We start from the raw sequence: 144,179 nt of genomic DNA on the forward strand, positions 1-144,179 counted from the left end.
TCAGGTCCAAGAGCTAGCTAAAAGCGTTGCTGCGCTAACCCGAACTGTGCAGTCTTTACAGGTTTCCACTCCAGGGAAGATCCAGCTGGCATCCGGACCGGAGGACATCCCGTGGCGTCGACCAAGGAGGACCCCACCGGCCAGAGGAAGACCCAGCGACCGATACAACGAGGACGGACGACCCATCTGCCGCCGCTGTAATCAACCCGGACATATGGCAAGGTACTGTCCTTTAAACTGGCACAACCTAGGGTAGAGGGCCAACCCCTAGGAAAAAGATCATCAGGCCCATCGAACTGGCATGACAAATATGTGGGAGGACGTCCAGTCTTGCCTGTGGTACTGGATGGCATTCCTATGAGTGCCCTACTGGACACCGGGTCACAGGTCACCACCATCCCGTACGTGCTCTTCAAGCAGTACTGGAATGACTCGGATATTACCCGCTACCCTGACGACGACTTGAGTATCATCGCCAGCAATGGTCAGCCCGTGCCACAGATCGGATTTAAAGAGGTGACCATTAAAATTGGTAGAGTTGAACTGGCAGCACAGGGACTGATCATTGTAGACATTGACAAACACGAGAGTCACCCAAAGATAACTCTAGGAACTAATGTAATTGAAAATTGTCTTGCAGAGGTGATTTTCCTTTTACAGCAGGTTGCCAAGAACGCCAGCTCCGGCGAGCAGCGAGTGCTCCAAAAAGAGATCCGGGCACTGATGCGACGGCAACAGGTGGAACTCTCCGGCGGTGAGATTGGTAGCGTGAGAATGTGTGATCCTTTCCCTATTGCCATGCCCCCAAAAAGTGAAATGATGATTTGGTGCCGGGCAGCTATTGGTCTGAGAGGTAGAGATTACCAGGCAATGGTAGAACCAGTTTACTCAGACAGTAGGCCCACCATCTTGACAGCACGGGGGGTGGTTAATGTACGCCATGGGAGGGTGCCCGTTCGCATAATCAATATCGGGAAGAGGGAAGTGTACCTGCCCCGGTATGCCACGCTAGCCAAATTATATACCATTAACCAAAATGCTATACAATCTGTGGAACCCTTGCCTCAATCTCACCCGGAGGAAGGTAACGGCTCTAAGAAAACAATGGAGGACTGGTGTCAGCAACTACATTTGGGTACTGACTCCACTCCCTCACACCAGAAACAGGGAGTCTATCGGGTGGTTCAAGAGTACGAGAGAGTGTTTAGTAAACACCCGTTAGACTTCGGGCGAGTCAAGGGGGTAGAACACCACATCCCCACGGGAGACCATCCTCCCATAAAAGAGAGGTATCGACCCGTACCCCCTGCACACTACCAACACGCCAAGGGGATGCTTAGAGACATGAAGGAGGCTGGAGTGATCAGGGATAGCTGTAGCCCCTGGGCAGCTCCACTAGTCTTAGTCAAAAAGAAAGACAACACCATGAGGATGTGTGTAGATTACCGGAAAATCAACCGTATCACACACAAGGATGCGTACCCCTTACCAAGGATAGAGGAGTCTTTGGCTGCTTTAAGATCTGCTAACTTCTTCTCTACCTTGGATCTCACTAGCGGGTACTGGCAGGTTCCTGTAGCAGAGGCGGACCGGGAGAAGACCGCATAAACCACTCCGATGGGACTTAGCGAGTTTACCTGCATGCCGTTCGGACTCTACAACGCACCAGGAACCTTCCAACGACTAATGGAGTGTTGTCTGGGCCACAGAAACTTCGAGACGGTCCTGTTGTACCTGGACGATGTCATTGTATATTCCAAGACGTATGAGGACCACCTGAAACACCTGGCGGAAGTGTTCGAAGCTCTGGCAAGCTACGGCCTAAAGGTGAAACCCTCCAAGTGTCACCTCCTGAAACCAAAGGTGCAGTACCTGGGACACGTGGTGAGCGCTGACGGAGTGGCTCCCGACCCTAATAAGATCACCGCAATTAAGGAATGGCCAAGTCCCTCCAGTGTAAAGGAAGTGCGGCAGTTCCTCGGGTTGGTAGGCTATTACCGCAGATTCATCCCCGGTTTCACCAAAAAGGCAGCTCCTATGCAGGACCTCCTGATAGGCCAGTCCCGGAAGGCCAAGAACCAGAAGCCGCCCTTCAGATGGGAGAAGTTAGAAGAGGAGTCCTTCCGCCAGCTGAAAATGGCCCTCACGGGGGATGAAATCCTTGCGTACCCTGATTACAGCCAGCCCTTTATCCTCTACACCGACGCAAGTAACATCGGGCTAGGAGCCGTGCTGTCCCAGATCCAGCAGGGGAAAGAACGAGTAATCGCTTACGCCAGCCGAAAACTGCGACCCACTGAAAGAAACCCTGAGAATTACAGCTCATTTAAGCTAGAGTTCCTGGCAGTGGTGTGGGCAGTCACCGAACGCTTTAAGCACTACCTCGCTTCTTCCCGGTTCACCGTGTACACGGATAACAACCCGTTGACACACCTGGACACAGCAAGACTCGGTGCCCTAGAGCAGAGATGGATGGCCCGTCTGTCCAACTACGAGTTCACAATCAAATACCGGGCAGGACGCTCCAATACCAACGCGGACGCCCTGTCCAGGATGCCAAACCTACCGGACGTAGGAGAAGATCCAGAGGGACTGGAAGAAGTTGAACTCCCCGCGTTCCACCGTCATGGGACTATCCAGTATTCCCATCGGGTAAGGAGTAAGCAAGCCGCTACGTTTAACCCCTTGCCTCACTACAACTGGGAGGAAACGCAAGACAGTGACCCTGCCGTCCGACTGGTGAAGGAGATGCTGACTCGGCCAGAGGCTCGCCTTGACCCAGACGCTCCGGAGGAAGCCAAGCAACTGTGGGCTGAGAAGAGTCGACTGTTCCTTTACAAGGGGAAGTTGTGCCGCAGAATGGTTAACTCCTGGACGCATGAACTAATCTGGCAAGTAGTGGTGCCACGAAGAGACGCAGCCATGGTGATGGAGGCATACCACGACGGTGCTGGACACTTCGGATGGAAGAAGCTGGAGTTCCTGCTGCGCGAGCGGTTCCACTGGGTAGGCATGAGGGGAACCATCGAGAAGTGGTGCAGAGACTGTGGCCCGTGCAACCTAAGAAGGAAGGACCGTGCCAGCCAGAAGACTCCCCTGCAGTCCATCGTCACCCGGCAGCCGTTGGAACTGGTAGCCTTGGATCATGTAAAACTGACCCCAAGCAGAAGTGGCTACGTCTACGCACTAACCATCGTGGATCACTACTCCCGGTTCTTGGTTGTCGTCCCCGTCAAGGACTTAACAGCTCGAACAGCAGCTAGAGCCTTCCAGCAGCATTTCTGCCGTCCACACGGGTACCCGGACCAAGTGTTGACAGACCAGGGACCTGCCTTTGAAGCGGAGGTCTTCCAAGAATTCTGCACTCTGTATGGCTGCCGGAAGATAAGGACGACACCCTATCATCCGCAAACTAATGGACTTTGTGAGAAAATGAACCAGGTGGTAATGGATCTTCTGAAAACGTTGCCCCTGGAAGAACGCAGTCTGTGGCCTGAGAAGCTGCCCGATCTGGTGGACCTATACAACCACATCCCGGTAGGTTCCACCAACTGTACCCCGGCTTACCTAATGAGGGCGAGACCTGGTAAGTTACCTGTTGACCTGGAAATGGGAGTCCTGACACCCGAGGACACTTCACCAGAAGCAGACTGGGACACAGAGAGGCAGCAGCAGTACCGGAGAGTACAGGAGAGCGTGGAGCGAAGTCTCTGTCAGGCTAGGGAAAGACAAGAGAAAACTTACAACCAGTATGCTCCCGCTGTTCCCCTGGTACCCGGAGAGCAGGTCTTGAAGAGAAAAAGACGGCTCCACAAGTTGGACGACCAGTGGGAGAAGGACCCGTACACCGTACTGCCCTCAAGCCACGACAACCCAAAGGTCTGTACCATCAGTAAAGACGGAGGGGAAACCACAACCATTGTATCCCGGGATCACCTGAAGAAGTGTCCCGAACAGCTACGGAACTCTGAAGAGGAAGAAGAAGACCCTCGACCCGTAGAGGAAAGGGAAGACATGGTTAGTACTGTGCTCGGAGACTTCCCTCGGTCTTGGACTCAAGTCAATGGCGCAGTTGTGGTACCCGTACTCACCTTCCTCCAACCAGCATCCCAAGCACCTACGGAGCAACAGGTAGAGCTGGAAGAACAGCCGGTCCAGGAGGCAGAAGACTCCACACAAGCAGAACAGGAGGATCAACCCTCTGCTTATAGTGAGCCTGCCGTACCCCTAGTGAGCCAAAGAGCCGGTAGACAGCTGCCCAGTTTACCCTTGACAGCTCCTACACCCTGTAGTTCAGGGCTAGACAGTCAGCTCCGTAGGTCCACTAGGGCCACTAGAGGCCAGTTACCCGCACGTTGGAGGATTTGAAATGTATAAATTGTTTTATTTGTGGTTACCTGTTTTTCTTGTTGCTTGTGTATAATTATGTGTTTCTAGTTATTTATAGGAGTCCTTGGTGGATTTTCCGGGAATCCTTTGTACATAGTTGGAGCGTAACCCAGGACGGACTAAAAGACTGTTAAGGACTCGGGGCAGGACAGACCCCTACCTGGTTACGTCTCCCTGTTTTGGTGAAATGGACACCTTGCTTTTCTTCAAAAACTGCACCCGGTTACGGACATGCCGTGACCACCTTTATGTGTTTCTTTATTGTTATTGTTATATCTTGTTATGTTTTTCTAAAATATGTTTAGTCCCGGAGTACTAAATTTCACTAGGGGGGAATGTGGCACCCCAGGGGTCTGGTTTCCACAGTAACAGCAATGTTATGTCTGAGAGCAGGTGGGAGGTCTCTTGGTCAGGAATCCTATGCATGCCACACCTCCTGCCCAGTCTTGGGAGGGGAAGAACTTCCCCTATATAAACCTAGGGCTGAGGCAGGGTTAGTGAGTAGAGAAGAAGTAGAGAAAGAGAAGCAGCATAGGAAGAAACAACAGGAGCTCTGTGGGAACAGTGTTACAAGGAGTCAGGGGCTGGCAGCTGCAGAGCTCGCCCTGACTGAGAAGATTTATTACCGGACCCGGAGTCCGAGGCTGTGGGGACTAACTCCTACCCAGCAGCAGAATCCGTCAGGCAGGGGATTTCAGGTCCTCTGGCCAAGAAACCTGAAGGCACGGTCACACGCGTGGGACCAGCACCGCCGTCGTGGAGCGGAAGCTACTAGAAGGCCCCGAGTCACCGGCCATACGGGTGAGCACCACACGGTACACTCAGGGACGTGGGCTACTTATACCCGCCTCTAGCAAGGTAGCCAGAAGAGTATCGTTAGTTTGGGAGGCCTACAACTCCGCCTGGCCAGGGGAGATCCCATCTGCTCAAGGACTGACCAGGCCCCAATCGCTAGCCAGTACTCCGGGAGGGTCTATCTTTGTCACCAGTAAAGACCCTGAACTACACAGTACCGTCTCCGAGTGGTTCCTGCTACCCCATCATCCACGTCGGCTGCCCTGAGGCCATACCCCTCCCGTTGGGGGTTATAATATCACGCTGCACAATCCTACCACCGGCCTCAGCGGTCTGCCCTGCAGCAGCAGCTCCCTAGCTGCACTCAACGGGTGGCGTAGTCGTCCAACATCTACCGCTAATACAGCGCCACTTAGTCTGACTCCCTGGGCACGGACCGGGTCACCGCCACGAGACTACTACCCTCAACAGATCCGGCTCCGGGTAAGCTCCCGCGTGCGCAACGCTGCGCGACACAGGCCCAGGGGTGCGTCACCCTAAGCACAGTGCCCAGGAAGCTGCGCGCGCCGGCAGAAGCAGGAGCGCCGGAGGACGCCGGGCGGGGAGCGCGGCGGTAAGAGGGACGGCGTCTCAGCCTATCAGGGGGCAGAGACGCCGATACTACAGTACCCCCCCCCCCTTTATGCCCCCTCTTTTTTAGGCCTGAAAGAATTTTTTTAAGGAGAAGTGGGGCGTGGATGTTCTCCCTGGGTTCCCAAGTTCTCTCCTCTGGGCCAAACCCCTTCCAATCCACCAGAAAAAAGGTTTTTCCTCTTACCATCTTTGTGGCCAGAATGTTCTCTACCTCATAGATATCCTCAGCGGAGACCGGAGCTGGGGAGGTACCTGGATTGTCAGAAAAAGATTTAAGTACAACTGGTTTGAGGATGGAGATACGTGGAAGGAGTTGGGAATCCGGAAGGTGGCCGGGAGTTTTAACTTGTAGGCTACTGGGTTGATTTGCTTGAGGACTTCAAATGGACGGATGAATCGTGGACCCAACTTATAGGAGGGTATTTTGAGATGAACATGTTTGGAGGAGTTAGTGAGAGACAGAAACACAGATGCAAACAACACAGTGAAGATAAATCTAATCCCAATGGACCCATGTTATTGCATATAGGACTAATAAAGAGAACGGGTCATCATCTTGTAACAGTAAAGGGAAGGGGGGATTGTTCCTCTGTGAAGCAGAGAAACAAAAAGATGGCCGCACAAGTTCAAAATTGTAAAGAAGTAAGAAAATTCCTTTATTAACACATGTAGTAAACACAAATTACAAAGATAAATGCGGATGACAGAGTGGACACAGAGTGCTGGATCCACATGAATAAAACAATGTTAAAAACTGTGACACAGCGCCCGAAAGGTCAGCCTATATAGCAAGCGGAAATATAAGGGGGACAGCAACAGGGTCACATGTATTAATAAATATATACCACCCATCAAGAATACCTTTTCCAAATTGTACCCCCAAAACAATAATATCCCATCACAATCAAAATACCCAGAAACAAAAGGGTTAAAACCCTTATACAGATAGAAGTAATATAAACAATTGGTCATAAATAAGCTGAAATAGCTATGTACCTGGGTAAGGCCACCAGACAGGCTCTGCTACCGTCACCCCGACGCACGTTTCGGTAGGAAAACATTTTTCAAGGGGTAATACTGCACACCAACCATCCACCTTTTATACCCCCACATCCATATCTGCAGCGTGCACATGTTGCACAGTAAAGCGGAAGTGCCGTGTAACTGACTTCCTGCCTCACTCACAACGTCTCCATGGAGAGGCGTCAACAGCCCTGTCATGTGGCTCCAGGTTCCACCCCCTCGCTTCACATGATCAAGCCCGAGTAACTGACTTCCTGTCTCACTCACTGCTTGTAACTGACTTCCTACCACATTCACTACGTCTCCATGGAGAGGCATAAACAGCCCTGTCATGTGGCTCCAAGTTCCACCCCCTCACTTCACATGATCAAGCCCGAGTAACTGGCTTCCTGTCTCACTCACTTCATGTGACTGACTTCCTGCCACATTCACTGCATCTCCATGGAGAGGCATCAACAGCCCTGTCGTGTGGCTCCAAGTTCCGTCCCCTCGCCTCATATGATCAAGCCCAAGGTGCCACCCCCATGATCATGGGATGTAAACACCACCGCTGCCCGGCCAAGAATGACGCGGAACCCCCGCCGCACCACAGGCGCACAGCGGCGTCGGCATCACAAGGACGTCGAGAGCCACTGGGCGCATGCGCGAAGAGGAGGGACCGCGTACCGGCCGGACAGCTATGGCGTGCACTGGAGCCACCACCAAGGCACCTGACAGCTGGCAGAAGACAAAGAAAGGGAACGAAAGAAGAAAGGATTAAAAGGAGAAGGAGGAGAGGACAAAATTGACTCAGGTGGAAAATAGGAGGCAGACAAGAAAGGGAGGAGAAAAGAAATCATAGTAGCACATAGGAAATGTGTATACAAATAAGTACTGCAATCAAAAGTATTACCATATATAGGTGGAAGACATATATACATCCAAAACTGTTAACCTATATCCATATCAGTACATACAATATAGAGTACATAAATATCAATCCCATTAGAGCATTATACAATACAATCTTCTGCAGATTCATCTCATTAGAAAAAAAAAAAAAAAAATAGATGTAACAGCAAAAAACACACATATCTCTCAATATATGCTATATCAGTGGATTATGCAGTCATCTACTCATGGTATCTGCAAGACTACATCATCACCGTCCTCCATGGAATCCAGGTAGATAGCTGCATGATGTCAAACAATGGAGAACCGGCAGGTAAGGGCAACTCACTCATCACTGGTAACAGGGCAGACAATATGTCACGGGCAACAATATAGTGGAGAGTCAATGTGCAGCATTAAAATAAGAACAATAATAAAATATGAAATGCAAAAAAGAATATAAAAACAACTGAGGACATCACATGCAGACCGGAAATTAAAGAAATGGGACGAAGCTAATACTCTCGTTCAACCCCTTCGGTTGCAGGGTTTTAAGTGCCCATATCCATTTAGACTCCAGCTGGGCCAACCTCTGGGTCACTCGACCACCACGGATACCTACAACTATATTGTCTATACCTCTCACTCTCAGCCCAGTGGAGTCACATCCATGGTATAATTTGAAGTGGCGTGGGATGGTCTTGAGGGTGGATGCATCAGTGTGGCCAAGTGCCGCCTCTATGCCCAGTACGTGTTCCCTTACCCGTGTTTTAAAATGACGAGTAGTCATGCCCACATAGATGAGACCACACGGGCAGGTTGCATGGTATATCAGGTACCGTGTTGGGCAGGTGATGTAACTAGTGATCGGAAATCTATTACCGTCAGAGTCCCAAAATTCATTACTTCGATCAATGTTGGGACAGGCGACACACCGGCCACACGGACTACATCCACACCGTACACCACCCACACCACTCAAAAAAGTCTGTCAGGGTACCCCCTCATAATGACTCCACACGAGATGATCCCTTAGATTTTTAGCGCGTCTGAAAGTTTTGCATGGTTTTTCAGACACATATCTCGTTAGAATCGGGTCATTCATGAGCACCGGCCATGCTTTCTCCAGTGCTCTCCTCATAGCCGGTGCTTGAGTGTGGTACTTAGTGATGAACCTAATGATCTCAGTGTTGGTATCATCTCTTGACCCATATAAGAGATCATCTCGTGCAGAGTATTTAGCCTATTAAAGGCCTTTTTCACAGATCTACGGCTATAGCCACGGGCATAAAACCTCTCCATTAACTCCCTGGACTGAGTGAGAAAATCACTGTCCGTTGAGCAGAGCCTGACGGGGTGACGGTAGCAGAGCCTGTCTGGTGGCCTTACCCAGGTACATCGCTATTTCAGCTTATTTATGACCAATTGTTTATATTACTTCTATCTGTATATGGGTTTTAACCCTTTTGTTTCTGGGTATTTTGATTGTGATGGGATATTATTGTTTTGGGGGTACAATTTGGAAAAGGTATTCTTGATGGGTGGTATATATTTATTAATACATGTGACCCTGTTGCTGTCCCCCTTATATTTCCATTTGCTATATAGGCTGACCTTTCGGGCGCTGTGTCACAGTTTTTAACATTGTTTTATTCATGTGGATCCAGCACTCTGTGTCCACTCTGTCATCCGCATTTATCTTTGTAATTTGTGTTTACTACATGTGTTAATAAAGGAATTTTCTTACTTCTTTACAATTTTGAACTTGTGTGGCCATCTTTTTGTTTCTCTGCTTCACAGAGGAACAATCCCCCCTTCCCTTTAATGTTTGGAGGAGAGCCAAACCTTGTCTCCCGGACGGAACTGAGGCAGATCCAGACGTCTCTTATCCGCGTGTTTCTTCATCCGCTCGGAGGATTGAAGAAGTGCGGATCTAGTGTCCTCCCAAATAGTGGAAAATTTGCTGACCAGAGACTCCGCGGCAGGGTTGTCCACTGAAGCAGAAACGGGAAACGGAATCCAGGGATGTTGACCGTAGACCACAAAGAACAGAGACTTGGAAGAAGATTCGCTCTCATGGTTGTTATATGAGAACTCAGCCCATGGTAGGAGCTGCACCCAATTGGTATGGTGAGCGTTGACCAGGTGCCGGAGGAAGCTGGTAAGGATCTGGTTGATACGTTCCACTTGGCCATTGGACTGCAGATGGTAAGCAGAGGAAAAATCCAGGGTGACATCCAGCAGCTGACACGTAGCTCTCCAGAAGCGCAAAGTGAACTGGACCCCCCGATTAGACACAATGTGGAGGGGTAGGCCGTGGAGATGAAAGATGTGATGGATGAAGTCCTTAGCCAGCACAGATGCAGACAGGAGACCAGGCAGAGGGATGAAGTGGGCCATTTTAGAAAAGCGCTCAGCGACCACCCAAATGACCATACAACCGGCAGAAAAGATTAGTATTAAAGTCCATAGCAATGTGTTGCCACGGGGCAGCTGGTACGGGAAGAGGCAGTAGATGGGCAGCTGGAAGATGTCTGGGAACCTTGTTGTGGGCACAGGACGAACAGGCCGTGATGAAATCTACCACATCCTGGCGCAGGGTAGGCCACCAGTAATGCCGGGTAATGAGCAGTAAGGTCTTCTTCTGGCCAGCATGGCTGGCTAGTTTGGATGAATGACCCCAGTGAAGAACCTTCTTACGATCCGGAACCGCTACAAACGTCTTACTGGGTGGGAGACGAGACAGGTCCAAGGGGGCCACGTTCATCACTTTGGAGGGATCGATGATATGCATAGGCTCCTCCTCTTGATCGGAAGACAGGAAGGATCGGGACAAGGCATCGTCTTTAACGTTCTTGTCCGCCGGGCGGTAATGTAGGGTAAAGTTCAAGCGGGCGAAGAACAAAGACCACTGGGCCTCACGCGGATTGAGTCTTTGGGCATTCTGTAGATATGCCAGGTTTTTGTGGTCAGTATAGATGACCACCGGGTGCAGAGTCCGCTCGAGCCGGTAACGCCACTCGTCCAGCACCAATTTGATGGCTAGCAGTTCTCAGTCTCCTATGGAGTAGTTGCGCTCAGATGAGGAGAAGAGCTTGGAGAAGAAGCCGCAGGTTACCATTCTCCCAGATGAAGATTTCTGGGTGAGCACCGCTCCGGCTCCGGAAGAGGAAGAATCAACCTCCAGAAAGAACTGTTTGTTGCTATCTGGACAGTGCAGCACAGGGGCAGAAGAGAAGGCTTGTTTTAAGGAGAGGAAGGCCTCCTCCTCTTCAGATGGCTATTCCTTAGGATTTGCTCCCTTTCGGGTGAGCGCAGAGATGGGAGCAGTCCAGGAAGAGAAATGTGGGATGAAGAAAAGGTAATAGTTGGCGAAGCCCAGGAATCGCTGAATCACCTTCAACCCCTCCGGACGGGGCCACTTTAAGATGGCAGAGACCTTCTCGGGGTCCATCCGTAGACCTGTCTTAGAGATAATATAGCCCAGGAATCGAAGAGAGGTCTGCTTAAAGAGGCATTTCTCAAATTTTGCATATAGGTGATTCTGTCTGAGCCTAACCAGGACCTGATGAACATCCCTCCGGTGTGTAGGAATATCCGGAGAGAAGACCAAGATGTTGTCCAGGTACACTACTATGCAAGAATATAAGAGGTCATGGAAGATATCGTTAACTAGTTCTTGGAAGATGGCTGGAGCATTACAGAGTCTGAAGGGCATCACACGGTATTCATAGTGACCGTCCTGGGTATTGAATGCCGTCTTCCACTCGTCTCCTTGGCGGATCCGGACCAAGTTATACGCCCCACGAAGTTCGAGCTTGGTGAAGATCTTCGCGTCTTTAAGGTGGTCGAACAGCTCTGAGATGAGTGGCAGGGGGTATTTATTTTTGATAGTAATCTGGTTAAGTACTCTAAAATTGATACAGGGGCATAGTGAACTGTCTTTCTTTTTTACGAAGAAGAATCCGTCTCTAGCCGGGAAGGAAGATTTCCGGATGAATCCCCTAGCCAGATTTTCTTCGATGTACTCCGACATGGCCCGGGTTTTGGCCAACGACAACGGGTAAATACGCACACGGGGTGGAGTGGCACCGGGTACCAGGTCGATAGGGCAATCATATGGCCTATGAGGTGGCAGTGTCTCTGCCTCCTTCTTGTCGAAGACATCAGCCTAGGACCAGTAAGGTGTCGGTAGACCAGGTAAATTAGCCGGAGTAGATGGAGGTCGAGCCGGGCAAACCGGAATCAGGCAGGTTCCCCCTGCCCCCTGCCCCCAACGGAGCACCTCACCGGATTGCCAATTCAGAACGGGTTCATGTCTCTGTAGCCAGGGTAGACCTAGCAAAAGGGGGACAGAGAGTCCAGAAAGCACATGGAAGGAGATCCTCTCTGAGTGCAGCATTCCCACCGGCAGGGTTACGGGCTCTGTGATGAGCAAGATGGTCACCGGAAGGAGTCTTCCATCCACGGAAGTGACTGCCAATGGTTCAGCCAGAGGTTTGGTAGGAATCTGGTACTTCTCTATAAGGGACTGGGAAATGAGATTCCCAGCGGCTCCAGAATCCAGATGTGCGGTTTCAAAGAAGCGGTTCTCTCCACAGGACATAGAGATGGACAAAGTCAAGAACGGAGAGGCTTTACTCTTGCCTAGGACGACCTCTCTGAGCGGTCCTAGACACTGAAGTTTCCCGGCTTCACCGGACAGGAGCGGATCAGGTGCTCCTTACTACCAAAGTAGAAACAGCTCCCCTCGGCTCGGCGTGTTTCTTGGAGAGACTTGATCATCTTGGTCTGGTCGATCTGCATGGGTTCGGGCGAGCGTGCCCCGGGGAGTTGCTCTTTGGGAAGCCAGCTTCTGGAAAACAGGAGCAAGATGGGGAAATCTTCTCTCCTGGGTAGTCTCCTTAGCACATTCTAGCAAACGGATGTCAATCCGGGTAGCTAGTGACACCAGGTCATCCAGGGTGGTGGGAATGTCCCGGCCGGCTAACTTGTCCTTAATCCGACCGGAAAGACCCTCCCAGAAGGTGGACACCAGGGCCTCGTTGTGCCAGGCAAGCTCAGAAGCGAGAGTATGGAACCGTATGGCATACTGGCCCACGGTGAGACTCCCTTGGCGGAGACAGAGCAATGAGGAGGCAGTAGAAATCCTTCTTCCGGGTTCATCGAAGACCTTCCGCATTGACTAAAGCCGGAAGATCGGACACCAGGGAATCCTCTCTCTCCCATAGAGGGTTTAGCCATGCCAATGCTTCCCCGGTGAGGTGAGACATGATGAATACCACCTTGGCCCAGTCGGAGGGAAACTGATGTGGCAGAAGTTCAAAATGCAGCGTGCACTGGTTCAGAAAGCCCCAACATAGGACGGGGTCACCTCCAAAACAAGGAGGCGCAGAAAGCCAGGGGTCCTAGGCTGGATGCCTTGGTATTGGTAAGCAGCGGCGCTGCCGGAGCGGGTGTCGCTCGACTTGAGGCGGGCACAGGTGGAACAGACAGCGTGCCCAGGCGAGAGTTGACAGACCGCAGGTAGGTCAGGATGGTTTCCTGTTGGGATCTCTGACAAGAAACCTCCTGGTACAGGTCAGCAAGCGAAGGGGCCTGGGGGCCACCGGGTTCCATGGCCTGTGCAAACTGTTATGGATCCGGGTGGTGGAACCTCTGTGCTGCTGTGCAAGGAGGGACCAGAGGGGCGTAACTAGGTATCAACTCGGACTGACCAAGGTCGTACGGCGGCTCAATCGACTCTGTGACCAGGGAAGGACCGAGCAGAGGGACCAAGTACTACTCTGGGCCAGACCTTGTATGAGAGCAGGTGACTCCCACGGGTCAGAAGGCAGGGACTGACCAGTACAGCAGATGAGCACGGCAGGCAGGCTGACGGGTGATCCGGGTAGACGGACTGGCAGACACGGCAGGTAACAAGCAGGAGCCTCCAGGTAGGCTGACTGGTAGGCACGGCAGATAACAAGCAGGAGCCTCCGAGTAGGCTGACAGGTAGGCACGGCAGGTAACAAGCTGGAGCCTCCAGGTAGGCTGGCTGATAGGCACGGCAGGTAACAGGCAGGTGCTTCCAGGTAAGCAGATGGGCAGGGCCCATAGACAGACTGGCGGACTGGACTGTAGACAGACTGTTGGGCTGGAGAGTAGACAAGCTGGCGGACAGGACTGGTAGTCAGGCTGGCAGACAGGACTGGTAGTCAGGCTGGCAGACAGGACTGGTAGTCAGGCTGGCGGACAGGACTGGTAGTCAGGCTGGCGGACTGGACTGGTAGTCAGGCTGGCGGACAGGACTAGTAGTCAGGCTGGTGGACTGGACTGGTAGTCAGGCTATCAGCGGGACTTGAGGGCTGAAGCAGAGTTTTACACACAAAGCTACAAGCTTGCACGGGCACCCCCATTTTAGAGGAGGTGCCTTTTATATGAGAGGTCCTCCGGCCATTGGCCGGGGACTCCTTAGGACGGTGCACGCGGCCCCTTTAAGAGGGAGGGAGCACGCGCCCTAAGAACAGTGCCCAGGAAGCTGCATGCGCCGGCAGCGGCAGAAGCAGGAGCGCCGGAGGATGCCGGGTGGGGAGCGCGGCGGTAAGAGGGACGGCGTCTCTGCCTGTCAGGGGGCAGAAACGCCGATACTACAAACTTCAGCCTAAACGGTGGTATAATCTTAATCAGTGCGGTCTGCGAGCAGTATAAAGCTATAAATGTCAAGATCGTAGAGAAAGGAGCCTTCGCCTATATAAAGTTACACAATAGAAGCAGTGAAAGTTTTCAGTGCACAGGAATCCCATCTATATCATCAGTCACTCACCTTTTCAAATAATCAAATGGAGAACAAGAATGGAAGTAAATAAAAATAAACATAGAAAAAAGAGAAAAAAGAAAATTTTAAACACTAAACATCTTATTATTATTAGAGGGCAGACTCAGTAGAGTTATCTCATTATCATTAGAGGAAGGGGTCAACAGAGTCATCTCTCTATCATTGGAGGGCAGGGTCAGCAGAGTCATCTCAATATCATTAGAGGAAGAGGTCAGCAGAGTCATCTCTCTATCATTGGAGGGCAAGGTCAGTAGGGTAATTTCATTACCATTAGAGGGCAGGATTAGCAGGGTCATCTCATTATCATTGGAGGGCAGGGTCAGTAGGGTCTACTTATTATCATTAGAGGGCAGGGTCAGCAGGGTTTTCTCATTATCAATAGAGTGTGGGGTCAATCGTCATCTCTTTATCATTAGAGGGCAGGGTCAGCAGAGTCATCTCTTTATCATTGGATCATGTTCAGCAGAGTCATCACATTATTATGGAATGCAGGGTCAGTAGAATCTTCTCATTATCATTAGAGGGCAGGGACAACAGGGTCAAATGATTATCATTGGAGTGTTGATCAGTAGTGTCTTCTCATTATCATTGAAGGGCAGGGTCAGCTGATTAATCACATTATCATTGGAGGGCATAGTCAAAGAATCTTCTCATTATCATTAGGGGGCAGAGTCAGCAGGGTCATCCAATTGTCATTGAAGTGCATAGTAGAGTCTTCTCATTATCGTTAGAGGTCAGGGTCAGAAGATTCATCTAATTATCATTGGAGGGCAGGGTCAAAAGGGTCATCTCAGTATCATTAGAGGGCAAAGTCAGCAGCGTCATCTCTTTATCAATAGAGGGCATCGTCATTAGGTTCACCTCATTATCATTGGAGGGCATGGTCAGCAGAGTCATCTCATTGTCATTGGAGAGCACGGTCAGCAGAGCCATCTCATCACATTATCATTAGAAGTTGGAGTCCTCTTAGTCATCTCATTACTATTCGTGAGCAGTGACAGCAGAACTATCTCAGTAATAAAGTATGGTCAGCAGAGTCACAAGGATGGGCTCAGGGGAGTCCTCTCATTACCATGAGATGTTGGGGTAGTAACTTTTTTTTTCAATTTCCGATTTTTTTTGGTACACTTAAACTTTGAAAAATTCTTAAAAATGGAATGACAATACATGAGCTCAGACATGTCAGAGAAAAATCGAGAATGAACTTGTCTCTGCAGCCTCAGATTAGTCAATCAGCCTCATTACTGACAACTGACTCACAATTAATTATTGTGCTCCTCGGAGTAGACGAGCAGTTTGCCCTATTTTTCTCGTGATTGCCTGGGATCCCCACACTTGCTCTGCAGGCTCCTTGGAGATACTGGTGTATGGCAGCGTACGGCACAAGAAGGGTCTCCGTCAGACGGTGCATGTAGATCCCACCTGTATAACAAGAGTAAGTACCAGAGTGATCATTTTCTTGGCTTCTTACGTCCTTTAGGAAATTATGTCTTTAGGGTGTTGGTGGGAAAAACTGAAACAGTTTAGTAAATTATTTTAATCCATGGTTAAATATTCTGGATTATGGGACAGTCATAGAAAGGAATGCGAAAGTTACTCATAAGGGTGGAGAACCACTTGGAAGGCAACCCAAAATGCGCTGGTAGCCTTAATCCTCCGACCATCAGTCTTCCAATCTTTTCCTTTTGCGTCTGAACTCATAAAATGATGGATTAATCATTTTGGTTGAGTATTTGTAATATAAGTCATGTGTTGGTGGAAGATGAGTATAACTATAGATTGTATCCTGGTCCTGGTGCCCGAGGAGTGAAAAGGCTCCTGAAAGCAAAGATTGGAGAAGATTTTGGCACCTAACCTGGATAAGTCCCCAACAGCGCTTGTACCTAGTTCCGCCATGGTGATACTTGTATTTTAGTTTTTTATTTCTTATTTTTTTCTTCTATTTTTCAGTGAAAAGATGAACAGAATCATCATCGTCCTGGATGAGTTTCATGAACAGTAGGCAGATTAACAGTCCACCCATTTATTAGGATCCTGTCCACTTTTTGAGGAGTAGTTTGGAAATTTCTGGGTCTGAAGTTCCAAAAACAACTGAGCAGAACTGAAGAAGTTTCTCTTACAAACAATTCCTGAATATGGAGTGAAATAGGGTGAAGGAGTAGGGATAAGCAGACTTGTGGAAGTTCAGGTAAAGTTCTGGTAACCAAACCAAACTTTGGACTAAAGTTTGGGTCGGGTACCAGAACTTTACCAAAACTTGATCCCGAACCCTATTGAAATGTATGTGGACCTGAACTTTGGAGCTGGAAAAAAAAAACTCATTTCTATCCAGGAGCAGATCCAGTTGCCCAAATTAAGGGAACTCAGTGCTCTGTAATAGGCTCACGCGATACAGCGAATACCTGAAGTTTTCGTTTCCAAACCCCAAGCACCATTCCTACTATTGAGCAGAGAAGAAAAGTTTCGCCAAGAAGTAAATTGTCTCAGCTCAACATTTGTCTTGGAGGGAGCAGGAGTTGTCCCCTTAGTATTGGCATTAGTTTTCCTAATAACAAAGTCTTTTTGCTATGCTTTCAGAGCAGAAACTCTACAATCGATATGTGTTAGTTTTTGTAGAGTTTCTGCTCAGAAAATTCAGTGTGAGTGCAACCCAATTGTCTTACTATTTGCCTTGACTTTGAAAAATTAAAACAATGTGTACATATAGATTTATGTGAGTGAATCAAAAATGACAAGTTTTTCATGTGGAAACAGCTTCTGGAAATCCTCCTTCAGACTTTGTGCAAACTGAGTATTTTTTAGAAGTTTTTGGAGCAGAAACTGGGCAGAAAACTCCTGAAACACTTGAAGGTTCTGCTCAGTTTCTGCTACAAAAACTCACCTTAGGGGGTTTTTGAAGGACTTTTTTTTCATCACTTAACCAGTACGTGGACGTGATGTCTTTTAAACACTGGCAAACCAGCGGAGTTTTCCAAAAGGAAGATGCTTCCTGAAACTTTTTTTTTCTTAAAGACACTTTTTTTTGCCCAGATTCCTGATATTTGGCCATTGGCGGCATTGTGAAGCGTCCCATTGCCTTGTACTGTAAAGTATAGAGTGTCTTTAGAGCGGAAAATCTTTGGAATCTTTGGAAATGTGAAGTGCTTAAAAGACACTTAAGGTGACGTTTCCACAATGAACTTTTTGGTGAGTTTTTGATGTTGCAGAGTTTCTGCACTCATTAAGTAATATAGATTACTTGCATTTTGGGGTCTCCCGTGGGCATAATGCTACTCAGACAACACAGGGTGAGGGTAAAACAGCGTCACAATACTTTATTGAACCACCAAACAGACAATAAACATGTAGAACAGCCCCAGCTAATACTCGAGATGGTACAAATGACAGAGTCTCACCCTTCTGCTGGCCCACCGGGAATAGAGCAGCTGTGATTTTGGGGCTTCCTGGGCTGACTACTCCCACCAATGGCACCCCACTTTTCGCTGGCACCCAAAGAGAGGAGGTAATGACAAGCTTAGGAAGCTCACAGTCCATTCAGATACATGGCCAGGAGACCCAAGGGTCCCAACCTGGCTTCTCCTTACATATCCCTGGGTTCCAGGTGACTGGAGGGTCCCAACCTGTCTAACCCAAACATCTCCATGAGACCAGGTGACCCGAGGGCCCCAACCTGGCTTCTCCTAACATATCCCTGGGTTCCAGGTGACCGGAGGGTCCCAACCTGGCTACCACAAACATATCCATGTGACCGGGAGACGCGAGGGACGCAACCTGGCTTCTCCTAACATATCCCTGGGTTCCAGGTGACCGTAGGTTCTCAACCTGGTTACCACAAACATATCCATGGAACCAGGTGACTAGAGGGTCCAACATTGTTTCCCCAAATGCATCCATGGGTTCTATGATAGTAAATGGAGCAGATCTGTATTCCTCCAGCCAGGGCCATAGTCCCTTAATCTGGCATCCTGTAGAATCCAAATCTGTGTCTCTCTTGATGGAGCCATGTTGTTCTAGCTGTTGCTCCGGCAATTCACTCTGATTCCTCTTGCAGAACGATAGAAATCCCTTTTTATTTTAACATCTGTGGCTCTAGTCATCATCCACAGAGCAGGGTGGAAATCTCATGTCTTATTGTTTGAGCATTTTATCAATTTGCATAGTTTGTCCTCCATTGCTCTGCAGGTCAACAAACTAACTGGTCTGATACAATATGTAATCGTTGTCCTCCAGAGATAACAGACAATACGTTGCAGTAAATATCAACTCAAGTGTCAACATCCAGGCTTGTACAAACAATATTCTGTGCTTCTTGACCAACCAAAGAGAAACACATAACTTCAAAGGTCAATATAAAGATAATAGTGTATGTCTCCTGGCCTACTGAATTTACGTCTGGATAATTAAGATTAAATGCTGTGTCGTCACACTCCCCAAAAACTCATTGTGGAACTGCAACCTAAAAGACTGAACATATGAACATCGATTTGTTTTTACATAGAAATGCATGTTCAATCTTTAGAGATTTAGAGATTAGTAGGTCAACCTACCAATACGCCGTCAGTGTTTTCCCTAAAGCGTCTCAACAGATGTTTTTCAAAACCTGAAGCAGAAGAAAAAAAATGATGAAAACAGCAAACATAGGAAAGGCCAAATAGTTACAATAGAAACAAAAATTAAGAGCCTTTGAAGCAATTTTTGGAGTTGACCTTCTTCAAAAAGCTCCTTAGAAAACATCATGTACACATCCTAAGGATCTGTTCACACCACATTTGGGCATATGTGCAGCATTTCAAGCTCTGCGTTATCGATTTCTGTTTGTTATAACTTTTCTCATTTATTTTCTCTTTCTTTATTTTCGATTTCCAAGCGATAATGCCTGTGTGTGTCCAGAGCCAAGGAAGACATGACAAAAACAGCCCAGGATGCAGGATACTATAAGGCTATGTGCACACAGAGATGTAGTTTAGAAGGTTTAGGAGAAGAAAACTTGGAGGTTTTGCTCAGTTTCTGCTCTGAAAACTCTGCAAAAATAAGAAATCCTCCATAAACTTCCCGAATAAGCAGCATTTCTTGATGCAGTTTCCACCTGAAATATTCACTATGTTCTGGTTTATTTGAGCCTCTGGAAGTCAACATGAATGACCCCATTTCATGGCAGCAAGCAGAGATCTTGATAATAGTCAGTAAGGCTGTGTGCCCACGATGCGGATTTAATGCGTTTACACGGCGGCATTTCCGCCGCGGAAGCGCATTAAAATCGCTTGTTAAGTTGTCTGCCATGTTTCCCAATGATAATCCGCATGTGCTGTGCACATGCTGCAGAAATTTCCGCTACGGATTATCATGGCGGAAAAATCTGCAGCACAACCAATTTCCGCAGCTTATACTCTACCCACATAATACCTTTATACAGTACACATATAATACCTCCATACAGTGCCCACATAATACCTCCATACAGTACCTACATAATATCTCCATACAGTGCCAACATAATACCCTTATACTCTGCCCACATAATACCCTTATACTCTGCCCACATAATACCCTTATACTCTGCCCACATAATACCTCCATACAGTGCACAAATAATACCTCCATACAGTACCCACATAATACCCTTATGCTCTGCCCACATAATAACTCCATACAGTGCCCACATAATACCCTTATACTCTGCCCACATAATAGCTTTATACAGTACCCACATAACACCTCCATACAGTGCCCACATAAAACCCTTCTACTCTGCCCACATAATACCTACATACAGTGTCCAAATAAAACCCTTATACTCTGCCCACATAATACCTCCATAGTGCCCACAAAATACCTCCATACAGTACCCACATAATACCCTTATACTCTGCCCACATAATAACTTTATACAGTACCCACATAATATCTCCATACAGTGCTCACATAATACCTCCATACAGTGCTCACATAATACCTCCATACAGTGCACATATAATACCTCCATACAGTGCACACATAATATCTCCATACAGTGCACACATAATATCTCCATACAGTGCACACATAATATCTCCATACAGTGCACACATAATACCTCCATACAGTGAACACATAATACCTCCATACAGTACCCACATAATATCTCCATACAGTGCTCACATAATACCTCCATACAGTGCTCACATAATACCTCCATACAGTGCCCACATAATATCTCCATACAGTGCCCACATATTATCTCCATACAGTGCACACAAAATACCTCCATACAGTACCCACATAATACCCTTATACTCTGCCCACATAATAACTTTATACAGTACCCACATAATATCTCCATACAGTACTCACATAATACCTCCATACAGTGCACACATAATATCTCCATACAGTGCACACATAATACCTCCATACAGTGCACACATAATACCTCCATACAGTGCACACATAATACCTCCATACAGTGCACACATAATATCTCCATACAGTGCACACATAATACCTCCATACAGTGCACACATAATACCTCCATACAGTGCACACATAATACCCCCATGTAGTGCACACGTTATACCTCCATACAGTGCCCACATAATACCTTCATATAGTGCACAAATAATACCTCCATACAGTGCACACATATTATCTCCATACAGTGCACACATAATTAGAGATGAGCGGTGTTCGACTAGAACTGTTCGCCAATCTCAAATTCGAGCTGTTTTGGGCGGTGTTCGAGTTGTTCGACGAACCCGAACGATTTGCAAAAAATTCGGCTGTTCGAGGTTATGTTCGATAACTGTTCGTGCACCAAAAGCGTGTCCTGTATGTCTGGCGCTATTTAGAGCACCAATCATGCAGGGATTGTCTGCCACTCACTGTAATGCCACAGCCATGGTGGTTGTGGCATTACAGTGATTGCCCAAATCGATGGGAACAGTGCCCACAGTGAAACATGAAAAGCCGGCAATTCAGCAGCGGCATACACCGGTACCCGACAATTTAGAACCGAAAGAATAGAGCTTCACACATAGATTAGATAGATAGAAACATGTCAGCCACATATATACGAAGTACAGTGAAAGTGCTGCTTACTGTACTTGTCATTTAGCGTAAAGGATTTATCAAAAAAAATAATAGTGTTTTCATGCACCGTCTCTTTAAAAAAGCCGGCCGGCAATTCAGCATCTGTACCCGACAATTTATAACAGACAGAATAGAGCTTCACACATAGATTAGATAGATAGAAACATGTCAGCCACATATATACGAAGTACAGTGACAGTGTTAGTTACTGTACTTGTCATTTAGTGTAAAGGATTTATCAAAAAAAATAATAGTGTTTTCATGCACCGTCTCTTTAAAAAAGCCGGCCGGCAATTCAGCAGCGGTACCCGACAATTTATAACAGACAGAATAGAGCTTCACACATAGATTAGATAGATAGAAACATGTCAGTCACATATATATGAAGTACAGTGATAGTGTTGGTTACTGTACTTGTCATTTAGTATTAAAATAAAGGATTTATTATTAAAAAAATTGGCGTGGGGTTCCCCTTAATTTTAGGCTCTAGCGGAGGTTAAGCAAACGGCTGGGGCAGATGTTTGAAGCCTGGGAAGGGGGTAATACCCACGGAGCTTCCCAGGCTACTAATATCAGCCCCCAGCTGAATACATAGCCTTTACTAGCTATTAAAATGTGGGACCCCCCAAAAAAAATGACGTGGGGTCCCCCCTAATTTAATAGCTAGCAAAGGCTAGGCAGACAGCTGGGGGCTGATATTAATAGCCCAGGAAGGAAGCCATGAATATTGGCCCCCTCCCAGGCTAGAAACACCAGCCGTCAGCCGCCCCAGAAATGGCGCATTCATAGGATGCGCCAATTCTGGCACTTAGCCTCGCTCTTCCACGCTGCCCTGGTGCGGTGGCAGGGGGTAATAGGGTTGGGGTTGATGTCAGCTTATAATGCCAGCTGACATCAAGCCCAGGTTAGTAATGGAGAGGCGTCTATAAGACACCCCCATTACTAACCCCATAGTCAAAGTTAAAAAAAACACAAACACCCAGAATAAAGTCCTTTAATTGAAATAAAGACACAATCCTTTATTGTTCTAAATTAAACCATACTTACCGTCACGCCCATTCCAGCTGAAGCCAACGATCTCCTGCAATAAAAGAAAAATAATAAAGCAACCTCATCCTTACCTTTCCATGGTTCCCACGACAGCTTCAGCTCTGCTACATCGAGATGACAGGCTGGACCGCAGCAGAACGCTGCCATCCAGCCTGTCATCCCGCAGACACTGAGAAGCGCAGGCTTGCTTGCGCTGCTCAGCGTCTCTCTGTGACGACATCCAGATGAGCCGAGTTCATGTCCAATGAACTCGGCTCACCTCATGCACGTCACTGACAGCGTGGGAAAATTCTCACGCTGAAGCGGTGAGTGCAGGAGAATTCTCCCACGCTGTCAGTGACGTGCATAAGGTGAGCTCATGTCCAATGAACTCAGCTCACCTCCTGCACGTCACTGACAGCGTGGGAGAATTCTCCTGCACTCAGCGCTTCAGCGTGAGAATTCTCCCACGCTGAAGCGCTGAGTGCAGGAGAATTTTCCCACGCTGTCAGTGACGTGCATAAGGTGAGCTCATGTCCAATGAACTCAGCTCACCTCCTGCACGTCACTGACAGCGTGGGAGAATTCTCCTGCACTCAGCGCTTCAGTGTGAGAATTCTCCCACGCTGAAGCGCTGAGTGCAGGAGAATTTTCCCACGCTGTCAGTGACGTGCATGAGGTGAGCCGAGTTCATTGGACATTAACTCGGCTCATCTGGATGCCCTCACAGAGAGACACTGTGGAGCGCAAGCAAGCCTGCGCTTCTCAGTGTCTGCGGGATGACAGGCTGGATGGCAGCGTTCTGCTGCGGTCCAGCCTGTCATCTCGATGTAGCAGAGCTGAAGCTGTCATGGGAACCATGGAAAGGTAAGGATGATGTTGCTTTATTATTTTTCTTTTATTTCAGGAGATCGTTGGCTTCAGCTGGAATGGGCGTGATGGTAAGTATGGTTTAATTTAGAACAATAAAGAATTGTGTGTTTATTTCAATTAAAGGACTTTTTTCTGGGTGTTGTGTTTTTTTTAAATACTTTACTAGAAATACATGGTGGTCATGTCTAATATTGGCGTGACCCCATGAATTTCGGGCTTAGGGCCAGCTGATAATGCCAAGCTGGCCCTAACCCCTTTATTACCCAGTGAGCCACCGCATCAGGGCCCTGGATGAGTTGGGTACAGCGCCAGAAGATGGCGCTTCTATGAACGCGCCATTTTCCGGGGTGGCTGCGGACTGCAATTTGCAGCGGGGGTGGCCCAGAAAGCTTGGGCCTCCCTGCGCTGCGGATTCCAGCCCCCAGCTGCCTAGTTGTACCTGGCTGGACACAAAAACAGGGCGAAGCCCCACGTCAATTTTCTTTAAATTATTTCATGAAATAATTAAGAAAAAAAGGGCTTCCCTATATTGTTGTGTCCGGCCAGGTACAAGTAGGCAGCTGGTGGTTGGGGGCAGCCCGTTCCTGCCTGCTGTACCTGGCTGGACACAAATATAGTGCGAAGCCCCACGTCAATTTTTTTTAAATTATTTCATGAATTTCATGAAATAATTAAAAAAAAAGTACGTGGGGCTTCGCCCTATTTTTGTGTCCAGCCAGGTACAACTAGGCAGCTGGGGGCTGGAATCTGCAGCGCAGGGAGGCCCAAGCTTTCTGGGCCCCCCCCCCCGCTACAAATTGCAGTCCGCAGCCACCCCGGAAAATGGCGCGTTCATAGAAGCGCCATCTTCTGGCGCTGTACCCAACTCATCCAGGGCCCTGGTGCGGTGGCTCACTGGGTAATAAAGGGGTTAGGGCCAGCTTGGTATTATCAGCTGGCCCCAAGCCCAAAATTCATGGGGTCACGCCAGTATTAGACATGACCACCATGAATTTCTAGTAAAGTATTTAAAAAAAACACAACACCCAGAATAAAGTCCTTTAATTGAAATAAAGACACGATTCTTTATTGTTCTAAATTAAACCATACTTACCATCACACCCATTCCAGCTGAAGCCAACGATCTCCTGCAATAAAAGAAAAATAATAAACCAACCTCATCCTTACCTTTCCATGGTTCCCACGACAGCTTCAGCTCTGCTACATCGAGATGACTGGCTGGACCGCAGCAGAACGCTGCCATCCAGCCTGTCATCCCGCAGACACTGAGAAGCGCAGGCATGCTTGCGCTCCTCACTGTCTCGCTGTGACGGCATCCAGATGAGCCGAGGTCATGTCCAATGAACTCGGCTCACCTCATGCACGTCACTGACAGCGTGGGAAAATTCTCACGCTGAAGTGCTGAGTGCAGGAGAATTCTCCCACGCTGTCAGTGATGTGCATGAGGTGAGCTCATGTCCAATGAACTCAGCTCACCTCCTGCACGTCACTGACAGCGTGGGAAAATTCTCCTGCAATCAGCGCTTCAGCGTGAGAATTTTCCCACGCTGTCAGTGACGTGCATGAGGTGAGCCGAGTTCATTGGACATGAACTCGGCTCATCTGGATGTCGTCACAGAGAGACGCTGAGCAGCGCAAGCAAGCCTGCGCTTCTCAGTGTCTGCGGGATGACAGGCTGGATGGCAGCGTTCTGCTGCGGTCCAGCCTGTCATCTCGATGTAGCAGAGCTGAAGCTGTCGTGGGAACCATGAAAAGGTAAGGATGAGGTTGCTTTATTATTTTTCTTTTATTGCAGGAGATCGTTGGCTTCAGCTGGAATGGGCGTGATGGTAAGTATGGTTTAATTTAGAACAATAAAGGATTGTGTCTTTATTTCAATTAAAGGACTTTATTCTGGGTGTTTGTGTTTTTTTTAACTTTGACTATGGGGTTAGTAATGGGGGTGTCTTATAGACGCCTCTCCATTACTAACCTGGGCTTGATGTCAGCTGGCATTATAAGCTGACATCAACCCCAACCCTATTACCCCCTGCCACCGCACCAGGGCAGCGTGGAAGAGCGAGGCTAAGTGCCAGAATTGGCGCATCCTATGAATGCGCCATTTCTGGGGCGGCTGACGGCTGGTGTTTCTAGCCTGGGAGGGGGCCAATATTCATGGCTCCCTTCCTGGGCTATTAATATCAGCCCCCAGCTGTCTGCCTAGCCTTTCCTAGCTATTAAATTAGGGGGGACCCCACGTCATTTTTTTTGGGGGGTCCCCCATTTTAATAGCTAGTAAAGGCTATGTATTCAGCTGGGGGCTGATATTAGTAGCCTGGGAAGCTCCGTGGGTATTACCCCCTTCCCAGGCTTCAAACATCTGCCCCAGCCGTCTGCTTAACCTCCGCTAGAGCCTAAAATTAAGGGGAACCCCACGCCAATTTTTTTAATAATAAATCCTTTATTTTAATACTAAATGACAAGTACAGTAACCAACACTATCACTGTACTTCATATATATGTGACTGACATGTTTCTATCTATCTAATCTATGTGTGATGCTCTATCTTTCTGTTCTAAATTGTCGGGTACCGCTGCTGAATTGCCGGCCGGCTTTTTTAAAAAGACAGTGCATGAAAACACTATTATTTTTTTAAATAAATCCTTTACACTAAATGACAAGTACAGTAAGCAACACTATCACTGTACTTATTATATATGTGACTGACATGTTTCTATCTATCTAATCTATGTGTGAAGCTCTATTCTTTCTGTTCTAAATTGTCGGGTACAGATGCTGAATTGCCGGCCGGCTTTTTTAAAGAGACGGTGCATGAAAACACTAATATTTTTTTTAATAAATCCTTTACACTAAATGACAAGTGCAGTAACCAACACTGTCACTGTGCTTCTTATATGTGTGACTGACATGTTTCTATCTATCTAATCTATGTGTGATGCTCTATTCCTTCTTGTCTAAATTGTCGGGTACCGGTGTATGCCGCTGCTGAATTTGCCGGCCGGCTTTTTTAAAGAGAGTGTCTTCTGAGCAGTTTGTCAGCTTTTGGACACCTTTGCAGGTGTTTTCTATGTGTTTCTATGTGTTTTTGTTTGCCTGCCATTGGTTTTAACGGTGTTCGACGGTGTTCTAAGGTGTTCGACGAACAGTTCGACGAACAGTTCCTCGAACATCCCGGTGTTCGACGAACCGAACCGAACCCGAACACTACGGTGGTGGCTCAACACTACACATAATACCTTCATACAGTACCCACATATTACCCTTATACTCTGCCCACATAATACCTCCATACAGTACCCACATAATATCTCCATACAGTGCACACATAATACCTCCATATAGTACACACATAATATCTCCATACAGTGCACACATAATACCTCCATACAGTGCCCATATAAAACCCTTCTACTGTGCCCACATAATATCTACATACAGTGCTCACATAATACCTCCATACAGTGCCCACATAATACCTCCATACAGTGCACACATAATACCTCCATACAGTGCCCACATAATATCTCCATACAGTGCCCACATAATACCTCCATACAGTGCCCACATAATACCTCCATACAGTGCACGCATAATACCTCCATATAGTGCACACATAATATCAAAATACAGTGCACACATAATACCTCCATACAGTGCACACATAATACCTCCATACAGTGCCCATATAAAACCCTTCTACTCTGCTCACATAATACCTCCATACAGTGCAAACATAATACCCTTATACTCTGCCCACATAATACCCTTATACTCTGCCCACATAATACCCTTATACTCTGCCCACATAATACCCTTATACTCTGCCCACATAATGCCTCCATACAGTGCACACATAATACCCTTATACTCTGCCCACATAATACCTCCATACAGTGCCCACATAATACCCTTATACTCTGCCCACATAATAACTTTATACATTACCCACATAACACCTCCATACAGTACCCACATAAAACCCTTCTACTCTGCCCACATAATACCTACATACAGTGTCCACATAAAACCCTTAAACTCTGCCCACATAATACCTCCATACAGTGCTCACATAATACCTCCATACAGTGCCCACATAATACCTCCATACAGTGCCCACATAATACCCTTATACTCTGCCCACATAATACCCTTAAACTCTGCCCACATAATACCCTTAAACTCTGCCCACATAAAACCTTCATACAGTGCCCACATATTATCTCCATACAGTGCACACATAATACCTCCATACACTGCACACATAATACCTCCATACAGTGCCCACATAATATCTCCATACAGTGCCCGCATAATACCTCCATACAGTGCCCACATAATATCTGCATACAGTGCCCACATAATATCTCCATACAGTGCCCACATCAAACCCTTCTACTCTGCCCACATAATACCTCCATACAGTGCCCACATAATACCCTTATACTCTGCCCACATAATGCCTCCATACAGTGCCCACATAATACCTCCATACAGTGCACACATAATACCTCCATACAGTACCCACAAAATACCCTTATACTCTGCCCACATAATACCTCCATATAGTACCCACATAATACCTCCATACAGTGCCCACATAATACCCTCATACTTTGCCCACATAATAACTTTATACAGTACCCACATAATATCTACATACAGTGCCCACATAATACCCTCTTACTTTGCCCACATAATAACTTTATACAGTACACACATAATACCTCCATACAGTGCCCATATAAAACCCTTCTACTGTGCCCACATAATATCTACATACAGTGCTCACATAATACCTCCATACAGTGCCCACATAATACCTCCATACAGTGCCCACATAATATCTCCATACAGTGCCCACATAATACCTCCATACAGTGCCCACATAATACCTCCATACAGTGCACGCATAATACCTCCATATAGTGCACACATAATATCTAAATACAGTGCACACATAATACCTCCATACAGCGCACACATAATACCTCCATACAGTGCCCATATAAAACCCTTCTACTCTGCTCACATAATACCTCCATACAGTGCAAACATAATACCCTTATACTCTGCCCACATAATACCCTTATACTCTGCCCACATAATACCCTTATACTCTGCCCACATAATACCCTTATACTCTGCCCACATAATGCCTCCATACAGTGCACACATAATACCCTTATACTCTGCCCACATAATACCTCCATACAGTGCCCACATAATACCCTTATACTCTGCCCACATAATAACTTTATACAGTACCCACATAACACCTCCATACAGTACCCACATAAAACCCTTCTACTCTGCCCACATAATACCTACATACAGTGTCCACATAAAACCCTTAAACTCTGCCCACATAATACCTCCATACAGTGCTCACATAATACCTCCATACAGTGCCCACATAATACCTCCATACAGTGCCCACATAATACCCTTATACTCTGCCCACATAATACCCTTAAACTCTGCCCACATAATACCCTTAAACTCTGCCCACATAAAACCTTCATACAGTGCCCACATATTATCTCCATACAGTGCACACATAATACCTCCATACACTGCACACATAATACCTCCATACAGTGCCCACATAATATCTCCATACAGTGCCCGCATAATACCTCCATACAGTGCCCACATAATATCTGCATACAGTGCCCACATAATATCTCCATACAGTGCCCACATAAAACCCTTCTACTCTGCCCACATAATACCTCCATACAGTGCCCACATAATACCCTTATACTCTGCCCACATAATGCCTCCATACAGTGCCCACATAATACCTCCATACAGTGCACACATAATACCTCCATACAGTACCCACAAAATACCCTTATACTCTGCCCACATAATACCTCCATATAGTACCCACATAATACCTCCATTCAGTGCCCACATAATACCCTCATACTTTGCCCACATAATAACTTTATACAGTACCCACATAATATCTACATACAGTGCCCACATAATACCCTCATACTTTGCCCACATAATAACTTTATACAGTACCCACATAATATCTACATACAGCGCCAACATAATACCTCCATACAGTGCACAAAAAAAACATTCTACTCTGCCCACATAATATCTCTATACAGTCCCCACATAATACCTCCATACAGTGCCCATAAAAAACCTCCATGTAGTGAACACATAATACCTCCACACAGTGCACACATAATACTGCCATACAGTGCACACATTATACCTCCATACAGTGCCCACATAATACCCCCATACAGTGCCCACAAAATACCTCCATACAGTGCCCACAAAATACCTCCATACAGTTCCTACATAATACCCCCATATAGTGCACACGTTATACCTCCATACAGTGCCCACATAATACTTCCATACGGTGCACTCATTATTCCTCCATGTAGTGCACACATAATACCTCCATATAGTGCACAAATAATACCTCCATGCAGTGCACACAAAATATCTCCATACAGTGCCAACATAATACCCTTATACTCTGCCAACATAATAACTCCATATAGTGCCCACATAATACCCTTGTACTCTGCTCACATAATACCCTTGTACTCTGCCCACATAATACCCTTATACTCTGCCCACTAGAGATGAGCGTTGTTCTACTCGAACTGTTCGCCAATCTCAAATTCGAGCTGTTTTGGGCGGTGTTCGAGCCGGTCGGCGAACACGAACGATTTGAGAAAAATTCGGCTGTTCGAGGTTATGTTCGATAACTGTTCGTGCACCAAAATCATAACTGGATTTTTTCTCAGTAATGATGAAAATTAATGTTAATACGCAGTTTGAGTGTACAGCGGGGTGGGGGGAGGGGCAGGGGATGGATCTCTGCAGGAACAATGAAGATCTCCATTTTTTTTTCTCTTTCCCGCATTTGCAGTGGGGAGGTGCAATCTGTCAGCCTATCAGCAGCGCACACACGGAGCGAAGTGCTTTTTTTCACACAAGCAAGGGCATGTGTGATTGGCAGTGTATGTCACATGTCCTTGCCCTATAAGACCAAGCCATTTTCCCCGTCGCCACCATTTTCTCACTGCTGCAGCTGCGTGTTAGACGGCACCGCTGTTGCTGTGTGCGCTATACCTTGTTAATTTCAAGCCAATTTTCGCACAAATCTACAGATAGCTTGGGAGTAGGGAATAGTTGTGATTGCAGTCCTTTTAAGGACTAGGTTACAGCATTTCCTACGACTTTTATCAGGGAGGTCTGTGCTCTTAAATAGATAGATTGTGGGAGTAAAAACTAATTGTAATTGGAGTCCTTTTCAGGACTAGGTTACATCAGTTCCTATCAGTTTTTGCCAGGCAGGTCTGTGCCAGTGCTGTGCAAGTTTTTTTCACAGCATTTGGCTGAATCTAGCAAAGCTAATCCTTTTTGGCCTATTGCAGAGTGTGTTAGTCAGTGGAGTAGCCTATCTGTGTTGCAAGATATACCACCTGTGTATAGAATACCAATTTTTTTACTGCACCTAGTGAAGTAAAATCTTTTGGGCATAGCATCATTCTATTAGTCCATCTATACTGACCTCCATCAGGTTGCAAACTGAATATAATTTTTTTCTGCATCTAGCTCTGAAAAAATATTGGGCTTCTAGCAGTGTGTGGGACTTGGTCTATTAGTCCATCTATACTGACCTCCATCAGGTTGCAAATTAAAAATAATTTTTTTCTGCATCTAGCTCTGAAAAAATATTTGGGCTTCTAGCAGTGTGTGGGACTTGGTCTATTAGTCCATCTATACTGACCTCCATCAGGTTGCAAATTAAAAATAATTTTTTTCTTCATTTATCTCTGAAAAAATATTTGGGCTTCTGGCAGCGTGTGGGACTTGTTCTATTAGTCCATCTATACTGACCTCCATCAGGTTGCAAATTAAAAATAATTTTTTTCTGCATCTAGCTCTGAAAAAATATTTGGGCTTCTAGCAGTGTGTGGGACTTGGTCTATTAGTCCATCTATACTGACCTCCATCAGGTTGCAAATTAAAAATAATTTTTTTCTGCATCCAGCTCTGAAAAAATATTTGGGCTTCTAGCGGTGTGTGGGACTTGGTCTATTAGTCCATCTATACTGACCTCCATCAGGTTGCAAATTGAATAAAAAAATTTTCTGCATCTAGCTCTGAAAAAATATTTGGGCTTCTAGCGGTGTGTGGGACTTGGTCTATTAGTCCATCTATACTGACCTCCATCAGGTTGCAAATTAAAAATAATTTTTTTCTGCATCTAGCTCAGAAAAAATATTTGGGCTTCTAGCAGTGTGTGGGACTTGGTCTAATAGTCCATCTATACTGACCTCCATCAGGTTGCAAATTAAAAATAATTTTTTTCTTCATTTAGCTCTGAAAAAATATTTGGGCTTCTAGCAGTGTGTGGGACTTGTTCTATTAGTCCTTCTATACTGACGTCCAGCAGGTTGCAAATTGAATATAATTTTTTTCTGCATCTAGCTCTGAAAAAATATTTGGGCTTCTAGCGGTGTGTGGGACTTGGTCTATTAGTCCATCTATACTGACCTCCATCAGGTTGCAAATTAAAAATAATTTTTTTCTGCATCTAGCTCTGAAAAAATATTTGGGCTTCTAGCAGTGTGTGGGACTTGGTCTATTAGTCCATCTATACTGACCTCCATCAGGTTGCAAATTAAAAATAATTTTTTTCTGCATCTAGCTCTGAAAAAATATTTGGGCTTCTAGCAGTGTGTGGGACTTGGTCTATTAGTCCATCTATACTGACCTCCATCAGGTTGCAAATTAAAAATAATTTTTTTCTTCATTTAGCTCTGAAAAAATATTTGGGCTTCTAGCAGTGTGTGGGACTTGTTCTATTAGTCCTTCTATACTGACCTCCAGCAGGTTGCAAATTGAATATAATTTTTTTCTGCATCTAGCTCTGAAAAAATATTTGGGCTTCTAGTGGTGTGTGGGACTTGGTCTATTAGTCCATCTATACTGACCTCCATCAGGTTGCAAATTAAAAATAATTTTTTTCTGCATCTAGCTCTGAAAAAATATTTGGGCTTCTAGCGGTGTGTGGGACTTGGTCTATTAGTCCATCTATACTGACCTCCATCAGGTTGCAAATTAAAAATAATTTTTTTCTGCATCTAGCTCTGAAAAAATATTTGGGCTTCTAGCAGTGTGTGGGACTTGGTCTATTAGTCCATCTATACTGACCTCCATCAGGTTGCAAATTGAATAAAAAAAATTTCTGCATCTAGCTCTGAAAAAATATTTGGGCTTCTAGCGGTGTGTGGGACTTGGTCTATTAGTCCATCTATACTGACCTCCATCAGGTTGCAAATTAAAAATAATTTTTTTCTGCATCTAGCTCTGAAAAAATATTTGGGCTTCTAGCGGTGTGTGGGACTTGGTCTATTAGTCCATCTATACTGACCTCCATCAGGTTGCAAATTAAAAATAATTTTTTTCTGCATCTAGCTCTGAAAAAATATTTGGGCTTCTAGCAGTGTGTGGGACTTGGTCTATTAGTCCATCTATACTGACCTCCATCAGGTTGCAAATTGAATAAAAAAATTTTCTGCATCTAGCTCTGAAAAAATATTTGGGCTTCTATCGGTGTGTGGGACTTGGTCTATTAGTCCATCTATACTGACCTCCATCAGGTTGCAAATTAAAAATATTTTTTTTCTGCATCTAACCCAGCCAATAGTTTTGGCCTAATACCACAGTTTGGCCACTCAGCTCTGCTCGGTTACCATCCATTGTTTTTTTGTGCAAACAACTCCAGAGTTGTGAATTAGTTAACCACCAAAATGAGTGGAAAAAGGCCTGCTGCTGGTGGAAAGGGGAATAGGCGTGTTGGGAAGGGGAAAAAAGGTTGTGTCCGTGGGGTAGGTGCAGAAGAAAGACCATCTTCCAGCCAAACTAAAATGTCTACTTCTTTTAGCGGACAATGTGATAAGATCCCTTTCTTACGGCCACGCCAATTGCTACAAATTCCAGATGAGGCACAAAAACAGCAGGTGCTTCAACGGATATCAAGTGCTCCTTTAAGTGGGCTCTCCTCCACATCAACTTCAACATCACAAATACTCCAGTCCTCAAAGGTGTCACCCAAATCGCACTTGCTTCCTCACAGCTCCCAAATCTCCAGCTGCCCGTCTGAGTATGAGGTAGAACAGATGGTTGAGTCTGCAGAGCTGTTTACTCATACTATAGCCTGGGAATCAGAGGTCGACTCCAGCGCTTCTGTGAATCCAGACGAGGAAATGATCTGCACTGATGCCCAGAATCTTTATGAGTCGGATCCAGGACCAGACGCAGAAGGTTCTGACCATAATGTAGACCCTCATTCCCAAACTGTAACTCCTGTTGGTGGAGACAATGAGGAAGACGATGATAAGACTCAAATACCTGATTGGAGCGACAACTTTAGTTTTTTGTCAGGGCAGGAACAGGTTGGCTCTGAGGACTACGGGTGTGATAACGCACAGGGTGATGATGATGAGGTCGGAGATCCCACTTACTGTCAACTTACTGTCAACCCACAGTCAGCAGAGGAGGTGGAGGAAGATGCTAGTGACGACGAGGTCAGGTTGCGCCTTCCTGGACAGAGACGTAGTACTGGAAGCACGTCAACAACTGCATCCTCAAACACAACTCTGCCTCTCACCACAAGTCGTGGTGGCTCTTCAGGTCGCATGGGTGCTAAGCCTTGCATAGCCTGGGCATTTTTTCAGATCGATAAAGATGACCCAACTCGTGTTATCTGTAACATTTGTCAGCAAAAGCTAAGTAGAGGCCAAAAAATACATAGTTTGAGTACTTCATGCATGAACCGGCACATGGACATGAAGCATAAGTTGCAGTGGGAAGCTCAGTGTGCTACAATGCGGTCTAGCCGGCCGGGCCAACCACCGTCTGCCATATCTTGTGCATCCGCGGCCTCTTCATCCTCTGTGACTGGGGGGACAGCAGTCACACCTGTTTTGGGGCGCAGACCTGCCACCTCTTTACCCGCAACAGCCAGCGTGATTGGCAGGTCATCATTTTCTTTGGAGGTGGTAACACCAGCTGGTCTTGAGCGCTGTCCGACATCGATAGCACCACCTTTGGATCAAGGCAACCTAACATGTCCGCCTGCATCTTCCTCACAGACCGGCAGTTTGCCGGGGACACCCTTATCAACCCCGTCTAAGCACAATAGCCAGCCCTCGGTCCCTCAGATGTGGACAAGTAAAAGACCATTTCCTCCTAGCCATGAGAAAGCTAAGAGGTTGAATTTCACCATCTGCAAGCTCTTGGCTACAGAAATGCTGCCTTTCCGCCTGGTGGACACAGAGGATTTTCGAGACCTTATGTCCGTCGCAGTGCCCCAGTACCAGATGCCCAGTCGGCACTACTTCTCAAAGAAAGGTGTGCCTGCGCTCCACCAGCATGTCGCACACAACATCACCGCTTTTTTGAGAAACTCTGTGTGTGACAGGGTGCATTTCACCACAGACACTTGGACGAGTAGGCATGGACAGGGGCGTTACATGTCGCTGACTGGGCACTGGGTAACTATGGTGACAGCAGGACAAGGGGCTGCTGTCCAAGTCTTGCCGTCCCCACGAGTTGTGCGTCAATCCTCTTTATGTCATTTTTCCTCCACTGCTTCTGCCTCCTCAACCTCCTCTCGGTCTTCCACCTGCACCCAAAGCCTGTCTGGTCATGCCACAAGCTTTCTAACTGCGCAGAAGGGATCCTGCACACCTCCTTACTATGCTGGCAGTAGGGCTCAACGTCATCAGGCGGTTTTTACATTGAAATGTCTGGGAAATGTGAGTCACACAGCTGAGGAGTTGTGGTCAGCTCTGGAGAACCAATTTCATGAATGGTTGTCTCCACTGGACCTGAAACCAGGGAAGGCCGTGTGCGACAATGCTGCAAACCTGGGTGCGGCCCTTCGCCGGGGCAATGTCACACACGTGCCTTGTATGGCTCACGTGTTGAACCTGGTTGTCCAGCAATTTTTAGCCCACTATCCCAGACTAGATGGCCTTCTGCAGAGGGCATGGTCGCTGTGTGCTCACTTCCGCCGTTCGCATCCCGCAGCTCAGCGACTTACATCTCTACAGAAGTCGTTGGGCCTGCCACTTCACCGGCTAAAATGCGATGTGCCTACCCGGTGGAATTCAACTCTGCACATGTTGCAGCGACTGTGGCAGCACCGACAAACCCTGGTGCAATACGTTCTGACGTATAGCCTGGGCCAACGAGATTCAGAGGTGGGGCAAATCACGCTGGAGGAGTGGTCTCAGATCAGGGACTTATGCACCCTTCTGCACAGTTTTGAAATGGCGACGAAGATGTTTAGTGCTGACGATGCCATTATCAGCATGACTATTCCGGTGATTTACATGCTGGAGCACATGTTAAACAGAATTCGGAGTCAGGTGGTGGCACAAGAGGAGGTGGAGGAAGTAGAGGAGGAGGAGTTGTATGCGGAAGGGCTAACATCTGCAAGGTCCAGACGGTCGGCAGCACCAGGGCGGCAGGCATGTGAGGGTGGGGGAGATGATTTTACCAGGGCGCATGGTAGCAGCCAAACAAGTGAGGAAGGTGCAGGAGCCCAGGAAGAAGTGGAGGACGAACTGATGGAAGACTCATCAGATGAGGGAGACCTTGATCACATTTCTGTTGTGCGAGGTTGGGGGGAGAGGACAGAGGAAGGAAGCATGATTGTTACCTCGCCACCAACACAACAGGGACTTGGTGCTCCTGGATGCGCAACACACATGAGTGCCTTCTTGCTGCACTACCTGCAACATGACCCTCGAATTGTGAGAATTAGAAATAATCCTGACTACTGGGTTGCCACACTGTTAGATCCCCGGTACAAAAGTAAATTTGCAGAAATTATTCCTGCCATAGAAAGGGATGCACGCATGCAGGAGTATCAGCAGAGACTGTTGCAGAATCTTACATGTGCTTTTCCACAAAATACCAGTGGTGCACGTAGTGAATCTCACAGTTCCAACTTGCCAACCGTGGGACCGTCAAGTGTTCAGCACTCAAACCGTAACAGAACCACAGTATCTGCTGGTAACATCAATTTTGCGGAATCATTTCACCACTTTTTTAGCCCATCCTTTGCAAGGCCACAGGAGACAAGAAGTCTGACACATAGTCAACGCCTAGAGACGATGGTACAGGAGTATCTCCAAGTAAACATTGAAGCCGCGACTGTGTCACTGGACCCTTGCTCTTTTTGGGCTTCCAATCTGGATAAATGGCCGGAGCTAGCCACTTACGCCTTGGAGATCTTGTCATGCCCCGCAGCCAGCGTTCTGTCTGAACGTGTGTTCAGCGCTGCTGGTGGTGTGCTGACAGATAAGCGCACGCGGCTCTCCACTGATAATGTAGACAGACTCACGTTCATAAAGATGAACAAATCATGGATCCGAAACGACTTTTCTACCCCTGTGTCATCCTGGGGAGAGTAAAAGCTTGATGATTGGTTAAAATCACCCTACCAACCGTTTTAAGCTTTCAAATTACTAATCATGTTTATCTGTATCTTGACTGGAAAATAATTTGGGCTTTGTAGCAGTGTGCAGCACTGATCCTATTAGGCCATCTATAATAAGCTCCACCAGATTTAAAATTACTAATCATGTTTATCTGTATCTTGACTGGAAAATAATTTGGGCTTTGTAGCAGTGTGCAGCACTGATCCTATTAGGCCATCTATAATAAGCTTCACCAGATTTAAAATTAAAAATAATTTTTAGCTGCATCTAGCCCGGAAAATAATTTTGGGGCTCCGAGATGCGCAAGACACATAAGTGCCTTCTTGCTGCACTACCTGCAGCATGACCCTCATATTGTCAGAATTCGAAGTAATCATGACTACTGGGTTGCCACACTCTTAGATCCCCCAAACTTTTCGATCAACCTTTTCATTTTAATAAAGACCAAAAAAATGGTCATTTTTGAAATTATAAGCATTAGCAGGTTGTTAGAAACTGAAATCAAACAGTTTTCAACTCAAAACTTTATTCTAGGTGATGTTACATTTTCACATAGGACCCCTTGTTCGAAAGGAGCTTCTGAACTCTCTCGTCCATTGAATTTGTCAGGTTTTGGATGGTTTCTGCTTCAATTGTTTTGCATGAGGACAGAATACCCTCCCAGAGCTGTTGCTTAGATGTGAACTGCCTCCCGCCATCATAGACACTCCTTTTAATGATGCTCCAAAGGTTCTGAATGGGGTAGAGGTCAGGGGAGCATGGGGGTCACACCATAAGTTTGTCCCCTTTTATGCCCATATCAGCCAGAGATGCAGATGTTTTATGTGCAGCATGAGATGGTGCATTATCATGCAGAAAAATGATCTTGCTGTGAAATACACGGTTCTTCTTCTTGAACCATGGCAGGAAGTGCTGTTTGAGAAAATCCACATACATTATGGAGTTCATCTTTAGCGCCTTCAGGGATCCTAAAGGGGCCGACAATCTCTCTCCCCATGATTCCAGCCCAAAACATTACTCCACCTCCTCCTTGTTGGCGCTGTAGCCGTATTTGCGTGGGGTGTCCATCAACCAGCCATCCTCCACTCCATCCATCTGGACCATCGAGCGCTGCACGGCACTCATCCGTGAACAAAACAGTTTTGAAATCAGTCTTCATGTAATGTTTGGCCCACTGGAGCCGTTTCTGCTTGTGTGAAGTGGATAGAGGAGGTCGACAGGATGGCGTATGCACAGCTGCAAACCTCTGAAGGACCCTGCATCTTGTTGTTCGGGGGACGTTGGAGGCACAAGCAGCTTCAAAAACTTGTCTGCTGCTATGACAAGGCTTTTTTGCCGCTGCTCTTTCAACCTGACGTAATTGCCTGTAGGAAAGAGTCCTCAATTTGCCCTTATCAGCACGCACACGTGTGTACTGTGAATCAGCTACATACTTCTTGATTGCCAAGACACTTCATCCTGATCATCGCACAATGTTGATTGTAGTCATGCCTTGACCTAAACACTCCACAATTTGTTGCTTCTCAGCAGCCGACACATCCTTTTTCTTTCCCATTTTGGCAGAAAATGTAGGCTGCTTAATAATGTGAGAGAGCCTTCTTAAGTAGTCTTGCCTTTCATTGGACACACCTGCCAAACTAATTAGCACAGGTGTCTGCAATTGCTTACAGTGATATAAAGAGCCCTGACACACATCACCATCAATGAGTTTAACTGACAAACAAACAAATTCTTCCCTTATCACTCCTAAACACTTTTTGCATAATAATTTGGAACGCGGTGTACATGTGCTTTTCCACAAAACACCAGTGGTTCACGTAGTGAATCTTACAGTTCTAACTTGCCAACCGTGGTCTGTATGGAATTGTTCAATAAAGGGCCCAAAATTAAGATAACATAGATGGGAGAGGTCTCTATGAATAGGAATTCCTAAGTATTTGATACCCTGTGAGGGCCAGGCAAAGGGAAAGTTGGACTGGATGGAATCCTATATGGATTTAGGGAGGGAGACATCGAGGGCCTCAGACTTCGCTGCATTGATTTTAAAATTTTACCATGTAACAAAGTGATCTATTTCAGCCATAACAGCAGGGATGGATATATGTGATTGAGTGATATATACTAGGACATCATCAGCAAATAGAGAGCACTTGTACTCGGTGCCTCCCACCTCAATCCACCTAATATTGGGGTTATGGCGAATTGATGAGAGCAGGTGCTCCGTCACTAGGATGTATAAGAGAGGGGACAGAGGACATCCCTGCCTTGTCCCATTGGTGATTGTGAAAGGTGATGAAAATGTTCTGACGCACCCCCTGGGCCTTGGGACACCCGGAGCCGGACCCTTTTTGGTGGATGCTGGTGGTTGTAGTCTTCGTGGCGGCGATCCGGTTCCGTGGCTCAGGGCGGTCAAACCAGTGGCGGAACTATTTATGTGGTTTTGATGTTTAAATGTCCGACTACGCCACCCGTGGATTGCGGTCAGAGTGAACCGCCGCTACAGGGCAGACCGCTAAGGCTGGTGTTGTGGGTGCAGCAGAGCGTAGCATAACTCCCCACGGGAGGAGTATAGCCTCAGGGCAGTGTATGCGGAGGATGGGGGTGATGGTGCAGGGCAGCAGCAGTAACGACACGGAGTCAGTGATGCAGCTCAGGGCCTTTACTCACAGTTCTTATTATCCAGACCACGTCTGCAGGTAACGGCTGCCCACGTCGTACTGTGCTCACCAGGTGAGGGGCTCAGACAACTCCCAGATAACTTTGGAGCGCTTCACAGGACCCCCTTTGTGTGTCCTTTGTCTGGCCTTTCTTACCAACACTTCTGTCCGGCTGCCTCGGGCCTCCTCTTGGTAAACTTGGCGCCAGTTTCCCTGACCCTATGTGGTGCCTTCCTAGCGGGTGGAGCAAGGGGCTGCGCCACATAAAATGTCAGAGCCTCCGGTTTCTAGCTGAGGGTCGTTTCCTGCCTCCACTAGTTCGGGGACCGGTCTCCCCCTTTGGCCTGACCCCTCCACGCAGGTGGATTCGGGCGTGCGGTGGCGACTCGCCCGTCCGCACCCCTGGGATCCCTTCATTCCTCGTTCCTGGAGCCTTCTCCGCTCCTCTTCCTTCCTTCTCCCTCTTGCAGGCCTGGGCCTCTGTTACTAGGCCCGCCTCCGGAGCAGAGCTCATGCAGAGCCCCTGCTCCCTGCCACTTCTGCTCAGACTTCTCTGCACTGAACTAAGATGGTGCCCACCTTTTATACTCCCTTCTCAATGCACCCAGGAACTGCTTCCTCCCTGCTCCTGCACTGCAGGGTTCCCCTTCCTCAGTGTTCCCTCCCCCCACTCCAGCCAGGGACAGGGACTGTCGTGCCCATCTCAGGGGCATATTGGTCGCCCTGCCCCACGGCAATGTGGTGTAATGCATGCAGGTGTCGGGTCCTGATCCACACTCCATCCTTATCTGAGAGTGAGATATCACACCTCTGGGTGAGGTGCAATACGTCTGTAGCAACCGAGCCCTCGGTGCTACAGTTCCATTTATCTTCAGCCTAGGTGACGTATTGTGATACAGGGCCGTGATTTTGGCTATAAAAGGGTCCCCTAGACCCCTACCCCAAGCTTTTTAAGAGAATCATATATGGCGTGCCAGGAGACTCTATGGAATGCTTTCTCAGCATCCAACGAGAGTATCTACTTACAAATTTTTAACTGCATCTAGCCCAGGAAATACTTTGTGCCTAGTAGCAGTGTCTGCTAGTCAGCGGATTATCCCGGCTGTTAAGCAAGCTACACCACCTGTAGTTTGGACACTTAATTTTTTCAAAGGAAATGCTTCGGGACCACGGGATACTTAGTGAAGAGCATCAGGAGGCACCCCAAGGCATAGGGGCTGGGACTGGCAGTAGGATGCCTTGCGGTGGACTGCCGAGCTCGATCCTTATAAAAGCTTTTTAACTGCAGCAGCTTTAGTGGACGCTACTGGAGCTGGAATTACGCGGCTGCTGGCATGAGACTTGCCCTCCAATAGATCCTTGTAAATGGATTTAAAGTGTATTCATTCAAATTAGAGGGACAATTTAAATTAAAAAGCTTAGAGCTGCCTCCACCACAGGGGGGCTCTCTCGACCCACCAGCGGACAGGCACCAGTATTGGGAGAGGGGGGCTGGCCGTCAGGGTTCACCGCGGCTCTGGCACAAACCCGGCGACACGGAGGTGGCACGGGCAGGAGCGGACTGGCCGTCTCGGCTTCTCACTTTTTGGATTTTAGAAGGGCATGACATGCCTATATCTGTGTCTCCCCCTCCTTTTACTCCTCCACCTCTTTTCTTTTCGCATGACTATATGTACTTGTCACTTTTCCATGTGTTAGTTGTGTCTTCTGAGCAGTTTGTCAGCTTTTGGACACCTTTGAAGGTGTTTTCTATGTGTTTCTATGTGTTTTTGTTTGCCTGCCATTGGTTTTAACGGTGTTCGAAGGTGTTCGACGAACAGTTCGACGAACAGTTCGGCGAACACACGGGTGTTCGACGAACCGAACCGAACTCGAACACTACGGGGGTGGCTCAACACTACTGCCCACATAATACCCTTATACTCTGCCCATATAATACCTCCATACAGTGCACACATAATACCTCCATACAGCACCCACATAATACCCTTGTACTCTGCCCACATAATACCCTTATACTCTGCCCATATAATACCTCCATACAGTGCACACATAATACCTCCATACAGCACCCACATAATACCCTTATACTCTGCCCACATAATACCTCCATACAGTGCACACATAATACCTCCATACAGTGCACACATAATACATCCATACAGTGCACACATAATACCTCCATACAGTGCACACATAATACCCTTATACTCTGCCCACATAATACCCTTATACTTTGCCCACATAAAAACTTCATGCAGTGCCCACATATTATCTCCATACAGTGCACACATAATACCCTTATACTCTGCCCACATAATACCCTTATACTTTGCCCACATAAAAACTTCATGCAGTGCCCACATATTATCTCCATACAGTGCACACATAATACCTCCATATAGTGCACACATAATATCTCCATACAGTGCCCACATAATACCTCCATACAGTGCCCACATAATATCTCAATACAGTGCCCACATAAAACCCTTCTACTCTGCCCACATAATACCTCCATACAGTGCCCACATAATACCCTTATACTCTGCCCACATAATACCTCCATACAGTGCACACATAATACCTCCATACAGTGCACACATAATACCTCCATGCAGAACCCACATAATACCCTTATACTCCGCCCACATAATACCTCCATATAGTACCCACATAATATCAACATACAGCGCCAACATAATACCTCCATACAGTGCACACATAAAACACTTCTACTCTGCCCACATAATATCTCTTTACAGTGCCCACATAATACCTCCATACAGTGCCCATATAAAACCTCCATGTAGTGCACACATAACACCTCCACACAGTGCACACATAATACTGCCATACAGTGCACACTTTATACCTCCATGTAGTGCACACATTATACCTCCATACAGTGCACACATTATACCTCCATACAGTGCCCACATAATACCCCCATACAGTGCCCACATAAAACCCCCATACAGTGCCCACATAATACCTCCAAACAGTGCCCACATTATATCCCCATGTAGTGGACACGTTATACCTCCATACAGTGCCCACATAATACTTCCATACGGTGCACTCATTATTCCTCCTTGTAGTGCACACATAATACCTTCATATAGTGTACAAATAATACCTCCATACAGTGCACACATATTATCTCCATACAGTGCACACATAATACCTCCATACAGTGCCCTCATAATACCTCCATACAGTGCACACATACTACCTCCATATATTGTACACATAATACCTCCGTATAGTGCACACATTATACCCCCATATAGTGCACACATAATATCTCCATACAGTGCACACATAATATTTCCATATAGTGCACAAATAATACCTCCATATAGTGCACACATAATACATGCATAAAGTGCAAACATTATATCTCCATACAGTGCACACATAATACCTCCATATAGTACCCACATAATACCTCCATATAGTGCACACACAATACCTCCATATAGTGCAAACATATTGTCTCCATATAGTGCCCACATAATACCTCCATACAGTGCCCACATAATATTTCCATATAGTGCCCACATATCTCCATACAGTGCCCACATATCTCCATACAGTGCACACATACTATCTCCATACAGTGCACACATAATACCTCCATACTGTGCACTCATAATACGTTCATACAGTGCCCACATATTATCTCCATACAGTGCACACATAATACCGCCATACAGTGCACACATATTATCTCCATACAGTGCCCACATAATACCTTCATACAGTGCACACATAATACCTCCATACTGTGCACACATAATTCGTTCATACAGTGCACATATAATACCTCCATACAGTGCACACATAATACCTCCATACAGTGCACACATAATACCTCCATACAGTGCCCACATAATACCTCCATACTGTGCACACATAATACGTTCCTACAGTGCCCACATATTATCTCCATACAGTGCACACATAATACCTCCATAAAGTGCCCACATATTATCTCCATACAGTGCACACATAATACCTCCATACAGTGCACACATAATACCTCCATATAGTGCACACATAATACCTCCATACAGTGCACACAAAATACGTTCCTACAGTGCACACATAATACCTCCATACAGTGCACACATAATACCGCCATACAGTGCCCACATATTATCTCCATACAGTGCACACATAATACATCCATACAGTGCACACATAGTACCTCCATACAGTGCCCACATATCTCCATATAGTGCACACATAATACCTCCAGTGTATGCATAATACCTCCATATAGTGCACACATTATACCTCCATACAGTGAACACATATTATCTCCATACAGTGCACACATAATACCTCCAGTGTATGCATAATACGTCCATACAGTGCACACATAATACTTCCATACAGTGCACACATATCATCTCCATACAGTGCTCACATAATACCTCCATACAGTGCCCACATAATATTTCCATATAGTGCCCACATATCTCCATACAGTGCCCACATATCTCCATACAGTGCACACATACTATCTCCATACAGTGCACACATAATACCTCCATACTGTGCACTCATAATACGTTCATACAGTGCCCACATATTATCTCCATACAGTGCACACATAATACCGCCATACAGTGCACACATATTATCTCCATACAGTGCCCACATAATACCTTCATACAGTGCACACATAATACCTCCATACTGTGCACACATAATTCGTTCATACAGTGCACATATAATACCTCCATACAGTGCACACATAATACCTCCATACAGTGCACACATAATACCTCCATACAGTGCCCACATAATACCTCCATACTGTGCACACATAATACGTTCCTACAGTGCCCACATATTATCTCCATACAGTGCACACATAATACCTCCATACAGTGCCCACATATTATCTCCATACAGTGCACACATAATACCTCCATACAGTGCACACATAATACCTCCATATAGTGCACACATAATACCTCCATACAGTGCACACATAATACGTTCCTACAGTGCACACATAATACCTCCATACAGTGCACACATAATACCTCCATACAGTGCACACATAATACCTCCATACAGTGCACACATAATACCTCCATACAGTGCCCACATATTATCTCCATACAGTGCACACATAATACATCCATACAGTGCACACATAGTACCTCCATACAGTGCCCACATATCTCCATATAGTGCACACATAATACCTCCAGTGTATGCATAATACCTCCATATAGTGCACACATTATACCTCCATACAGTGAACACATATTATCTCCATACAGTGCACACAAAATACCTCCAGTGTATGCATAATACGTCCATACAGTGCACACATAATACCTCCATACAGTGCACACATATTATCTCCATACAGTGCTCACATAATACCTCCATACAGTGCACACATATTATCTCCATACAGTGCACACATAATACCTCCATACAGTGCACACATAATACCTCTATACAGTGAACACATTATCTCCATACAGTGCACACATTATACCCCCATGTAGTGCACACGTTATACCTCCATACAGTGCCCACATAATACTTCCATACGGTGCAATCATTATTCCTCCATGTAGTGCACAAATAATACCTCCATAAAGTGCACACATAATGCCTCCATATATTGTACACATAATACCTCCATACAGTGCACACATTATACCCCCATGTAATGCACACATAATACCTCCATATAGTGCACACATAATACCTCCATACAGTGCACACATAATACATGCATATAGTACAAACATAATATCTCCATACAGTGCCCACATATCTCCATAGAGTTCACACAAAAGATCTCCATACAGTGCCCACATAACACCCCCATACAGTGCACACATAATATTCCCATACAGTGCACAGATAATACCTCCATACAGTGCACACATAATACTTCCATACAGTGCCCACATATTATCTCCATACAGTGCACACATAGTACCTCCATACAGTGCACACATAATACCTCCATACAGTGCACACATAATACCTCCATACAGTGCCCACATAATACCTCCATACAGTGCCCACATAATACCTCCATACAGTGCCCACATATTATCTCTATACAGTGCACACATAATACCTCCATACAGTGTACACATAATACATCCATAGAGTACCCACATAATATCTCCATACAGTGCACACATAATACCTCCATACAGTGCACACATAATATCTCCATACAGTGCACACATAATACCTCCAAACTGTGCACACATAATACATCCATACAGTACCAACATAATACCTCCATACAGTGCCCACATATTATCTCCATACAGTGCGCACATAATACCTCCATACAGTGCCCACATATTATCTCCATACAGTGCACACATAATACCTCCATACTGTGCATACATAATACATCCATACAGTACCCACATAATACCTCCATACAGTGCCCACATATTATCTCCATACAGTGCGCACATAATACCTCCATACAGTGCCCACATATTACCTCCATACAGTGCCCACATAATACCTCCATACAGTGCACACATAATACCTCCATATAGTGCACACATAATACCTCCATACAGTGCACACATAATACCTAAATACAGTGCACACATAATACCTAAATACAGTGCACACATAATTAGTTCATACAGTGCCCACATATTTTCTCCATACAGTGTACACAATACCTCCATACAGTGCACACATAATACCTCCATACAGTGCACACATAATACCTCCATACAGTGCATACATAATACCTCCATACAGTGCATACATAATACCTCCATACAGTGCCCACATATTATCTCCATATAGTGCACACCTAATACCTCCATATAGTGCACACATTATACCTCCATACAGTGAACACATATTATCCCCATACAGTGCACACATAATACCTCCATACAGTGCCCACATACTATCTCCATACAGTGCACACATAATACCTCCAAACATTGTACACATAATACCTCCATACAGTGAACACATATTATCTCCATACAGTGCACACATTATACCTCCATATAGTTCACACATTATACCTCCATATATTGCACACATAATACCTCCATACAGTGCACACATAATACCTCCATACAGTGCCCAGATATTATCTCTATACAGTGCCCACATAATACCTCCATACAGTGCCCACATAATACTTCCATACAGTGCACACATAATACCTCCATACAGTGCACACATAATATCTCCATATATTGTACACATAATACCTCCGTATAGTGCACACATTATACCCCCATGTAGTGCACACATATTGTCTCCATACAGTGCACACATAATATTTCCATATAGTGCACACATAATACATGCATAAAGTGAAACCATAATATCTCCATACAGTGCACACATAATACCTCCATATAGTGCCCACATAATACCTCCATATAGTGCACACACAATACCTCCATATAGTGCAAACATATTGTCTCCATATAGTGCACACATTATACCTTCATATATTGCACACATAATGCCTCCATACAGTGCACACATTATACCTTCATATATTGCACACATAATGCCTCCATACAGTGCACACATTATACCCCCATGTAGTGCACACGTTATACCTCCATACAGTGCCCACATAATACCTCCATACGGTGCAATCAATATTCCTCCATGTAGAGCACAAATAATGCCTACATACAGTGCACACATATTATCTCCATACAGTGCACACATAATAACTCCATGCAGTGCACACATAATACATCCATATATTGTACACATAATACCTCCATACAGTGCACACATTATAACCCCATGTAGTGCACACATAATACCTCCATATAGTGCACACATAATAACTCCATATAGTGCACACATAATACATGCATATAGTACAAACATAATATCTTCATATAGTGCACACATGATACCTCCATACAGTGCACACATAATCCCTCCATACAGTGCACACATAATCCCTCCATACAGTGCAAACATAATCCCTCCATACAGTGCCCACATATTATCTCCATACAGTACACACATAATACCTAGATACAGTGCACACATAATCCCTCCATACAGTGCCCACATATTATCTCCATATAGTGCACACATAATACCTAGATACAGTGCACACATAATATCTCCATACAGTGCACACATAATATCTCCATACAGTGCCCACATAATACCTCCATACAGTGCCCACATAATACCTCCATACTGTGCACACATAATACGTCCATACAGTACCCACATAATACCTCCATACAGTGCCCACATATTATCTCCATACAGTGGCCACATAATACCTCCATACTGTGCATACATAATACGTCCTTACAGTACCCACATAATACCTCCATACAGTGCCCACATATTATCTCCATACAGTGCACACATAATGCGTCCATACAGTGCCCACATATTATCTCCATACAGTGCACACACAATACCTCCATACAGTGCCCACATACTATCTCCATACAGTGCACACATATTATCTCCATACAGTGCCCACATAATACCTCCATACAGTGCACACATAATACCTCCATACTGTGCACACATAATACGTTCATACAGTGCCCACATATTATCTCCATACAGTGCACACATAATACCTCCATACAGTGCACACATAATACCTCCATACAGTGCACACATAATACCTCCATACAGTGCACACATAACACCTCTATACAGTGCACACATAACACCTCCATACAGTGCACACATAATACCTCCATACACTGCACATATAATACCTCCATACTGTGCACACATAATACGTTCATACAGTGCCCACATATTTTCTCCATACAGTGTACACATAATACCTCCATACAGTGCACACAATACGTTCATACAGTGCCCACATATCTCCATACAGTGCACACATAATACCTCCATACAGTGCACACATAATACCTCCATACAGTGCACACATAATACCTCCATACAGTGCACACATAACACCTCCATACAGTGCCCACATATTATCTCCATTCAGTGCACACATAATACCTCCATACAGTGCACATATAATACCTCCATACTGTGCACACATAATACCTCCATATAGTGCACACATAATACCTCCAGTGTATGCATAATACCTCCATATAGTGCACAGATTATACCTCCATACAGTGAACACATATTATCTCCATACAGTGCACACATAATACCTCCATACAGTGCACACATAATACCTCCATACTGTGCACACATAATACCTCCATACAGTGCACACATATTATCTCCATACAGTGCACACATAATACCTCCATACAGTGCACACATAATACCTCCATGCAGTGCACACATATCTCCAATAGTGCACAAATAATACTTCCATACAGTGCCATCATAATACCTCCATATAGGGCACACATAATATCTCCATACAGTGCACACATAATATTTCCATATAGTGCACAAATAATACCTCCATATAGTGCACAAATAATACCTCCATATAGTGCACACATAATACATGCATAAAGTGCAAACATAATATCTCCATACAGTGCACACATAATACCTCCATATAGTGCCCACATAATACCTCCATGCAGTGCACACATATCTCCAAATAGTGCACAAATAATACTTCCATACAGTGCCATCATAATACCTCCATATAGGGCACACATAATATCTCCATACAGTGCACACATAATATTTCCATATAGTGCACAAATAATACCTCCATGTAGTGCACAAATAATACCTCCATATAGTGCACACATAATACATGCATAAAGTGCAAACATAATATCTCTATACAGTGCACACATAATACCTCCATATAGTGCCCACATAATACCTCCATACAGTGCACACATTATACCCCCATGTAGTGCACACGTTATACCTCCATACAGTGCCCACATAATACTTCCATACGGTGCAATCAATATTCCTCCATGTAGAGCTCAAATAATGCCTCCATACAGTGCACACATATTATCTCAATACAGTGCACACAAAATAACTCCATGCAGTGCACACATAATACCTCCATGCAATGCACACATAATACCTCCATACAGTGCACATATAATGCCTCCATATATTGTACACATAATACCTCCATACAGTGCACACATAATACCTCCATATAGTGCACACATAATACCTCCATACAGTGCACACATAATACCTCCATATAGTGCACACATAATACATGCATATAGTACAAACATAATATCTCCATATAGTGCACTCATGATACCTCCATATAGTGCCCACATAATACCTCCATATAGGGCACACATAATACCTCCATACAGTACCCACATAATACCTCCATACAGTGCCCACATATTATCTCCATACAGTGCCCACATATTATCTCCATACAGTGCACACATAATACGTCCATACAGTGCACACATAATACCTCCATACAGTGAACACATTATCTCCATACAGTGAACACATTATCTCCATACAGTGAACACATAATACCTCCATACTGTGCACACATAATACCCACATGTAGTGCACACGTTATACCTCCATACAGTGCCCACATAATACTTCCATACGGTGCAATCAATATTCCTCCATGTAGAGCTCAAATAATGCCTCCATACAGTGCACACATATTATCTCCATACAGTGCACACATAATAACTCCATGCAGTGCACACATAATACCTCCATGCAGTGCACACATAATACCTCCATACAGTGCACACATTATACCCACATGTAGTGCACACGTTATACCTCCATACAGTGCCCACATAATACTTCCATACGGTGCAATCAATATTCCTCCATGTAGAGCTCAAATAATGCCTCCATACAGTGCACACATATTATCTCCATACAGTGCACACATAATAACTCCATGCAGTGCACACATAATACCTCCATGCAGTGCACACATAATACCTCCATACAGTGCACATATAATGCCTCCATATATTGTACACATAATACCTCCATACAGTGCACACATTATACCCCCATGTAGTGCACACATAATACCTCCATATAGTGCACACATAATACCTCCATACAGTGCACACATAATACCTCCATACAGTGCACAAATAATACCTCCATATAGTGCACACATAATACATGCATATAGTACAAACATAATATCTCCATATAGTGCACACATGATACCTCCATATAGTGGCCACATAATACCTCCATATAGGGCACACATAATACCTCCATACAGTACCCACATAATACCTCGATACAGTGCCCACATATTATCTCCATACAGTGCCCACATATTATCTCCATACAGTGCACACATAATACGTCCATACAGTGCACACATAATACGTCCATACAGTGCACACATAATACCTCCATACAGTGAACACATTATCTCCATACAGTGAACACATAATACCTCCATACTGTGCACACATATCTCCATACAGTGCACACATTATACCCCCATGTAGTGCACACATTATACCTCCATACAGTGCCCACATAATACTTCCATATGGTGCAATCATTATTCCTCCATGTAGTGCACAAAAAATACCTCCATACAGTGCACACATATTATCTCCATACAAAGCACACATAATACCTCCATACAGTGCACACATAATACCTCCATACAGTGCACACATATTATCTCCATATAGTGCCCACATAATACCTCCATACAGTGCACACATAATACCTCCATGCAGTGCACACATATCTCCAAATAGTGCACAAATAATACCTTCATACAGTGCACACATATTACCTCCATACTGTGCACACATAATACGTTCATACAGTGCCCACATATTATCTACATACAGTGCACACATAATACCTCCATACAGTGCACACATAATACCTCCATACAGTGCACACATATTATCTCCATATAGTGCACACAATACCTCCAGTGTATGCATAATACCTGCATATAGTGCACACATTATACCTCCATACAGTGAACACATAATACCTCCATACAGTGCACACATAATACCTCCATACTGAGCACACATAATACGTCCATACTGAGCACACAAAATACCTCCATACAGTGCCCACATATTATCTCCATACAGTGCCCACATATTATCTCCATACAGTGCCCACATATTATCTCCATACAGTGCACACATAATATGTACTAGAGTGCACACATAATACATTCATAGAGTACCCACATAATACCTCCATACAGTGCCCACATATTATCTCCATATAGTGCACACATAATACCTCCAGTGTATGCATAATACCTCCATATAGTGCACAAATACCTCCATACAGTGCACAAATAATACCTCCATACTGTGCACACATAATACATCCATACAGTACCCACATAATACCTCCATACAGTGCCCACATATTATCTCCATACAGTGCCCACATAATACCTCCATGCAGTGCACACATAATACCTCCATACTGTGCACACATAATACCTCCATACTGTGCACACATTATACCTTCATATATTGCACACATAATGCCTCCATACAGTGCACACATAATACATGCATAAAGTGAAAACATAATATCTCCATACAGTGCACACATAATACCTCCATATAGTGCCCACATAATACCTCCATATAGTGCACACACAATACCTCCATATAGTGCAAACATATTGTCTCCATATAGTGCACACATTATACCTTCATATATTGCACACATAATGCCTCCATACAGTGCACACATTATACCTTCATATATTGCACACATAATGCCTCCATACAGTGCACACATTATACCCCCATGTAGTGCACAAGTTATACCTCCATACAGTGCCCACATAATACCTCCATACGGTGCAATCAATATTCCTCCATGTAGAGCACAAATAATGCCTACATACAGTGCACACATATTATCTCCATACTGTGCACACATAATAACTCCATGCAGTGCACACATAATACATCCATATATTGTACACATAATACCTCCATACAGTGCACACATTATAACCCCATGTAGTGCACACATAATACCTCCATATAGTGCACACATAATAACTCCATATAGTGCACACATAATACATGCATATAGTACAAACATAATATCTTCATATAGTGCACACATGATACCTCCATACAGTGCACACATAATCCCTCCATACAGTGCACACATAATCCCTCCATACAGTGCACACATAATCCCTCCATACAGTGCCCACATATTATCTCCATACAGTACACACATAATACCTAGATACAGTGCACACATAATCCCTCCATACAGTGCCCACATATTATCTCCATATAGTGCACACATAATACCTAGATACAGTGCACACATAATATCTCCATACAGTGCCCACATAATACCTCCATACAGTGCCCACATAATACCTCCATACTGTGCACACATAATACGTCCATACAGTACCCACATAATACCTCCATACAGTGCCCACATATTATCTCCATACAGTGGCCACATAATACCTCCATACTGTGCATACATAATACGTCCTTACAGTACCCACATAATACCTCCATACAGTGCCCACATATTATCTCCATACAGTGCACACATAATACGTCCATACAGTGCCCACATATTATCTCCATACAGTGCACACACAATACCTCCATACAGTGCCCACATACTATCTCCATACAGTGCACACATATTATCTCCATACAGTGCCCACATAATACCTCCATACAGTGCACACATAATACCTCCATACTGTGCACACATAATACGTTCATACAGTGCCCACATATTATCTCCATACAGTGCACACATAATACCTCCATACAGTGCACACATAATACCTCCATACAGTGCACACATAATACCTCCATACAGTGCACACATAACACCTCTATACAGTGCACACATAACACCTCCATACAGTGCACACATAATACCTCCATACACTGCACATATAATTCCTCCATACTGTGCACACATAATACGTTCATACAGTGCCCACATATTTTCTCCATACAGTGTACACATAATACCTCCATACAGTGCACACAATACGTTCATACAGTGCCCACATATCTCCATACAGTGCACACATAATACCTCCATACAGTGCACACATAATACCTCCATACAGTGCACACATAATACCTCCATACAGTGCACACATAACACCTCCATACAGTGCCCACATATTATCTCCATTCAGTGCACACATAATACCTCCATACAGTGCACATATAATACCTCCATACTGTGCACACATAATACCTCCATATAGTGCACACATAATACCTCCAGTGTATGCATAATACCTCCATATAGTGCACACATTATACCTCCATACAGTGAACACATATTATCTCCATACAGTGCACACATAATACCTCCATACTGTGCACACATAATACCTCCATACAGTGCACACATATTATCTCCATACAGTGCACACATAATACCTCCATACAGTGCACACATAATACCTCCATGCAGTGCACACATATCTCCAATAGTGCACAAATAATACTTCCATACAGTGCCATCATAATACCTCCATATAGGGCACACATAATATCTCCATACAGTGCACACATAATATTTCCATATAGTGCACAAATAATACCTCCATATAGTGCACAAATAATACCTCCATATAGTGCACACATAATACATGCATAAAGTGCAAACATAATATCTCCATACAGTGCACACATAATACCTCCATATAGTGCCCACATAATACCTCCATGCAGTGCACACATATCTCCAAATAGTGCACAAATAATACTTCCATACAGTGCCATCATAATACCTCCATATAGGGCACACATAATATCTCCATACAGTGCACACATAATATTTCCATATAGTGCACAAATAATACCTCCATGTAGTGCACAAATAATACCTCCATATAGTGCACACATAATACATGCATAAAGTGCAAACATAATATCTCTATACAGTGCACACATAATACCTCCATATAGTGCCCACATAATACCTCCATACAGTGCACACATTATACCCCCATGTAGTGCACACGTTATACCTCCATACAGTGCCCACATAATACTTCCATACGGTGCAATCAATATTCCTCCATGTAGAGCTCAAATAATGCCTCCATACAGTGCACACATATTATCTCAATACAGTGCACACAAAATAACTCCATGCAGTGCACACATAATACCTCCATGCAATGCACACATAATACCTCCATACAGTGCACATATAATGCCTCCATATATTGTACACATAATACCTCCATACAGTGCACACATAATACCTCCATATAGTGCACACATAATACCTCCATACAGTGCACACATAATACCTCCATATAGTGCACACATAATACATGCATATAGTACAAACATAATATCTCCATATAGTGCACTCATGATACCTCCATATAGTGCCCACATAATACCTCCATATAGGGCACACATAATACCTCCATACAGTACCCACATAATACCTCCATACAGTGCCCACATATTATCTCCATACAGTGCCCACATATTATCTCCATACAGTGCACACATAATACGTCCATACAGTGCACACATAATACCTCCATACAGTGAACACATTATCTCCATACAGTGAACACATAATACCTCCATACTGTGCACATATATCTCCATACAGTGCACACATTATACCCACATGTAGTGCACACGTTATACCTCCATACAGTGCCCACATAATACTTCCATACGGTGCAATCAATATTCCTCCATGTAGAGCTCAAATAATGCCTCCATACAGTGCACACATATTATCTCCATACAGTGCACACATAATAACTCCATGCAGTGCACACATAATACCTCCATGCAGTGCACACATAATACCTCCATACAGTGCACATATAATGCCTCCATATATTGTACACATAATACCTCCATACAGTGCACACATTATACCCCCATGTAGTGCACACATAATACCTCCATATAGTGCACACATAATACCTCCATACAGTGCACACATAATACCTCCATACAGTGCACAAATAATACCTCCATATAGTGCACACATAATACATGCATATAGTACAAACATAATATCTCCATATAGTGCACACATGATACCTCCATATAGTGCCCACATAATACCTCCATATAGGACACACATAATACCTCCATACAGTACCCACATAATACCTCGATACAGTGCCCACATATTATCTCCATACAGTGCCCACATATTATCTCCATACAGTGCACACATAATACGTCCATACAGTGCACACATAATACGTCCATACAGTGCACACATAATACCTCCATACAGTGAACACATTATCTCCATACAGTGAACACATAATACCTCCATACTGTGCACACATATCTCCATACAGTGCACACATTATACCCCCATGTAGTGCACACATTATACCTCCATACAGTGCCCACATAATACTTCCATATGGTGCAATCATTATTCCTCCATGTAGTGCACAAAAAATACCTCCATACAGTGCACACATATTATCTCCATACAAAGCACACATAATACCTCCATACAGTGCACACATAATACCTCCATACAGTGCACACATATTATCTCCATATAGTGCCCACATAATACCTCCATACAGTGCACACATAATACCTCCATGCAGTGCACACATATCTCCAAATAGTGCACAAATAATACCTTCATACAGTGCACACATATTACCTCCATACTGTGCACACATAATACGTTCATACAGTGCCCACATATTATCTACATACAGTGCACACATAATACCTCCATACAGTGCACACATAATACCTCCATACAGTGCACACATATTATCTCCATATAGTGCACACAATACCTCCAGTGTATGCATAATACCTGCATATAGTGCACACATTATACCTCCATACAGTGAACACATAATACCTCCATACAGTGCACACATAATACCTCCATACTGAGCACACATAATACGTCCATACTGAGCACACAAAATACCTCCATACAGTGCCCACATATTATCTCCATACAGTGCCCACATATTATCTCCATACAGTGCCCACATATTATCTCCATACAGTGCACACATAATATGTCCTAGAGTGCACACATAATACATTCATAGAGTACCCACATAATACCTCCATACAGTGCCCACATATTATCTCCATATAGTGCACACATAATACCTCCAGTGTATGCATAATACCTCCATATAGTGCACAAATACCTCCATACAGTGCACAAATAATACCTCCATACTGTGCACACATAATACATCCATACAGTACCCACATAATACCTCCATACAGTGCCCACATATTATCTCCATTCAGTGCCCACATAATACCTCCATGCAGTGCACACATAATACCTCCATACTGTGCACACATAATACCTCCATACTGTGCACACATAATACGTTCCTACAGTGCCCACATATTATCTCCATACAGTGCACACAATACCTCCATACAGTGCCCACATATTATCTCCATACAGTGCCCACATATTATCTCCATACAGTGCACACATAATACCTCCATACAGTGCACACATAATACCTCCATACAGTGCACACATAATACCTCCATACAGTGCACACATAATAACTCCATACAGTGCACACATAATACCTCCATGCAGTGCACACATAATACCTCCCTACAGTGCACACATAATGCCTCCATATATTTTACGCATAATACCTCCATACAGTGCACACATAATATTTCCATATAGTGCACAAATAATACCTCCATATAGTGCACACATAATACATGCATATAGTACAAACATAATATCTCCATATAGTGCACACATGATACCTCCATATAGTGCCCACATAATACCTCCATATAGTGAACACATATTATCTACATATAGTGCCCACATATAATCTCCATATAGTGCCCACATAATACCTCCATACAGTGCCCACATAATATTTCCATATAGTGCCCACATATCTCCATAGAGTGCACACAAAATATCTCCATACAGTGCACACATAATACTTCCATACAGTGCCCACATAATATCTCCATACAGTGCACACATAATACCTCCATACAGTGCACACATAATACGTCCATACAGTACCCACATAATACCTCCATACAGTGCCCACATTTTTTCTCTATTCAGTGCACACATAATACCTCCATACAGTGCCCACATATCTCCATACTGTGCACACATAATACCTCCATACAGTGCACACATAATACGTCCATACAGTGCACACATAATACCTCCATACAGTGCACACATAATACCTCCATACAGTGCACACATAATACCTCCAGTGTATGCATAATACCTCCATATAGTGCACACATTATACCTCCATACAGTACCCACATAATACCTCCATACAGTGTACACATAATACCTCCATACAGTGCACACATATTATCTCCATACAGTGCACACATAATACCTCCATACAGTGCCCACATATTATCTCCATACAGTGCCCACATAATACCTTCATACAGTGCACACATAATACCTCCATACTGTGCACACATAATGCCTCCATACAGTGCACACATAATACCTCCATACAGTGCACACATAATACCTCCATACAGTGCACACATAATACCTCCATACAGTGCACACATAATACCTCCATACTGTGCACACATAATACGTTCATACAGTGCACACATAATACCTCCATACAGTGCACACATAATGCCTCCATGCAGTGCACACATAATACCTCCATACAGTGCACACATAATACCTCCATACTCTGCCCACATAATACCTCCATACAGTGCACACATAATACCTCCATACAGTGCACACATAATGCCTTCATACAGTGCACACATAATGCCTCCAGAGTATGCATAATACCTCCATATAGTGCACACATTATCTCCATACAGTGCACACATAATACCTCCATACAGTGCACACATAATACCTCCATACCATGCCCACATATTACCTCCATACAGTGCCCACATATTACCTCCATACAGTGCCCACATATTATCTCCATACAGTACCCACATATTATCTCCATATAGTGCACACATAATACCTCCAGTGTATGCATAATACCTCCATATAGTGCACACATTATACCTCCATACTGTGCACACATAATACCTCCATACAGTGCACACATAATACGTCCATACAGTGCCCACATATTATCTCCATACAGTGCACACATAATACCTCCATACAGTGTACACATAATACCTCCATACAGTGCACACATAATACCTCCATACAGTGCACACATAATACCTCCATATAGTGCACACATAATATCTCCACACAGTGCACAAATAATACCTCCATAGAGTCCACACATAATACCTCCATACAGTGCACACCTTAGTTTTAATACTATGTCTGATCAGTGTATATAAATGTTACAGAGGCTACATCTGTGAATTATCGTGTTTTCTGCAGGAGGGAAGTTCTTCTGTTTATGTGTTAGTGTGAGGTTTTGGAGGATAGAATGGGACATTACAGCCCCCAGAGCCTGGGACATCGGAAGAAGTGTCACGGCAGAGCGGTGATCAGGTCGCGGTCACCTCCGGGCTGTGCTCACATCATTAATCATTTCTTGTTTATTTATCTTCTACATAAACCACCAGCAAATGATTTTTTTTTGTTTGTTTTAAAGGGGTACTCCCATCAACCTGTCATACTACAGAGGGGCCAAGACACCCGTATATTCCTGATAGATGGGGGAGGTGGGGCTCCAGAAGTGAATATGCAAAAACGAGAATAGTCCTTAATTTTCTTACAAATACAATATTACAATCATTCAAATGTAACAATGTAACAGAAAGATCCATGTATCCAATAAAAATAAAGAACACAAAAGACTGTTTGCAAAGTTGCTTCTTCTATTTTTTTTGGGATGCACTGAATCAATAAAAGATTGATTGCAAAAGTATACACGCCCACGGAGAAATCACTCACAGATAAGACAATCAATCTAATTGTCTGTTATGCCACTCAATTTATTAATAGTGGCCAGCAAAAAAGGGTTGTAATGTGGGTGATGTACGGGACCCACACTTTTTCTTTGCAGCCTATGAACTTGTAAGTGTACTTGTACTCTGAAGCTTGAAACTATTCCTCTATCCTGATTCCTGATTGTCCTGTGGTGTCATTTCCAACTGAATGGAACTAGAAGTGAACAAGTGAAAGATCAAACCCTTGAGAAGTAGGGAACATTGATACAAAAGCCCCTAAAAATAGTAAAAGAAGCAGAGACCTTTAGGGCATGGTCTGGATAAATGTAGCATAACCCTAAAGATCAGGGTCTGCGAGCAAAAAGATTCTAAAAATAGTTCCCAAAAGTTTACGTTCTATTGCAACGTTCAAGAACTTTCCCTCATCCGAGTGTTGAAACCACTAAGTGACCTGTACATTTTAAAGTGACACAAAATGAGTTGCGCAACACTGTATCTGCAGTTGTTTTCATCAAAGTCTGTTCAGTAATTGTCTTTATTTCAAGGGAAAACATTCAAAAATATTCCACTAGTGTCACAGGTATATCAAGTGTGACAGACAGTTGCTATGGATCCGGCAGTAGAAGGTCACTGTTCTTGGCATTGCAGACACCTTCCTGATCCTCTCATCTCTGTAGTGTAGTAATATCATTCTCCCTTTAGGACCAAGCAGCGACCTCCACCTTCTGCTGCTAATTGAAACACCCTTGCTTGGTAGTTAAAAGTTCTCAGTGTCTCCAGAGAGTCTCTGGTGATAGTTCTATGTTCCTCTGTCCAGGCCTGGAGTGCTAGTAGTCGGCTAGCTTCTTCTTGGAGTACAGTTAGTGTTAACTCTCTGGTGTCTTCTCAAGCTAAGTGTACCCCCTTTGTTTGTTTACCTTGTTGTCTTTAGTTACAGTGGGGCTAACTAGTGCTCACCCCTTCCCCATCTAGGGCCTAGCTCTAGGGACATTCAGGGATTAGGTTTCCTGTTCGGTGATAGGTGCTGAAATTTTATAGGGACAATAGGGTAGTCAAGGTGATATTAGATCTTCCTAGGGGTCTTCACTCCCCTTTCCCTAGTTGTTGGACTCCCTTCCCCACTTCCCGTCGTTGCACACTTGTTCCTTCCCTCACCCAGATTGACATTGTGATGATGAGAAAAGATCCCCAGTGCCCAGGGGCAAGTTATGGTACAAGATGGGCCAAGATGGGGTTAGTGCTTACAAGATAAACTGCAAATAAAAAAAGAGACTAAAACTAAACTGCAAAAAAATACTATAAATATTATATATAAGTTTAAATACAAAGTATCTTTTGCTCTCAGCTGCATCATTTTTGTACCTTTTTATGCTTTGAAGTCTCTCTTTGCATTTCCCGTGATTTGGCTCAGTTTCCACCCACATATGTTCTCCAAAAATTACCAAACAAGTGACCCAGGGAACAAATATCCTCATCCGAACAGAACCAATACGATCGGTGCTCATCTCCACCCCTAAAATCCAGTCCTATAAAATGTGATGTTCTAACTTCTGGTATTTTCTGGCTGGAGATTCTCCTCGTCTGTACATGTGAGTAAGAAACAACGTCCATGGTGCACAAAGGCTGACAATGGTGAACGTGTGCTCAGGGGAACTTTATGTAATGTAACAGATTTTAACCTAGAATTCCTAAAGTTTCCTAACTTTGTAAACTTTTTATGTCCTTTTGATAATCCAGCAGATCTGATAATCTTTTAGGTCCATTATTGTGGCATTTATGGGATGTGATAATAAAATACATCGCTGGAATATTTTATGGTCATAGGAAAGTTTCAATTTTAGGAAAAAACGTTAAAGGGATTGTCCACTTCCCCCACAAAAAAATTTACCCTTACATGTGTTCATAGTATGATTAAAGAAAAAAATGAAAAATTAACAATCAGCCCAATTATAACAAAGTATTGATAACATGGCGAGCCAGGATATGCTTAAAAATGGAAGTGCCGCAGTCATAAAAGCTGAAGATCAAGCAACATTGCAAATAAAGTTTATTAGTATTACATAATCCTATTCTGAATAATTTTAAAAGTAATTTTATAAATTGGTAGAGATACCAGGTGTAGGACGCTCCCACGGTACTAAATGTAGCGAATGAAAAAATATACTAAAAATAAAAATTTAAAAATTGTTATTTCTATTAAAAACTCAACGCGTTTCGGCTGCATCCAGGCTTCCTCAGGTGACAGCAGTTTCCCTTGTCTTTTACACTTTACTTCACTCAGAAAAAAACTTTTTCCTATCTCCTTTTCTCCCACACTGGAAAATGGCCAGTGGAAAATCCACTGGTACATAAAAGTAATTTTATGGATCTGGACAACCCCTTTAAGGAAGGTATTTTTTTTTTCTTTGCGTATAACATTTTCTTGCAGTTCTGTACTGGAACGTAATGCTGAACAGTAACAATATACAATATATCACGGTTACCTTTCAGTACATTGAACTATTTAATATATATCATTAGGATTTTTAATATATTTTTTGTACTTTTTCCTTGTACATTAACCTGTAGGTGGCGCTGATTGTGTCATGTTATATTTTCTGATTAATTATTGTTTCTTTATATATTTATTTGCAGACAACCAGAAGCATAAATATGTTGAAGGTCAGAGCTTTGCTGTTTCTTTTCTCCCTGGGTAAGTAACATAACGTCATTTCATTTATTTACTATGATAGAAATGAGTTTTCCATTGAATTGTTGCTGCCTTGTGATAAGTGATGACAATAAATGAGAGGAGCCACATGACAAACTCAGTGCCACTACATCAGTCACCAGGCGCACACAAAGCAATCTAAAAAAAAGGTTTTATAAAAGTCCTCTCTAAAATCTACATTTTTAGGACCTTTGGAATTTTTTTTATTTTTTTTATACCTTTTACTAATGTAAATTGTATATTGTTTTACTCTATTTACAATCCAAATCAAAGGGGTATTCTCACCAAAGGTATCTATGGCATGTCCACTACTGTACTGGCTGTACATGAAGTGTTCTGGCTGCACATGAAGGGGGCTGGCTACACATGAAGTGGATTAGCTGGAGGGGGCTGGCTGCGCATGAAGGGGGTTGGCTGCACATGAAGTGAGATGGCTGCATATGGAGGGGCTGGCTGAATGGGGCTGGCTGCACATGAAGTGTTCTGGATGCACCTGAAGGGGGCTGGCTACACATGAAGGGGGCTGGCTACACATGAAGTGGATTAGCTGGAGGGGGCTGGCTGCGCATGAAGGGGGTTGGCTGCACATGAAGTGAGATGGCTGCATATGGAGGGGCTGGCTGAATGGGGCTGGCTGCACATGAAGTGTTCTGGATGCACCTGAAGGGGGCTGGCTACACATGAAGGGGGCTGGCTACACATGAAGTGGATTAGCTGGAGGGGGCTGGCTGCACATGAAGGGGGTTGGCTGCACATGAAGTAAGCAGGCTGCATATGGAGGGGCTGGCTGAAAGGGGCTGGCTGCACATGAAGTGTTCTGGCTGCACATGAAGGGGGCTGGCTGCACATGAAGGTGGTTGGCTGCACATGAAGTGGATTAGCTGAAGGGGGCTGGCTGCATATGAAGGGGGCTGGCTACACATATAGTGGATTAGCTGAAGGGGGCTGGCTACACATGAAGGGGGCTGGCTAAACATGAAGTGGATTAGCTGAAGGGAGCTGGCTACATATGAAGATGGCTGGCTACACATGAAGTGGATTAGCTAAAGGGGGCTGGCTGCACATGAAGATGGCTGGCTGCATATGAAGGGAGCTGGCTGCACATGCAGGGAGCTGGCTGCACATGCAGGGGGCTGACTAAAGTGGGATGGCTGCACATGAAGGGGCCTGGCCAAGGTGGTTGGTTGCACATGAAGGGGGGTGCACATGAAGGTGGCAGGCTGCATATGAAAGGGGATGGCTGCACATGGAGGGGATAGCTAAAGGAAGCTGGCCACACATGAAATGGGCTGGCTGCGCATGAAGAGGGCTGCAAATGAAGGGGGCTGGCTGCACATGTGTGGCACCCCAGGGGTCTGGTTTCCACAGTAACAGCAGTGTTATGTCTGAGAGCAGGTGGGAGGTCTCTTGGTCAGGAATCCTATGCATGCCACACCTCCTGCCCAGTCCTGGGAGGGGAAGGACTTCCCCTATATAAACCTGGGGCTGAGGCAGGGTTAGAGAGAAGAGTAGAGAGAAGAAGAGAAGCAGTAATAGGAAAGAAAGATCAGGAGCTCTGTGGGAGTCGTGCTAAGAGGAGGTCAGGGCTGGAAGCTGTAGAGCTCGCCCTGATTGAAGATTTCTTACCGGACCCGGAGTCCGAGGCTGTGGGGACTAACTCCTACCCAGCAGCAGAAACCGACCGGCAGGGGATTTCAGGTCCTCTGGCCCAGAAACCCGAAGGCTCGGTCACACGTGTGGGACCAGCACCGCCGTCGTGGAGCGGAAGCTACTAGAAGGCCCCGAGTCACCGGCCATACGGGTGAGCACCACACGGTACACTCAGGGACGTGGGCTACCTTTACCCGCCTCTAGCAAGGTAGCCAGAAGAGTACAATTAGTTGGGGAGGCCTACAACTCCGCCTGGCCAAGGGGGATCCCATCTGCTCAAGGACTGACCAGGCCCCGACCGCTAGCCAGTACTCCGGGAGGGTCTATCTTTGTCACCAGTAAAGACCCTGAACTACACCGTATCGTCTCTGAGTGATTCCTGCTACCCCCATCATCCACGTCGGCTGCCCTGAGGCCATACCCCTCCCGTTGGGGGTTATACCATCCACGCTGCACCATCCTCCCACCGGCCTCAGCGGTTTGCCCTGCAGCGGTAGCTCCATAGCTGCATTCAACGGGTGGCGTAGTCGTCCTACATCTACTGCTAATATACCGCCACTTAGTCTGACTCCCTGGGCACGGACCGGGTCACCGCCACGAGACTACTACCCCTATCAGATCCGGCTCCGGGTAGTCCCTGCGTGCGCAACGCTACATCACATAGGCCCAGGGCGCGTCAACTTTTGGCGTAGTCGGCAGGATCTCGTGCCCGCAACCACCGGGTACTGCGTGCCTGAAAAAGACTGTTCAAACTTACCAGTGGTGAAGATTCCCGCCATCCGGCGCCATCTTCTACCTTCTTCCCGCCATCCGCGAAGTTTTCCCGCCATCTGGCGCCATCTTCTGCCTTCTTCCCGCCATCCGTGGAGTTTTCCCGCCGTTGGACGCCATCTTGAAGACGCCGCGCAGGAAGAAGAGGGGCGTGGACTCCAAAAGCGCGCGAGAACTGAAGCCCCGCCTCACGTCCGGACGTTGCGTAAGGTCCTGGAAGGAGCCCAGCAGACGCCGACGTCACAGGAGCGCGACGGAAGGTCCTCAACCCTGACGATCCACTGCGGAGCCGCGGCCTACGGAAGAGGATCATCGCAAGGTAGGCCATGGTCCACTAGGGGGGAGGAAGATGTCGGATACGGAGGAGAGCTTCACTGCCTCAACCCCCGCCAGCGCCACCGCTGCTGCAGTCATGCCTTTCACCATGCCCTATATCCCGGGAGCGGCCTGGCTACCCCAGTACTCAGGGGAGTCACATACTCTGCATGACTTTAGAGAAAAGCTGGATAGCCTCTTCCAGGTGTACCCCCTCACAGAAGAGCAAAAAGTGAGCATCCTGGTGGCCCAATTAACTGGGGCAGCCCAAAGGGAGGTAAAGTCCTGGCCACCTGGGGGAAGGACTGTCGCAGGGATACTAACCCGGCTGAAGGATACCTTTGATACCCGCACCTCAGCCGAGATCAAGCTTAGATTCTACGGGTGCAAGCAGCGAGCACACGAGAGTATAAGGGACTATGCACTAAACCTACAAGAGGCCCTGAGGGCCATTAAGCAGACCGACCCTGACGGCGTGGGAGACGAGGACCGGCTGTTGACTGAACAATTTATAGAGGGTTTATATTGCAATGCCCACCGAACCCAGTTGCGGGCAATGGCCTTACAGGACCCTCATCTGGGATTTGCACAGTTCAAGGACAGAGCCATCCGGGTGCTCCGAGAACCGGCACCAGGTGGCGTTGTGACCCACAGACGCCCCACTACCACTTACCACCAAGAGGCGGCGCCCTTGTTGGCAGGGCCTGTGGGAGCTGATGCGCAGGCTTTGAACAATGACCCGGCTCCCGACCTGCACCATCAGGTCCAAGAGCTAGCTAAAAGCGTTGCTGCGCTAACCCGAACTGTGCAGTCTTTACAGGTTTCTACTCCAGGGAAGATCCAGCTGGCATCCGGACCGGAGGACATCCCGTGGCGCCGACCAAGGAGGACCCCACTGGCCAGAGGAAGACCCAGCGACCGATACAACGAGGACGGACAACCTATCTGCCGCCGCTGCAATCAACCCGGACATATGGCAAGGTACTGTCCTTTAAACTGGCACAACCTAGGGTAGAGGGCCAACCCCTAGGAAAAAGATCATCAGGCCCATCAAACTGGCATGACAAATATGTGGGAGAACGTCCAGTCTTGCCTGTGGTACTGGATGGCATTCCTATGAGTGCCCTACTGGACACTGGGTCACAGGTCACCACCATCCCGTACGTGCTCTTCAAGCAGTACTGGAATGACTCGGATATAACCCGCTACCCTGACGACGACTTGAGTATCATCGCCAGCAATGGTCAGCCCGTGCCACAGATCGGATTTAAGGAGGTGACCATTAAAATCGGTAGAGTCGAGCTGGCAGCCCAGGGACTGATCATTGTGGACATTGATAAGCGCGAGAGTCACCCTAAGATAACTCTAGGAACTAATGTAATTGAAAATTGTCTTGCGGAGGTGATTTTTATTTTACAGCAGGTTGCCAAGAACGCCAGCTCCGGCCAGCAGCGAGTGCTCCAAAAAGAGATCCGGGCACTGATGCGACGGCAACAGGTGGAACTCTCCGGCGGTGAGATTGGTAGCGTGAGAATGTGTGACCCTTTCCCTATTGCCATGCCCCCAAAAAGTGAAATGATGATTTGGTGCCGGGCGGCTATTGGTCTGAGAGGTAGAGATTACCAGGCAATGGTAGAACCAGTTTACTCAGACAGTAGGCCCACCATTTTGACAGCACGGGGGGTGGTCAATGTACGCCATGGGAGGGTGCCCGTTCGCATAATAAATATCGGGAAGAGGGAAGTGTACCTGCCCCGGTATGCCACGCTAGCCAAATTGTATACCATCAATCAGAATTCTATACAGTCCGTAGAACCCTTGCCTCCATCTTCTCCGGAGGAAGGTAACGGCTCTAAACAACAAATGGAGGATTGGTGTCAGCAACTACATTTGGGTACTGACTCCACTCCCTCTCACCAGAAACAGGGAGTCTACCGGGTGGTTCAAGAGTACGAGAGAGTGTTTAGTAAACACCCGTTAGACTTCGGGCGAGTCAAGGGGGTAGAACATCACATCCCCACGGGAGACCATCCTCCCATAAAAGAGAGGTATCGACCCGTACCCCCTGCACACTACCAACACGCCAAGGGGATGCTTAGAGACATGAAGGAGGCTGGGGTAATCAGGGAAAGCTGTAGCCCCTGGGCAGCTCCACTAGTCTTGGTCAAAAAGAAAGACAACACCATGAGAATGTGTGTAGATTACCGGAAAATAAACCGTATCACACACAAAGATGCGTACCCCTTACCAAGAATAGAGGAGTCTTTGGCTGCTTTAAAATCTGCTAACTTCTTCTCCACCTTGGATCTCACTAGCGGGTACTGGCAGGTTCCTGTAGCAGAGGCGGATCGGGAAAAGACCGCATTCACCACCCCGATGGGACTTAGTGAGTTTACCTGCATGCCGTTTGGACTCTGCAACGCACCAGGAACCTTCCAGCGATTGATGGAGTGCTGTCTGGGACACCGGAACTTTGAGACGGTCCTGTTATACCTGGACGATGTCATCATCTACTCCAAAACCTACGAGGACCACCTGAAGCACCTGGCGGAAGTGTTTGAAGCTCTGGCAAGTTACGGCCTAAAGGTGAAACCCTCCAAGTGTCACCTCCTGAAGCCAAAGGTGCAGTACCTGGGACACGTGGTGAGTGCTGACGGAGTGGCTCCCGACCCTGATAAGATCACCGCAATTAAGGAATGGCCAAGCCCCTCCAGTGTAAAGGAAGTGAGGCAGTTCCTCGGGTTGGTAGGCTACTACCGAAGGTTTATACCCGGTTTCACCAAAAAGGCAGCTCCTATGCAGGACCTCCTGATAGGCCAGTCCAGGAAGGCCAAGAACCAGAAGCCGCCCTTCAGATGGGAGAAGTTGGAAGAAGAGTCCTTCCGCCAGCTGAAGATGGCCCTCACGGGGGATGAAATCCTGGCGTACCCTGATTATAGCCAACCCTTTATCCTCTACACCGACGCCAGTAACATCGGGCTAGGAGCCGTACTATCCCAGATCCAGCAGGGGAAAGAACGGGTAATTGCTTACGCCAGCCGAAAACTGCGACCCACCGAAAGAAATCCTGAGAATTACAGCTCATTTAAGCTAGAGTTCCTGGCAGTGGTGTGGGCAGTCACCGAACGCTTTAAGCACTACCTCGCTTCTTCCCGGTTCACCGTGTACACGGATAACAACCCGTTGACACACCTGGACACTGCAAGACTCGGTGCCCTAGAGCAGAGATGGATGGCCCGCTTGTCCAACTATGAGTTTACAATCAAATACCGGGCAGGACGCTCCAATACCAACGCGGACGCCCTGTCCAGGATGCCAAACCTACCGGACGAGGGTGAGGATTCAGAAGATTTGGAAGAGGTCGAACTCCCTGCGTTCCACCGTCATGGGACTATCCAGTATTCCCACCGTGTAAGGGGTAAGCAAGCCGCTACGTTCAACCCCTTACCTCACTACAACTGGGCGGAAATGCAAGACAGTGACCCTGCCGTCCGGCTGGTGAAGGAGATGCTGACTCAGCCAGAAGCTCGCCTTGACCCAGACGCTCCGGAGGAGGCCAAGCAACTGTGGGCAGAGAAGAGTCGACTGTTCCTTTACAAGGGGAAGTTGTGCCGCAGAATGGTTAACTCCCGGACGCATGAACTGATCTGGCAAGTAGTGGTGCCAAGAAGGGACGCAGCTATGGTGATGGATGCATACCACGACGGGGCTGGGCACTTCGGATGGAAGAAGCTGGAGTTCCTGCTGCGCGGGCGGTTCCATTGGGTAGGCATGAGAGGAACCATCGAGAGGTGGTGCAGAGACTGTGGCCCATGCAACCTAAGAAGGAAGGACCGTGCCAGCCAGAAGACCCCCCTTCAGTCCATCGTCACCCGGCAGCCGTTGGAACTGGTAGCCTTGGATCATGTAAAACTGACCCCAAGCAGAAGTGGCTACGTCTACGCATTAACCATCGTGGATCACTACTCCCGGTTCTTGGTTGTCGTCCCCGTCAAGGACTTAACGGCTCAAACAGCAGCTAGAGCCTTCCAGCAGCACTTCTGCCGTCCACACGGCTACCCAGAGCAGGTGCTGACGGACCAGGGACCTGCCTTTGAAGCGGAGGTCTTCCAAGAGTTCTGTACTCTGTATGGCTGCCGGAAGATCAGGACGACACCCTATCATCCGCAAACTAATGGACTTTGTGAGAAAATGAACCAGGTGGTGATAGATCTTCTAAAAACTTTGCCCCTGGAAGAACGCAGTCTGTGGCCTGAGAAGCTGCCCGACCTGGTGGACCTATACAACTACATCCCTGTAGGTTCCACCAACTGTACCCCGGCTTACCTAATGAGGGCAAGACCTGGTAAGCTACCTGTTGACCTGGAGATGGGAGTCCTGACACCCGAGGACACTTCACCGGAAGCAGACTGGGACACAGAGAGGCAGCAGCAGTACCGGAAAGTGCAGGAGAGCGTGGAGCGAAGTCTCTGTCTAGCTAGGGAAAGACAAGAGAAAACTTACAACCAGTATGCTCCCGCTGTTCCCTTGGTACCCGGAGAGCAGGTCTTGAAGAGGAAAAGACGGCTCCACAAGTTGGACGACCAGTGGGAGAAGGACCCGTACATCGTACTGCCCTCAAGCCACGACAACCCGAAGGTCTGTACCATCAGTAAAGACGAAGGGGAAACCACAACCATTGTATCCCGGGATCACCTGAAGAAGTGTCCCGAACAGCTACGGAATCCTGAAGAGGAACAAGAAGACCCTCGACCCGTAGAGGAAAGGGAAGATGTGGTTAGTACTGTGCTCGGAGACTTCCCTCGGTCCTGGACTCAAGTCAATGGTGCAGTTGTGGTACCCGTCCTCACGTTCCTCCAACCAGCATCCCAAGTACTCACGGAGCAACCGGTAGAGCTGGAAGAACAGCCGGTCCAGGAGGCAGAAGACTCCACACAAGCAGATCAGGAGGATCAACCCTCTGCTTATAGTGAGCCTGCCATACCCCTAGTGAGCCAAAGAGCCTGTAGACAGCTTCCCAGTTTACCCTTGACAGCTCCTACACCCTGTAGTTCAGGGCCAGACAGTCAGCTCCGTAGGTCCACTAGGGCCACTAAAGGCCAGTTACCCGCACGTTGGAGAATTTGAAGTGTTTAAATTGTTTTATTTGTGGTCACCTGTCTGTTACTTGTAAATAATTATGTGTTTCTAGTTATTTTTAGGAATCCTTGGTGGATTTACCGGGAATCCTTGTACAATTGGTTGGAGCGTAACTTAGGAATGGACTAAAGACTGTTAAGGACTCGGGGCAGGACAGACCCCTACCTGGTTACGTCTCCCTGTTTTGGTGAAATGGACACCTTGCTTTTCTTCAAAAACTGCACCCGGTTGCGGACACGCCGTGACCATTCTAATATGTTTTTTTTTTCTATTGTACCGTTTCTGTTTGTATTGGTTATGTTTTTCTAAAATATGTTTAGTCCCGGAGTACTAAATTTCACTAGGGGGGAATGTGGCACCCCAGGGGTCTGGTTTCCACAGTAACAGCAGTGTTATGTCTGAGAGCAGGTGGGAGGTCTCTTGGTCAGGAATCCTATGCATGCCACACCTCCTGCCCAGTCCTGGGAGGGGAAGGACTTCCCCTATATAAACCTGGGGCTGAGGCAGGGTTAGAGAGAAGAGTAGAGAGAAGAAGAGAAGCAGTGATAGGAAAGAAAGATCAGGAGCTCTGTGGGAGTCGTGCTAAGAGGAGATCAGGGCTGGAAGCTGTAGAGCTCGCCCTGATTGAAGATTTCTTACCGGACCCGGAGTCCGAGGCTGTGGGGACTAACTCCTACCCAGCAGCAGAAACCGACCGGCAGGGGATTTCAGGTCCTCTGGCCCAGAAACCCGAAGGCTCGGTCACACATGTGCGACCAGCACCGCCGTCGTGGAGCGGAAGCTACTAGGAGGCCCCGAGTCACCGGCCATACGGGTGAGCACCACACGGTACACTCAGGGACGTGGGCTACCTTTACCCGCCTCTAGCAAGGTAGCCAGAAGAGTACAATTAGTTGGGGAGGCCTACAACTCTGCCTGGCCAAGGGGGATCCCATCTGCTCAAGGACTGACCAGGCCCCGACCGCTAGCCAGTACTCCGGGAGGGTCTATCTTTGTCACCAGTAAAGACCCTGAACTACACCGTATCGTCTCTGAGTGATTCCTGCTACCCCCATCATCCACGTCGGCTGCCCTGAGGCCATACCCATCCCGTTGGGGGTTATACCATCCACGCTGCACCATCCTCCCACCGGCCTCAGCAGTTTGCCCTGCAGCGGCAGCTCCATAGCTGCATTCAACGGGTAGCGTAGTCGTCCTACATCTACTGCTAATATACCGCCACTTAGTCTGACTCCCTGGGCACGGACCGGGTCACCGCCACGAGACTACTACCCCTATCAGATCCGGCTCCGGGTAGTCCCTGCGTGCGCAACGCTATATCACATAGGCCCAGGGCGCGTCACATGCAGGGAGCTGGCTGCACATGAATGGGGCTGGCTGAAGGGGCCTGGCTGAAGGATGTTGGTTGCACATGAAGTGGGATGCACATAAGGAGCCTGGCAGCACATGAAGTGGGCTGCACATGAAGGAGGCTGGCTGAAGTGGGCTGGCTGCACATGAAGGGGCCTGGCTGAAGGAGGTTGGTTACACATGAAGAGGAATGCTCATGAAGGAGGCTGGCTGCACATGAAGGGGGCTGGTTGCACATGAAGGGGGCTGGCTGCACATGAAGGGGGCTGGCTGAAGGGGGCTGGTTGCACATGAAGGGGGCTGGTTGCACATGAAGAAGGCTGGCTGCACATGAAGAAGGCTGGCTGAAGGGGGCTGGTTGCACATGAAGGAGGCTGGCTGCACATGAAAGTATCTGGCTGAAGGAGGCTGGTTGCACATGAAGGGGGCTGGTTGCACATGAAGGAGGCTGGCTGCACATAAAGGAGGCTGGCTGCACATGAAGGTGGCTGGCTGAAGGGGGCTGGTTGCACATGAAGGAGGCTGGCTGCACATGAAGGTGGCTGGCTGAAGGGGGCTGGTTGCACATGAAGGAGGCTGGCTGCACATGAAAGTAGCTGGCTGAAGGAGGCTGGTTGCACATGAAGGGGGCTGGTTGCACATGAAGGAGGCTGGTTGCACATGAAGGAGGCTGGCTTCACATGAAGGAGGCTGGCTGAAGGGGGCTGGTTGCACATGAAGGAGGCTGGCTGCACATGAAGGTGGCTGGCTGAAGGGGGCTGGTTGCACATGAAGGAGGCTGGCTGCACATGAAGGTGGCTGGCTGAAGGGGGCTGGTTGCACATGAAGGAGGCTGGCTGCACATGAAAGTAGCTGGTTGAAGGAGGCTGGTTGCACATGAAGGGGGCTGGTTGCACATGAAGGAGGCTGGTTGCACATGAAGGAGGCTGGCTGCACATGAAGGTGGCTGGCTGAAGGGGGCTGGTTGCACATGAAGGAGGCTGGCTGCACATGAAAGTAGCTGGCTGAAAGAGGCTGGTTGCACATGAAGGGGGCTGGTTGCACATGAAGGAGGCTGGTTGCACATGAAGGAGGCTGGCTTCACATGAAGGAGGCTGGCTGAAGGGGGCTGGTTGCACATGAAGGAGGCTGGCTGCACATGAAGGTGGCTGGCTGAAGGGGGCTGGTTGCACATGAAGGAGGCTGGCTGCACATGAAGGTGGCTGGCTGAAGGGGGCTGGTTGCACATGAAGGAGGCTGGCTGCACATGAAAGTAGCTGGCTGAAGGAGGCTGGTTGCACATGAAGGGGGCTGGTTGCACATGAAGGAGGCTGGTTGCACATGAAGGAGGCTGGCTGCACATGAAGGAGGCTGGCTGAAGGGGGCTGGTTGCACATGAAGGAGGCTGGCTGCACATGAAAGTAGCTGGCTGAAGGAGGCTGGTTGCACATGAAGGGGGCTGGTTGCACATGAAGGAGGCTGGTTGCACATGAAGGAGGCTGGCTGCACATGAAGGAGGCTGGCTGAAGGGGGCTGGTTGCACATGAAGGAGGCTGGCTGCACATGAAGGTGGCTGGCTGAAGGGGGCTGGTTGCACATGAAGGAGGCTGGCTGCACATGAAGGGGGCTGCCTGTGAAGGAGACTGGCTGCACATGAGGGTGACTGACTGCTTGTTTCACTAGATAACTCACCACATTGTATGTCTGGAAATCACATGACAAAAAAAGGAAGTTTTTTTTTTAACTCCTTCATTGATGATATTTTGCTATTTACGCACAAACGATATCAGAAAAAATAGGATCTGGAAAATCAGATTTTTTTTTTCTTAAATTCGAGGTGAGTTCAATTGTTCACTAATAGATTTTCTTATCTCTAATGGAAACCCTCCAAAAAAAATAGTTGAGTTGGGTCACCTGTACAAACATGAGGGATGGAACTAAACTAAACCGCTGTCTGTGTCCAGGGACAGGCGGCAGAATTTTGATAGATGCAAATTAAACTTAATAGTGAATCAAGAAATCTATATATATATTTACTAATGTGTTTGTATTTATTCTTGCAATTCTATTCTTATAATTCATTCCTTATTTTATCCCTGCAGTTCTGCATTCAATGGCAAGCCATGACAAGCACGGTACGTAATGTCACGTGATCACGGTGGGGTCATGGGCTGGGGGTTGTCTAAATCCCTTCCCAATCTATATAAACAAAATCAACATCTAATAATATTGCATTTTTCCATCCATATCAATGACTCCACATATAAATACATATCCAGCACTATTTAAAGGGAACGTGTCATCGGAGTAATGACCTATTGTTTAAATAAGGTTTTTGTGTTAACAAGAATCAGCAATCTTATTTTGATGCTTTTGTTTATTTATTTACTATTCTGTCCATTTTATATTCTAGATTGTAACACTCACCAGAAATTTGCAACCTGTGGAACCGCCTGCCCCGAAAACTGCAATAACTATGGAACTGAAGCTAGTCTGTTCTGCTCAACGCAGTGCGTGACGGGATGTTTTTGTGTATCTCCATACATCTTTAAAAAGGGAAATTCTGGAGAATGCATTCTCCCCGATCATTGCCCACGGAAGTTCAGTCTAAACTGAGATGTAAGAAGTCGGGTGATCGCTGCGGTGGAACATCAAGAGCACCAATGTGTATAGAACGTGTGACACATACATAGTGGCAATGTACAATCAGGCCCAGCATTGACTTTGATTGTTTTCTATTGTGGTCAATTAAAAGAAACATCCAAATTATGTGCATTTAATAAATGGGATTCAAAACTGAAAGGGATATTTCACTTTCAGCAAATTGTGTCAGTTTTACAATCAAGGTGAAAAACAAAATTGTGGTGTTATACGGAAACCATTGAGAAATTTATAACAACCACCTTCCTCCTCCACACACATTTTTAATACTAGCAAATGTATATTCTCACTGGTGACCTCTAGTGGTAATTTTGCTTACATGCAGATTTTTTTTTTTTCATTTGCCTCTTTCTGCAATTAATGTGATTCCTTTAAAAAATTGCATCCATCGATCTGACTATTGGAATCAATAAGACATATGATATAAGAGTCATAACTTAAAGTTCCTTAGCCCCAATACAGAATTTGTAGCACCCCAGCTACCCCAGCCCCATGAGTCATTTATAATGCAAGTGTCTTGTTATGTGGTTCAGGGCGGGGTATGACTGTTCCCACTTTCCTATAGAAGGTGCTTGCACAAGGCACCAAACAATCTTAAGGGGGTTTTCAAGGATTTCGAAGAATATGATTGATTTCCATCAAAAGCAGCGCCACACCGGTCTGCAGTCTGCATGTGAGATTGCAGCTCAGCCCCATTGCAGTGAATGAGGCTGGGATGCACTACCACACACGACCTGTAAGCAGGGGTGGCACTGTTTGCGAAGAATAACAGGCATGGCCGTAGGGTAAGAAATCAATATCAGTTGGGTAAGGTCCATATTCCAGAACGGGGCTGTGTTATTCACTTACACAGGGGAAAGCTTGCAGTACCACTTATGGCCACTACACAATGCATGGCGCTGTGATGCTTTCAATCAGATGAGTTAGACCTCCACTAATCTGATGACCTCTCCTCACCGGAGCCGATATCTGCCCCTGTTGAGCTACGTGGTAGTCACGCTCCAATGGACAATGACTCCTAATACTACCATCATGACACAAGGAGACAGCAGGACTGTACAGTTCATGGCTTCTAGTCACATGGTCCCAGGATTACTACAGGTCCATATTCCAGAACGGGGCTGTGTTATTCACTTATACAGGGGAAAGCTTGCAGTGCCACTTATGGCCACTGCACAATGCAATGCTTTCAATCGGATGAGTTGGACCTCCACCGATCTGATGACCTCTCCTCACCAAAGCTGATATCTGCCTATCGCTGGCGAACTCGGTGGTAGTCACGCTCCAATGGGCACTGACACAAGGACAGTAGGACTGTGCAGTTCATGGCTTCTAGCCACAGGGTCCCAGGATTATCACTAAAATAATGGTGTCTTCCTCGTGACCACAACTGGTTTGATGGTCACTTGCCCTCCTCTTAATTATCAGAAAAACACTAAAAATGTCCTAAAGCAGATGAGCAAATGCCCAGGGTTTCTGCACCATGTAACCAATATCTAGGTGTGTCAAAAGGTGCTGACATGGGGTAAATCAAGACCACCACAACCGCCCCGACGCGCGTTTCACACTGAGTGTGATATTTTGTATAAATCTCTTACTCTTAGTATATCTTTTATATATGACTAGAGAACCCTTTCATTACTATGACATAAGACAGAATAAGGCTCCATTCACATGTCCGTTAGTTATTTCCATTTTTTGGATTTCTTTTGGGATGATAAAAGTGGAAATAAAAAGTTCCATTCATTAGAATGTGGATAGAAATGTCCTAAGATGTCTTTCACTTCGCCACAATCCGTTTTTTATCTGGATTAAAAAAATGCAGTTCCCTGTAGGAAGAACAGATGAAAATGGAATAAAAATGGATGTTAAATGGAAAAAAAGAGTGAATGCATTTTTGCTCCATTTGTAATGGATTCAGGCAAAAGGATGACAAATGGACTTGTGAATAGAGCCCAACACAATGTATAAACTGCAACTGCAACAAATAGTTACAATGTCAGATACATTCCATCCACCCCGGGAAACTTTCTCCATTTTTCTGGGCTAATATTGCAGGTTCTCGAGGTCTAGAGCTGACATTCGTTAGTTCTTTGGAAGACTCTTGCATTGATGAGTGTCACTTTTCTCAAGAACAAGTCCAGGTGACCAAGACCAAGAAACCAGTTGACTCATGGAAATCTGCTGCAGAGAAATATCTACTTACTGTCTAATTAGAGGTAATTATGGAGTTGTTGGAGCGTACGGCTAAATACCACCACAACTTATCATCTGAGACGTCATAAATCTGGAATCCTCCAACCAGGGCACAAGGGGATCCTAAGCTTTCCTACATCCTTTGAATTGGGGATCTTTAACCCTTTCGCAACCTTGGGATTTGTCGTTTTTGCATTTTCATTTTTTGCTCCCCTTGTTCCCAGAGCCATAGCGTTTTTATTTTTTGGTCAATATGGCCGTGTGAGAGCTTATTTTTTGCGGTACGAGCTGTACTTTTCAACGCCATTACTAGTTTTACCATATCATATACGGGAAAACGGGAAAAAAATTGCAAGTGCGGTGAAATTGCAAAAAAAAGTGCAATACCAGAGTTGTTTTTTATTTATTTTTTATACCACGTTCACTGAATGCTAAAACTGACCTACCATTCTTATTCTCCAGGTCATTACGAGTTCATAGACACCAAACATGTATAGGTTGTTTTTTATTTAAGTGGTGAAAAAAAATTCCAAAATTTGGTAAAAAAAAAAAATAGCGCCATATTCCAAGACCCGTAGCGTCTCCATTTTTCAGGATCTGGGGCCAGGTGAGGGCTTATTTTTTGCACACCGGGCTGACGTTTTTATTGATACTATTTTGGGGTAGATCCAATGTTTTGATCGCCCGTTATTACATTTTATTGTAATTTTGCAGAGACCAAAAAACGTAATTCTGGCATTTAGAATTTTTTTCTCGTTACGCCGTTTACCGATCAGATTAATTATTTTTCTATATTGATAGATCGGGCGATTCTGAACGCGGCGATACCAAATATGTGTATGTAGGGTTTTTTTTTATTATTTTATTTTGAATGAGGCGAAAGGAGGGTGATTTAAACTTTTATATTTTTTTAATTTTTTTTATATTTTTAAAAACTTTTTTTTTTCACTTTTTGCTTGCTTCTATAGTCTCCGTAGGAGACTAGAAGCAGCGACTGTCCGATCGCCTCTGCTACATAAAGGGGATCAGCATATCCCCGGTATGCAGCAGAAATGGTCCTGTGCTATGAGCGCCGACCACTAGGTGGCGCTCATAGCGACCAGCTCATGACAACCGCAGGCGTCTGCTGCAGGCCCTGGGTTGTCATGCCCGCCCATTGGTGACCCGCGATCACGTGACGGGGGTCACCGATGGGCGGGGCTTAGGACGCGCTTCCCGGAAGCGCGCGTTAAATGCCGCTGTCGGAGATTGACAGCGGCATTTAACATGTTAACAGCCGCGGGTGGATCGCGATTCCACTCGTGGCTGTTGCAGGCACATGTCAGCTGAAATAATTAGCTGACATGTGCTCGGTTCAGTGCGGGCTCAGCACCGGAGCCCTCACTGAACCGGGGGATTACAGCCTATGCGTACTAATACGTCACAATCTGATCCTACAGGTCCTTCTACTAGATCTCAATGAAACCTGAGCAGATTACTTAGTGTTATCCTTTAAGATTCCTTCTCCTATCTCAGGTACTTGGGTATAAGAGGCTTGTGAGTTTTGTAGGAACACTTTTCATAGTCTGTCTACTTCTTTTGTAGCCTCTGTTTATTCAAGCCAGAAACTACCGGAGAAATGACCCCCAAAATGTAATTAAGAACATACAATAAGTAGACAAAAATCTTGACGTAGTGAACTGGACTATGGATGTAGGATAGGAGGTCAGAAAATCTTCAGTAGGGGAATTGGCAGGGGGCACATACTTTTCTCTATATAGTGTGTGTATCTTATATGTCTCGGCTATGCTCTGATTATTTATCAAGTCTTGGTTAAGATTTCTTTTTATTTTACTGTTTTCATTTCATGTAGAAGTTATTGTTTTTTGGGGGGGACCATAAAAAGTTTGGAATGGGGAGTTACATGCCCACCGCATGCGGTCATGGAAGATGATTGATGTGGCAGCCATCTGTCAGGTTTATTCTATGTCTCACCGGGTGTATCATCTGCTAAATGACTCAGCTGCCGTCCATCCGCACTAGGTGACTGTAGAAGAGGTCAGAGAAATGTGTGCGACTGTGTCTCCAGGTGACATCCAGAAGTGGACGACCAGGCTACAAAAATACTCGCTGCTAGAAAGGGAAACGTGCGTGTGACAAAGATAGTTGATAGATAGATAATAGATAGATGATAGATAATAGATAGATAATAGATAATAGATAGATAATAGATAGATAATAGATAGATAGATAATAGATAGATAATAGATGATAGATAATAAATAGATAGATAATAGATGATAGATAATAGATAGATAATAGATAGATAGATAGATAATAGATAGATAATAGATAGATGATAGATAATAGATAGATAATAGATAGATAATAGATAATAGATAGATAGATAATAGATAGATAGATAATAGATAGATAGATAATAGATAGATGATAGATAATAGATAGATAATAGATAGATGATAGATAGATAGATAATAGATAGATGATAGATAATAGGTAATAGATAGATAATAGATAGATAATAAATAATAGATAATAGATAGATAGATGATAGATAGATAATAGATAGATGATAGATAATAGATAGATAATAGATATAGGTAATAGATAGATAATAGATAATAGATAGATAATAGATAGATGATAGATAATAGATAGATAATAGATAATAGGTAATAGATAGATAATAGATAGATAATAGATAGATGATAGATAGATAATAGATAATAGATAGATAATAGATAGATGATAGATAATAGATAGATGACAGATAGATGATAGATAGATAATAGATAGATAATAGATAGATAATAGATAATAGATAGATGATAGATAAATAATAGATAGATAATAGATAGATAATATATAATAGATAGATAGATAGATAATAGATGATAGATAGATAATAGATAGATAATAGATAATAGCTAGATAATAGATAGCTAGATAATAGATAATAGATAGATGATAGATAATAGATAGATGATAGATGGAAGATAGATAGATAATAGATAATATATAATGGAAAGATAATAGATATAGATGATAGATAATAGATAGATAATAGATATATGATAGATAGATAATAGATAGATAATAGATAGATAATAGATAATGATAGATAATAGATAGATGATAGATAGATAATAGATAGATAATAGATAGATAATAGATAATAGATAGATGATAGATAGATGATAGATAATAGATAGATGATAGATAGATAATAGATAGATAATAGATAATGATAGATAATAGATAGATGATAGATAATAGATAGATGATAGATAGATGATAGATAATAGATAGATAATAGATAGATAATAGATATATAGATAATAGATGGATAATAGAAAGATGATAGATAATAGATAGATGATAGATAGATAAAAGATAGATAGATGGATAATAGATGATAGATAATAGATAGATAATAGATAGATAATAGATAATATATAGATAATAGATAGATGATAGATAGATAGATAATAGATAGAGATAGATAATAGATAGATGATAGATAGATAATAGATAGATAATAGATAGATGATAGATAGATAGATAATAGAGATAGATAATACATAGATGATAGATAATAGATAGATAATAGATAGATAATAGATGGATTGATAGATAATAGATAGATAATAGATAGATAATAGATGATAGATAATAGATGATAGATAATAGATAGATAATAGATAATAGATGATAGATAGATGATAGATAATAGATAGATAATAGATGATAGATAATAGATAGATAATAGATAATAGATAGATAATAGATGGATTGATAGATGGATTGATAGATAATAGATAGATAATAGATAGATAATAGATAATAGATGATAGATAATAGATAGATAATAGATAATAGATAGATAATAGATGGATTGATAGATAATAGATAGATAATATATAGATAATAGATAATAGATAATAGATGATAGATAATAGATAGATAATAGATAATAGATAGATGATAGATAATAGATAGATAATAGATAATAGATTATAGATAATAGATAGATAGATAATAGATAGATAATAGATGGATTGATAGATAATAGATAGATGATAGATAGATGATAGATAGATTATATATAGATAGATAATAGATAGATAGATAATAGATAGATAATAGATAATAGATAGATAACAGATAGATAATAGATAGATAATAGATAATAGATAATAGATGATAGATAATAGATAGATAATAGATAATAGATTGATAATAGATGGATTGATAGATAATAGATAGATAATAGATAGATAATAGATAATAGATAGATGATAGATAATAGATAGATAATAGATAGATAATAGATAATAGATGATAGATGATAGATAATAGATAGATAATTGATAATAGATAGATAATAGATGATAGATAATAGATAATAGATGATAGATAATAGATAGATAATAGATAATAGATAGATAATAGATAGATAATATATAATAGATAGCTAATATATAATAGATAGATGATAGATAGATAATAGATGATAGATAATAGATAGATAATAGATAGATAATAGATAATAGATAGATAATAGATAATAGATGGATTGATAGATGGATTCTACATCTTGCTAGAATGAATTTTCAACTTTTTCACAACTTTGATAAATTCGATGTAAAAACATATGAAACACTAAGCCAAGCCCGCTATCACCAGCACAATAAAAAGTTAATCAGATAGGAAGATCAGATATTGCACGACTCGTTAAAGGGCTGATTGTGACTTGTAGGATTGCTGCTTCCTATAGGTGGCGCTATAGAGTTCAAGTCCTCCTTTTCTCTGAAGAGGCAATTTGCATATCAGATAGGAAGGAAAGAAATTAGAAATTTGTCTCATTAAAGTGTTTAATAAGTTTGGAGAATACAATAAAAAGCACAAAAAAGTTAACATTTTACTCCAAATAGTTAGAGAAAAACTAATAATAACTAAACCGCATAGACTTCATGTACACCACTCTGATGATACAGTTTCAGCAATTAGTGGGGTCTCAGGACTTCCAAAGACAAAAACTTAAAAAAATGTGAATATAACATACTAAAAGTTTTTGAAAGGTTTAGTCACCCTTTACACAAAGCATTGGAGGTTAAACATAAATATTGAAACTTTCTATTCTTTATGTTTCCAAACTCCTGAGCTGATAATAAGATAACATTCTAGGAGCTGCTGCTCTTCTGTCTTCTCTGATATAAAGCTGCACATTTCTGCCATTACAGAGGGAAATGATTTGTGTTGTGCATCATTACTGACTTCCTCCTGCCACCAATGCGGAGTTTAGGAGCCTCTGGATCATAATTTAGGCACTGAGTTCAATGGCAGTGTATAAACAGTATACAGTGAGCTCCCCCTAGTGGTGCCTACAGGCAGCCTAAATGTTATCTTATCATATATCTCTATGGCCCTTTAAAGGAGTTGTAACTGATTTGGGCCAACAAAACCAAAAACATCTGGTATCTAAAGATATCTAAAAACAATTTATCCCCACTGAAGCAGAATTAATCATACTGGGGAGGTCAGATGACAAATTGAATTGAAATTTCATTACTCTAAAAGAATAAACTGAGAGTTCACGTGTCACTTATCATAGGGAATTTCATCATTTATTGTACGGCAAGAAAAGAAACAATGAAAGTATAATTCATCGTGCAGACAATTAACAAGACGACAATGAGTCAGAGGTAAACGAGCAAATCCAGATTATCAGCTGAACAAGCGAATATTAATGAACTGGGCTGTAATAATGCTTTATAATTCAACAGTTTACGGCTCAATTAGGAGCAGTATTATAATAGTTATATTCTTGTACATAGGAGCAGTATTATAATAGTTATATTCTTGTATATAGGGGGCAGTATTATAGTAGTTATATTCTTGTACATAGGAGTAGTATTATAGTAGTTATATTCTTGTACATAGGGGGCAGTATTATAGTAGTTATATTCTTGTACATAGGGGGCAGTATTATAGTAGTTATATTCTTGTAAATCGGGGGCAGTATTATAGTAGTTATATTCTTGTACATAGGGGGCAGTATTATAGTAGTTATATTCTTGTACATAGGGGCAGTATTATAGTAGTTATATTCTTGTACATAGGGGCAGTATTATAGTAGTTATATTCCTGTACATAGGGGCAGTATTATAGTAGTTATATTCTTGTACATAGGGGCAGTATTATAGTAGTTATATTCTTGTACATAGAGGCAGTATTATAGTAGTTATATTCTTGCACATTGGATCAGTATTATAGTAGTTATATTCTTGTACATAGGGGCAGCATTATAGTAGTTATATTCTTGTACATAGGGGCAGTATTATAGTAGTTATATTCTTGTATATCGGGGGCAGTATTATAGTAGTTATATTCTTGTACATAGGGGGCAGTATTATAGTAGTTATATTCTTGTACATAGGGGCAGTATTATAGTAGTTATATTCTTGTACATAGGGGCAGTATTATAGTAGTTATATTCCTGTACATAGGAGCAGTATTATAGTAGTTATATTCTTGTACATAGGGGGCAGTATTATAGTAGTTATATTCTTGTACATAGGGGCAGTATTATAGTAGTTATATTCTTGCACATAGGGACAGTATTATAGTAGTTATATTCTTGTACATAGGGGCAGTATTATAGTAGTTATATTCTTGTACATAGGGGTAGTATTATAGTAGTTATATTCTTGTACATAGGAGCAGTATTATAATAGTTATATTCCTGTACACAGGAGCAGTATTATAGTAGTTATATTCTTGTACATAGGAGCAGTATTATAGTAGTTATATTCTTGTACATAGGGGCAGTATTATAGTAGTTATATTCTTGTACATAGGGAGCAGTATTATAGTAGTTATATTCTTGTACATAGGAGCAGTATTATAATAGTTATATTCCTGTACACAGGAGCAGTATTATAGTAGTTATATTCTTGTACATAGGAGCAGTATTATAGTAGTTATATTCTTATACATTTGCTTGTTGGCACTGCAGAATACAGCCAGGTTCTTTCTATATTTCAGCGCTAAAAATCAAGCTATTTAAAACTGTGGTTTGTCCGTCACTTGGATCACATATAAGTTCGCTCTAAATTCTGCCATTTCTGGCATCCATTAAAATTTTGTTTCAGTGTGTCAGCGAACTTATTGACATGAGGTCGCTCTTAAAAATAGATACCTACAGGCCAGCTATTTAAAACTGTGATTTGTCCGTCACAGGGATCACATATACTGTACGTTGGCTCCAACTTCAGCCATTTGTAGTGAGCGTGGAAGATATTGTTCACCATTTAAAATGGACAAGCCACGTGGCAAGGGACGGTGAACTGGAGGTGATGGTGATGGTGCATGCAGAGGCCGAGGCCATGGGCAAGCTGAAATTGTGCCACAACAAACAGCCACATCTTCTCGCTTGACCTTCCTGTCCCAATTTCTAGGAGACCGCAGCACACCAATATTGAACCCAAAGCAGCGTCAAAAGGTTGTTGGTTGGTTAGCAGATAATGCTTCCAGTCACTTAGCCACCACCACCACCACCCTGTCTTCCACACGGTCACGTCTCAGTAGCCATGAGCCTGGACTGCATATCCCTCACCCTGATCCTCCTTCCTTCCACCATGCTGAGTGCCCAGAGACAACTGATCCCACAATTGGACACTCTGAAGAGCTGTACACTTTTCCATTTATAGAATCGGGCCTCTCACCTGGTTCACTTGAAGCGGGGCAAGAGATCGCATGTAGCGAGGCCCAAATATTTGAGCAGCCACGATCACACGAAGGCGACCGTGGGAAAGTGTCACAAGTGGTGGACGATGATGAGACACAATTGCCAGAAAGTCAAGAGGAGGACCAGGGTGCGGAAGTGGAAGACGAGGTCATGGATGATATAGTAACTGACCCAAACTGGCAGGAGGACATGCAGAGTGAGGACAGCAGCACACAGGGGAGGGAGGCAGAGCACCCCAACAGGCAGGAAGAAGCAGTGTGGTGGCCGCATTCAAAAGGCTGGCAACTGTTCCCCGTAACACCAACACGACAGAAGTTGCCAGTACAACAGTTAGGTCTTACCAAGTATGGTTGTTTTTAAAGAGTCTGCCGATAACCCCAAAAAGGCCATTTGCACCATCTGCCAGACCAGCATCAGCAGGGGTAGCAAAACTACCAGCCTGACCACCACCAGCATGATCAGGCACATGGCAGCAAAGCATGCGACTAAGTGGGCCGAACCCCAGGGTCCAGCAACAGTATCTGCGGGTGACACCACTGCTTGTTCCACTGTTTTGCGTGCACGCCAATCCCCTGTCCATGGCGCATGCCAAGATGCCTCCCGCCCTGCACCTATCGTTGAACACTCTCAACAAGCACCATCAGAAAGCATGTCCACATCCTTGCCCTAGCGCAGCGTTCAGTTGTCCCTATCCCAGTCCTTGGAACACAAGTGCAAATATGCAGCTAACGCCCCACAGTCCACACTACTAAATTCCCACATTTCGCAACTGCTTGAGCTCGAAATGTTGCCTTTTAGGCTCGTGGAGATGGAAGCTTTCCACAACCTGATGGCGGCGGTCGTCCCTCGGTACTCGGTACCTAGCCGCCACTATTTCTCCCTTTGTGCCATCCCTGTATTACACGTGTCCCGCAACATTAGCCGTGCCCTCAACAATGCAGTTATAGGGAAAGTCCACCTAAACAAAGACACGTGGAGAAGTGCTTGTGGGCAGGGACGGTACATCTTGCTGACTGCACACTGGGTTAACATAGTGGAAGTTGGGACCCAGTCGGACCTTGGGACAGAACACATCCTCCTGATGCCGAGGATTGCGGGCCCTAGGTCAATCAGGGTTGCCCCCACAGTGTACAACTCCTGCACCTCATCCTCCTCAGCCTCCTCCTCTTCTTCAACCTACATTTCCGAAATGACCACATCAATCACAAGCTGGAAGCACTGCCTCGGCCAAGCGGCAACAGGCTGTGCTGAAGTGAATATGCTTAGGTGACAAACCACACAATGCTGAAGAGTTGTGGACAGCTCTGAAAAAGCAGACAGATCAGTGGCTGACACTGCTGAACCTACAGCCAGGCATGGTCGTGTGTGACAATGGCCGGAGCCTGGTGGCGGTTCTGAGGTAATGTGAGCTCACACATGTACCATGCCTGGCTCATGTGCTTAACCTCGTCGCTCAGCGGTTTCTCAAACCTACCCGGAGCTGCTTTATCTGCTTGTCAAAGTACACCGCCTATGTGCCTATTTTAGAAAGTCAGCTACAGCTTCCGCCACCTTTGCTATGCTTCAGCAGCTTTTGCAGCTTCCGGCTCACCAACTGGTGTGTGATGTCCCCACGCATTGGAACTCTACACTGCAGATGTTGGGAAGGATTTGTGAGCAGAAGAGGGCAGTTGTCAACTACCAGCATCAACAAGGCCATCTGTATTCAGTTCAGACCCCACACATAAGACCTCAGGAGTGGACATGGATGTCAGACATCTGTACCATCCTCCAAAACTTTGAGGACGCCACCAAGATGGTGAGCGACGATGACGCCATAATTACGGTCACTATCCCGATTCTCTGTCTTCTGAAATGCTCTCTGCTCACAATCAAAGAGGATGCATTGCAGGCGGAGAACGATTAGATGGAGCAAGCAACCATACAGGGTGATTACACACAGCCCTCCTCATCTTATCTCAATGTGTGTAGCCTCGGCTTCTCTGCCCCCTGCCAGGCAGAGATGCCGTCCCCCTACCGCCGCGGTCCTGCTCCAGTGTCTTCTGGCCTCCCTGCTGCTGCTGGTGCACGCACCTCCCTTGGCACTGTGCTTAGGGCGCGCACTCGTGTGCTCCCTCCCTCTTAAAGGGGCCACGCACGCCGTCCTAAAAAGTCCCCGACCAATGGCCGGAGGGCTTTCTCTATAAAAGGCACCTCCTCCAATATGGAGGTGTCCGTGCAAGGTTGTGGCTCTGTTATACTTACTTTGCTTCAGCCCTCAGGTCCTCTGCAAATCAGTCCTGTCCGCCAGTCTGTTCTTCAGTCCAGTCCGCCAGTCTGACTAATTTTCTGCCCGACAGTCTGCCTACAGTCAAGTCCACCAGTCTGTCTATGGGCTCTGCCTGCCTGCTTACCTGGAAGCACCTGCCTGTTACCTGCCGTGCCCGCCCTCCTGCTTACCTGGAAGCACCTGCCTGTTACCAGCCATGCCACTTGCCTGCTTACCTGGAAGCACCTGCCTCTACCTGCCGTGCCCGCTTGCCTGCTTACCTGGAAGCACCTGCTCGTTACCTGTTGTGCCCGCCAGCTTGCTTACCCGGAGCATCTGTCTGGCTATCAGCCGAATCAGCCTGCCTGACTACCTGGACCACCCGTCAGCCTGCCTGCCTGCCTTGCTCTACCGCTGTACCAGTCGGTTCCTGCCTTCTAACCCGTGGGAATCATCTGCTCTCATACAAGGTCGGTCCCAGAGTGGCATCTGGTCCCTCTGCTCGGTCATTCCCTGGTTCATGGAGTCTACTAAGCCGCCGTGCGACCTTGGTCAGGCCGAGTAGATATTTAGTCATGCCCCTCTGGTCCCTCCTTGCACTGCTGCACAGAGGTTCCACCACCCGGATCCATAACAGTTTGCATGGGCCATGGAATCCGGTGGCTCACAGGCTCCTTCGCTTTCTGACCTGTACCAGGTGGTTTCTCGTCAGAGATCCCAACAGGAAAGTATCCTGACCTACCTGCGGTCTATCAACTCCCGCCTGGACACGCTGTCCACCCCGTCTGTGTCCGTCTCCAGCCGAGCAGCACCTGCTCCGGTGGCACCTCAACCCACTGGCGCTATGACACATGGCTCTGGACCCTGGCTCTCTGCGCCCCCATGTTTTGGTGGTGACCCCGTCTTTTGTCGGCGCTTCCGGAACCAGTGCACACTGCACTTTGAACTCCTGGCACATCAGTTTCCCTCTGATCGGGCCAAGGTGGCGTTCATTATGTCTCACCTCACCAGGGAAGCATTGGCATGGCTAAACCCTCTATGGGAGAGAGGGAATCCCCTGATGTCCGATCTTCCGGCTTTCCTCACTGCCTTCCGGAAGGTCTTCGATGTGCCCGGACGAAAGACTTCTACTGCCTCCTCTCTTCTCCGTCTCTGCCAAGGTAGTCTCACCGTGGGCCAGTATGCCATACAGTTCCATACCCTCGCATCTGAGCTTGCCTGGAACAACGATGCCCTGGTCTCCACCTTCTGGGAGGGTCTTTCCGGACGGATCAAGGATGATCTAGCCGGTCGTGACGTCCCTTCCATCCTGGACGACCTGGTGTCACTAGCTACCCGGATTGACATCCGTTTCTTGGAACGAGTTAAGGAGACTAGCCGGGAGAGAAGATTACCTCATCACGCTCCTGTATTCCAGAGACCTGCCTCCCAGCCAGCAATTCCCTGGTCACGCTCACCCGAACCCATACAGATTGACCAGACCAAGATGGTCAAGTCTCGCCAAGAGATGCGCCGAGCCGAAGGGAGCTGCTTCTACTGTGGCAGTAAGTAGCATCTGATCTGTTCCTGTCCGGTGAACCCGGGAATCTCCAGTGTCTAGGACCGCTCCGAGAGGTCGTCCTAGGCAAGAGTAAATCCTCTCCGTCCTTGACTCTATCCATTTCTATTTCCAGTGGTGAGACCCGCTTCTTTGAGACTGCCCACCTGGATTCCGGAGCCGCTGGGAATCTCATTTCTCAGGCCCTTGTGGAGCAGTATCAGATTCCTACCAAACGTCTGACCGAACCATTGGCAGTTGCTTCCATGGATGGGAGACTTCTTCCGAAGACCATCTTGCTCATCACAGAGCCAGTAACCCTTCAGGTGGGTATGCTGCACTCGGAGGGGATCTCCTTTCATGTGCTATCTGAACTCTCTCACTCCCTACTGCTAGGTCTACCCTGGCTACAGAGACATGAACCCATCCTGAATTGGCGATCTGGTGAGGTGCTCCTGTGGCACCCTGCTACTACAGGTATCACAGGACCCAAAAGGGTGCATGAACTTACTTCTCCACAAGAGGCCCTCATTACATTACAAACACCTCCACACTTCCACCTCATACCACCAGAGGGAGCCCTGTTAGGGATATATATACGGAGGGTGGAGTTAGGTAGAGAGACAGTGTGCTGGCACTTAGACCAGTGAAGTAGCAGCACGTAAGCTGCTGTGAGTGTTGAGGGCCCCGAGTGTGGCCTAGGCAAGGAGAGAGGAGGGAGGAGTTGAGGGGGCAGAGGAGCATCACAGGCTCACCCCAAGATACTAGCCAGACACCAGGTCCGCGCCTACAGGGTTCTCTACACCCAGTAGGAACAACCGGCATACCAGGAGGATTCCAGATCCCTGGTCAACCTGAAGCTACCATCATTTTACAGGACTAGGAACCATGAAGACCCCGGCGTCTAGGGACAGTGGTTGCCAAAGAAAAGTCCTACTACCAAGCGGTCAGGTGAGAAAGCAACACAACATAGAAGCTAGGCCAAGTTCCAGGCTGGCTAGAAGCTTAGAGAGAGGAAGACACTGATCAGGAGGCCTTATACCTGCTCACTGGGGAGAGTCCTGAAGTGCACCCTTCCTAGCAAGTACCCTGGACCCTACCTGCCATTACACCAGTAAAGGTACTGAAGCGAATCCCCTGTGTCCGTGTCCGTCATTCCCCCTGACCCGACCGGGCCATCTCTCAACTGCATCCCTTTCATCAACCCTGCCCCGGGGGCCCGCTCCGCCTATGGGGAGCAGAAGCATCCCAGCTGCCATCCCATCACCCCCAGAGGTCTGCAGCAGCGCTGGTAACTATTACCAGAAACCACAGGTGGCGTCACGAGACAAACTGTTAACAAAAACACTAAAACCCCTTTTAAAGAGTGACCCAGAGGATGGGCCCGGGAGCCGACTGCCGTGATATCCTGTAAAGAAGGTAAAGGCCCGGGTACCGAGTCTCCCCCTTATCCCCCTGGGCGAGTCACACTCTTCCTGGTATCACGAACAGGATTTCGTGCCCGTTGCCACCGGGTACTGTGTGCCGTATTTGAACTGTGTTTGAACTGTGGTGAACATCGCCGCCATTACCTCGTTGCCGTGCGGGAAGAAGAGGGGCGTAACCGTGGGAACCAGGGAGGCGTGACCGTGGTAGCGCGCGAAGCTCAAGCCCCGCCTCGTGCTCTGATGCAGCACCAGGAAGCGTCAGGTCCTGGAAGGCGACCATCGTCTGCGGAGCTGCGGCCTACCCGAAAAAGAAAGAGAAGGTAGGCTACGGTTTACTAGGGGGGCGCAACCATGGCCGATGTCCAGCAAGACGCCGGCGCACCAGTTAACGCTCCCGATGTTCAACTCGTGCCTGGCGCTGCTCAGGCCGGAGCGGCCGCCCCACCAGCAGGGGTCATGACTCCATTGATACCCATGGCCCTGCCGTATAACCCCGGAGCGAAATGGCTTCCCCATTATAACGGCAAACCAGACACCCTGTCTGGATTCAAAAGGAAAATATGCGGTGTACTGGATATGTACTCAATGACTGGTAAACAGAGAGCCGCTGTGGTGCTGGGACAATTGACTGGTGCCGCAGAGCGGGAAGTTGAAACCTGGCCAGCCGCAGACCAGGAATCAGTATCCATTATATTTAAGAGACTGCAAACTGTCTTTGAAAACCGCACTGAGACAGATCTTCGGATGAGGTTCAACCACTGTGCCCAGAAACCTGAGGACAGTATCCGGGACTATGCCTGGCATTTACAAGAGGCACTGCGGGCCCTGAAACAGGTTAGTCCGGTCAGCATACATGATGAGAACAAAATGCTGACAGAACAATTCATCCGGGGGTTGAGGTCCCAGGAGGAGAGCAGAACTGTACGGTGGTGGGCCTTAGATCATCCAAATGCCCCCTTTGACACCCTGAAAGACATGGCTATTAAGGGCCTTCAGCCCCTGGAAACCTCAGATACTGCTATCCAGCGTTACCAGGGTGGGGCCACCCCAATGGCCACAACACTCACGTCCCCTTCATTAGCAGCTGAGAAAAAAGTGTAAACAACGCCCCCTAGCGAGCTGGACTGCCTGCGCTCTAAAGTCGTCAGCTAAGTAAAACCCTGACCACTGTCCGGAGCGCCCTGCAGTTACAGGCGGAGCCCGAGCCGGATGGAAGGATCCTACTCGCCGACAGTCCGGAGGATGTCCCCTGGATGATGAGAAGAAGGAGGACAACGCCGCCCCGTGGGAGGACCAACGACCAACGTCGCCCTCCAGGAGAACTCATCTGCTACCGTTGCCACAAGACAGGCCACACTGTGCAGATCTGTCCTTTAAACGGGCAAACTCTGGGGCCAAGGGCCGACACCCAGGAGTAGATCAACCAGGCCCATCAAGCTGGTACGACCGGTTTGTAGGAGGAAGGCCTTTTCTGTCCATCGTGCTGGACGGCATAGCAACACCTGCACTACTGGATACTAGCTCACAGGTAACCATCATACCTGATGTCCTCTACAAAAGGTACTGGTCCATAGATGAACTCCACCCGCCAGCCCCAAATCTCTCTGTGTATGCCTCCAATGGCCTTCCTCTTAACCTGGTAGGGGTTAAAGACGTGACAGTGAAGGTGGGGAGAGTGGAACTAAAGGACCAAGGACTGATTGTCATAGAATCTAACCCTGGTGATACAAATCCATATATGATACTTGGTACAATGTTGTTGGTAACTGTTTGGGAGAAGTGTTGTTTTTACTCCAACAGATTGCTGACACTGCCAAACTAGGGCAGAGGAAGGTGCTCCAGAAGGAAATTTGCGCCCTCCTGTACCAGCAACAGGTAAAGCTAACAGGTGGTGAGATTGGTAATGTACGGGTGACAGACCCGATACCCATTGTGATTCCCCCAATGAGTGAAATGCTGATTTGGTGTAGGGCAGCAATAGGTTTCAAGGGACAGAACTACCCGGCGATAGTAGAGCCCATCAACTCAGACCTACACTCCTAATGGAAGGGTACCTGTACGCCTCCTAAATTGTGGCGAGGAGGAAGTTAAATTGCCATGATACGCCACTGTTGCCAGACTGTATACTGTGAATAATGATGTCATACACACAGTGGAATCCTTGACCCCATCGGATACAGTGGAGGACAATGACTCCGAAGCTCAGCTGGAGGAATGGTGTCAACAGCTCCATGTTGGGACTGACGCCTCTCCTGTCCATCAGAAACACGGTGTTTACAGAGTGGTTCAGGAATATGAGCAGGTGTTTAGTAAACACCCACTTCATTTTGGAAGGGTTAAAGGGGTACAACAGCACATACCCACGGGTAACCATCCACCCATTAAGGACCGTTACAGACCCATACCACCAGCACATTGCCAAAAAGCCAAAGAAATGTTGCATGACTTGAAAAAGGCAGGGGTAGTAAGGGATAGCTGGAGCCCCTGGGCAGCCCCCCTGGTCCTAGTCAGAAAGAAGGATGGTAGCATGAGGATGTGTGTAGATTACAGACAAATTAATCGAATAACACATAAAGATGCATACCCTTTGCCCCGTATAGAGGAATCCCTGGCTGCACTAAAATATGCCAATTATTTCTCTAAATTGGATCTCACTAGCGGGTACTGGCAAGTCTCTGTTGCTGAAGAAGACCGGGAGAAGACTGCCTTCACCACCCCGATGGGATTATGCGAATTCAACAGCATGTCGTTTGGACTCTGCAACGCACCCGGAACGTTCCAGAGGTTGATGGAGTGTTGCTTGGGACACCGGAACTTTGAGGCAGTGCTGCTATACCTGGATGACGTTATTGTGTACTCGAGGACGTATGAAGACCATCTAAAGCACCGGGCGGAGGTATTTGAGGCATTGTCCCGGTATGGGATGAAACTAAAACCTTCCAAGTGCCACCTGCTCAAACAGAAGGTTCAGTACCTGGGACACGTGGTCAGCTCAGAGGGAGTAGCACTAGACCCGGAAAAGGTCACTGCCATCCAGAAGTGGCCTGAACCCAGGAACATCAAAGAAGTACGTCAATTTCTGGGACTGGTTGGGAACTACAGGAGGTTCATTAAGGACTATACCAAAAAGGCAGCACCTTTACAAGACCTCTTGGTAGGACAGTCCAAAAGAGGTAAAAGTCCCCCATTCCAGTGGGGCAAAGAGCAGACTGAGTCCTTTGCGTCAATGAAGGAAGTCCTAACCAGTGAGGAAATCCTGGCTTACCCCAACTATGGCCAACCTTTCCTGTTGTACACCGTTGCCAGCAACGAGGGACTGGGAGCTGTGTTGTCCCAGAAGCAAAAGGACAGAGAAAAGGTAAATGCCTATGCCAGTAGAAAGCTTCGCCCTACTGAGAGGAACCCAGAGAATTACAGTTCCTTCAAGCTGGAGTTCCTGGCCTTGGTCTGGGCTATTACTGAAAGATTCAAGCATTACCTAGCCTTAACTAAATTCACAGCCTTTACCGACAATAATCCCTTGACACACCTAGAGACAGCCAGGTTGGGAGCCATGGAACAGCGTTGGGTGGCCAGATTGTCAAATTACCAGTTCACAATCAAGTACCGGGCAAGTCACAAGAACACCAATGCTGATACCCTGTCGAGAATGCCCCACCAGTCGGACACCGAGGATGAAGTGGATGACCTAGAAGAAATCGAATTACCTGCTTTCCACAGGAATGGAATGGTTCATGAGCAACACGCCTCCAGAAGACGTCATGGTAAGACGCTAAATCCTTTACCTCATCACAGTTGGAAGGAGACCCAGGACAGTGACCCGGTTGTCAGCATCATCAAAGGACTGATAACCCAAGAAGGTTCTCACCTGGAGAAGGATGCTCCTCCACAAGCCAAACACCTGTGGAATGAAGGAAGCCGGCTGTTCATCTACAGAGAAAAGCTGTGCAGAAGGTACGTCAACCCCAGAACCCATGAAATGGTGTGGCAGATTGTTGTACCCAGGACGGATATCCAGATGGTGTTAGAGGCCTACTACGACCAAGCAGGTCACTTTGGCTGGAAGTAGCTGGAAACCCTGCTGAAGGACCGATTCTATTCGGTTGGAATGCGGAGTTCCATAGAAAGGTGGTGCCGGAATTGTGGGCCCTGTAGCCTCAGAAGGAAAGACTACGGTAGCCAGAAAGCACCCTTGCAGTCCATCAAAACAACCCAACCCCTGGAGATCATCACTCTGGATCACGTCAAACTGTCGCCCAGCAGATCAGGCTATTCCTATGCCCTGACCATGGTGGATCACTATTCCCGGTTCCTGGTGGTAGCCCCCGTCAAGGATCTGACAGCAGAAACTGCAGCAAGAACGTTTCAAGCCTACTTCTGCAGACCCCATGGATATCTGGAAAAGGTGCTGACAGATCAAGGCCCTGCTTTTGAAGCTGAGCTATTCAAGGAATTCTGTCACCTGTATGGATGCAAGAAGACCCGGACTATGCCATATCATCCACAAACCAACGGTATGTGCGAGAAAATGAATAACATCATTATAGACCTGCTAAAAACCCTACTTTTGGAAGAGAGGAACCAGTGGTCAGACAAGCTACCTGACCTAGTGGACCTGTATAACCACATACCTGTGAGTTCTACTAATTGTACCCCAGCGTACCTCATGAGAGCAAGACCTGGAAAATTGCCCATGGACCTGGAGCTCGGAGTGGTAGAACCTGCTGCAGATATGTCCACTGAAGATTGGGACACAAGTCCGCAAGAGCAGTACAGGAAAGTACAGGCCTGTGTCGAAGACAGTCTAACAAGGTGAGGGAAAGACAAGAAGAGCAGTATAACAAACATGCACCAGCAGAACCCTTGGCACCAGGAGAAATAGTGCTAAAGCGGAAAAGAAGAGGTCACAAGCTCGATGACCAGTGGGAAAGAGAGCCCTACACAGTGTTGAATTCTAAATTTGACTACACCAAAACCTGCCTGATCAGCAAAGATGGAGGTAAGACAACCGCAACAGTCTCAAGAGACCACTTGAAATTGTGCCCAGGCCTACTGAAGACACCGGAGGAAGAAGCACCTCTTGTAATACCGGAGAAACCCAAGGAAGATGTACTTCATACAGTTCTAGGAGACTTCCCTGCGGACTGGCCTCAACTTGATGGAGCAGTTATTATACAAGTAATACACTTCTGTCAACCACCAGAAGAGCCTCCACCACAAGAAGAACCTGTGAGCGCCCTAGAAGAACCTGCTCAGGAACAGGAAGAGTCCACAGTAAGAGGAGGATTACCAATTGAAGCAGAGCCTGAAGGCACAGTAATCAGTGCACTTGCCAGTCCCATAGAGAGATTGAGGCAGTTTTATTATTTACCCGCATGTACACCTGACAGGTTAACAGAGAGTGCATGCACAGACACCAGTATCACCCCAGTGCTACGAAGGTCCACACGCAGCACACAAGTCCAAATCCCTGCCAGGTATAGGTAATAAATACAAAACGCCTACCATGTAAATAGTTACCCAGTTGGGTATTGCCTACTGTTATTTATTGTGTGAACTGAAAATATGTGTGCCTTTAGTTACCCGTGAGGGTATAAAGACTGTAGGTTATGGACGGTGAATAAACGAAAAACTTTCTGTTGTAAATAGTTGCACTTATCAAAGTGCCCCTTATTTGTTCCATAAAAAAAGACCACAGAACAAAAAACCAGTTTGGCGTGGCCGAAGACGTGGTCCAAGACCTGGATCACTTATGCCCTGTAGCCACGCCCAGGGCCTACGTTGAGGGTTTTGAGGCGGGTCCCTCATGCTGCTTATGTTACGCCTTCATCAGTGAAATGGACACCTGGTGACCTGACTTACTGTAACATTGTCATTGTTATTGTTATTATTATTGTTACTTTTTGTTATCTGTTTTAAAATGCTTCAGTCCAGGAGTACTGAGTTGTACTAGGGGGGAATGTAGCACCCTGCTACTACAGGTACCACAGGACCCAAAAGGGTGCATGGATGGACTTCTCCACTAGAGGCCCTCATTACATTGCAAACACCTCCTCCCTTCCACCTCATACCACCAGAGGGAGCCCTGTTAGGGATATATATACAGAGGGTGGAGTTAGGTAGAGAGACAGTGTGCTGGCACTTAGACCAGTGAAGAAGCAGCACGTGAGCTTCTGTGTGTGTTGAGGGCCCCGAGTGTGGCCGAGGCAAGGAGAGAGGAGTTGAGGTGGCAGAGGAGCATCACAGGCTCACCCCAAGATACTAACCGGACACCGGGTCCGCGCCTACAGGGTTCTCTACGCCCAGTAGGGACAACCGGCATACCAGGAGGATTCAAGATCCCTGGTCAACCTGAAGCTACCATCATTATACAGGACTAGGAGCCACGAAGGCCCCGGCGTCCAGGGATAGTGGTTGCCAAAGAAAAGTCCTACTACCAAGCAACACAACATAGAAGCTAGGCCAAGTTCCGGGCTGGCTAGAAGCTTAGAGAGAGGAAGACACGGATCAGGAGGCCTTATACCTGCTCACTGGGGAGAGTCCTGAAGTGCACCCTTCCTAGCAAGTACCCTGGACCCTACCTGCCGTTACACCAGTAAAGGTACTGAAGCGAATCCCCTGTGTGCGTGTCCGTCATTCCCCCTGACCCGACCGGGCCATCTCTCACCTGCATCCTTTTCATCAACCCTGCCCCGGGGGCCCGCTCTGCCTGTGGGGAGTAGAAGCATCCCAGCTGCCATCCCATCACCCCCGGAGGTCTGCAGCAGCGCTGGTAACTATTACCAGAAACCACAGGTGGAGTCACGAGACAAACTGTTAACAAAAACACTAAAACCCCTTTTAAAGAGTGACCCAGAGGACCGGCCCGGGAGCCGACTGCTGTGATATCCTGCAAAGAAGGTAAAGGTCCGGGTACCGAGTCTCCCCCATATCCCCCTGGGCGAGTCACTCCATTGGGGGCAGGATTGCCATGAGACCTGCCTGGTTCCGGTTCGTCCGGCTCGACCTCCGTCTTCTCCGGCTAATCTACCTGGTCTGCCGGCACCCTACTGGTCCTATGCGGACGTCTTTGACAAGAAGGAGGCTGAGACTCTTCCACCCCATAGGCCCTATGATTGCCCCATTGACTTGGTACCCGGTGCTTCTCCTACACGCGGGCGTATCTACCCCTTGTCGCTGGCTGAGACCCAGGCCATGTCTGAGTACATTGAGGAGAATCTTTCTAGGGGGTTCATTCAGAAATCTACTTCCCTGGCTGGAGCTGGATTCTTCTTCGTTAAAAGAAAGACGGCTCACTACGGCCGTGTATCGACTACAGGGGCCTAAACCAGATTACCATCAAGAATAAGTACCCCCTGCCTCTCATCTCGGAGCTGTTCGACCGCCTTAAAGGTTCGAGGATCTTCACCAAACTTGATCTTCGTGGGGCCTACAATTTGGTCCGGATCCACCAGGGAGATGAGTGGAAGACGACATTCAACACCCGGGACGGTCACTATGAATACCGCGTGATGCCCTTTGGTCTCTGTAATGCTCCAGCCTTCTTCCAGGAGCTAGTTAACGACATCTTCCGAGATCTCTTATATTCCTGCGTAGTGGTGTACCTGGACGATATCTTGGTCTTCTCTCCGGATTTGCCCACACACCGGAGGAATGTTCGTCAGGTTCTGCTAAGGCTCCGGCAGAATTGTCTCTATGCAAAATTTGAGAAATATCTCTTCGAGCAGACTTCCCTTCCGTTCCTGGGATATATTATCTCCGAGACTGGACTTCGGATGGATCCCGAGAAGGTTTCTGTCATCTTAAAATGGCCCTGACCAGAGCGGTTGAAGGCTATTCAGCGATTCCTGGGCTTTGCAAATTATTACCGCCTCTTCATCCCTCATTTCTCCTCCCGGACCGCTCCCATCTCCGCTCTCACCCGTAAGGGAGCAAATCCCAAGGAATGGACTTCCGAAGCGGAGGAGGCCTTCGTCTCCCTTAAACAAGCCTTCTCCTCTGCTCTTGTGCTGAACTGCCCACATTAGAACAAGCAGTTCTTCCTGGAGGTTGATGCTTCCTCCTCCAGAGCCGGAGCTGTGCTCACCCAGAAGTCCCCGTCCGGAAGAATGGTAACCTGCGGCTTCTTCTCCAAGCTCTTCTCCTCATCCGAGCGCAACTACTCCATAGGAGATCATAAGCTGCTTGCCATCAAATTGGCACTGGAGGAGTGGCACTACCTGCTGGAAGGGGCTCTGCACCCAGTAGTCATCTACACAGACCACAAAAACCTGGCCTATTTACAAAACGCCCAGAGACTCAATCCACGTCAAGCCCGGTGGTCTCTGTTCTTTGCCCGATTCTGCTTTACTCTACACTACCGCCCTGCGGACAAGAACATAAAAGCCGACACTCTATCCCACTCATTCCTGTCCTCTGACCAAGAGGAGGAGCCTCTTGCATAACATCGACCCCTCCAGAGTAATGCCTTTGGCCCCGTTTGACCTGTCTCGTCTTCCACCCGGTAAGACTTTTGTAGCTGTTCCAGATAATAAGAAGGTTCTTCTCTGGGGTCATTCGTCCAAACTAGCCGGCCATGCAGGCCAGAGGAAGACCTTCCTGCTCATCGCCCGGCATTACTGGTGGCCCTCTCTATGCAAGGATGCTGCGGATTTTGTCTCGGCTTGTTCCTCCTGCGCCCATAACAAAGTTCCCAGGCATCTTCCCGCCGGCCGTCTCCTGCCTTTACCCGTACCTTCCGCCCCGTGGCAACACATAGCTATGGACTTTATTACGGATCTCCCTGTTTCTGCCGGTTGTACGGTCATTTGGGTGGTCGCTGACCGCTTTTCTAGAATGGCGCACTTCATCCCTCTGCCTGGTCTCCCGTCTGCATCTGTGCTGGCTAAGGACTTCATCCATCACATCTTTCGTCTACACGGCCTTCCCCTCCACATTGTGTCTGATCGCGGGGTTCAGTTCACTTCGCGCTTCTGGAGAGCTACGTGTAAGCTCCTGAATGTCACTCTGGACTTCTCCTCTGCTTATCATCCCCAGTCCAATGGTCAAGTGGAATGTATCAACCAGGTCCTCACCAGCTTTCTCGGCATTTCGTCAATGCTCACCATAACTATTGGGTTGATCTCCTGCCCTGGGCCGAGTTCTCCTATAACAACCATGAGAATGAGTTTTCTTCCAAATCCCCGTTCTTTGTGGTCTACGGCCAACACCCCCGGATTCCATTTCCCGTCTCCACTTCTGTGGACAATCCTGCCGCAGAGTCTCTGGTCTGCGAATTTTCTACCGTTTGGGAGAACACTAGATCCACACTTCTTCAGTTCTCTGAGCGGATGAAGAAAGATGCCGATAAGAGACATCTGGATCCGCCTCAGTTCCGTCCGGGAGACAAGATTTGGCTCTCCTCCAAACATGCTCGGCTCAAAATACCATCGTATAGGCTGGGTCCACGGTTCATCGGTCCGTTTAAGGTTCTCAAGCAATCTTGTGGCTTACAAGCTAAAACTCCAGGCCACCTTACAGATTCCCAACTCCTTCCACGTATCTCTCCTCAAACCAGTTGTTCTTAATTCTTTTTCTGATGATCCAGGTACCACTCCAGCGCCAGTCTCCACTGAGGACATCTATGAGGTAGAGAACATTTTGGCCACCAAAAGGGTAAGAGGAAAATCCTTTATTCTGGTGGATTGGAAGGGATTTGGCCCGGAGGAGAGGTCTTGGGAACCCAGGGAGAACATCCATGCCCCTCTTCTTCTTAAAGAATTTCTTGCTGGCCTAAAAAAGAGGGGGCGTAAAGGGGGGGGTACAGTAGCATCTGCGTCTCTGCTCCCTGCCAGGCAGAGACGCCGTCCCCTCTACCACTGCGGTCCTGCTCCAGCGTCTTACGGCCTCCCTGCTGCTGCACGCAGCTTCCCGGGCACTATGCTTAGGGCGCACGCGCGCGCTCCCTCCCTCTCAAAGGGGCCGCACGCGCCATCCTAAAAAGTCCCCGACCAATGGCCGGAGGGCTTTCTCTATAAAAGGCACCTCCTCCAATATGGAAGTGCCCGTGCAAGGTTGTTGCTCTGTTATACTTATTTTGCTTCAGCCCTCAGGTCCTCTGCAAGTCAGTCCTGTCCGCCAGTCTGTTCTTCACTCCAGTCCACCAGTCTGACTACTTTCCTGCCCGACAGTCTGCCTACAGTTCAGTCTGCCAGTCTGTCTATGGGCTCTGCCCGCCTGCTTACCTGGAAGCACCTGCCTGTTACCTGCCGTGCCCGCCCTACTGCTTACCTGGAAGCACATGCCTGTTACCAGTCGTGCCCACTTGCCTGCTTACCTGGAAGCACCTGCCTCTACCTGCCGTGCCCGCTTGCCTGCTTACCTGGAAGCACCTGCCAGTTACCTGTTGTGCCCACCAGCTTGCCTACCCGGAGCATCTGTCTGGCTATCAGCCGAATCAGCCTGCCTGACTACCTGGACCACCCGTCAGCCTGCCTGCCATGCTCTTCCGCTGTACCAGTCGGTTTCTGTCTTCTGACCCATGGGAGTCACCTGCTTTCATACAAGGTTGGTCCCAGAGTGGCACCTGGTCCCTCTGCTCGATCCCTCCCGGGTTCACGGAGTCAACCAAGCCGCCGTGCAACCTTGGTCAGGCCGAGTAGATACTTAGTCACGCACCTCTGGCCCCTCCTTACACCGCAGCACAGAGGTGCCACCACCCGGATCCGTAACAATGTGGATCGGGTGACAATGAGGAAGAGGAGGAGGAGGAGGAAGAACATGAGCTAGTTTCATACGCTATAGACGGTACTACCTGCACAACTGTCACACATTCTGTTCAGGTTGGATGGCATGAGGACAGGGAGGAGGAGAAGGAGCAGAGCATGGTCAGTCGTCCTCTTGGTGAGGACATGGAAGTCTTGCCTGTAAGCAGTCTGGCATGCATGGCTGAGTTTACTCTTCTAGACCCACGATACAAGGAGAACTTTATAACTCTTATTCCTGAGGCAGACAGCTTTACAAAAATGGGGCAGTACCAGAAGGCCCTTGTTGCAGAACTATTAAAAAATCTGAAAACTCTGATGGCAGAGGTCACAGTTTGTTGGACAATCAAGGAGTACAGGCAAGAGAGACACAACTCCAATCCAGCAGAGGCAGGGGGACACTGTCAAAGTTCTGGGAGAGTTTTCTCAGTCCCTCCCATCACACAGGCCCTGAGGTGCGGGTACTCTCACAAGGAGTGCAAAGTTTGGGAAGATGCTGAGGGAGTACCTTGCCAACCATACCAACATCCTCCGTGATTCCTCTGTGCCTTATAATTATTGGGCATCCAAGCTGGAGACGGGGAATGAACTGGCTCTCTATGCCTTGGTGGTCCTGGCCTGCCCTGCCGCTAGCGTTTTATCAGAGCGGGTTTTTAGTGCCACTGGTGGAGTTATAACTGATAAGCGCATCCGTCTGTCAACTGAAAATGCTGACTGGCTGACTCATATAAAAGTGAACAAGGGCTGGATTGGGCCAGACTTCTCAACACCACCGAATGATAGCAGCGTAACATAAACTCAAATCCAGTGTCTTTTTTTGGGAGGTGTATTCCCATGCACCTTTTCACACCCACACATGGGTATACGCTTCCTGATTTTGGCTATTTGCTCTTGTCCTCCTCCTTCTCCTCATCCTCATCCTCCACCACCATATCACCAGGGTGACCGTGGTCTGTGATGCAACACCCACATAATTTTTTTAAAGGGTGTTTATGATGCCCGTAAAAAAGTTTTTAATACTGTATGTTCATGTATATTCCCCAGGGGTAAATGTTTGTCAGCCCATACACTTAGTGCATGGGCATTACAAGTATAGGAGACCCGCTCCTTTCTAATTGGAACATTTTTTTATGAGGCCCTCCTCCACGTCTTTTCCAAGGAGAATTGGAGTGCCTCGCAATTTTTGGCAGCCCTTGCATTCACTGCATAGGCCAACACTATGGGAGACCCACTTCCTAATAATGGGAACATTTTTTCGTGAGGCACTCTACGTCTCTTCCAAGGGGCATTGGAGTGCCTCCCAATCTTTTTTCAGCCCTTGCATTCACTGCATAGGCCATCACTATGGGAGACCCACTTCCTAATAATGGGAACATTTTTTCATGAAGCCCTCTACATCTCTTCCAAGGGGCATTGGAGTGCCTCCCAATTTTTTTTCAGCCCTTGCATTCACTCCATAGGCCAACACTATGGGAGACCCACTTCCTAATAATGGGAACATTTTTTCATAAGGCCCTCTGCGTCTCTTCCATGGGGCATTGGAGTGCCTCACAATTTTTGGCAGCCCTTGCATTCACTGCATAGGCCAACGCTAAGTGAGACCCACTTCCTAATAATGGGAATATTTTTTCATGAGACCCTCTACGTCTCTTCCAAGGGGCATTGGAGTGCCTCCCAATTTTTGGCAGCCCTTGCATTCACTGCTTAGACCAACACTATGGCAGACCCACTTCCTAATAACGGGAACATTGTTTTCAGGAGGCCCTCTGACCTCCACGTCTCTTCCAAGGGGCATTGGAGTGCCTCCAAGTTTTTGGCAACCCTTGCATTACTGCATAGGCACACAGTATGGAAAACCCACTTCCTAATAATGGGAACATTGTTTTCAGGAGGCCTTCCTCTAAGTCTCTTCAAAGTGGTATTTGGGTGCATCCAAATTTTCAAAGGGGTATTGGGGTGCGTCCAAATTTTGGGCAGCCCTTCCACTTACTGCATATGCAATAACAAAATAGGTGACCCACTCTTTAGTAATGGGAATAACAAAGCATAGCCGGCTGATGGCTCTCTAAGAATAGCGAGGGCCAATAGCTGGCCCTTTAAGAGTAGTAAAGGCCACCTGATGGCCCTATAAAAATAGGCTTTGTGACTTTCAGAGTCCCTCTTTCATAAATCAAACAGGATGTGTCTGATTTTGGCCTGATCGCACACCACATAGCCAGATAAGGTTGTAAAATGTTAAAATGACATTTCCCGGTGAATGCATTTGTCACGGTTGAAAGCAATGCAAAAGTGCAAAAACGCATCAAAAACGCTACATGTGAACATAGCCCAAGGTCTTGAGGAGTATTTTTGTTTTTGGTTATTTATTTTGCCTTATATACAAGTCATTACCCTGGAAAGGATGCTCCTTAACATATTTCCCAGGAAAATCCATTTTGTTTTTGTTTTTGTATGTTTAATTGTGAGTCCGTAAAAAAAGCTCGAGTTTCCCATAGACTTACATTGGGCTCATTGCTCGGGTCGAGCACCCGAGTATTCCAATTTGCTCGACCAGAGAATCGAGCACCGGAGCATTTTAGTGCTCGCCCATCACTAGAGTTTACCATTAACATAAAATCTTTTTTCAGCTACATGATTCACTACCTCAGTGTTCCTTAGTATTTTGGGTGCACCATCCAACCCCCGTGGAGGACATTGAGTAAGTGTGTCACCCTGGCCTGGATGCTACAAAATATATTAAAGCTGTGTCTGAGAGCAAGGGGGAGGTTCTCTAGTCAGGGGAACATTAGCATGCAATGCCTCCTGTCTCAGGCCAGTAGGGGGAGCAGGCTGCCCCTATAAAAGCTGGTGCTGGGGGCAGGGTTAGAGAGAACTTGATGGCCTGTCTCAGGACTGAGACGTGTCCCAGAGCAGAGCAGGGACAGACAGTTTTGTATTGCACCTAAGAGGAAGTGTGGCAGAAGGAGAGCCACAAGCCAGAGACAAGAGGCGAAGAGAGCCTGTCTTGGCAGAAAGAGGACTTAATTTACCAGACTTTGGTGTCTGAGGCTGGGAGGATTCCACATCCTCCAGCAGAGAACCAGTCCGCAAGGGACTGTATATTCCTTGGCCTAAGAAGCCTGGAGGCCCTGCCACAACCGAAGGGACCAGTAAAGCCGTACAAGGCTGGGAGCAGAAAGGAACCCACGTCGCAGGCCATACAGGCGAGAATACACGGAAAGCTCGGAAACGTGGGCTGTTACCCTATAACGAGGAAATAGCCAGAAGGAGCGCAGAAAGCACGGTAGGCCTACACCCTCACCCTGACCAGGGCCAATTTCCCCGTTGCTCTCAGACATCCAGGTCCCCTCCTAGCTGGGACTGTTTATGGGTCAGTTTACCTGTTTTAGTAAAGACCCTGGACTGCAAATTGTTGTCTGTGTGCTCCTTGCTCCTCCAGCACTATTAACACTGGGACTCTCACTACCATCACTCCCACCATCAATTATACTGCCCTGGGGTCGCACTCTTCCCGTGGGGAGTCACACTACCCTAGCTGCACACCTCATCAGCCCCAGCGGTCTGCATGCAGCGGCGGTTCCTAATAACCGCAATCCACGGGTAGCGTAGTCGGACATTATCAGCAGAACATAGCAGACTACCATTGGCCTGACCACCCTGAGCCACGGAACCGGGTTGCCACTACTGCTCCCACCGTTTCCCTAATTGCCCGGATCCGAGTGCCCCACGGCCCAGGGGGCGAGTCAGCTTTGGCGTAGTCGGCAGGATTTCGTGCCCGCAACCACCGGGTACTGTGTGCCTGAAAAAGACTTTTGTAACTTACCTGTGGCGAAGTTTCCCGCCGTCCGGAGTCGTTTCCCGCCATCCGGAGCCGATTCCCGCCATCAGACGCCATCTTGAACCGTTTCCCGCCGTCTTCTGCCGTCTTCCCTCCATCTGCAGCTGCTTCCCGCCATCGGACGCCATCTTCAGGACGCCGCGCGGGAAGAAGAGGGGCGTGGACGTCAAAACCGCGCGAGATCCGAAGCTCTGCCCCACGCACCGACGCTGCGCAAGGTCCTGGAAGGGAGGGAGAGCGACGCTGACGTCATCAGGACGCGACGCAAGGTCCTCGTCCAGAGCAGCAGCAGCGGAGCCACGGCCTACAGAAGAGGATCGTCGGAAGGTAGGCCACGCTTATCTAGGGGGGAGGAAGATGTCGGACACAGAGGCGCCCACTACCACCAACGCAGCTGCAGCAGCGGTGATGCCATTTTCCCTGCCCTACATCCCTGGAGCGGCCTGGCTGCCCAAGTACTCAGGGGAGCCCCATGCCCTAACTGACTTTAAGGAAAGGCTGTACAGTTTGTTCCAGGTTTACCCCCTGACAGAGGAACAGAAGGTCAGCATACTAACAGGGCAGTTAACTGGCGCAGCCCAAAGGGAGGTAAAATCATGGCCCACTGAGGAGAAAAGGACTGTGAAGGGTATTCTGGCCCGGCTGCGGGGTACCTTTGACACACGTACCTCCGCTGAAATTAAAATGAGGTTCTATGGATGTAAGCAGCGGGCACAGGACAGCATCAGAGACTATGCCCTAAATCTGCAGGAAGCCTTGAGGGCTATCCAACAAACTGACCCTGGCAGTGTGCAGGAAACGGACAAACTGCTAACAGAACAATTCATAGAAGGTCTGCTGTCCAGCGCCCACAGGGCCCAGCTGCGCCTCATGTTCTTTCAGAACCCCGACCTGACCTTTGCCCAATTTAAGGACAGGGCCATAAGGGTGCTCCGTGAATCTGCAACCAGTGGCGCTATAAACCCCCGGCGCCCTGCTCTCACCTACCACCAGGAGGCGGCGCCCTCCTCTCTGGACCCCGTGGGGGCTGATGCACAGGCCCTGAACCAAGCCCCGTCAAAAGACCTGCACCACCAAGTCCAGGAGCTGACCAAGAGCGTTGCGGCGTTGACCAGGACCGTCCAGGCGTTGCAAGTGGACCCGTCAAGACCCATCGAGCTGGCTTCAAGTCCAGAGGATGTCCCGTGGCGTCGACAGAGGAGGATCCCGTCATTCCGAGGGAGGCCCACAGACCGCTACGCAGAGGATGGACAGCCCATTTGCCGTCGATGCAACCAGCCCGGACACATTTCCAAGTACTGTAATTTAAACGGGTCCAACCTGGGGCAGAGGGCCAACCCCCAGGCATAAGATCACCAGGCCCTTACAATTGGCGTAATAAGTACGTTGGGGGGCGCCCGGTTTTACCCGTGGTGCTGGACGGTATCCCCATGAGCGCCTTGCTGGATACTGGGTCACAAGTAACCACTATCCCTTATGTACTTTTTAAGCAGTATTGGACTGATGCTGATATCACACGGTATCCAGACAGTAACTTGAGCATCATCGCCAGTAATGGCTTACCCGTGCCGCAGATGGGGTTCAAGGAGATGACCATTAAAATTGGTAAAGTTGAACTACCGGCACAGGGAGTGATTATTGTGGACATTGACCGTCGTGAAAGTCACCCTAAAATAACTGTGGGTACTAACGTAATTGAAAATTGTCTTTCAGAGGTAATTGTAATCTTACAACAGGTGGCGGTGAATGCTAGTTCCAGCCAACAGAGAGTCCTCAACAAGGAGATAAAAGCCCTGATGAGACGGCAGCAGGTAGAACTGTCTGGTGGTGAGATCAGTAGCGTAAGACTGAGTGACCCATTCCCCATTTCCATGCCTCCCAAAAGTGAAATGATGAGCTGGTGTCAGACTGCAATCGGGTTGAGAGGTAGAGACTACCAAGCCATGGTAGAACCCGTGTACTCAGACAGCAGGCCCACCATTTTGACAGCCCGGGGGGTGGTTGATGTCCATCATGGGAGGGTGCCCATCCGCATTCTCAACATTGGGGAGAGGGAGGTACGCTTACCCAGGTACGCTACACTCGCCAAACTGTTTGTTGTCGAACACAAAGCTATCAGGGCCGTGGAACCCTTGCCTCCATCTCCACAGGCGGAGGGTAATGGCTCCCAGAAACAAAAGGAGGACTGGTGCCAGAAACTCCATGTGGGTGCTGACTCCACTCCCCTGCACCAAAAACAAGGAGTCTACCGGGTGGTACAGGAGTACGAGAGAGTCTTTAGTAAACACCCGCTATACTTCGGCAGAGTAAAGGGGATAGAACACCACATCCCCACAGGGAGCCACCCACCGATAAAAGAAAGACACAGACCTGTATCGCCTGCACACTACCAGAACGCAAAGGGCATGCTAAGAGAGATGAAAGAAGCTGGGGTCATTAGAGATAGCTGTAGCCCCTGGGCAGCCCCCTTGGTTCTGGTCAAAAAGAAAGACGGTACCATGAGAATGTGCGTGGACTATAGACAAATCAACCCTATCACCCACAAAGACGCATATCCGCTGCCTAGAATAGAGTCTTTAGCCGCACTAAAATCAGCTAACTTCTTTTCTACTTTGGACCTTACTAGCGGATACTGGCAGGTTCCTGTGGCAGAGGCTGACAAGGAGAAGACCGCCTTCACCACCCCGATGGGACTGAGTGAGTTCAACTGTATGCCTTTCGGGCTCTGCAACGCACCAGGGACCTTCCAGCGGCTGATGGAATGCTGTCTAGGGCACCGAAACTTTGAGACGGTTCTCCTTTACCTGGACGACGTGAAGACCTACGAGGACCACCTAAAGCACCTGGCCGAGGTGTTCGAAGCCCTGGCAGGCTATGGCCTGAAGGTGAAACCATCGAAGTGTCACCTGCTGAAACCAAAGGTCCAGTACCTAGGGCACTTGGTAAGTGCAGAAGGAGTAGCCCCCGACCCTGACAAGGTCACGGCAATCAAGAGCTGGCCAAGCCCCTCGAACATCAAAGAGGTGAGACAGTTTCTCGGGTTGGTAGGCTACTACCGAAGGTTCATCCCCGGGTTCACTAAGATGGCAGCTCCTATGCAGGACCTCCTGATCGGACAGTCTAAGTCCAGGAGTCAAAAGCCACCCTTCAAGTGGGATAAACCGGAAGAGAAGTCCTTCCGTCAGCTGAAGATGGCCCTCACGGGGGATGAGATCCTGGCCTACCCTGATTATGGCCAGCCTTTTATTCTCCACACGGACGCCAGTAATGTGGGACTGGGAGCTGTACTGTCCCAAAACCAACAGGGCAGAGAACGGGTGATCGCGTACGCCAGCCGGAAGCTGAGGCCCACCGAGAGGAACCCGGAGAATTACAGCTCCTTCAAGCTAGAATTCTTGGCGGTGGTGTGGGCCGTGACGGAACGCTTCAAGCATTACCTGGCCTCCGCAAAGTTCACCATGTACATGGACAACAACCCGTTGACACACCTGGACAATGCAAGACTGGGTTCCCTGGAACAGCGGTGGATGGCCCATCTCTCCAACTATGACTTCGTGATCAAGTACCAGGCAAAACTAATGCCAACGCGGACGCCCTATCAAGAATGCCTCACTTACCTGAAGGTGACGAAGACCCAGAAGAGCTGGAGGAGGTAGAACTCCCCGCGTTTCACCGGTATGGAGCCGCTCAATACTCTCACCGCGTGAAGGAGGAGGATCTAACAACTGTGATGATCAATCCCCTACCTCACCACAGCTGGGCCGAGACCCAAGATAGTGACCCTGCAATCCGCCTGGTGAAAGATCTGCTGACCCGGGAAGATGCCCGCTTAGATCCAGATGCCCCAGAGGAAGCCAAGCAGCTATGGAAAGAGAAGAGCAAGCTGTTCCTCTACGAAGGCAAGTTGTGCAGAAGGATTGTCAACCACTGGACACACGAGCTGACCTGGCAAGTCGTGGTTCCAAGGCGGGATGCAGCTATGGTCCTGGGAGCTTACCATGACAGAGCGGGACACTTCGGTTGGAAGAAACTGGAGTTCCTACTAAGAGGAAGGTTCTTTTGGGTCGGCATGAGAGGAGCTGTAGAAAAATGGTGCAGAGACTGTGGCCCTTGTCACCTAAGGAGGAAGGACCGTGCCAGCCAGAAGACACCCTTGAGGCCCATTGTCACCACGCAGCCTCTTGAGCTGGTAGCTCTGTACCATGTCAAATTGGCTCCCAGCCGGTCAGGATACATCTATGCCCTGACAATCGTGGACCACTATTCCCGTTTTCTAGTGGTGGTCCCGGTAAAGGACTTGACAGCCCAAACAGCGGCCAGAGCCTTCCAGCAATACTTCTGTCGTCCACACGGGTATCCGGAACAGGTCCTGACAGACCAGGGTCCAGCGTTCGAGGCTGAAATCTTCCAGGAGTTCTGCAACCTCTATGACTGTAAGAAGATTCGTACAACGCCTTACCACCCACAAACCAATGGGATGTGTGAGAAGATGAACAATATAGTTATCGATCTCCTGAAGACGTTGCCCCTGGAGGAACGCAGCCTGTGGCCAGAAAAACTGCCGGACCTGATAGACCTATACAACAATATCCCGGTGAATGCTACAAACTGCACCCCGGCTTACCTGATGCGAGCTAGACCAGGTAAGCTGCCCGTAGACCTGGAGATGGGAGTCCTAATACCTGAGGACACCTCCCCGGATGCGGACTGGGATACGGAAAGGCAACTGCAGTACAAGAAGGTACAGGAGAGTGTGGAGAGGAGCTTGGCCCAGGTGAGAGAAAGGCAAGAAAGACTCTTCAACCAACACGCCCCTGCTGGTCCCCTAGAACCTGGTGAGCAGGTCCTGAAGCGGAAGAGAAGGCTACATAAGTTGGACGACCAGTGGGAAAGGGAACCCTACACCGTACTGCAGTCTGATCACGACAACCTAAAGGTGTGCGTAATCACCAAGGACGGAGGAGAAACCACTAGTGTCGTCTACAGAGACCACCTCAAAAGATGCACCGAGCAACTCCGTAGTGCAGAAGAGGATCAGAGTGACCTTGAACCTGCAGAGGACAAGGAAGAAATGATCAACACTGTTCTCGGAGAGTTGCCTCAGTCCTGGACTCGCATAAATGGTGCCATAGTGGTACCTGTCCTGCATTTCCTGCAACCGGCACAGCAACAACCAACACCAGAGTCGGAAGGTGAAGAGGAGCAAGCGGTCCCAGAGGCAGAAGAGCCTGTATCAGCAGCCCAGGAGAGTCAACCCTCTGCTGACAGTGAGCCTGCCATGCCTGCGGTAAGCCAAAGGACCCGCAGACAGCTGCCTGCCCTACCTGTACACCCAGCTGGTAGCTGTACCCCTAACGCTAGTAGGGAAAGCCAGGTTGGTCCACCACCAGACAGTGGGTTAAGGAGATCAACCAGGAGCACAAAGGGGCAGATACCTGCTCGCTGGAGAATATAGAGCGCGCTAAGATTGTAAATGACCCTGTTGCCAAATGTTGAATTGTTTGCAAAGTTACATGCATGTTTGGTAATTCTGTGTTTCAGTTTCTTGCAGCTACCGTAAGGACTCAAAGGTTATGGACTTTTTATAACCGGGACCTTGTATGGACTGCGTGTGGAGCCTAACCCAGGAATGAACTAAGACTGTTAAGGACTTGGGGTAGGACAGACCCCCACCTGGTTAAGGCTCCCCGTTGTGCTGGTGATATGGACACCCGGTCACAGGCCACACTGTGACCTTAAGAACTCAAGCTGTGCGTCGTTTATCTATTAATGTTTTATAGTCATGTATATTATCCTTGTTTATTGTTTAGTCCCGGAGTACTAAATTTCACTAGGGGGGAATGTGTCACCCTGGCCTGGATGCCACAAAATATATTAAAGCTGTGTCTGAGAGCAAGGGGGAGGTTCTCTAGTCAGGGGAACATTAGCATGCAATGCCTCCTGTCTCAGGCCAGTAGAGGGAGCAGGCTGCCCCTATAAAAGCTGGTGCTGGGGGCAGGGTTAGAGAGAACTTGATGGCCTGTCTCAGGACTGAGACGTGTCCCAGAGCAGAGCAGGGACAGACAGTTTTGTATTGCACCTAAGAGGAAGTGTGGCAGGAGGAGAGCCACAAGCCAGAGACAAGAGGCGAAGAGAGCCTGTCTTGGCAGAAAGAGGACTTAATTTACCAGACTTTGGTGTCTGAGGCTGGGAGGATTCCACATCCTCCAGCAGAGAACCAGTCCGCAAGGGACTGTATATTCCTTGGCCTAAGAAGCCTGGAGGCCCTGCCACAACCGAAGGGACCAATAAAGCCGTACAAGGCTGGGAGCAGAAAGGAACCCACGTCGCAGGCCATACAGGCGAGAATACACGGAAAGCTCGGAAACGTGGACTGTTACCCTATAACGAGGAGATAGCCAGAAGGAGCACAGAAAGCACGGTAGGCCTACACCCTCACCCTGACCAGGGCCAATTTCCCCGTTGCTCTCAGACATCCAGGTCCCCTCCTAGCTGGGACTGTTTATGGGTCAGTTTACCTGTTTTAGTAAAGACCCTGGACTGCAACTTGTTGTCTGTGTGCTCCTTGCTCCTCCAGCACTATTAACACTGGGACTCTCACTACCATCACTCCCACCATCCATTATACTGCCCTGGGGCCGCACTCTTCCCGTGGGGAGTCACACTACCCTAGCTGCACACCTCATCAGCCCCAGCAGTCTGCATGCAGCGGCGGTTCCTAATAACCGCAATCCACGGGTGGCGTAGTCGGACATTATCAGCAGAACGTAGCAGACTACCATTGACCTGACCACCCTGAGCCACGGAACCGGGTTGCCACTACTGCTCCCACCGTTTCCCTAATTGCCCGGATCCGAGTGCCCCACGGCCCAGGGGGCGAGTCATAAGCACCACATGAATGTCTTCAATGACTCTCTCCAGCTTTGGCTTTCGAGACATTTCGCTTTGTTTCACAACTCAGATTTCTTAAAGCTTACCGTCACACCCATGAAAGAAATTCTTGGCATTTTCCCCAGAAAACTACAAAGATTTGAGCAATGATAAGCATCTTGTGTTTATAAAATTTCCTGTCTGTGTCCTGACGGCATGAACTACGTCAACGAGACTGCTTTCTCTTTTCCCCTTATATATGGACTGGCCTTTCTACAGTCCCCATGGACAAAGGTTGCCCTTTTACCCCTTTTTTTCCATTTTTCACCCATCCCTAAACGGTGTCCTCAAGGTTGAGTATTCCATCTTCAGTCCTCTCTGTACCCGGGGGTTCCTGGTGATTAACACTATTTTTGTGGGCACAGCTCTCTCCTTTGGCTGTGGCCTTCAAAGGCTCAAAGTATGGCACTCCTTATACCAGTCCATACAATAGTCATCAAGACAAAGTCCTGGGCATGGGTGAAAAAAATCTATGAAGATTCAGCTGTTTGCTCAAATTTATCCAGGGCATTCAGTTTGCTTCAGATTTATTTAATGTGAATAGAATGTAGATTATTAGTTTCTGAGATCTCTCCAGACCCCGGAGCATAATAAACATAAGTAAAAAAAATTAAAAAAAATTACATTTACTCAGGCTTTTCTTTTCTCCCTGCTCCGGTCTAAACATCTCCTTCAGCCGGGTTACCAGCTAGGTCTTCTTTAGGGTCTTCCAATGACCAGCATCTAAGGCAGGGGTCTCAAACTCGGCTGGGTATATGGGCCGCACATGGAAAAAATTTGAATTTGGGGGGCCGCATTCTTTGTTCAATGTGACATTTTTAGTGATACCATTTTTTTTGTATACACCTTTTGAACATTTTTGCCGTGTTTATTTTTTTATGGCTTGGGTCGTTATGGATGTGGCGATAATAAACGTGCACTTTTTTGTGTTTACTTTAGTTTACATATAAAACAGCATTTTTAGTGCCCAATATTTTTTCATGCTTTATTTTATTTTTTATTTTTTTTACAATTTTATTTCCCCCAATTGGCCACATACAGTAATATTGTCTTACAATTAGCATCATATAGTAATAATGGAAAACATCTTGCAGTAATGTTCCCCATCCAAGTCCCCATCTTGTACTAATGTGCCCCATCCAGGTCCCCATCCTGTGGCTATGTGCCCCATCCAGGTCCCCATCCTGTGGCAACGTTCCCCATCCTGGCGCCCATCTTGTACTAATGTGCCTCATCCAGGTCCCCATCTTGGGGCTATGTGCCCCATCCAGGTCCCCATCCTGTGGCAATGTTCCCCATCCAGGTCCCCATCTTGTGGCTATGTGCCCCATCCAGGTCCCCATCTTGTGGCTATGTGCCCCATCCAGGTCCCCATCTTGTGGCTATGTGCCCCATCCAGGTCCCCATCTTGTGGCTATGTGCCCCATCTTGTGGCTCTGTGCCCCATCCAGGTCCCCATCTTGTGGCTATGTGCCCCATCCAGGTCCACATCTTGAGGCTATGTGCCCCATCCAGGTCCCCTCTTGTGGCTATGTGCCCCATCCAGGTCCCCATCCTGTGGCTATGTGCCCCATCCAGGTCCCCATCTTGAGGCTATGTGCCCCATCCAGGTCCACATCTTGTGGCTATGTGCCCCATCCAGGTCCCCTCTTGTGGCTATGTGCCCCATCCAGGTCCCCATCCTGTGGCTATGTGCCCCATCCAGGTCCACATCTTGTGGCTATGTGCCCCATCCAGGTCCCCTCTTGTGGCTATGTGCCCCATCCAGGTCCCCATCTTGAGGCTATGTGCCCCATCCAGGTCCACATCTTGTGGGTATGTGCCCCATCCAGGTCCCCTCTTGTGGCTCTGTGCCTCATCCAGATCCCCATCTTGTGGCTATGTGCCCCATCCAGGTCCCCATCCTGTGGCTATGTGCCCCATCCAGGTCCCCATCCTGTGGCTATGTGCCCCATCCAGGTCCCCATGTTGTGGCTCTGTGCCCCCTGTGCTGTTCTTCACACACATAAAATAGAAAAAAAAAAGATGATTCTCACCTGTCCTCCGTTCCCTCGGCGGCCTTCCTGCAGATGTGGCCCGCAGGCACCACAGAGTCCGACCCCTTGACGATCCCGACCTGGTCCAGGAGGAGCCGCCGACAGCAGCGCTGCATTGCCGCACAGAGACTGTCTCCCAGCACAGCATTTTCAATGTCAGCCCCCGGCCATCTGCATATGGCAATGACGTCATACTCGCTGCGCCGACACGCAGATATCAGCTGCTGGCCTCTGATTGGCCAGCGGCTGGCATTGGAAATGCAGTGCTGGGAAACAGTCTCTGTGCGGCAATTCAGCGCTGCTGTCGGCGGCTCCTCCTGGACCAGGTCGGGATCGTCAAGGGGTCTGTGCCTGCGGGCCGCATAAAGCAGCCTCAGGGGCCGCATGCGGCCCGCGGGCCGCGTGTTTGAGACCCCTGATCTAAGGCATCTTTTTCTGTGACTATTCGAAGAGGATACACTTCACGATGTTGTGTGACTTGCATTGGGGCCTCGTCAGAGCAGAAAAATCAAAATATTCTGGATGCCAGAAGACCTCAAAGTTGGCCTAGTGAAGATCGTACCACTGACTTGACCAAATCTGAATACCGACTGGAGAAATGCTGCTTTGTGGGACAGATGAGGGCTGGGTCAGTATTTCTTTTTTTAACTCCTTCCAGTCACTTTCGAATCCAGCAAAGTGGTAACCGAATGGCCACCATTTTGTTAGATTTGTAAGAACCAAATCACAAAAAATGTGGATTTTGGCAAATCTATTGAGATCTCTGCTACTGGAAGTGGAAAAGAAGAACAAAGACAAAACAATTTAAATAATAAAAATATGGGAGGAAGAGAAACCAATGACAAACTAAAATGTTTTTATACAAATGCACAAAGCATGGGCAACAAACAAGGAGAATTGGAACTACTAATGCAGGAAAAGGAATATGATGTCATTGGAATCACTGAAACTTGGTGGGACGATACACATGATTGGAATAAAAGGCTAAAAGGATACAACTTATTTGCAAGAAACAGACTTGATAAACGAGGAGGAGGTGTTGCATTGTATGTTAGAAAAGCGTATATCTGCACAGAGATTGAAGCTTCAGAGACTGGGAGTTCTGTGGAAACTGTTTGGGTAAGAATACAAGGAGAGAACAACGGAAAGGACACCATTGTAGGCATTTACTACAGGCCACCTGGGCAAGCTGAAGATATGGATGAACTCTTTATGTATCAAATGACCAAGTTCTCCAAAAAATATGACGTAGTGGTCATGGGAGATTTCAACTATCCAGACATTTGTTGGGAATCTCTCTCAAGTAAAACTAACAGGTCAAGCAAATTCTTATCCTCTCTTGCTGACAACTTTATCTTCCAAAAGGTAGGGGAGAAAACAAGGGGATCTGCTACTTTGGATCTAATCCTTATAAACAGGGAGGAAATGGTTGAGGAGGTAAAGGTGGCTGGGACCCTAGGAGGCAGCGATCATGCTATTATAGAATTTTGGATAACTAGAGGAGGAAGACATGTGAAGACTCAAACTTCAAGGTTAGATTTTAGAAAGGCAGATTTTAAGAGACTCAGAAAGAGAATAGGAGGGATCCAATGGCTGGATGTCCTTAAGGACAAAAATGTCCAGGAAGAATGGGAAATTTTTAAAAATGAGATTCTCAAAGCACAATCGTTAACAATCCCAAAAAGTAGGAAGAATGGGAAGCATTTAAGGAAACCAGGATGGATGAACACAGAACTTAAACACATGCTAAAAAGAAAGAAAGAAATGTTTATTAAATGGAAAGAGGGAGGCATATCTAAAGAAGATTATAATGCAGTCTGAAGATCCTGCAGGGCACGTATCAGGTTAGCTAAAGCTGACAATGAATTAAGGCTTGCAAGAGATGTCAAAAGCAATAAAAAAGGATTTTGGGGGTATGTCAAAAGTAAAAGAAAAGTCAAAGATGCTATAGGATTTTTACAGGATGAAAATGGAGAAATGGTAAGAGAGAATGTTGAGAAGGCCGAACTTTTTAATTCCTATTTTGCATCTGTTTTCTCTCAGAAAGAAAATGTAACATCAACTGATCTTCACTGTCCTTTTAAAGGAATAGAGGAATCCAAGTTATCTGTAAACAGAAAGATTGTGAGGGAATATTTAGCTAACATGAATGAGTTCAAGTCTCCAGGTCCAGATGAATTACACCCCAGAGTACTGAAGGAGATCGTAGAAGAAATTTTAGAACCACTCTCCATAATCTTTGAAAATTCTTGGAGAACAGGAGAAGTCCCAGAAGACTGGAGAAGAGCAAATGTTGTTCCTATCTTCAAAAAGGGGAAGAAGGTGGACCCAGGGAACTATAGGCCGGTGAGTCTGACTTCTATACCAGGAAAGATCTTTGAACAAATTATTAAACAACATGTATGTAAGTACATGGATAAGAATGAAGTGATTAACCAGAGTCAGCATGGGTTTGTAACTAACAAGTCATGTCAGACTAACTTAATTTCCTTCTATGACAGAATCACTGACTGGGTGGATCAGGGAAATGCTGTAGATATAGTATATCTTGACTTCAGCAAAGCATTTGACAAAGTATCTCACACCATCCTTATTGAAAAAATGACCAAGTATGCAATGGACCAGGCAACTGTTAGGTGGATTCATAACTGGCTTAGTGATCGGACTCAAAGGGTGGTTGCAAATGGCTTCACATCCAGCTGGATGAATGTCTCAAGTGGGGTACCACAGGGCTCCGTCCTGGGACCTGTATTGTTCAACATCTTTATCAATGATTTAGATGAAGGAATTGAGGGTAAACTGATTAAATTTGCTGATGACACAAAGCTAGGAGGGATAGCTAATACTAGAGAAGAGAGAGAGAGGATTCAAAAAGACCTAAATAAACTGGAGCAGTGGGCAGCAACCAACAGAATGGTTTTTAACAGGGAAAAATGCAAAGTACTACATCTGGGCAATAAAAATGAAAAAAGCATATACAGAATGGGAGGAATAGAGCTAAGCAACAGTACATGTGAAAAAGACTTAGGTATACTAATAGATCATAGACTGAACATGAGTCAACAGTGTGATGCAGCAGCAAAAAAGGCAAATACAATTCTGGGATGTATTAACAGAAGCATACAGTCTAGATCACGTGAAGTCATTATCGGTCTTTACTCATCTTTGGTCAGACCTCATCTGGAATACTGTGTACAGTTTTGGGCACCACATTTTAAAAAAGACATAGACAAACTGGAGCAAGTTCAGAGAAGAGCGACCAGAATGGTGACTGGTCTGCAAACCATGTCCTATGAGGAACGGTTGCAGGATTTGGGAATGTTTAGCTTGCAAAAAAGAAGACTGAGAGGAGACTTAATAGCTGTCTACAAATATGTCAAGGGCTGTCACATTGTAGAAGGATCTTTATTCTCATTTGCACAAGGAAAGACTAGAAGCAATGGGATGAAACTAAATGGGAGGAGACACAGATTAGATATTAGAAAAAACTTTTTGACAGTTAGGGTGATTAATGAGTGGAACAGGCTGCCAAGAGAGGTGGTGAGTTCCCCTTCAATGGACGTCTTCAAACAGAGGCTGGACAGACATCTGTCTGAGATGATTTAGTGAATCCTGCTTTGAGCAGGGGGTTGGACCAGATGACCCAGGAGGTCCCTTCCAACTCTACCATTCTATGATTCTATGATTCTATGAAATCTTAAACTTTTTGTGAACTATGAGGCAAATTCTGACTCATCTTTTGTCCTGGGCATTTTCTAGCACACTCGTCAATGGTTTTTGTAGTCATTCACTATAACCATGCAACTGGCAAAACACTAGAAAAAAATCCAGCTGTAACGAGAAGAATATACTGTGACTCTTCTCACCTTTTTTTTTGCAATCAGTTTGCTGTGATCATTTTTCTTGGTGTCATGAAATGATTGGCAAATGATGGAAGAACCTGAAACGATCTGTGGTTCTTACCGGTCAACACTTTGAAGCTGCAATGGTCTCCCATAATTTGGTGGATAATAAGAGAGTCTAAAGGGAGTTTCTTGTGGTCAGACATTTGTGATGCAATGCACAGCCAAGAGGACCAACAATTGGAGGTCTTCCATGTGGCACAAATCATCAACTGCCAGTACTTCCCCCAATCATAAATATGCACTTCCCAATATTGCTGTCTCCTTTTATGTCACATCATCCCTCAGTACATTTCTGTAGAGGCAATTATCCTCTCACATCAAGTCTACCATGATATTGCTCAGGAGCCAATGTATTGGTACATGAGGCTCATCCAATCAATTTGGACCCTTCTCAGAGAGGGAACTTCTCTCTTCCCGCATGAGTTGCCAGCCACTGTGCCACCAGTTCCAAGTGGGCAACCATCAAATAGAATAAACAATGAGAAAGACACTGGTGGGACACAACAAGTGGTGGAGGAACATGATAGCACCAGTGACTGAGTGATGGAAGGGAACTCCCTCTTCACATGGCACATCTGTTCACGGTACGTGCCCTGTGGAGCCATCACATTACATGAATTTTTTAGTTATTACAGATGTCTTGTCACCCAAGGATTGAACCACTGACACATTAATTAATGAAATTCCTGAAGCTATTTAGATAATAATTGGAATAATAATAAGCCAGTGGCAGTAATGATAGGTATAGTTAAGTAGGTCGGAAGTTTGTAAGTTCGGTCAATTAATTAGGAGCACGAGACTGTGATTCATATCAAAGGTGAGAATATATATAGTGCGAGCAGGATCTTCACCTTGACATCCATCTCTCACCAACGGAGCTGACAGAGCCTCTCACTCAGGTACATATATTCTCATGGAATCATTACATGAACTTTATTTCCTTTCAGGTATTTATAACCTTGGAGACTCTTTTCTCATGGGTCTCCAGAGATCCTACCATTGGGTTTCTACATATTTCATTGCATCTGGTAACATCTCTGATGCCAAGAACATCTACAGAGGGTAGAAGTTGTGGTTCTATATGCTGAATGATTATGGGAAATCAAGAATATTAGGGTCCCTCAGTTTCTATCAGGCATACCATTGAAGTTAATTCAAGAGATCATGACCTATGGGGCTGCTATTAAAGCCATTTACCGAGACCTGTCTATCCAGATTTTGGCCAAGAAGGTTTCAAATGGAGTTCTAACCTCAATGTTTTACAGGTTTCGTATATATACCAATTAATATGAGAGGAGGACTTGTGTTTGGCAACAAGTTCAATTATGGGGAAGGGTTGATTGAGTCAAACATTGGAGAACCAATTCATTTCATACTCTGTTGCCCCTGAAATGCTAATCACTTTTCCACTGATAATGGGGGTTATTGGCTGGATCGCTTTTAGTTGAGGTCCTGTCTTTGGATGGTGAATGCTCGTTGACTTCTCTACTGAGTTTGATGGGAATATGGAGATAGTCTATTCAGGAACTTTCATCCTCGTATGCAGCCATTCAGGAGAGTTGATGGTTTTTGGTCTTCAAAGTGGAGGCCATAGGGCAGTGTCTCAAGTGCTCTTCTTAAAATCTGGCCAGGTTCCAGTAGAGGAATCCACACTCCTACCATCAGTTTATCATGAAACCAAAACTCCCATGTTTAGAGGGACAATCACTTTAACAAAGGAACTTTGCAGTTTGAAAGATTCTTTAGTAAGTTTTGTACTTAAACAATTTTTTCTTCTTAGTTTTCAGACAAATATCAAGATGATGAGCCGCGGAGTTGTGGTTTCTTCACTTATGCTAGGTAAGTGAGTATGCAATATATTAATGAGATCCTAATATGGTAGGGTGCAAAACTCCAACAGAAGACCAACTTATTTGGAGGTGACTTTGCAGCTAACCGCTTGCCTTTGCTGAGTATTTCTCCCAGGTTGATTTCAAAATAACACTTTAGAAGAATAATACACATGAAAGTGGACCTGCCCAATGCTGTATGATGGGCCCATTTAATCTCCACTGGGGGGCCACAATGGGAGGCCCACAATGTTTGGTCATAAGGGAAATAATGGTGTTGTCATACAGGAGAGAATATTTTGGATTGAAAAAGTCAATTTTATCTTTCTGTTGCAGCATTTTCCGCTATGTTTATGGAAATGTTGGACGCCAGGAACATCCAGCCATGTGAGTAGCACCTTAGGGATGGGATGGACATTTTTTTAATACCATTTAAATTGTGGAGAGAAGGAAATAAAAACATTGTAATAACCTGATGAAATAAAAATAGAGGATACATCACTCTATGTTCTCTTTTGTTTTAAGGAGTACACTATTGATTATCATGTGATGGTTTTTAGCCAACCTCAAGAGAGGCATGACGGCATACTTTTCCTGTGATTGGCTGAAAAACATTACAAAATTTCCACAGTTTTTTGTAATTTGCTGATTTTTTTTTAAATGTATTCCACTTTTGCATGGGGTTTTTGCTCTAGCTAATAGAGTTTTGTCTTTAAAGGGGTTGTCCTCTATTTACAAACCATTTTGTGTAAGGGTCTTCCAAAAATAGACTGATTACTGATTGTTCTACTGTTAATACCCCAAGCGGTTGGCTTCTATCCAAAGAGGAACTTGATAGGAAGTGTTCAATTTTCCTACAGTGCCTCCACAGGACAAATGAAGCATGTCATCCATTTAATAAGCTAGCTGGGTCCTCCAGAGAATGGTAGATGCTCGCAAATGCTCTATGTTTCTGCTATAGGCACCATTTTAATTCAAGATAATAATTTAAGCTTTATTATATCTCCATGTCTTATCAGATGAGCCAAATCCAATCCGAACTATTGGAAAATTGAAATAAGTCAATGAATGAAAAAAAATATTGTAATTAGTCCTTAATTAATTTTTTTTTATTGTGTCCAGTGAATTGCCCGGCCAATATGGAAGAAGGCTGCAGTCCATGCTGGGGTGGAACATGCGAAAGTTTAAGCAGTCCTGTGATCTTGAAGTGCAAAGATCAGTGTAACCGTGGTTGTGTCTGCAAGAAAGGCTATTATGTCCAGAACAACGAGTGTGTCCCCGCGTCCCAGTGCAAAGTTCAGTGTCCGGCCAACATGGAGTTTAACCCTTGTGTGAGGAAGGTCGTCACCTGCTTAACCATAAATGGCAGCGCTGTAGATTATGATGAGTGTAAGCCTCGCTGCCAATGTGTGGGGGGTTATATATTCTCTGGCCAGAAACCACAAGACTGTATCGAAATGCACCAATGTTCCAAACCGGAAAATACTAAATAAAGCTGAATATGATGTAAAATGGGTCAAACATTCCAGTGATGGTGGAGGGGGGAGAGAAATGCTGCTTTAAAGGGAATCTGTCAGCAGGTTTTTGCTATGTCATCTGAGAGCAGCATGATGTAGGGGCTGGGACCCTGATTCCAGTGATGTGCCACTTACTGGGCTGTATGCTGTTGTTTCAATAAAATCAGTGTTTGAGCAGATTATCTCTACAGGACTAGTTGTCTCGTACCTCCTAGTCCTCCTGCTCTGTGAAACCCCGCCCCCAACACTGATTGGCAGCTTTCTGACAATGTATAGTGTGTGTGGGCGGGATTATACAGACACAGTGTTCCAAGATCAGTAGCAGAGAAAACTGTGATGCTATCCCAACTGCTGCACCCAGTAAATTAAGTGACACATTGCCGGAATCAGGGTCTCTGTCCCTACATCATTCTGCTGTCAGATTAAATAGTATAAAAAGACCTGCTGACAGATTCTCTTTAAATATCAGCACCTTGTGGAATGTAGAAATGAATGTGTATCTTCCATGTTGCAATTTATTATTTATTGTATATTCAGGTGGTCGGTTTATGATAAGACTTTGGATAAATAAAGTTTTTTGAAAATAATTTACTTTTGCCATGTGTTTTTGTGACTATATGTAATATTTTAATTATTAAAAAAAATGTAAAATATAAAGTGATAAATGTAAAAAAATAAAAAATAAATAGTATATATTGATATTAATAAATAAATAATAAATAAACTATAAAAAGTAATTTAAACTTTAAAACCTGGCTTCTCCCAAATGCAGAGGCTCCTCCTACTTTTTAACACAAGAGGTTTAATTAGTTTTTTTAATCATCTTTATTGTTATAAAAAATACCATATATGCTTATGTTTTTTATTTTTTTTATTTTTTTATTTTAACTAGTAAAAAAGAGGCGGGAATTCAAACTTTCATTTTTGTTTATTTAATTATTAAAAAAAACATTTTTTTTTTAGTTCAGTACTGAGCAACCCCTTATTATTGACTCCATACTTACCTCCATTACCTGCACCACTCCTCTGTTCTCAGCCTTGTGTCCCCTGATATAAACAATATTCCATGAATGCTGCAGCCTATCATCAGTCATTGATCGTCTGCAGCCTTCACATTTCCAGCTGAGTAGAAGAAAAAATTTGCAGAGTAAAAAATATTTTTTACTTTCAGAAATGTTGGCTACATTCCAAAAATGTAATTAATAGGCACAAAAAATCTAACAAATAATATACAGTATATATTTTTTGTAAAGAAAAGTTAAAAAATAATATACATTAAGTCATAATTTATAAATATTGATGAGAATTTGTACAGTTTTTTTCATACTATAAAAACCACAGCTAAAAATGTGCATGTAGTAGAAAGGTAACCAGATGCGTAATGACTTTGAGAATGTGCTTTAGGAAATGTTTGTTCCCATCCCGGAGGCGCAGCGGTTGTGATCATTGTGCTGTGCAACAGCTGAAATGACGATAATGAAATCTGAATGGACGAATGTGAGATGTAAAACATACATTACGTCCCGTATAAACAGTGTCCAAAGACAATGAAGAGCACGGAATTTTACACCTACATTGCTACATTTTAAATATTTAAAAAATATTTCTGAATGTTTCAAGGTGTTGTCACCTTTCAGAAAACTTTGTGCCATTATCTGTGATAGTTGCACCCCATGAGGCAAGATCTTGCATGGAGCCCCAGACTATGGAAGATTGACATCTTGTCTTTCTTCCATTTCTAATAATTGTGCCAACAGTTATTGCCTTCTCATCAAGCTGCTTGCCTATTGTCCTGTAGCCCATCCCTGCCTTGTGTAAGTCTACTGTTTTGTCCCTGGTGTCCTTAGACAGCTCTTTAGTCTTGGCCATGGTGGAGAGGTTGGAGCGTGATTGATAATTCCATGACAATGTAGTGTGTTGCTACTGATAATGTTTGAGACTGTGGTCCCAGTTCTCTTCAGGTCATTGACCAGGTCCTCCCATGTAGTTCTGAGCTGATTCCTGACCGTTTTTACAATCATCCTTACCCAATGAGGCGGGATCTTGCATGGAGCCTCAGACCGAGGAAGATTGACATCTTGTGTTTCTTCCATTTCTAATAATTGTGCCAACAGTTGTTGCCTTCTCACCAAGTTGCTTTCCTATTGTCCTATAGCCCACCCCAGCCTTGTGTATGTCTACAATTTTTTCCCTTGGTGTCCGTAGACAGCTTTTTGAGCTTGGCCATGGTGGAGAGGTTGGAGTGTGATTGATTAATCCATGACTGCGCAGTGTGTTACTAATGGTAATGTTTGAGACTGTGGTCCCAGCTCTCTTCAGGTCAGTGGCCAGGTCATCCTGTGTAGTTCTGAACTGATTTATGACATTTCTCAGAATCATCCTTACCCCATGATGCGAGATCTTGCATGGAGCCCTAGACCGAGGAGGATTGCCAGTCACCTTGTGTTTCTTTCATTTTCTAATAATTGTGCCAACAGTTGTTGCCTTCTCACTAAGCTGCTTGCCTATTGTCCTGTAGCCCATCCCTGCCTTGTGCAGGTCTACAATTTTGTCCCTGGTGTCCTTAGACAGCTCTTTGGTCTTGGTCATGGTGGAGAGGTTGGAGTGTGATTGATTGTGTGGACAGTAGTCTTTTATACAGGTAACAAATTCAAACAGTTGCAATTAATACAGATAATGAGTAGTGTTGAGCGAATTTGTTCCGCATTTCAAATTCGGGTTCGTGTTCGGGGTGCTGAACAGATTTGCTCAACACTAGTAATGAGTGCAGAGTAGGAGGGCTTCTTAAAGAAAAACTAACAGGTCTGTAAGAGCCAGAATTCTTGCTGGTTGGTGGATGATCAAATACTTATTTCATGCAATAAAATGCAATTTAATTATGTAAAAATCATACAATGTGATTTTCTGGATTTTATTTTTAGAAGTATACCTACGATAAAAATTACAGACCTCTCAATTCTTTGTAGGTGGGAAAACTGGCAAAATCGGCAGTGAATCAAATGCTTATTTTTCCCACTGTATACCCTGTTTTTTTACCACGAAGCATGGATCATTTTATTGAACCGTTGAGTTCAATAACTGGATGTGATGGTGATGGTGCATGCAGAGGCCGAGGCCGTGGGCAAGCTGAAATTGTGCCACAACAAACACCCAAATCTTCTCGCCCGACCTTCCTGTCCCAATTCCTAGGGGACCGCAGCACACCACTATTGAACCCAGAGCAGTGTCAAAAGGTTGTTGGTTGGATAGCAGATATATCTTCCAGTCACTTAGCTAACACCACCACCACCACCCTGTCTTCAACATGGTCAAGTCTCAGTAGCCGTGAGTCTGGACTGCATATTCCTCACCCTGATCCTCCTTTCTCCAACCATGCCGAGTGCCCGGAGACAAATGATCCCACACTTGGACACTCTAAAGAGCTGTTCACTTTTCCATTTATAGATTCGGGCCTCTCGCCCTGTCCACTTGAAGTGGGGCAAGAGGAGATCACATGTAGCAAGGTCCACATATTTGAGCAGCCGCGATCACATGAAGGCGACGGTGGGAAAGTGTCACAAGAGGTGGACGATGATGAGACACAATTGCCAGAAAGAGAAAGTCAGGAGGCGGACCAGGGTGCGGAAGTGGAAGGCGAGGTGGTGGATGATATAGTAACTGACAAAACCTGGAAGGAGGACATGCAGAGCGAGGACGGCAGCACACAGGGGGAGGGAGGCAGAGTACCTCAACAGGCAGGAAGAAGCAGTGTGGTGGCTGCAGACAGAGGGCAGGCAACCGTTCATTGTAACACCAAAACGAAGGAAGTTGCCAATGCAACTGTTAGGTCTTCCAGAGTCTGGTTGTTTTTTAAAGACTCTGCCGATAACACCAAAAAGGCCATTTGCACCACCTGCCAGGCCAGCATCAGCAGGGGTGGCAAAACTAGCAGACTGACCATCATCAGCATCATCAGGCACATGGCAGGAAAGCATCTGACTTTGTGGGCCGAACCCCAGGGTCCAGGAACTGTGTCTGCAGGTGGCACCATTGCTTCTTCCGCTGTTGTGCATGCAAGCCAATCCCCTGTCCATGGTGCATGCAAAGATGCCTCCTGCCCTGCACCTGTCATTGCACACTCTCAAGTAGCAGCATCAGGAAGCACGACCACGTCCTTGTCCCAGTGCAGCGTTCAGTTGTCCATACCCAGTACTTGGAACGCAAACACAAATACGCAGCCAACGCCCCACAGGCCACACTGCTAAATTCCCACATTTCACGACTGCTTGCGCTCGAAATGTTGCCTATTAGGCTCGTGGAGATGGAAGCATTCCGCAACCTGATGGCAGCAGCCGTCCCTCGTTACTCGGTCCCAAGCTGCCACTATTTCTCCCGGTGTGCCATCCCCGCATTACACAAGCACGTGTCCCAAAACATTAGCCGCGCCCTCAGCAATGCAGTTTCCAGGAAAGTCCACCTAACCACGGACACGTGGAGAAGTGCTTGTGGGCAGGGACACTACATCTCGCTGACGGCACACTGGATTAACATAGTGGAAGCCGGGACCCAGTCGGACCTTGGGATGGAACACTTACTCCCGATGCCAAGGATTGCGGGCCTTTGGTCAATCAAGGTCTCCCCCACAGTCTACAGCTTCTGCACATCATCCTCCTCAGCCTCCTCCTCTTCTGCCTCCATCTCCGAAATGACCACATCAGTCACAAGCTGGAAGCACTGCAGCACTGCCTCGGCCAAGCGGCAACAGGCTGTGCTGAAGCTAATATGCTTAGGTGACAAACCACACAATGCTGAAGAGTTGTGGACAGCTCTGAAAGAGCAGGCAGATCTGTGGCTCACACCGCTGAACCTACAGCCAGGCATGGTCGTGTTTGACAATGGCCGGAACCTGGTGGTGGCTCTGAGGCGAGGCAAGCTCACACACGTACCATGCCTGGCCCATGTGCTTAATCTTGTGGTTTAGCGGTTTCTCAAATCCTACCCGGAGCTGCCGGATCTGCTTGTTAAATTACGCCGCCTGTGTGCCCATTTTAGAATGTCACCTACAGCTTCCGCCGCCCTTGCCATGTTTCAGTAGCGTTTGTAGCTTCCGGCTCACAGACTTGTGTGCGATATCCCCACGTGTTGAAACTCTACACTGCAGATGTTGGGAAGGATTTGTGAGCAGAAAAGGGCAGTTGTTGAGTACCAGCATCTACAAGGCCGTCGGTATTCAGTTCAGACTCCACACATAAGACCTCAGGAGTGGACATGGATGTCAGACATATGTACCATCCTCCAAAACTTTGAGGACTCCACCAAGATGGTGAGCGGCGATGGCGCCATAATTAGTGTCACCATCACACTTCTCTGTCTTCTGAAATGCTCTCTGCTCACAATCAAAGAGGATGCATTGCAGGTGGAGCATGATGAGTGCAACGGGTCTGGGAGGGGGAACCTTTGAGCAACTATACAAAGGGGCAGTCCTTGTAAGGAAGCGGGTGGCTCCCAGGGAAGGCGGGCAAGTAGTCACGGCAAGTGACAGGGACAGTCTCTGGGTAGAAGGGGCAGGAAGTCACGGCAAGTGACGGGGACAGTCTATAGACAGGCGGATGGTCACGGCAAGTGACAGCAGGGTAAGAGTCTCTAGACGGGCAGGTGGTCACGGCAAGTGACAGCAGGGAAAGAGTCTCTAGACGGGCAGGTGGTCACGGCAAGTGACAGCAGGGAAGAGTCTCTAGATAGGCTAGCAGGCAGGTAGCAGGTGAGCGCTCCCAGGTGAGCGGGCAAGAGTCTCCGGACAGGCAGGTGGTCACGGCAAGTGACAGCAGGGCCTCCAGGTAGGCTAGCAGGCAGGTAGCAGGTGAGCGCTCCCAGGTGAGCGGGCAAGAGTCTCTGGACAGGCAGGTGGTCACGGCAAGTGACGGCAGAGCCTCCAGGTAGGCTAGCAGGCAGGTAGCAGGTGAGCGCTCCCAGGTGAGCGGGCAAGAGTCTCTGGACAGGCAGGTGGTCACGGCAAGTGACGGCAGAACCTCCAGGTAGGCTAGCAGGCAGGTAGCAGGTGAGCGCTCCCAGGTGAGCGGGCAAGAGTCTCTGGACAGGCAGGTGGTCACAGCGAGTGACGGCTAAGCCTCCAGGTAGGCTAGCAGGTAGGTAGCAGGTAAGCGCTCCCAGGTGAGCGAGTAAGAGTCTCTGGACAGGCAGGCAGGTATCAGGCAGGTATCTGGCAGGTACTTCCTGGTCCGCAGGCAGACTGATCCATAGACAGACTGGCAGGTGCTGGTAGGCATACTGTCGGACCACAGGATAGCAAGCAGGTAAGCAGATATCAGGCAGGTATCAGGCAGGTATCAAGCAGGAATCTTGCAGGTGACTGGCAGGTAACTGGTAACGGGACCTGAGGGCTGAAGCAGAGTTGAAAGGCTTTGCAACAACATTGCTCGGGCACCTCCATTTTGGAGGAGGTGCCTTATATATGGTGAGGTCCTCCGGCCATTGGCCGGGGACTCCTTAGGACGGCGCGCGCGGCCCCTTTAAGAGAGGGGAAGCGCGCGCGTACCCTAAGCACATAGGCCGGGAAGCAGCGCGCGCTGCCAGCAGAGTGGGAGGAAGCCGCCGGGCACGGAGCGGAGAGGTGAGGAGAACGGCGTCCCTGTCTGGCAGGAGGCAGGAACGCCGACGCTACAATGAAATTGAGCAAGGAACCATACAGGGTGATTACACACAGCCCAGCCTCATCTCATCCCAGCGTAGATTGGGTAACAAGGAGGAAGAAGAGGAGGAGCAACAGGAGCTAATTTTCTGCACTATAGAGGGTACTACCTGCACAACTGTCATACCGTCTGTTCAGAGTGGATGGCCAGAGGACAGAGAGGAGGAGAGCATGGTCAGTCATCCTCTTGGTGAGAACACGGAAATCTTGCCTGTTAGCAGTCTGGCATGCATGGCTGAGTTTATGTTACGCTGCCTTTCCCATGGCCCGCGCATTCTCAAAATTTTGGGTGACAGTCATTACTGGTTGGTGACTAGAGATGAGCGTTGTTCTACTCGAACTGTTCGCCAATCTCAAATTCGAGCTGTTTTGGGCGGTGTTCGAGCCGTTCGGCGAACACGAACAATTTGAGAAAAATTCGGCTGTTCGAGGTTATGCTCGATAACTGTTCGTGCACCAAAATCATAACTGGATTTTTTCTCAGTAATGATGAAAATTAATGTTAATACGCAGTTTGAGTGTACAGCGGGGTGGGGGGAGGGGCAGGGGATGGATCTCTGCAGGAACAATGAAGATCTCCATTTTTTTTTCTCTTTCCCGCATTTGCAGTGGGGAGGTGCAATCTGTCAGCCTATCAGCAGCGCACACACGGAGCGAAGTGCTTTTTTTCACACAAGCAAGGGCATGTGTCATTGGCAGTGTATGTCACATGTCCTTGCCCTATAAGACCAAGCCATTTTCCCCGTCGCCACCATTTTCTCACTGCTGCAGCTGCGTGTTACCCGTCGCCACCATTTTCTCACTGCTGCAGCTGCGTGTTAGACGGCACCGCTGTTGCTGTGTGCGCTATACCTTGTTAATTTCAAGCCAATTTTCGCACAAATCTACAGATAGCTTGGGAGTAGGGAATAGTTGTGATTGCAGTCCTTTTAAGGACTAGGTTACAGCATTTCCTACGACTTTTATCAGGCAGGTCTGTGCTCTTAAATAGATAGATTGTGGGAGTAAAGACTAATTGTAATTGGAGTCCTTTTCAGGACTAGGTTACATCAGTTCCTATCAGTTTTTGCCAGGCAGGTCTGTGCCAGTGCTGTGCAAGTTTTTTTCACAGCATTTGGCTGAATCTAGCAAAGCTAATCCTTTTTGGCCTATTGCAGAGTGTGTTAGTCAGTGGAGTAGCCTATCTGTGTTGCAAGATATACCACCTGTGTATAGAATACCAATTTTTTTACTGCACCTAGTGAAGTAAAATCTTTTGGGCATAGCATCATTCTATTAGTCCATCTATACTGACCTCCATCAGGTTGCAAATTGAATATAATTTTTTTCTGCATCTAGCTCTGAAAAAATATTGGGCTTCTAGCTGTGTGTGGGACTTGTTGTATTAGTCCATCTATACTGACCTCCATCAGGTTGCAAACTGAATATATTTTTTTCTGCATCTACCTCTGAAAAAATATTGGGCTTCTAGCTGTGTGTGGGACTTGTTGTATTAGTCCATCTATAATGACCTCCATCAGGTTGCAAACTGAATATATTTTTTTCTGCATCTACCTCTGAAAAAATATTGGGCTTCTAGCTGTGTGTGGGACTTGTTCTGTTAATCCATCTATACAGACCTCCATCAGGTTGCAAACTGAATATATTTTTTTCTGCATCTACCTCTGAAAAAATATTGGGCTTCTAGCTGTGTGTGGGACTTGTTGTATTAGTCCATCTATACTGACCTCCATCAGGTTGCAAACTGAATATATTTTTTTCTGCATCTACCTCTGAAAAAATATTGGGCTTCTAGCTGTGTGTGGGACTTGTTCTATTAATCCATCTATACAGACCTCCATCAGGTTGCAAACTGAATATATTTTTGTCTGCATCTAGCTCTAAAAAAATATTTGGCCTTCTATCTGTGTGTGGGACTTGTTCTATTAGTCCATCTCTACTGATCTCCATCAGGTTGCAAACTGAATATAATTTTTTTCTGCATCTACCTCTGAAAAAATATTTGGGCTTCTAGCTGTGTGTGGGACTTGTTCTATTAGTCCATCTATACTGACCTCCATAAGGTTGCAAACTGAATATAATTTTTTTCTGCATCTACCTCTGAAAAAATATTTGACCTTCTAGCTGTGTGTGGGACTTGTTCTATTAGTCCAACTATACTGACCTCTATCAGGTTGCAAATTGAATATAATTTTTTTCTGCATCTACCTCTGAAAAAATATTTGGGCTTCTAGCTGTGTGTGGGACTTGTTCTATTAGTCCATCTCTACTGACCTCCATAAGGTTGCAAACTGAATATAATTTTTTTCTGCATCTACCTCTGAAAAAATATTTGGCCTTCTAGCTGTGTGTGGGACTTGTTCTATTAGTCCATCTATACTGACCTCCATAAGGTTGCAAACTGAATATAATTTTTTTCTGCATCTAGCACTGAAAAAATATTTGGCCTTCTAGCAGTGTGTGGGACTTGTTCTATTAGTCATCTATACTGACCTCCATCAGGTTGCAAATTCAAAATAATTTTTTGTCTGCATCTACCTCTGAAAAAATATTTGGCCTTCTAGCAGTGTGTGGGACTTGTTCTATTAGTCCATCTATACTGACCTCCATCAGGTTGCAAACTGAATATAATTTTTTTCTGCATCTAACTCTGAAAAAATATTTGGCCTTCTAGCAGTGTGTGGGTCTCATTGTATTAGGCCATCTATACCAAGCTCCACCAGCTTTTCAATTAATAATAATTTTTCGCTGCATCTAGCCCTGAAAATAATTTTTCTTCCCAATAGTGGTAGCAATAGAAATATGGGGCGCGCTCCTGGCTTACAAAAATATACGCTTCATAACAAAAAACACCAGCTTAGCGCACTGCATTAATAAGATGGCTCCATCGTCTCTCCCAGTGCTAGGCCTACTACCCAGGCTAGCATTCCTGTGCCTAAAACACAATGTATGGGTCCGCGCTAGCCACTATGCTGAGGGGTCTAAAGCTGCTGCTAACGCTTTATAACAATTCAATTGGCAGATTTTCACAGAGCTCTTCCACAATGCCCACCCATCGGGACAACAGTTGCCCACCTTCCCTATGGGATCTAGTGGCGAATAGTTGATGCCATTAATCAGAGCGTCAGTTGCCCCGTCGACGTGGCAAGCATACGGTAAGGCATGGGAAGAGTGGACACGACTAGTAGCAGGCAGACGGGTTGACCAATGTGAACAAGCTAGATCACAAGTCACCATAGAATTTCTCCACCAGCTAATGATGAGGGGCATATCAGGGGCGTCAGCGCAGCGGTGTCTGACCGGAGTAGCATTTCACTTCCAACTACTGAATTGGGGAGATGTGACAAAGATTCATCATCAGACAATCCATAAAAGGGTGGAAAAGGGGTCAGCCAAGTCAGGAGTGTAGACGTCCCGTCCCGTGTCACTAAAACTGATTTCTCACATCATATCCCCAACACCATTAACATGACACTCACAATTTGAAGCAACACTACTGTCTACTGCATTTGTGATCGCCTTCTTCGGGGCGCTATGCATAAGCGAATTAGTCCCTCAATCCAAAATTAGCACCAGTGGAGGCTTATTACACCAGGACGTAGTCATAGGCAATAATGCAATACGTCTACGCATACACAAATCGAAAATGGTTCCAGCGGGCAGGGGCACTTGGGTACTTCTACAACCCACAAACGGTACACTGAGTCGGGTAACAATAGTAAAACCATATCTAACCATCAGATCACAAAGTAATTTGTTCCTATAACACATTGATGGGACGCCATTATCAAGATACCAGTTCCAAGCTATATTTAATAAATGCATAACATCGGCAGGGAACCACCCCAAAGATTACGGGACACACTCATTCCGCATAGGCGCGGCCACAGAAGCAGCAAGAGCAGGACTGTCAGAAACGGAAGTTCAGAGGATAGAGAGATGGTGATCCACGTGTTTGGCAAGATACATAAGACCGGACTTGTTATCCTAACGTGGTTTGTTTCTTTTACAGGTGACGCTAAGCCAACAGTGTGGGTGATAGGCCACTCGTATATATATTGGGCAGATTAAAGGGCGAAAGTCCGCCCAGGCGGGAGGAAATTAGAGTTTCATAACACATATTTCAACTGGAGAGGTATTAGAGGCCTGCTATGGCCACAGGTACTAATGGAGGTAATCAAGGTAGGGAGAGAGGCAAGATGTCTGGTCATCTTAGTTATACAGGCCGGGGGAAACAACCTAGGTCATCACAAGAGAGCATAACTAATGGCAATAATGAAACTAGACACTGAGCGCTTCAGAGAATTTTTCACAAAACTAGCTATAGTATGGTCAGAGATTGTGCCGATAGCGGTATGGCAAGGTGCGCGAGACATCACGGCCATCGAACGGACAAGGCGGGTAATAAATATTCGGATGGCAAAATTTAGAAGAGACAGAGGCGGTGTAGTGGTACGACACCGACAACTGGAAGGAGATAAAGCAGGCCTCATACGGCCCGACGGTGTTCACTTAATGGATATTGGACTGGACATATTCCTGTCAGGACTCCAGGACGGAGTGGAACAAGCGTTAAGAGTGATGGGTGGGGGTCAGAGTCCTGCATACGAGTACGCAGGATCCTCCGTGGCCTGGAAATAGAAAGGACATGTTGGAGAGTTACACTTGTTGGCCAAGTTGCCGGAGTGGAGACCCAGGGCATGCTGCAACAAGCTGAATTATTTTAGAAATAAAATGTCTTTCTAATGGAATGAGTATAAAGAGTTAATAAAGCTGTGACCGATCCTCACCCATCCAGTTGTAAGAGTTACATTATTGTATTGTCAAGGAAAGGGGGGCGGTAGGGGGGCTGAGCGTCTGGGTTTGGTTGGGGGTCCCCACAGTCTGCCTAGGCTAGATGCATTTAAAAATTCTTATTAGATACACAGGCGGTGCAGCTTGCTTCGCAGCTGGGCTACTACGCCCAAAGAATTGCCTAGGCTAGATGCAGTTAAAAATTCTACGCTGACTAGCAGACACTGAAGATTTGGAGCAGACCTCTGAGTAAACAGCTCTTCAGACTCAATCATCTGTGTTACCCCAAGCCATAGTGTATGTAGTTTCTTACAGTTAAAAGGGGGGGGGGGGAGCGACCCAACCCACCTGGAATTGACGATGCCAACGTCACGTAAGACACAGCAAGAGGACTCCAAAAAGAGTTTCCATTTTTTCCCAAAATTGTGGCACAGACACCACTTAACCCTAGAACGCATACCTGGGGCCTCGCAGTCCCGCCCTGTTAATTGTTTTCTATTTTCTGCAAGATTACTTTAGTTAGAATTTTGAAACTCTAGGTATTCTTCATGTATATAGTTGTTTGTCATTTTAGTTTGAGTTATTCAATGTTATTTGCACACGGGCCTAAAAGGCCCCAGGTATATGAAAGTGTAGATTTTTATGGTCATGCGTTCTAGGGTTAAGTGGCATCAGTTGCTTAAAACGGTTGGTGAGGTGATATTACCAAATCCTCAAGCTTTTAGCCTCCCAAGGATAACACAGGATTAGAAAAGTCCTTGCGAATCCATGATTTGTTCATCTTTATGAACGTGAGTCTGTCTACATTCTCAGTGGACAGCCGCGTGCGCTTATCTGTCAGCACACCATCAGCAGCGCTGAACACACGTTCAGAGAGAACACTGGCTGCAGGGCATGACAAGATCTCCAAGGCGTGAGTGGCGAGCTCCGGCCATTTTTCCAGATTGGAATACCAAAATGAGCAAGGGTCCAGGGACACAGTCATGGCTTCGATGTTCACTTGGAGATACTCCTGCACCATCCTCTCTAGGCATTGACTATGTGTCAGACTTCTTGTCTCCTGTGGCCTTGCAAAGGATGGTCTAAAAAAGTGGTGAAACGATTTCACAAAATTGCTGTTACCAGCAGATACTGTGTTACTGTTACGGTTTGAGTGATGAAGACTCGACAGTCCCGCGGTTGGCAAGTTAGAACTGTGAGATTCACTTCGTGCACCACTGGTGTTTTGTGGAAAAGCACATGTAAGATTCTGCAACAGAGTCTGCAGATACTCCTGCATGCGTCAATACATTTTTATGGCAGGAATTATTTCGGCAAATTTACTTTTGTACCGGGGATCTAAGAGTGTGACAACCCAGTAGTCGAGATTACTTCGAATTCTGCAATCTGAGGGTCATGTTGCAGGTAGTGCAGCAAGAAGGCACTCATGTGTCTTGCGCATCCAGGAGGACCAAGTCCTTGTTGTGTTGGTAGCGAGGTAAGAATCATGCTTCTTTCCTCTGCCCTCTCCCCCCAACCTCGCACAACAGAAATGTGATCAAGGTCTCCCTCATCTGATGAGTCTTCCATGCCCATCGCCAGTTCATCCTCCACTTCTTCCTCGGCTCCTGCACCTTCCTCAACAGTTTGGCTGCTACCATGCGCCCTGTTTAATCCCTCTCCCCCACCCTCCCATGCCTGCCTCCTTGGTGCTGCCAACCGTCTGGACCTTGGAGATGTTATCCCTTCCGCATACGACTCCTCCTCTACTTCCTCCACCTCCTCTTGTCCGACCACCTGACTCTGAATTCTGTTTAATGTGTGCTCCAGCATGTAAATCACCGGAATAGTTATGCTGATAATGGCATCGTCGTCAGCACTAAACATCTTCGTCGCCATTTCAAAACTGTGCAGAAAGGTGTGTGGCGCCCCTGAGGGTGCAGTCACCACAGAGTTACTGCATCTCACCCAGAGGTGTGGTATCTCACCCTCAGGTAAGGAAGGCGTATGGCTCGGGACCCTAACACCTGCATTCAACAAATACCCGCAGTGAGGTTAGGGCGAGATTGCTCCTAAGGGAGAGCACAGTCCCAGGTCCCTAGCTGGTGGGAGGATCCTATGTAGTGGGTGCTTAGGGGAGCAGCTTAGGGGAGCACATGACAGGGAGAGTATAAATAGGAAGCCATCTTAGAAAGAGCAAGCCAGTCAGAGGAGGAAAAGTGACAGGAGCAGAGGCTCGGCATGAGCTCTGCTCCGGAGGCGGGCCTAGCCTGGGAGGCCCAGGACTGAAAGAGAGAAGAGAGGAGTGGGAGCAGGAAGGCTCCAGGAACCGAAGGGACCCTAGGGCTACGGGCCGTGCAGAAGGCCACCTCTACTCCCGCTGCTACCAGGAGGCAGAGGGGTCAGGCCAGATAAGGGGAACCGGTCCCTCAACTAGAGGAGAAACAGCAAGGCTCAACTAGAAACCGGAGGCTGCAGCATTTCATGTACTGCAGGCAAAAGTCCACACCAGTCTCACTAAGAAGGTAGCCACATAGGACCCAGGGGACGGAACACAAGTCGCCCGCCAAGGCCCGAGAATACCGGATAGAAGTGTCACTGGGTGTGAGGTGCAGGGAGAAGGCCAGAGAAAGGACACACAGAAGGGGGTCCTGCTAAGTACTCCGGAGCTATCTGGGGGTGGACTGAGCCCCTCACTGAGTACACACAGCACGACGGGTGAGATAGCTCTGGTACCTGTAATCTGGACTGCAACAACTGTGAGTAAAGATCTTGGGACTGCATCACATGGACTCTGTGTTCATTACTGACTCCCTGCACTACAACCACCATCATCCACCCACACTGCCCTGAAGCTACACTCTTCCTGTGGTGAGTAATAATACCAATGCAGCAAAACCACCAGCTTCAGAGGACTGTTCCGCAGCGGCGGCCCCTTTGGCCGCACTCCACAGGTGGCGTAGTCGGACATTATAAAATCCATATATACAAATTACCGTTGGATTGACCGCCCTGGGTCACGGACCGGGTCACCGCCACAGTGACTACAACCCCCAGCGTCTACCGGCCCGGCTCCGGGTACCCCACGGCCCAGGGGGCGCGTCAACTTCATAGGTCCCTGATCTGAGACCACTCCTGCTGTGTGATTTGCCCCACCTCTGGATCTCGTTGGCCCAGGCTATACGTCAGAAACTATTGCACCAGGGCTTGTCGGTGCTGCCACAGTCGCTGCAACATGTGCAGAGTTGAATTCCACCGTGTCGGCAAATCGCATTTCAGCCGGTGAACTGGCAGGCCCAACGACTTCTGTAGAGATGTAAGTCGTTGAGCTGCGGGATGCAAACGGCGGAAGTGAGCACACAGCGACCGTGCCCTCTGCAGAAGGCCATCTAGTCCGGGATAGTGGGCTAAAAATTTATGGACAACCAGGTTCAACACGTGAGCCATACAAGGCACGTGTGTAACATTGCCCCGGCGAAGGGCCGCACCCAGGTTTGCAGCATTGTCGCACACGGCCTTCCCTGGTTGCAGGTCCAGTGGAGACAACCATTCATGAAACTGGGTCTCCAGAGCTGACCACAAGTCCTCAGCTGTGTGACTCACATTTCCCAGACATTTCAAAGTAAACACTGATGCCGTTGAGCCCTGCTGCCAGCATAGTAAGGAGGTGCGCAGTTAGAAAGCAGGTGGCATTACCAGACAGGCTTTGGGGGCAGGTGGAGGACCGAGAGGAGGTTGAGGAGGCAGAAGCAGTGGAGGAACTTCTAGATAAAGAGGATTGACGTACAACTCGCGGGGACGGCAAGACTTGGACAGCAGCCCCATGTCCTGCTGTCACCATAGTTACCCAGTGCCCTGTCAGCGACATGTAACGCCCCTGTCCATGCCTACTCGTCCAAGTGTCTGTGGTGAAATGCACCCTGTCACACACAGAGTTTCTCAAAGAAGCGGTGATGTTGTGTGCGACATGCTGGTGGAGCGCAGGCACACCTTTCTTTGAGAAGTAGTGCCGACTGGGCATCTGGTACTGGGGCACTGCGACGGACATAAGGTCTCAAAAATCCACTGTGTCCTCCAGGCGGAAAGGCAGCATTTCTGTAGCCAACAGCTTGCAGATGGTGAAATTCAACCTCTTAGCTTTCTCATGGCTAGGAGGAAATGGTCTTTTACTTGTCCACATCTGAGGGACCGAGGGCTGGCTGTTGTGCTTTGACGGGGTTGAGTAGGGTGTCCCTGGCAAACTGCCGGTCTGTGAGGAAGATGCAGGCGGACATGTTAGGTTGCCTTGATCCAAAGGTGGTGCTCTCGATGTCAGAGAGCTCTCAACACCAGCAGGTGTTTCCACTTCCCAATGAACTGACGACCTGCCAATCACACTGGCTGTTGCAGGTAAAGAGGTGGCAGGTCTGCGTCCAAAAACATGTGTGACTGCTGTCCCCCCAGTCACAGAGGATGAAGAGGCCGCGGATGCACAAGATGGGGCAGACGGTGGTTGGCCCAGCCTGCTAGGCCGCATTGTAGCACAGTGAGCTTCCCACTGCAACTTATGCTTCATATCCATGTGACGGTACATGCATGAAGTACTCAAACTATGGATTTTTTGGCCTCTACTTAGCTTTTGGTGACAAATATTACAGATAACACGAGTTGGGTCATCCTTATCGATCTGAATAAATGCCCAGGCTATGCAAGGCTTAGAGCCCATGCGACCTGAAGAGCCACTACGACTTGTGGTCAGAGGCGGAGTTGTGGTTGAGGATGCAGTTGTTGACGTGCTTCCAGTACTCCGTCTCTGTCCAGGAAGGCGCAACCTAACCTCGTCATCAATAGCATCTGTGACGCCCCGCTGCGCTTGGTATCACAGATCCTAGAAGAGTGTATTGATGGAATCCTCCACAAGAGGCCCCCATAAACATTCACACATCTCCACCTTCCACCTCAGACCAGCAGAGGGAGCCTGTTAGGGATTTAAATAGGGAAGGTGGAGCTAGGCAGTTCAGTTCGTCTGAAGAGTTCCTGCAGTAGAGAAGCCTAAGAGAGGTCAGTCTGCAGTGGAGCTCAGTCTAGTCTAGAGAACTCAGTTAATAGTTCAGCAGTGGAGCACGAGGCTCCTGCTAGCTAGATTCAGGGAGCCCAGATAGAGCTTAAGGTGTGCCGGCGTCATAAGATCGGTGAAGCGCGGCAAGCTGCCGTTAGTGTGTATAGCCTATTGAGGGCCCGAGTAGGCCGAAGGCGAGTGGCGAGTTAGTACATAAGGGGCAGAGGAGCTTAACCAGCTCACCCCGAAGCATTTACCGGACACCGGATCCGAGCTTACCGGGATCTCTATGACCCAGTAAGGCATAACCGGAATCCCTGGAGAACTACAAGTCCCAGGATCGCTAAGGTGCTGATACGTAACAGAGCCAGGAGACGCTTAGGCCCCGCATACTGGGAGCGTGAACTTCAAGAGAAGGCCCTACCACAAGGTCAGCCAGCGCAGGACAGAGACAAAGTTAGACCTAGCTCCAGGCAGGTCAGAAACTTACTGCGCAGAGGCAAGAAACAGGAGGCCCTACACCCGCTCATTGGGGAGGATCCTGATATGCACCCTTCACCCTACAGTGCTCCGGGATGTGCCTGAATTTCCTCCAGTAAAAGGTACTGAAGTGACTACCGTGTCCGTTTCCGTTCTTGCTCTGACCCAGCAGGGTCTCGCCTGTCCTGCATTCCCCCTGCATACGCTGCCCTGAGACCTAGCTCCACCTGTGGGGAGCTATACCATCGAGCTGCCTTATCACGGGCCTCAGTGGACTGCTGCAGCGCTGGTGCTTCTCACCAGATACCACAGGTGGTGTCACAAACTCTTATAAAATTAACAATTATCCACCCTTTTAAAGAGTGACCCCAGGGTACGGGCCAGGGAGCCGACCACCGCGACATCCCAGAGGCCAGGCAAAGGCCCGGGTGACCTCATCGACTGGCTGACTGTGGGTTGACAGTAAGTGGGATCTCCAACCTTGTCATCATCACCCTGTGTGTTATCACACCCGTCGTCCTCAAAGCCAACCTCTTCCTGCCCTGACCGAAAAGTCAAGTTGTCGCTCCAATCAGGTATTTGAGTCTCATCATCGTCTTCATCATTGTCTCCACCAACAGGAGTTACAGTTTGGGAACGAGGGTCTACATTATGCTCAGAACCTTCTTCATCTGGTCCTGGATCCGACTTATAAAGATTCTGGGCATCAGTGCAGATCATTTCCTCGTCTGGATTAACAGAAGCTCTGGAGCAGACCTCCGTTTCCCAGGCTATAGTATGAGTAAACAGCTGTGCAGACTCAACCATCTGTGTTACCCCATACTCAGACGGGCAGCTGGAGACTTGGGAGCTGTGAGGAAGCAAGTGCGATTGGGGTGACACCTCTGAGGACTGGAGTATTTGTGATGTTGAAGTTGAGGTGGAGGAGAGCCCACTTGAAGGAGCACTTGATATCCGCTGAAGCACCTGCTGTTTTTGTGCCTCATCTGGAATTTGTAGCGATGGGCGTGTCCGTAACAAAGGGATCGTATCACATTGTCCACGAAAAGAAGTCGACATGTTAGTTTGGCTGGAAGATGGTCTTTCTTCTGCAGATGTTACTCCCCCCCCACCGCGGGGGGCTCGACCCACCAGCAGACAGGCACCAGTATTAGGAGAGGGGGGCTGGCCGTCAGGGTCCACCGCGGCTCTGGCACAAACCCGGCGACACGGAGGTGGCACGGGCAGGAACGGACTGGCCGTGTCGGCTTCTCACTTTTTGGATTTTAGAAGGGCATGACATGCCTATATCTGTGTCTCCCCCTCCTTTTACTCCTCCACCTCTTTTATTTTCGCATGACTATATGTACTTGTCACTTTTCCATGTGTTAGTTATGTCTTCTGAGTAGTTTGTCAGCTTTTGGACACCTTTGAAGGTGTTTTCTATGTGTTTCTATGTGTTTTTGTTTGCCTGCCATTGGTTTTAACGGTGTTCGAAGGTGTTCGATGAACAGTTCGACGAACAGTTCGGCGAACACACGGGTGTTCGACGAACCGAACCGAACTCGAACACTACGGGGGTGGCTCAACACTATTGGTGACACTTCTAGACCGACGCTACAAGGAGAATGTTATTTCTCTTATTCCTGAGGCGGACAGGTCTACAAAAATGGAGCTGTACCAGAGGCCCTTGTTGCGGAACTATTAAAAAAATTCCCATCTGAAAACTCTGGTGGCAGAGGTCACAGTTCGTTGGACAACCAAGGAGTACCAGCGAGATAGACACCACTTTCATCCAGCAGAGGCAGGGGAACACTGTCAAAGTTCTGGGAGAGTTTTCTCCAACCCTCCCATCGCACAGGCCCTGAGACATGGGCTACTCTCACAAGGAGTGCAAAGTTTGGGAAGATGCTGAGGGAGAACCTTGCCGACCGTACCAACGTCCTCCGTGATACTTCTATGCCTTATAATTATTGGGTATCCAAGCTGGATACGTGGAATGAACTGGCCCCCTATGCCTTGGAGGTCCTGGCCTGCCCTGCCGCCAGTGTTTTATCACAGCGGGTTTTTAGTGCCGCTGGTGGAATTATAACTGATAAGCGCATCCGCCTGTCAACTGAAAATGCTGCCAGACTGACTCTTAAAAGAATGAACAAGGGCTGGATTGGGCCAGACTTCTCAACACCACCAAATGATAGCAGCATAACATAAACTCAAATCCAGTGCCTTTTTTTGGGAGGTGTATTCCCGTGCACCTCCTCACACCCACACATGGGTATACGCTTCCTGATTTTGGCTATTTTCTCTTATCCTTCTCCTTCTCCTCATCCTCATCCTTCACCACCATATCACCAGGATGACCGTGGTCCGTGATGTAACACCCACATAATTTTTTTAAAGGGTGTTTATGATGCCCGTAAAAAAAATTTTTATACAGCATGTTCATGTATACCCTCCAGGGGTAAATGTTTGTCAGCCCATACACTTAGTGCATGGGCATTACAAGTATAGGAGGCCCGCTCCTTTCTAATGGGAACATTTTTTTATGAGGCCCTCCTTCTCGTCTATTCCAAGGGGTATTGGAGTGCCTCACAATTTTTGGCAGCCTTTGCATTCACTGCACAGGCAACACACAATGGTGACCCACTGCCTAATAATGGTAACATTTTTTTTCAGGAGGCCCTCCTCTACTTCTCTTAAAAAGGGGCATTGGAGTGCCTCCAAATTTTTGGCAACCCTTGCATTCACTGCATAGGTAAACACAATGGAAGACCCACTTGCTAATAGTGGGAACATTGTTTTCAGGAGGACCTCTGACCTCCACGTCTCTTCCAAGGGGCATTGGAGTGCTTCCAAATTTTGGCAACCCTTTCATTCACTGCATAGGCAAACATAGTGGGAGACCCACTTCCTAATAATGGGAACATTGTTTTCAGGAGGCCCTCCTCTAAGTCTCTTCAAAAGGGTATTGGGGTGTGTCAAGTTTTCAAAGGGGTATTGGAGTGTGTCCATATTTTGGGCAACCCTGCCACTCACTGCATACGAAATAACAGTATAGGAGACCCACTCTTTAGTAATGGGAACAATATAACATAGCCGGCTGACGGCTCTCTAATAATAGTGAGGGCAAACTGCTGGCCCTTTAAGAATAATAAAGTCCCCCTGATGGCCCTATAACAATAGGCTTTATGACTTTCAGAGTCCCTCCTTCATAAATGAAGCAGGATGTGTCTGATAATATCTCACACACCACATGGCCAGATAAAGTTGTAAAATGTTAATATGACATTTCCGGGTGAATGCATTTGTCACGGTTGAAAGCAATGCAAAAGTGTAGAAATGCATCAAAAACGCTACGTGTGAACATAGCCCAAGGTGTGGAGGAGCATCTTTGTTTTTGGCTATTTATTTTGCCTTATATACAAGTCATTACCCTGGAAAGGATGTTCCTTAACATATTTCCCAGGAAAATCCATTTTTGTTTCGTTTTTCTATGTTTTATTGTGAGTCCGTAAAAGTGGCGTAATACTCTGACAACGTTGCTGACAGCAGTGACCTGGGAGTCAGAAATGCTTCCAGGGGTCTTCCCCATGCTGTTCCCATGTCATTTCAGCACTGTTCCCATCGATTTGGGCAATTTTTAGGCCCTCTGCAGACCGCCGGGGGGAGCCGTCTGAAAAATGCTCGAGTTTCCCATAGACTTACATTGGGCTCATTGTTCGGTTCGAGCACCTGAGTATTCCAATGTGCTCAACCCGAGCATCGAGCAACCGAGCATTTTAGTGCTCGCCCATCACTAATTACAACCTATGGCCATTGTGATGAACCTGTAGCCGCCATCTTGGTAATGATAAATCATATCCAGGGATGGCCACACTTCAGCAGCCCCCACCCTTGGGACCTTCTGTTAAAACGTCAACTAGATAGTTTCCCCCCCATCCAGGCTCCTGTAAGATAAGAAGCCTACTTAACACTTGAATGCTAGGAGCTTCAAAGACTTCGAGAGGAAACACAGCCAGCAGGGGGGGGTGCTTCGTCTATCTGTACCTGACCATTTGTCCCATAGGACTAGTTTCTTTGTCTGTCACAAGCATGGAGGCATAAGATATAGAAACATGAATAGTACACGCATGTTGCGTGGGATGGGCCAATAAAAAAATATCACGGCGTCCCGGAGCCATTGCGCACACAAGCCTCCGCGGTAGACGTTTGTACGTGCTCTGGAAGCCAAGATATAGCGCGGAGCCATTCCTGAGGACCGTATGGTATCATAATTGATATCAAAAGGTCGGTTACGGCGGCCCGAATCCATGGGAACCCCTGGGGGTATCATGAGACCATCCCAGAAGAAGTTATTGGGTTCCTTAGAATTTGGGCTTCTGATCGAAGTTAGACCTGAGGGTGGAGACTGAGCCAGCTGACCTCACCAGCAGTGGGCGGGACGGGGCAGGTAAGATAGCAGGACAGACAAGAGATAAGTCAGTCTTGACCCAAGAGTGGTGTGCTGAACATCTGAGCACCAGCTGAGGCCACCAAGGGGAGGAGCAGTTTGACCATGCGGTGGTAGGCCTCAGCCTGTAACAAAGAACCGTGCCTGCGACCGCAGAATCCTCTCCCTGCGTCACAAGAAAATCAAGAAACCGGTAACTGATATGCTGTGGTGATTCTGTGTGTTGTATTCCATTGTTGTATAGTTTAGCCTGACCTTATACCTGTGTATATTTAGTTGTATATCGTGTATCTAGTGTATTATTATAATCAATTACCTCAAGTAATTGTGGGCCCGCCTTTTATTCTGCATAACGAACGCACGTCCGTGTGAGCTCGGCTCAAGCCAAAAACGCTACCCAGGGTTGGTTCCTGACCCGATATAGGCCCATTCACGGACTGGGCGTATATCTAAAATAGGGACTGGTGGCAGCATACCAACTGGGGATTGGGGAAGGCTGGTAGTGACGGTCGGAGGTTCAGATATATATATTCCTGGCGCGGCCAAGGAAGATATATATACCGCCCTCACTACAGAGGGCCCCGATACCCAGTAGGTTACAGGACAGTCTCCCTGGCGACCGCTTATCCTAGGTGCAGTTCCTTGACTGACCTGAGGCTAAGAGGGCGCTAGCGAGTTGTGCTGTGTAGTGACGTTACGGTTTAGTGACGTTGAAGGGATAACACACTACCGTGTTCCCTGCGCTGGTTGCAGCTACCTGGCACTACTTTCTCTAGGTGCAGTACCTTGACTGACCTGAGAGGTAAGGGGGCGCCAGAGAGCTGCACCCACCGGCCGGCTTTCATCACATTGGTGGCAGAGCGGTGGGATTGCAGAATAATAGTGTTGTGGGACCCCTACTCCCAGGCACTAAAGACTGCCAGTGGTAACTTCCACTGCTGGAGTCTTAAGGTCAGCCCAACATTAGACGGTCAGGCTAAAAGTATAACAAGGTGTGTGCAAACTCAGGGTTGCAGCGGTGTCGGTTACCAAGATGGCAGACGGCACCAGGAGCAAGACCCTGCAGGAGGCTAATGCTACGGTCCGTGTGGCAGGAGGGGAGGACATTGTTACTCATGGCGAGGAGGAGTCCAGCCCGGGCACCTCAGGGAGCCAGTCCCCAGTATACGGTCCCGCAGTGGGCTGCCCACCACCTACCCAGCCCAGCCTGTCCAGATCACAAGCCCTTTTACAAGCGGCTATGGCAAGTCTCCAGTCTCATGGCGATGCCGTCTACAAAACCCTCCTGGCAGCATCAGAGCAGGCAGCGGAGGAGGAGCGCGAAGCTGCAGAGCGCCGGGAGGCTGCGGAGCGTGAAGCTGCAGAGCGCCGGGAGGCTGCGGAGCGTGCAGAGCGAGCTGCGGAGCGCCAGCACCAACTGGACCTGGCCCAGCGGGGGCTTCCGCTAGAGCAACCAACCCATCAGGAGACCAAGTCGTCCAAAGTCCGAGCTGAGGACTTCCCTCTACTGGAGAAGGATGGGGACCTGGACTCCTTTCTGGTGGCATTTGAACGGACCTGTCTTCAGCACCATCTGGCCCGGGATCAGTGGGCCAGATACCTGACCCCCCGTTTGAGGGGTAAGTCCCTGGATGCCTTGGGGGACTTACCTGCCGGGGAGGTACAGAACTACGACTGCATCAAGCGGGCCCTGATCCGGCAGTACAACCTCACTCCCGAGTCGTACCGCCAGAAGTTCCGGAGCCTGCTGCGTGGCCCCAAGGACACCTGGACCGATCATATGCGGGCGCTGTTGAGAGCCGCAGAGCACTGGACCTCGGGTCTAGCGCTTACTACCCGCCAGGAGGTCCAGGAACTGTTCGTCACGGAGCAGTTTTTGTGGAACTGCCCAGAGGACCTCCGACAGTTCCTCCGTGACCGAAAACCAACAGGGGCTTCTGCTACAGCCGCCCTGGCAGACGAGTATGCCAATAACAGGGCGCCTGAGCTGAAGAAGTCTGCCAGCAGCACCTGGAGAGGGGGTAAGCCCAGTCATGCCCCTGTTTCCCCGGCCCCTAGAACACAAGGGGTGTATCCCCCTGTTGCCCTCTCCAGGCAAGGACCAGACGTAAGACGTTGTCATCTATGCAACAAACCAGGACACTTTAGGGCTGAGTGTCCCCAGCGCCAAAAGACCCCATCCCAGTCCCAGAGAGCGCCCAATGTTTTGTGTGTGGGAGGGGGTGGTGGTAGGTCCCTGGACAACATCCAACCCGTCACCATAGGCCGTTCTGCGGTCATGGGACTGCGGGACACGGGCGCTGAACGAACACTGGTACGGCCTGAGGTGGTGTCCCCCCAGGACTTGGTACCAGGAAAGACTCTTTCCGTCTCCGGGGTTGGAGGCGTGGAGCCGGCACTTCCCGTTGCCATGGTGTATTTGGACTGGGGTGCCGGAAGGGGGATGCGGGAGGTGGGAGTAACGCCAAATATTCCCGCAAATGTTTTATTAGGGACCGACTTGGGGCGTCTAGTATCGCAGTATGTACCCTCTGAACCCCCAAGTTCGGCCCCCCAAGAGTGTATTGATTTGTCTGCTGCTAATGCCAACCATGTTGTATGTAGTGTGTGTCCTGCTGAGGAGGAGGGAGTGAAACCTGAGGGTAACACCTGCACAGACACAACACAAACAGGGTTAGTGAAAGCAGGTGGGGAGTGTGGGGATGCCCGCAGAGGTGCTCAGCCGGCGTGCCGTGAC

The 144,179-nt window shown here is 46.8% G+C and overlaps 2 protein-coding genes across 3 annotated transcripts; both read left to right on the forward strand.

Annotated features, from left to right (window-relative positions):
- The first annotated feature begins 15,780 nt into the window (after nt 1-15,780).
- Nucleotides 15,781-74,187, forward strand: LOC141172958 (chymotrypsin inhibitor-like). 2 transcript variants are annotated; one of them, XM_073657573.1, is made up of 5 exons: nt 15,781-15,962; nt 16,478-16,525; nt 62,139-62,196; nt 73,521-73,553; nt 73,832-74,187. In XM_073657573.1, exons 3-5 carry the CDS (start codon nt 62,157-62,159, stop codon nt 74,032-74,034), a joined length of 276 nt encoding a protein of 91 aa, XP_073513674.1. In that variant the 5' UTR covers nt 15,781-15,962; nt 16,478-16,525; nt 62,139-62,156; the 3' UTR covers nt 74,035-74,187. The 2 variants fall into 2 exon arrangements, with proteins under 2 accessions (XP_073513674.1, XP_073513673.1); XM_073657572.1 differs by lacking the exons at nt 15,781-15,962; nt 16,478-16,525 and adding an exon at nt 61,002-61,093.
- Nucleotides 74,188-117,488: 43,301 nt separating this feature from the next.
- Nucleotides 117,489-120,621, forward strand: LOC141172959 (zonadhesin-like). Its single transcript, XM_073657574.1, has 4 exons — nt 117,489-117,587; nt 118,469-118,527; nt 118,854-118,904; nt 119,640-120,621. Exons 2-4 carry the CDS (start codon nt 118,488-118,490, stop codon nt 120,008-120,010), a joined length of 462 nt encoding a protein of 153 aa, XP_073513675.1. The 5' UTR covers nt 117,489-117,587; nt 118,469-118,487; the 3' UTR covers nt 120,011-120,621.
- The last annotated feature ends 23,558 nt before the right edge of the window (nt 120,622-144,179 follow it).

This window comes from Phyllobates terribilis, unplaced genomic scaffold, assembly GCF_046119375.1.
Source record: "Phyllobates terribilis strain yellow unplaced genomic scaffold, ASM4611937v1 Scaffold_12__6_contigs__length_324123572, whole genome shotgun sequence".
Lineage (NCBI taxonomy): Eukaryota > Metazoa > Chordata > Amphibia > Anura > Dendrobatidae > Phyllobates > Phyllobates terribilis.

Coding starts and splice junctions, on each gene's coding strand:
- LOC141172958 (XM_073657573.1), top strand. CDS start 62,157: ATGTTGAAGGTCAGAGCTTTGCTGTTTCTTTTCTCCCTGG. Junction 62,197..73,520: donor GCTGTTTCTTTTCTCCCTGG/GTAAGTAACATA, acceptor TTATCCCTGCAG/TTCTGCATTCAATGGCAAGC. Junction 73,554..73,831: donor GGCAAGCCATGACAAGCACG/GTACGTAATGTC, acceptor TTTATATTCTAG/ATTGTAACACTCACCAGAAA.
- LOC141172959 (XM_073657574.1), top strand. CDS start 118,488: ATGATGAGCCGCGGAGTTGTGGTTTCTTCACTTATGCTAG. Junction 118,528..118,853: donor GGTTTCTTCACTTATGCTAG/GTAAGTGAGTAT, acceptor TTTCTGTTGCAG/CATTTTCCGCTATGTTTATG. Junction 118,905..119,639: donor CGCCAGGAACATCCAGCCAT/GTGAGTAGCACC, acceptor TATTGTGTCCAG/TGAATTGCCCGGCCAATATG.